Here is a 144,179-nt window from a genome sequence, read left to right on the forward strand (position 1 = left end):
AAATAAGGAAGTTCATAGTCAGTAGCCAATAGCTGCCCTAGCGTGGCTTTTTGTCCGTCGAACTAGCATACAGACGAGCGGACTTTTCGACCGGACTCGAGTCCATCGGATAGATTTGAAACATGTTTCAAATCTAAGTCCATCCAACTTTTGAGAAAACAAAGTCCGCTGGAGCCCACACACGATCGAATTGTCCGACGAAATCCGGTACACTGGACCAAGTCTGCCGTAAAGTCCGCTCGTGTGTACGCGGCATTAGATTCTATGCACCAACCCAAGGGAAAGGCGAGAGGTTTGGATAATAGAATCTCTGATTGCGTCAACAGCAAAACATAAAGCCGCTGGAAGGTTGGCCAACCCCTGGGCTTGCTGTTCAGGTAAAACTTTGAGGACCTGTTTAACATGATCTCTCAAGTATTGACAGACTCCGATTGCTGCCACTGCAGGTTGAGCTACTGAACCTGCTAAGGAAATTTTTTTTTTTAACAGGAATTCCATTTTTTGTATCAGTTGGATCCTTAAGCATCTGAGCATTGTCGACAGGACAAGTCAGACTTTTATTTACGGAGAAAATGGTGGCGTCAACTGCCGGTATACCCCACATTTTTCTAAATTTTGCCTCCATAGAATAAAGTGTTGAAAACTTTTTAGGCGGAAAAAAATGTTTATCTGGGTGATCCCACTCAGAATAAATGAGCTTTTCTAGTAAACTATGAACAGGAAAAGCATGTGTTGTTTCAGGAGGCTTCAGTGAACCCAAAGAAGAGGAGGGTTCTTTAACTGACTCAAGTACCGGCAACTTAAATGTGGAGCGGACCAATCCAGCAAGAATTTGCATTAACACCTTCTCATCCTGAGAAGCTGAAGAGGGCCCTTCTCCACTTGATTCCTCCGAAGAGGAATCATTAGTCTCATCCCGATCCTCTGAGAGGGATTCCTCTCCTTTTCCCCAGTGTTCCTCTGCTTGAGGGTCCTGGGTAACAGAGGGAGACCTAGTGCGTTTTCTTCCACTGAGTGAAGATGCGATTAAGGCCATTAGTCTTTCCTCTAGTCCATTAATGGTTGAGGAAAAAACCTCCTGCGTAATGTATACAGAGGCTGAAGTGCCAGAAGCAGATGCAGCCCCTGACCCCGATGGCTCACCCTGGCCAGCCATCCTAGGTCCCTCATGGGGGGAAGGAGCTGCAGAAGGGGGGTCCTCAGAGCCTGAGGGAGATCCCCTAGAGCCTCTGGTTTTCGGGGTATTTGTACCTCTTCTACCCATAGTGCAAAGCAACAAAAGGTGGAGGTACCACAAAAAAACACTGACTGCTGATCGATGTGGTTCAGCAACTGCCGCTGCTACCAATGCTCAGTCTGGTGTTTTAAGCAAATGCTGCCTGGGAGAATGCCTGTGTCCCACCTCACATGCGCCGTCAGCTCTGTGTCCCTCCATAGGCTGTGTGCACCTGAAAGAGAGTGCACTTTATAGCCTGTGTAGCCAACGACGTGGGCGTCTAATCACGCCGGACGTCGCGTTAATGCTCCGCCATTGGTTACTGAGGCTCTGTGTCCCATGATGTACGAGAAAGAAATAGGATTCACAGAGCCCTTGGGCTTTTTTTAGACAGCACAACAAAAGTCTTCTTTTAGTTGTCCTATTCCTTGACTAAATGAATACACTGTACATGTGAGATTTAGTACTTAGCTTTTTATACTCTAACTTCCTGAGCTGTATTGAGCCCTCTCTAGATATCTGCTTGGATTTACATAGAGGAAAGCTTAGGTTACTATGCCATATTTCTGAGCCAGTTAAATAAAAACTTGTCCTGGGGCAGAATTATATTACGGGTGAACTGCCACATGCACGATTATAGCACAGTGCTTGATTGTTAATTTGTCTGGAAAGTGTTTTACATACCCTATTTTAATTGACATCAGCAGTCCTGTTCTTCATTCAGTTATAAGCAGTAGACGTATTATGCCAATGTGCAGTTGGAAACAAAGGAAGTACATTAGGGTCATGGAGAAATTTTGTGTAGTTGTAATATATGTGACTTCTAAATGAATTATAATGGGCCTGATTAGTCAGACCATGCCTTAAGATAAACAACAGCTGATTCTACAGGTAGCAAAAATGATAACTATATGCCATACTACTATGACTAGATATAGCTATATGTTGATGTTTATTCTTGAAGGTCCAAATTTATTTGAGTAAAGCTGAACTAAATGTAAATAAAAATGTTAATGTGTGGTGGACAAAATCCTATTAGACTTAAGCCAGCCATAGATTGTTTGAATCTCGGCCGGTTCAGCAGAGACTGACCGAGATTCAAACCACCTATGGGCAGACTGAGTGTACCCAAGTTGATCCATCGATTGGCATGTCATATTTTCACATGCAATTATTGCCAGCGGCTATAGCTGCTGGCAATAAGCACTGTGTTTTCCCGGTAGGGATGTCTCCCTGCGCCCCACCCCCCTCCCTTCCCACTGGGAGAACACAATTGTTTTATTGGAGGGATTCAGTTAGAGTCAGAGTTTATGGGGGAATTTAGTGATTTTCTTTCCTGCAATGGTTGCAGGAAAGAAAATCGCATCATCTATGGTCGGCCTTAACTAAAACTAAAAAAGTCTTATTGCAGAACAGCACAATACTTGCTTTTTGTGTGCATGGATCTGCCTGTATTGATCAGCATTGAGGACATCATTGATCCTGACCAATTCTCCAACTCCATTTGCAGAAATGCAGCCCCAAACTTGAAAGTAACCTCCACCATGCTTCACTGTTGCAGACACTAGTTATTGTACCACTCTTCATCCCTTCGGTGAACAAACTGCCTCCTGCTACAGCCAAATAATTCAAATTTTGACCCATCAAACCAGAGCACTTGCTGCCATTTTTTCTGCACCCCAGTACCTATGTTTTAATTGCTTAGTCTTTTTTCCACATTGGAGGTATGACTTTTTGGCTGCAATCCTTCCCTGAAGACCACTTCCGGCCAGACTTCTCCAGACAGTAGACACAGACACAGTTTCTTTGTACTTCTTCAAAAGAGCTTGCACGACACATCTTGAAACCCCAGTCTGCTTTGAAATCTTTGCCTGGGAGAGACCTTACTAATGCAGTATAACTACCTTGTGTTTTGTTGCAGTGCTTAGTATTGCCATGGTGTATAACCTGGGACATGAAACTGTCTTCTACAACCTCACCTTAGTGGCAGAGTTTGGCTGTTCCTCACCAAGTTTTAAGCCTCCTACACAGCTGTTTCTGTTTCAGTTAATGACTGTGTTTCAACCTACATATGAAATTGATGATCATTAGCACCTGCTTGGTATAATTGGTTAATCATACACTTGACTCTAATTCTACAAAATCCCTGACCTTTTGCAAGTGTACAAATTGTGTGAGTGTTCTTATCAAGAATTGATGCTGGTTTGAAGCCAAAGGGTATTCACACCAAATATTGATTTGATATAGATTTTTCTTCTGTTCGCTCACTTTGCATTTTGTTAATTGATAAAAATAAACAATTTAAATAAATATTTTACAGCATTTTTTAACACCCGCCTAAACCTTTTGCACAGTACTGTAGATTGCTCAGTCTCTGTGTAGTCTCGCTTGTTCTGCAGAGGGCAGAGCAAGATGCCGACCAATCTCAGAGTTCCTCTGTTTTGGCTCCAGTCCCTCCAGGAATTCTCCTGATTTCTTCCGCACAGGTGATCTCTACATCCCATCTGTCTCTTTCTGGCTAAACCACTCTGCCACCTACTGCTCTCCCCTGTGTCCCACTCAGTTCTTTTTTCCTCCTTCTTCCATGGGTATGGTGGGTGGAGTTTTAGTCCAGACTGTGACTAAGCATATTGCTGGCCTGTCATGTCAATGGCTAAGGAAGCAAATGTATTCTGCGATACGGTAGTAATTTTACCCTAAACCAGTGTTTCTCAACTCCAGTCCTCAAGGCGCCCCAGGTCATATTTTCAGGATTTCCTTCAGATGAAAAGGCTGTGGTAATTACTTAGGCATTGAAACTGCTCAAATCACCTGTGCGAAATAATGGAAAGCCTGAAAACATGACCCGTTGGGGCGCCTTGAGGACTGGAGTTGAGAAACACTGCCCTAAACTATATGGTTTACACTCCTAAAGAGGCCACTGACCAGGGCTATACTAAATGTACCATTGAAAGCATTTTGATACATCTGATTAACTTAAAAAAATACCTGTTGGCCTTGCCAAAAATCTTGTGAGATTATAACTTCTCCTGCATTGTTTTTAGTAAGTTATTGACAATAGGAGAAAGGCAGGGTTCTGTGATCCTGCTTTTCCTATTGTCCTGATACAGAAGTGTGAGTGAGCACTGTCACCCTAGGACAGGAAGTTTGCTACTGGCAAAATCGCCGGGTGAATAATAAGGGAAAAAAATTGACAAAAGAAAAATAATCCAGTGACCACATCTGAAGATTTCTCAACTGCATTATATTCAAAGTTGTTTTTTGGGTTTAAATGCTTTAACCAGTTTATAGAGGACTTGAACTCTGGAAGCTGTGCACAAAAGCGACAAACAGAGGGCAAAGAACCAGTCACCACTATTGCCTATAGGCTCCCTGCAGCTGATCTTTCCCGATTACTGACCAAATCGGGAAAGATCAGCTGCAGGTAAGCAGCTGGGGGAGCATTGTTGTAGAGCACCCCCCGCAATGGCCACTGGAATTTGGACCTTTTCCCCCCACACACCTCCCACAGCCAGGTAAGAGGAATTTTCCACACACCCCAAATAGCTTAAGAAAACCGTCTAGGGATTTTGGGTTTTCGTTTTGTGTTCTTATGAACTTGATCCGAAAACAAATCAATGTCCAAAAGACAGCATCTGGCTGTGTTGCATGGCTCTTCATTGTTTTTAGGCCCAAAGTAGAGATATTATGGGGTGATCCTGGCTGACTTTGTTCAGCACTTAAAGTGGATGCAGCTGCAGCACGGTGGCCAAGACCATACAGTGGTTTAACAGGATAGATTCCATTTAAAACAGGTCTTGCCATGGTCGACCAAAGAGGTTGAGTGCATGTGCTCAGCGTCATATCCAGAGGTTGTTGTTGGGAAATAGACGTATGAGTGCTGCTAGCATTGCTGCAGAGGTTGAAGGGGTGGGGGGTCAGCCTGTCAGTGCTCAGACCATACGCCGCACACTGCATCAAATTGGATACATGAATTTCATCCCAGAAGGAAGCCTCTTCTAAAGATGATGCACAGGAAAGCCCGTAACAGTTTGCTGAAGACAAGCAGACTAAGGACATGTCCTGTGATCTGATGAGACCAAGATAAACTTATTTAGTTCAGATGGTGTCAAGCGTGTGTGGTGGCAACCAGGTGAGGTATACAAAGACAAGTGTGTCTTGCCTACAGTCAAGCATGGTGATTGGAGTGTCATGGTCGGGGCTGCATGAGTGCTGCCGGCACTGGAGAGCTACATGAATGCCAACATGTACTGTGACATACTGAACCAGAGCATGATCCCCTCCCTTTGGAGACTGGGCCGCAGGGCAGTATTACAACATGATAATGACCCCAAACACACCTCCAAGACGACCACTGCCTTGCTAAAGAAGCTCAGGATAAAGGTGATGGATTGGCCAAGCATGTCTCCAGACCTAAACCCTATTGAGCATCTGTGGGGCATCCCCAAATGGAAGATGGAGGAAAGCAAGGTCTCTAACATCCACCAGCTCCATGATGTCATCATGGAGGTGTGAAAGAGGACTCCAGTGGCAACCTGTGAAGCTCTGGTGAGCTCCATGCCCAAGAGGGTTAAGGCAGTGCTGGAATATTATGGTGGCCACACAAAATATTGACACTTTGGGCCCAATTAGGACATTTTCACTTAGGGGTGTACTCACAGCGGTTTAGACATTAATGGCTGTGTGTTGAGCTACTTTGAAGGGATATCAAATTTACACTGTTATACAAGCGGTATACTCACTACTTTACATTGTAGCAAAGTGTCATTTCTTCAGTGTTGTCACATGAAAAGATATAATAAAATATTTACAAAAATGTGAGGGGTGTACTCACTTTTGTGAGATACTGAATATGTAGCACCCTGATGTTTAGGCAGGGTGGCTATTTAATTTATCTGCCAAGTGATAGTTGCCTTGGCCAATTGATAGGAGGTCAATTGATTTCACCCTAATTCTGGAGTTGCTGCACTTCTCTCTTCTGCCACTAGATGGCCGGGTAACTGGTGGCATTAGATATGACAAGTGCATTGCAAGGACAGATTAGGAATGAATGGGGTGTCTCAGCCAAAGGGCAGGGATTTTCTTGTGTCCCTTGACCTGCTAGTAGAGCCTATTTATTTGGGTGGAGTCAGGTAATCGGGGTTCTGTGCCACCTGGACGGCTGTCTGGGTGGCCGTGTGTTGTAGTGCTAGGCCATAAGCCTTGGGCCTATCCCGGGGACATCTGGCTGCTAGGCTGTCTGAGGGCCTATCCAGAAGCAAGAGATCAGCGTAGGGTTGGGACTGTGGCTTGCAGTCCAACCAGAAGTAATGGTTCCGCTGGCCGGGGAACCAGTCGTGGTCGGAGGTAGAAGGAAAGCTGTAGCCACTAAGGGATCGCCCACCTTGCTACCGTAGACCACTGTGAGTAAACCAAGGCCAGTACCAGAGCAGACTTCTCGACACCCAGGGATGGTGAAGAAGTGGGAAAACTTCAGCAAGTGCCAAGTCAGGGACCCAGCGGGACAGCAGAGATGACGCTTGTAGAGTGCCAAGCCAGGGACCTAATGTGTCAGCAGGGTGGAAGATTGAGGAGTATCTGTGAGTGCCAAGCCAGGGACCCAGTGGTGAAGTGGGGGTGACGCTTGAGGAACAAACTGAGTGCTAGATTGGAAGAGCCCAGGGGATCCAGTGGCAGTGGATCAGTAAGTCTAGTGAAAGACTGAGGGTTCAGTGGAAGAGGAGTTCTACAATAGGAGATTGTAAAAGAAGTGAAATAGTTCATTACAACCTGTTAGAAACTTTTACAAGACTGTTGCCATAGGAGACAGCGTTCCCACTCATGCAGATGTGGTGTCTGGCTAGATACCTTTCACTGCATGTCTGTCTGCCTATAGAAGTCTCGGAGTCTGTCAATTAACATTGCATCTACTTAAGGGTGTCCTGGCCCTAACCCTCTCTCTCACAGTTCTGTTTAAGAGACAATATTGCTCTTTGCATTCAATAAGCGTCTGGCGCCAATCAATCTACTTCACATTACACCCACCATGCCTTGTAACCCACTCAACACAGAAGGATGTCAGCTGTCCCTAACTCTGGAGGTCACCATTAGGCCTAGAGAGTCCTGGGACTGCTACATATATATACATGCAAGCCTCCTGCATGTATCCCTACCTTGCAAATGTCACCCCATTCAGCAGTAGGTAAAACTCTGGAATCGGTGGGTGGGTCTCTTTGCCGAGGCTCAGTGGGCGGGGTCATGATGTCACAAGACTTCCTACCCACCTCTACACTCTCCTACTCTTTCTGCTGGCTCTGGGAACTGACTGCACCAAGATTATCCTCCTCAGTCACACTGATCGTGCCCCATGATGAGTAACATCCAGTCAAAACTCAGGAAGGGCACCACATGACTTCAGCATGCCCAATCATGCTGAGGTGTGGAGCAGCCAATCCTGGGAGAGCTGGAGAAGATAGGAAGAGGGATGTGAAGCTTGAATCATAACACACTCTGCTCGTTCATGAGATAAAGTAATTAGATGTCAGTCACAGCAGTGGGGGATGTGGCGACACAAACTTATCTGTGTGTTGTTTTTTTTATCTTACTAAATAAGATAAGAGGATTGCTCAGAGCTGGATTAACTTTTTCTGGCAAGACTGGGCACAGATGACTTGATATCCTCTACTTTACCAGGTAGAAGTCTTCATTAAAACCATTTACGGACCGCCCACCTTCATTATACGTTGGTATTATGAAGGAGGATATCGTTGTTATGGCAGCAGCTAGCTGCCAAAACCCCAGTATCCTTGTCTTCAGCGGGTGATCCGCTACAAGATAAAAGTGGTCTTTGTGGCAGATTCACCGCAAGATCACTTTTATCGGTGGCGGGAGAGGGACCCCCCCTTCCCGCCGCGATCCGGTGCCCTCAGCCGCTTACTGGAGCCATCGGCAGCAGCAGAGGCGATTGCGTCCTGTCGTTAGCTGTGCATGGAGACGAGTGAGGGTAAGATGGCCCCCACACGTCTCCATACAATTGCAGGGCGGAAGTGACATCAAAACATCACTTCCGCCCATAGCTCTTAAAGGGCCATTTTTTTTAAATAATTTTTTTAAATGACAATTTTTTTTTATTGCATTTTAGTCTAAATATGAGATCAGGGGTCTTTTTGACCCCAAATCTCATATTTAAGAGGTCTTGTCATGCTTTTTTCTATTACAAGGGATGTTTACATTCAGTGTTGCCAACCGCCCGTTAATTTACGGGCAGCCTGTAAATTTAAGCCCATATTCAGGCTGCCTGTTAAAGCCTGTTACTGGCGGTGCCCGTAAAAATAATGATGGCCGCGGGCCGACCATGCAACTGCAAATGCGCGTTCCGAAGCCATCCAAGCTCGGGAAAGCTCGTACACGTTCGGCCGGGCGGCGCATGCGCGGTAACATATTGCCAGTAAATTTCATTTCAGGGGTTGGCAACACTGTTTACATTCCTTGTAATAAGAATAAACGTGACATTTTAAAAAAAAACCTGTAAAAATAAAAAATAAAAGGTAAAATAAATATTAATAAAAAAAATTTTTTAAACGTCCCGACGAGCTTGCGTGCAGAAGCGAATGCATGCGTGAGTAGCACCCGCATATGAAAACAGTGTTCAAACCACACATGTGAGGTATCTCCACGATTGGTAGAGCGAGAGCAATAATTCTAGCCCTAGACCTCCTCTGTAACTTAAAACATGCAACCTGTAGAATTTTTTAAACGTCGCCTATGGAGATTTTTAAGGGTAAAAGTTTGTCGCCATTCCACGAGCGGGCGTATGTGTTCGGCCGACACAACAGACTTCAGGCTTGATTATCGATACTTATGTAAGTGTGTTTTTGACATTTTTAGAATAAAAGTTAAAAGGTTTTTACACAATCTGAGTTCTCTACTTTTTATTACATGCTATTTACATCTGGCACCGATCTGGCCTCTATGATGGTCTCTGGCACACCAGAGCTCAGCAGTTCAGCACGGGATTTCCACTTAACAACACAGCTGACATGCCTTCTATGATCCTCTGTAATGGGGGATCATATATGTCTGGTAAGGAGTAACCCCTTCCATACTGGTGGTGGATCACAATTTGTTTTGCTATCCAACAACTGAAGATTCCTTTCTGTGTGGACCTTTGCACTGCTTCTGTTGTTTTGCACGGGTGGACTTTTTCATATGATTGTTGAGAGATTTTTTTGTGCTGAATTTGGTTTTAAATATCGATCATTGAGATCTTTATCAATATATCCTTTATATCCATGTATAGAATTTTGTGTATATTATATCACCAGTGCTCTTGTAGGATTCTTATCCACACTATTTAGTATATCGATGGGACTTTATACACCCCATCAACTTGATGTGGTTTCATTAGATATTCACTAATTGCCATTATTTTTAGCGCGATTCAGGTTTTTTCTATTTTATTTGATGTATGTGTGTCATATATTTTGAATTGCTGCTTTTATAGTCACAGTTCACGCTATATTTCTATTTTTCATTTCCTAGCGCAGTTTTATTTTTTATTTTTTTATACTGTCTCTTATAACTGTCCTGAGCTTTCTGTAAGGTGTCCTGAATTCTTTGAAAGTTAGATTGGATAGAGTCTATCCGGTCTTGTACGGCAGGAACAGACATTTCAGGGATGATGTTAAGGAGGGAGGAAGGATGGAACCCAAAGTTTGCCCAGAAGGGTGTTTGATTAGTTGCGGAGTGAACAGAGTTGTTGTAAGCGAACTCAGCATATGGCAGAAGAGTCACCCAATCATCCTGAGAACCAGAACAGAAACACCGGAGGTACTGCTCCAAAGTTTGATTCGTCCTCTCTGTCTGGCCGTTGCTCTGGGGATGGTACGCAGAGGAGAGGCACATCTTTATTTCCAAAGTCTTGCAGAGCTCCCTCCAAAATTTGGGGGCAAATTGGACACCTCTATCCGAGACGATGCTCTTGGGCACACCATGAAGTCTAATTATTTCCTTGAGGAAGGTATTGACCGTATCTGAAGCAGAGGGGGTGCCCACCATGGGCAGGAAATGCGCCATCTTGGAGAGGCGGTCAACAACGACCAGGATGGTGGTAAACCCCGCCGAAGCACGTAGGTCCACAATAAAGTCCATTGACACTTCCGCCCATGGCTGTTCCGGGATGGGCAAGGGTTTGAGTAGACCCCAGGATTTAATGTTTAGACCCTTATTGCGTTGGCAAAGTAAGCAAGAAGAGACATAGTCCTTACAATCCTGTCTCCACCCTGGCCACCAGAAAGAAGAGGAGATCAGTTCAGCAGTCTTTCTTGTTCCGAAGTGGCCTGCGAGTTTGTGATCATGAAAGATTTTGAGAGCCAGAGGCCTTACATCCCGTAGAACAAAAATTTTCTCCCGGGCCCAGAGCAGCTCGTCATGTTTTTCTAAAGCACTGAAGCAGTGACTGGACAAGGATTTGATGGAGGTTATTAGATCAGATTGGGTGACTCCAAGGAAGTTTTGAGGAGAGAGGATATTACTAGGTTCAGTGGTTTGAGGAGTTACAGAGAACATCCGAGAGAGCGCATCTGCCTTCCCATTCTTAGAGCCCGGTCTATAGGATATATGAAAGTTAAATCTAGAGAAGAAGAGAGCCCAGCAGGCTTGTCTGAGCCTCAACCTTTTTGCTGTCCTCAGGTACTCTGGATTTTTATGATCGGTGAAGATCATAACAGGATGAAATGCACCTTCCAGTAAATACCTCCACTCTTCTAGGGCAAACTTGATGGCCAGCAGCTCCCTGTCACCTACATCATAATTTAGTTCTGGCAGGCTCAGTTTCCGGGATGCAAAGGCTACAGGGTGTAGAATCGCCTTGGGCCCATGTCTCTGGGAGAGGATGGCCACTGTAGCGGTTTCCAAAGCATCCACTTCTAATATGAATGGTAGGGCCGGATCAGGATGTCGTAAGATTGGTGCGGATATGAACAAGGTCTTAAGCTTGGTAAAAGCTTCCTGTGCTTGCTGTGACCATTGGAAACGGTTGTGTTGACGTGTGAGCTGGGTGATAGGTGCCACAATGAATGAAAAGCCAACAATAAATCTTCTATAAAAGTTAGCGAACCCAATGATTCGTTGTACCCCTTTTTTGTCTGATGGGGCTGGCCATTCTTGGATTGCCTTGACCTTTTGTGGGTCATTGCGACCACATTGGTAGAGATGATGAATCCCAGAAACTGCACAACAGTCTTCTCAAACTCGCATTTCTCAGCTTTGAGGTACAGTTTATGATTCCTGAGTATGGTGAGTACCTTTTTAACATGACTTGGTGAAGCTCAATGGTAGCAGAAAAAATGACAATATCGTCCAGGTAGATGACTAGGAAGTCGTCAAGGTATTTTTGAAAAATATCATTGACCAGATGTTGGAAAGTGGCCGGGGCGTTGCATAGCCCAAATGGCATCACCAGGTACTCGTAGTGCCCAAACCTGGACCTGAAGGCAGTCTTCCACTCATCCCCGGACCGAATTCTGATGAGATTGTAGGCACCCCAAAGATCCAGTTTAGAGAAGATCTGGGCCGACCGGAATCGTTGGAACAGCTCGGGAATGAGTGGTAATGGGTATCGGTTTTTGACAGTTATGTTGTTTAATTGCCTGTAATCCACACACGGCCTTAGGGACCCATCTTTTTTCTCCACAAAAAAGATACCAGCTCCGGCTAGTGAAGAGGAAGGACGGATAAAGCCCTTTTCTAAATTTTTGTCAAGGTAATTTTTAAGAGCTTTTAACTCGGTTTCTGACAGAGGGAAGATGTAGCCAAACGGGACTTCCGAGCCAGGGAGGAGGTCAATAGGGCAATCGTAAGGCCAGTGAGGTGGCAAGCAATCAGCCTTTTGTTTATCAAACACATCCCGGAATCCAAGATATACTCAGGGAACATGTTGAAGATTCTCAGGCACAGGTGTGATGGCTGAGCAAGTACTAAGAGCCGGGGTGAAGCAGTGCTGGGAGTAGTATTGAGAGGAAAAGAACACTTCCTTAGTTTTCCAGTTAATTTGAGGTTCATGTGCCTGGAGCCAGGGCAGGCCTAGGATTATGGGGAAGATAAGTGAGTGGATGAGGTCAAAACGCAGAAACTCCTGATGGCCTGCGTCAGTGGAAGTACGGATGGGCTTGGTTTCCTGGGTGATGGGTCCAGAACGAGGGAGAGACCCATCAGCCAAATGTATCTGGAGACTTTGTGCTTTAGTCTGAAGAGGGATATGTGGATTCTGGGCCAGTGAGATGTCTAGGAAGCAGCTACAAGCTCCGGCATCAATTATAGCTGGCAGGTGGGTTTTCTTTTCCGGTAGCTGTAGAGAGATAAGGAGAGTAACAAGTCTTGGGTATACCAATGGTTTGGTAATTCACAGTGTTTTGCGGGTAAGACTTACTAGGCCTCACTGGACAGCTGCGGAGGAAATGACCAGAGCCTCCACAGTACAGGCACAGATTGGATTGGCGTTTACGTTGCCTTTCTTCGGGAGTCAGAGGAGCACGGAACAATTCGAATTGCATGGGCTCGACTTCAGGAGCTGAGGTGGTGGCAGCAGCTGGAAACGGAGAATGGATAGGCATTGGCCTGGAGGGTGTCCAAAGAGGTTGCGGCCCCTGGAAAGGTTCAGAGTGCCGCCCAAGCAGGCGTCTATCCAACTTGGTGGCTGATTGAATCAATTCCTCTAGAGAGGCTGGAGTTTCTATCCTGGCTAGTTCGTCCTTAAGGACCTCGAACAGACCTTGATGGTATTGATACTTCAAGGCAGGCTCATTCCAGCCAGTGTCGGCTGCCCACTTGCGGAATTCCACTGTGTAATCCTCTATTGGCCTTCTCCCTTGAGACAAACTATGCAGGATTGCTTCAGCTGTGGCTGTGCGCTGCGGATCATCATAAAGTTGTGCCATGCTCTCAAAGAAGGTATCAATTGAATTCAAGACAGGGCTCCTCTGTTCCATCAGACTGTGAGCCCAAGCTTGTGGCTCCTCAGCTAGAAGGGAGATGAGAAACCCCACTTTAACTGCGTCAGAAGAAAAAGTCCTGGGCTGGAGGGCTAGGTAGAGAGAACAGGCATTCTTAAAGGCCCTGTATTTTTTACGATCTCCTGAAAAGCGCTCAGGTGTAGGGACCCTGGGCTCAGGGAGCGCCATGACTACGGTTGAGCTTGCAGTGGACTGAGAGGCGGGGGTCCCACTAGTAGGTGCGGGAGCTGTGGCTGCGGGTAAAGGTGGACCGGATAGTTGCTGAAGGCGGCTATCAATTTGGGTATAGCCTTCCTGTAGTTTTTGGACTACATCGGTAAGAGCTGAGACCTGCTGGCACAGGGTCTCTAGAGGGGAACGCGCTCTGTCGGCCTCTGACATCTGGCTGGTTTGTACTGTCAGGAGAGTACTTACCGAGGCCGAGATGCCGAGAGTGGTTCGCCCTTGCAACTACGATCACCCCGTCCCCTGGAGATGGTACAGGGAATGGGTGGCACTAAGGAGCACGGGCCACCAGCAGGTATAGAGTTCCTGAAGAGGACAGCAGAGCCGGATCAGGGGTTGCAGGAGTCTTGGAACTGGCTGAGGACCTGATGCTGGGTGGAGCAAGCAAATCTGTAAACAAGCAGAGGGTCAAACACTGGTGACAGGCAAGGCAAGTCTGTAAGACAGGCCTAGGATCAAACACTGGTGGCAGGCAGGCAAAGTCCGTTAAGCAGGCCAAGGGTCAAACACTGGTGGTAGGCAAGGCAAAGTCCGTTAAGCAGGCTGAGGGTCAATCCAGGAGAGAAGTAGCGTGGTGAGAACAGTCCGGGTCAGGAAATTAGATACCTCAAACAGGAAGCAGGAACCAACAGGAAGCTGACGACAAACCAGCAACCTGTCTGGGCGCTGGATCCGTTTTAAATAGCCCCAACAGAGCATCACAACGGGCATGCGTGGGTTATAGCGCGCACACGTGTGCCATTGCACACATGCACGCGCCGCTCCATCGGGCCACGCGCGCGCGTGTGCCGGAGTGCCAATCCACCACGCACGTGCACAGGACCATGGCGGATGTGGCTGGAAAAGACCCTTCTCTGACACTTGATCTCTGCCTTCGCCTTTGTCAACATCATAGAGACTTTCTCCTGCAGTCCTGTTGAAGACTTGCTCGGCTGACGTCCCTTCTGGCTCCTGATCCTGCTTGCTGTACTGCTACGTTTACCTCTGGCTTTCTGACATTGGCTTGGCTGACTATCTGATGCGGTTGACTATGCTTACTCTGTTTACCATTTTATTATTATTATTAAACAAGTGTGATTTAACTATATTTGTATCGGTCTGATTCATGGTTCCTGATAGTAGGCGAAGGTCATGAATTCAGAAGATACAGTCAATCCATGTGTTGGTAATATTTTTTCCAGATTGGGTGAGCAAGATCACCGCATGGATCAGTTTGCCATGGCGTTACAAACGCTCCTGAGTCGCACGGCTCACCTCGAAACTCCCACCTGAGTTGCAGGCCGTCCCTGATGCTGCGCCAGTCTTTGTGCAGGCACCCGCCTCGAGTATTACCTTTATAAGAGGTATGTCTGGTTCCGTTCCGCTTCCCCAGCGATTTGGGGGCAATCCAGTTCAATGCAGAGGGTTTCTCAACCAGGTTGAGATTTACTTTGAGATGCTGCCCCAGGCGTTTCCCACGGACAGAAGCAAAGTAGGTTTTGTGATATATTTGCTTTCTGATAGAGCCTTGGCCTGGGTAAACCCTCTATGGGAGAGGCATAAACCTGTTGTCTTGAGTTACCCTGAGTTTATGGCCTCCTTTAAAAGGGTATTTGACGTTCCCGCACGCACCACTTCTGCTGCCAAGTGCCTCTTGTCCATCAAACAGAGTACGAGAACTGTTGCCGACTACGCCATTGAATTCTGTACTCTGGCAGCAGAGGTTGCTTGGAACAATGAGGCCCTCATGGCTGCTTTGATCACGTTTGCCATCCTCATTGACTCCAGACTCAGAGAAAGACTCTCTTTTAAGGAGCGCTTGCGGAAGCCTCCTGTATGTTCGCTTCCGAGCTTTGCAGTCCCACCCGTTCCTCCCTCACTTACATGCCTCCTGGTACCGAGTCGGTCAGTGAAAATGAACCCATGCACTTGGGCTTCACGCATCTCTCTGCGGATGAGAGAGCGTTTAGGAGGAGGGAGACATTGTGCCTTTATTGTGGCCAGGCAGGTCACTTTTTGAGGTCTTGTCCTACCCATCCAGGGAACGCCCGAACCTTGAGGTCCTGTCATGGACAGACCTTAGGTGGCGTTGTTTCGTCCCCAGTTATCCAGAAGGATAAGCCCCTGGTTTTGTTCACCCTTTCTTGGGCTGAGTCGTCCATCGAGATACAGGCTCTAATCGAACCGGGGGCTGCAGGCCTGTTCATTGATGTTGCCTTTGTATCGCAGCACTTGATTCCGCTGCAGCTGCGTGACACTTTGAGGCTCTTGATGGGAGACCTCTACAGCCTGCCCATGTGACTCATGAGACGGTTCCATGGTCGTAGTGGTCCATGGCCGTAGGGGCTCTTCACCATAAGATAATCCAATTCCAAGTTATTTCCTCACCTAGGTTTCCGCTGGTTATTGGTTATCCTTGGTTACAGAGGCACAACCCCTCTTTTGATTGGTTCTGTGCTGAGGTTCTCTCCTGGTCACCACAATGCAGTGAGACATGCTTCCAGAAGGTAGCCAAGGTCCTGTGCACTTCTTCACTCTCCTCCCTGCCAGAGGAGTACCGCAATTTTAGTGATGTCTTTGACAACGGTCAAGCCGGTAGTTTGCCTCCACACCGGCCTTATGATTGTGCAAGTGACCTTCAACCTGGTGCCATACCCCCTCGTGGCCGGGTTTAGCCTTTGTCGGTCTTGGAGGATAAGGCCATGGAGGAGTATGTTGCAGACGCACTTTCTCGAGGTTTCTTCCGCAAATCCTCGTCTCCTGCTGGTGCTGGTTTCTTCTTTGTGAAGAAGAAGAGCGGTGAACTGAGACCTTGTATTGATTATAGGGGTCTCAATCGTTTCACGATTAAGAATGTCTACCCGATTCCGTTGATTACAGAGTTATTTGACCGCCTCAAGGGAGCAACGGTTTTCACAAAGCAGGATTTGAGAGGGGCATACAATCTCGTGCGGATTAAGGAGGGCAACGAGTGGAAAACTGAGTTTAATACCAGAACAGGCCATTAGGAGTAACTTGTAATGCCTTTTGGCCTTTGTAACGCCCCGGTAGTTTTCCAGGAATTTATTAACAATGTCCTCCGAGATTTGTTGCAGTTATGTGTGGTGGTTTATCTTGATGATATCCTCATATTTTTCAAGTCCCTGGAGAGCCACCACACAGATGTCTGTCATGTTCTTCAGAAACTAAGAGAAAACAATCTCTATTGTAAACCGAAGAAGTGTGAGTTCCATCGTGAACAAGTTAAATTTCTGTCATTTCCACTGCTGGTTTTTCGATGGACCCAGAGAAACTTTCGGCAGTCCTACAGTGGCCCAGACCCGTGGGTTTATGTCCTCTGCAGCGTTTCCTGGGCTTTGCCAACTATTATCGGAAGTTTATTTGTAACTTCTCATCTCTGGTCAAGCCCCTGACTGATATGACCAGAGAGGACGGTAACCCACAGAGTTGGTCTTCGGAGTCCATTAAGGCCTTTGAGAGTCTCAAGGCTGCCTTTGTTTCTGCTCCTGTGTTGGCATATCCTGATCCTATGTTGCCTTTTATCCTAGAAGTTTATGCTTCTGAGACTGGAGTTGGTGCCCTTCTGTCTCAACGTCCTAACTCTGAGAGGCTATGCATCCGTGTGGCTACTTTTCCAAGAAATTGTCACCTGCAGAGTGCAATAACGAGATTGGTGACAGATAGCTGTTGGCGATCATTTTAGCCCTGAAAGAATGGAGACATCTCCTTGAAGGTACAACTGTGCTGGTTCTCATTCTTACTGACCATAAGAATCTCACATTCTTGTCTGAGGCTAAGCGCCTCTCTCCCAGAAGGGTACGATGGGCTCTTTTCTTGTCGAGTTTTAATTACATTGTCTCATTCTTACCCGGTACTAAGAATGTAAGGGCTGACGCCTTGTCATTACAAGTTTCCTCCACTTTCAAGTTGGAGTCGGTTCCAGTTGCTGTGATTCCTCCTGATAGTATTCTGGCTACGGTTCGCACCAGTCTTACTTCTCCTTTGGGTGATAAAATTATTGCTGCTCAGGTCCATGCTCCTACTGAGAAACCTTGTGACTGCTGCTTTGTCCCAGAGAGTCTCCATACTGCTGTGCTCCAGACTTACCATTCTCCCAAGGAAGCTGGCCACCCTGGGAAGAATCAACTTATTTGGGCCATTTCCCAACAATTCTGGTGGCCTAGTCTACGGGCTGATGTAACTGCCTTTGTAGCTGCCTGTTCCGTGTGTGCTCAGAGTAAGACTCCTCGACACCTTCCAGTGGGCCTCCTACAACCTATACCCAATGGAGAGAGGCCCTGGACCCACCTGTCTATGGATTTCATTGTGGAGTTACCCAACTCCCAAGGCAACACTGTTATCCTTGTGGTGGTTGACCGGTTCTCAAAGATGTGTCATTGTATTCCACTTAAGAAGTTGCCCACTTCTAAGGAACTGGCTTCCATTTTTGCTCGGGAGATCTTGCGCTTACATGGGCTACCCAAGGTGATTGTCTCGGACAGGGGTAGTCAGTTTGTCTCCCGGTTCTGGCGAGCCTTTTGTGCACAGTTAGGAATTCAGCTTGCTTTCTCCTCTGCGTATCACTCGCAGGCTAATGGGGCCGCAGAACGAGCCAATCAGTCCTTGGAGCAATTCCTACATTGCTATATTTCTGACCATCATAACAACTGGTCAGACCTATTACCGTGGGCAGAGTTTGCTCACAACAGTGCCTTGAATTCTGCTTCCGGATTGTCTCAGTTTATGGCGAATTATGGTTTCCAACCTTCCATGTTGCCTAACTCGTTTGTTCCACAGAGCATTCCTGCGTTAGAGGAGCATCTCTGTGGTCTTCGTTCCACTTGGGCACGAGTTCAGGAGGCTTTGCAACATGCTAACGATAGGTACAGACTCCATGCTGACCGTAGATGCCTGCCTGCACCTTCCTACCAGGTTGGGGACAGAGTCTGGCTGTCATCTCGCAACCTCCGACTTCGTGTTCCTTCTTTGAAGTTCGCACCTCCGTTTATTGGGCCTTTCCGTATCCTTCGCAGGATTAACCCAGTGGCTTACACCTTAGACCTTCCTCCTAGTATGCGCATCTCAAATGTGTTTCATGTCTCCTTATTGAAACCTTTGCTCTGCAACTGCTTTACCACCTCGGTTCCACGTCTTCACCCTATACAGGTTGAGAACCATGAGGAGTATGAAGTACAATCCATTGTTGACTCCAGTAGGTTCCGTGGGCGCATACAGTACCTGGTGCATTGGAAGGGGTACGGTCCGGAGGAACGCTCTTGGGTCTCATCCTCGGATGTACATGCCCCTGTTCTCCTACGTGATTTCCATAGACATTTTCTGCTCAAGCCCGGTGGTCCTCCGAGGGGGAGGGGTCATTGAGGAGGGGGTACTGTCAGGGCTGGGCTCAGCCCTTTCTTCTCTGAGCTGGCCGCTCAACTGTCGGCTAATTCCCAGCTCCCATCTCTCTCCACAGTTACCCAGCTGTTGTTGATTCTGCTCGTCAGTCCTGCCTACTTAAAGCCGTCCAGCTCACTTGATCTCTGCCTTTGCCTTTGTCAACATCACAGAGACTTTCTCCTGCGGTCCTGTTGAAGACTTGCTCGGCTGATGTCCCTTCTGGCTCCTGATCCTGCTTGCTGTACTACTACGTTTACATCTGTCTCTCTGACATTGGCTTGGCTGACTACCCGATCCGGTTACGGAACTCTGGCTTGTTTTGACCACGCTTACTCTGTTTATCTTTTTATTATTATTTTTAAACAAGTGTGATTTAACTATACTTCTGTCTCGGTCTGATTAATGGTTCCTGATACTGAGAGAAGACAATCCTAACCATCTTCTCCGAAATCACTTCTTCCAGGGTAGCCAACACGCAACATATCCGGTCTAGAGGTACAGTTGTCTGAAACACCCGATTGAGTGTTAAGAGAGCTCCACTCCAATACCGATGGAGGTTTTGGGCAGCACCAGAGGAGATGTATGAGATCTCCCGGGATCCCGTCTGCACCTACCACACAAGGGGTCTGCCATTTTACCCATCCTATGAAGCTTTACTGGGGTATACTGTACTCTAAGTATAATATACAGCTGAGACTTTTTGAGATATATTTAGAGAACAGTTAGGAATAGATTCAACGGCTTCCTCCTACTGTTTCCCCCTTAAGGGCCCCAATTCTTTTTCCCATTGGGATGTTACCGTAGTGGGATATGCTTTTAGATATTCCTGCAATAGCATATGATAACGTTGGGAGATTATTCCCTTAGTTTCAGTACTAGAGTGAAGCAAGTGGAAAATAGGAGTGGGGGAATGCACACATTCTCCTGCGTCACCCTGTGCTTGAACCGCATGCCTTAAATGGATATAGGAATACAAAATGGTATCTGGTAGTGAGAACCTGCTTTGCAGGTCAGCAAAGGGAAGTAATTTTCCATTATAGAAAATGTGGGATATGTGTGTCACACCAAAGATATGTCACCCAGGCCCCTGCTGTAACTTAGCTAGCTCAACATAGGTTAGATTGCCTCATATTGGACCTTACTCTATAAATCCCATTACTTGCTGTATTTGTCTGTCCTAATTCCAGATTTTTTTTAACAAGTGCAAATGTAGGCATTTGTTTATTTGATTTCTGGAACAGCTGTGCCTCCAGTCCCTCTGGAATGGAGTCTGCGCCAGTGCCAGTAAGCATTAGGTGGGCCGATGAACCAGCTGGGTCAGGGGACATAGATCCAACCAAATGTTACAGTTGAGCTGCAATATAATAGAGGGTTTTGTAACTGCTCCAGCTTTACCCTAGGATGACCAGTGTTCCATAGCAGTAAATGGAAAAGAGAGTTCACCACTCTGAACACTTTTAACCTCCCTGGAGGTATGATTATTTCAGATTTTTGATGCTCAAAGCGGTACAATGTTTTGCATGGAAATTTGGCGTTTTATATTGTAGGCCTGTAATTCTTAGGAATAACACACTTAAATCTGTCCAAACAAGAGTCTAGTAGACAGCCCGGGTATGATAAAGTTTGAAACACAAAATCATGAATTATAATATAATAAATAACTATAAATAATTATAACAAATAATAATAATATAATAATAATAAAAATCATTCAATAATCAAATCAAAAACACTGAAAATTGCTCAGTTACAGAATTGTCGCTGTCATTACTTTCAGTGTTTGATGACGGATTTCCCCACTAATCACTATCGCTCAATTCTGCAAGTGATTCTAATTTATTATCGCTGTTTTCTAGCTGGTCCAAAACCGCTTTTGATGTAAAGGGACGGTTTTGGTTGCTATGGACAATCTCCAGTTTCCAGGCAGAAAGAACAGTATTTATAATATAAAACTACATGTAGGGCACTGAAAGCAGCCTCCCTCCCATAGCTGCCACGGAAATTACTGCTCCAGGAAGGAGGTGGGCAATGATACAGTCAAGGTTAGGCAGGTACTGGTGGTAGGGAACTCAATCATTAGAAGGACAGATAGGGCAATTCATTTAGTAGTGTGTCTCATATAAAGTCCCAAACATTCTTCTCTTTTTCCAAATTATAGGGATGGAGGTAAATCTCAGTTAATGCCTCACACAAAGCCCAACTTTATTTCTTGTTCTCAGATAGGGCAATCTGTCACAAAACCCGTGATCGCCAAATGGTATGTTGTTGATCGGGCGCTCAGGTTCGGCACATCATGGATCAGATGGACAGATTGATGGAGGGGGCTGGGGAGGACCCAGCTGTCATGGTACATGTTGGTACCAATTACAAAGTTAGAGGAAGGTGGAGCGTTCCAAAAAATTATTTAAGTGACTTAGGGGCTATATTGAAGAAAAGGACCTCCAAGGTGACATTCTCAGAGATACTGCCTGTACCTTGAGCCACTGCAGAGAGGAAGCAGGAGCTTAGAGAACTTAAAAAGTGGCTAAGGAATTGGTGCTGGAAAGTGGGTTTCAGGTTCCTGGAGCACTGGGCTGAATTTTCAGCCAGTTACCAGGCTCTATAGTAGGGACAAACTGCACCTTAAACGGGGAGGGTGCAGCTCTGTTGGGGGAGAGGATAGCCAAAAAGTTGAAGGGGCTTTTAAACTAGGTGGTGGGGGGAAGGGATCAGAGAAAGTGATAGCCAGCAGTGAGCGAAGGTCATAGGGTGCTAATGGAGGCAATAGTGGTAGTATAACCATAATACCTAAGCCCTGGGTGAGTGGGTTGGCAAAACAAAATCACAGCCTCATAAAAACAAATGAGCAAATAACATGCGTCCATACAAAAAAGGAGAGGCATGTACACAAATGCTAGAAGCCTAGCTAACAAAATGCATGAACTGGAGTTGCTTATATACAAGGAGGATTTCGACTTTGTGGGAATATCAGAAACTTGGTTTGACAGCTCACATGACTCGCTGGCAACTATCCAGGGGTATTTCTTGTATCCGAGGGACAGGGAGGGTAGAAGGGGAGAAGGGGTGGGCCCATATATCAAGATACTGATTTACTGGTGAACGTGAGGGACGACATTGCAAAGGGAGCAAGGGGGAGGTGGAATCCCCGTGGGTGGAACTTCAAAGGGAAGAAACAAGTAGGAATATAATAGTGGGGTTAATCCACAGGCCCCCTAACCTGAGGGATGAGGAGGTGTTGGACCTCCTATGACAGTTAGAAATGGCAGTGAGGCAGGGCAATGTCATCATAAAGGGGGACCTCAGCTATTCAGATATTAACCGGGCAGAAGAAACATTTAAGGCCCATCATTTCCTAAATGTCTTACAAGACAACTTTATGTGCCAATTGGTGGATGTTCTGACTTGAAAGAATGCAGTGCTAGATCTATTAATTACAAATAACTTAGATCTGGTTGCAGATGTGGAAATACATGAAAACTTGGGAACCAGCAATCACAGAATAATTAGATTCAGCATAAATTATAGAAAAAGGAGGCATGAGGGTAGTAAAAAAAAACACTCAATTTCAAAAGAGCCAGCTTTTCTAAACTGTGCTCAATACTACAAGATATGAAATGTGTTAGTTCATTCAGATACATGGATAATCTACAAGAGCATAAGATCACACCTGCGATCTGCTGAACATGGGTGCAATGCTCTACAGGCTCCTTATAAAAAAATAATACATGCACATTTTTTTTCCTGCAAAAAAATTTGCTTTTATTTTATTTTTTTTACAAAGGTGAACTTATCCTTTAAGTGGTACACACACAAAACATGTTATTATTTAGGCTTTAGTTCATCTCATTTCCTGCACCTTCACACCTCAGATCACCCAAATTCTTCTGCCTTCACACCTCAGATCACCCCAATTCCTGCATCACTGTAGTCCCCTGAACACCTGCTCTGCTGCTGTACCACCTTGCACACCTTTTCATCACTGTATCCCCCTATAAACCAGTTTCCCACTGTACTTCCTATATACCTGTTCCCCACTGCGCACCGCCCTGCACATATGTTCCCCACTGTACACGATTTACACTGTTCACCCCCCCTGCACATATGTTCCCCACTATACACCCCCTGCATGTATATTCCTCACTGTACACCCCCCTCTGCAGATATGTTCCCCACTGTACACCCCCTACACATATGTTCCCCACTGTACATCCCCTGCACATATGTTCCCCACTGTACACCCCCTGCACATATGTTCCCCACTGTACACCACCCTGCACATATGTCCCCCACTGTACACGTTTCCCACTGTACACCCCCCTGCACATATGTTCCCCACTGTACACCCCCTGCATATCTGCTCCCCACTGCACCCCTCCCCACACATATGTTTCCCACTGTACACCCCGTGCATATCTGCTCCCTACTGCACACCCCCCCCACACATATGTCCCCCACTGTACACGTTTCCCACTGTACACACCCCTGCACATATGTTCCCCACTGTACACCCCCTGCATATCTGCTCCCCACTGCACCCCTCCCCACACATATGTTTCCCACTGTACACCCCGTGCATATCTGCTCCCTACTGCACACCCCCCCCACACATATGTTTCCCACTGTAAACCCCCTGCATATCTGCTCCCCACTGCACACACCCCTGCACATATGTTCCCCACTGTACACCCCCTGCATATCTGTTCCCCACTGCACACCCCCACATATATGATCCCCACTATACACCCCTGGCATATCTGCTCCCCACTGCACACCTCCCCGCACATATAGTCCCCACTCTACACACCCCCTGCACATACAGTCTTGCTCAAAAGTTTGTATACCCTGGCAGAAATTGTGAAATTTAGGCATTAATATTGAAAATATGACTGATCATGTCAAAAAACTGTCTTTTATTTAAGGATAGTAATCACATGAAGCCATTTATTATCACATAGTTTTTTGGATCCTTTTTAAATTATAATAACAGAAATCACCCAAATGGCCTTGATAAAAACTTTACATATCCTGGAATGTTTGGCCTTGGTACAGACACAGAAGGTGGCACACACAGGTTAAAATGGCAATTAAAGGTTAATTTCCCACATTTGTGGCTTTTTAAATCACAATTAGTGTCTGTGTATAAATAGTCAATGAGTTTGTTAGCTCTCTCACATAGATGCACTAACCAGTCAGTACTATTTAATCACTTATAAGGAAGTGAAAAATTAGGGGCTCTTTTGATACCAAGCCAAGGTCAGGTAGACCAAGAAAGATTGCAGCCACAACTGGCGGAAACATTGCTCAGGATACAAAGAAAAACCCACAGGTAACCGCAGGAGAAATACAGGCTGCTCTCCAAAAAGATGGTGTGGTTGTTTTTAAGGCGCACAATTCAACGATGCTTGAACAAAAAAGAGCTGCATGGTTAAGCTGCCAGAAGGAATCCTTTAATGCGCCGATGCCACAAAAAAGCCAATGAGGCATGTCAAGGTGTTGTTTGGCATATTGTAACCAGGCTTTTTTGTGGAACTTGTACAGTACAGGCTTCTTTCTGGAAACTTGACCATGCAGCTCTTTTTTGTACAAGTACAGTATCATCGTATTGTGCTCCTTAAAAACAACCACACCATCTTTTTCCAGAGCAGCTTGTATTTCTCCTTAAAAAAACCTGTGGGTTTTTCTTTTATCCCGAACAGTTCCTGTGGCAGTTGTGGCTGAAATCATAGTTACATAGTTACATAGTAGGTGAGGTTGAAAAAAGACACAAGTCCATCAAGTCCAACCTATGTGTGTGATTATGTGTCAGTATTACATTACATATCCCTGTATATTGCGGTCATTCAGGTGATTATCTAATAGTTTCTTGAAGCTATCAATGCTCCCCGCTGAGACCACCGCCTGTGGAAGGGAATTCCACATCCTTGCCGCTCTTACAGTAAAGAACCCTCTACGTAGTTTAAGGTTAAACCTCTTTTCTTCTAATTGTAATGAGTGGCCACGAGTCTTATTAAACTCTCTTCTGCGAAAAAGTTCTATCCCTATTGTGGGGTCACCAGTACAGTATTTGTAAATTGAAATCATATCCCCTCTCAAGCGTCTCTTCTCCAGAGAGAATAAGTTCAGTGCTCGCAACCTTTCCTCATAACTAAGATCCTCCAGACCCTTTATTAGCTTTGTTGCCCTTCTTTGTACTCGCTCCATTTCCAGTACGTCCCTCCTGAGGACTGGTGCCCAGAACTGGACAGCATACTCCAGGTGCGGCCGGACCAGAGTCTTGTAGAGCGGGAGAATTATCGTTTTATCTCTGCAGTTGATCCCCCTTTTAATGCATGCCAATATTCTGTTTGCTTTATTAGCAGCAGCTTGCCATTGCTGAGCCTATCATCCACTAGGACCCCCAAGTCCTTTTCCATCCTAGATTCCCCCAGAGGTTCTCCCCCCAGTGTATAGATTGCATTCATATTTTTGCCACTCAAATGCATTATTTTACATTTTTCTACATTGAACCTCATTTGCCATGTAGTCGCCCACCCCATTAATTTGTTCAGGTCTTTTTGCAAGATTTCCACATCCTGCGGAGAAGTTATTGCCCTGCTTAGCTTAGTATCGTCTGCAAATACAGAGATGGAACTGTTTATCCCATCCTCCAGGTCGTTTATGAACAAATTAAATAGGATTGGTCCCAGCACAGAACCCTGGGGGACCCCACTACCCACCCCTGACCTTGATCTACCTGACCCTGGCTTGGTATCAAGAGATCCCCACATTTTACACTTCTTATTAGGTTATTGAACAGTACTGACTGGCATATTCAAGGCTTTGGATATCTTTTTATATCCTTTACCATCTTTGTAAAGTTTCATTACCTTGTCACGCAGGTCTTTTGACTGTTCTTTTCTACCTCATGGCTCAGTGTCTAGCCTGCTTAGTGCATCCATGTAAGAGCTAACAAACTATTTATACACAGACACTAATTGTGACTTAAAAGCCACAAATGTGTGAAATGAACCTTTAATTGCCATTTTAACATGTGTGTGCCACCTTCTGTTTCTGTACCAAGGCCAGACATTCCAGGGTATGTAAACTTTTTATCAGGGCCATTTGGGTAATTTCTGTTATCATTATGATTTAAAAAGGATCCAGGAAACTGTGTGATAATAAATGGCTTCACGTGATTGCTATCCCTAAATAAAAGACAGTTTTTTGGCATGATCAGTCATATTTTCAATATTAATGCCAAAATTTCACAATTTCTGCCAGGCTATGCAAACTTTTAAGCACAGCTGTATGTTCCTCACTGTATACAATGCGCTGCACAATAAACAGGTGGCGGCCTTATCTGGAGGAGAGCGGCGTTGCATAATAGATCTCTGACAGTCCGAGAAGAGGAGGGAGGGGAAATCATAGCAAGCCAGGACATGGAGGGCTTCCATCGCACCCGCCCCCCCATCATGTTGTACTTCCGGAACTTCCAGCTGGCTGCTCTTTGCACTGGCACTCTCCCTTCTGTTCTCGCTGCCATTGCTAGGGCTGCAATGCAGGCAGGGGATGGAGTGGAGGCACGCTTACCCTGCAGGAAGCTTGTGCACAGCCGGTGCTGGCAAACAGGCTAAAAGCCAGTGCTGGAAAAAGGATGACAGAGATGTGGGGAGGAGAGAGGGCAAGACACCGGGAATGGGGGAGATGGAGAGGGCAAATTGGGCGCATAATCTGGTACATGTAGAGGAGTCTGTCTTCGCAGGTGAATTTTACCGCCCCCCCCCCCACCCCCCTAGCCTGGCGCCCCAAGGCGATTGCCTATGCTGCAGACAGCCAAACTTGATGCCATGGGACATCGATGTTTGGTGGCACTTTTTGGATTCCATTTTAGTTTGAAATACCGCCCTGGAGTCAGAAACTGATGCTTTGTGAAGAAGACCCTGTGACTTAGAGACTCCTAAGTGTAATAGAATGTATAAACAACTGACTCCATCTTAGATTCCCCTCCATTTTACATAAAGTAGAAGTGAACTTTTTGTGTGTGTGAGTTTTGCCATGGTCAGCTTAAACTAACAAGTTTGCATAGAACCACAAAAAATAGGGGGTAAAAAGTCCTAGAATCCACACTCACCAAAGTTGCTGTCAGCAAATAGAGTACCAGACGATTCGTCAATATGTGACGGGATACCTGCCTTATGAGCAATGGCACTATATATTTACATATACAAAAAATTCCAAATATATGTAAGATAAACTATGTATCTAAATAACACAGTCCATCTCACTACATTAAACCAAAAATTAAAAACCATTGATGAATAAAACTGCAGAGCGTGCCTGCAGTCCAAAAACACACGCAATGTCCATTGAATCCAAAGAAAAAGAAAAAAGTATAGCACCATACATTACTTGGGGTATGCTCCTGATGGGATATCGAGTCTTATGTGGTCTAGTATTGACTGTGCATCAGATTGAGCAGTACTGAAAAGAAAACGGAAAATTGTATACTCACCTTTCCGTAATTTTCCTTTCCTGTCGCATCTTCATGGCAGCATACACTTTGGGTTGTGACTCCGCCCCCACAACCTGATAGGACCACATAGCTATAAATTGTAGAGAGGGCCCCCGCCCCAGTATTCTCTGTGTATATCACCTCAGAAGGGTGGGAGATTGTATGCTACCATGAAGATGCGACAGGAAAGGAAAATTACGGAAAGGTGAGTATACAATTTTCTGTTTTCCTGTTGCATCATGGCAGAATACACTTTGGGGAATAACTCGCAAAAACTGGGTGGGAATGCAAACTAAGTTTATTAACAAAGAATAGAAGAATTGGCCTGGATAACGGATCTTCCGAAATCCACCGTGGATAAGCAGGCGGAATCCACCTTATAATGAGACATAAAGGTGTTCCTGGAAGACCAGGTAGCCGCTCTGCAAATTGTCTTTACTAGCCATGAAGCAATAGTGCGTGAGGATGCCGCTTGGCCTCTCCTGAATCCATGCGGGATAATTAGGAGACTTTCCGTCTTGGTTGCCGAGAGATATTCCAAGACGCTACCTTTGACATCTAATGGGTGAGAATCGCCTTGATCCGTGTTTAGTGCTGGGAGATTAATCTCCTGATTGAAATGGAAGGATGATGATACCTTGGGGATGAATCGATCCGAAGGTCTTAGGACTAGTCTGTCTGGAAAAACAACCAGATATGGTTCACTAACCATTGGAGCTTGCATCTCTGACACCCTTTTAGCCGATGTTTTGGCTATTAAGAATGAAACTTTCACTGTTAGATTCCAGAGTGATATGCTCTCGATTGGGACAAAGGGTTCCTTAGATAGTGCTTCCAGAACAACTGAGAGGTCCCAGACTGGGAAGTAAGGTTTTCTGGGGGGCTTCAGTTTTAGACAGGCCCTTTGAAACTGGATTACAAGAGGATCTTGTGCCCATCTAACTCCTGTCAAGGCGGACAGGGCCGACACCTGGACCTTCAGGGTGCTTGACCTAAGGCCTTTCTCTAGGCCTAATTGAAGAAATTCCAGGACCTGTGACACCGACGGGGAGGATGAGTCCCAACCTTGCTGTTGAGTGAAAGTGACAAATTTCTCCCAGACCCGTCTGTATATGTTGTTGGTGGTAGGTCTTCTGGCCTGGAGTAAGGTATCCACCACCCTCTGGGAACAGCCTTGCTCTAGGTACCTAGCCCTTTCAGTCTCCAGGCCGTCAAATGTAGCTTCTCCGGGTTCAGGTGAAGAAGATGACCCTGGGAGAGCAGGTCCGCTGACAACGGGAGGGGCAGGGGATCTGCCATGTTCAGCTGCATGAGGGTAGTAAACCATGGCCTCCTTGTCCAGAAAGGAATTACTGCTACCACCAATGCCGTTGACTTCTTGAGCCTCAGGAGGAATCTCGCTATGAGCGGAGTCGGAGGGAAAATGTACCCCAGGTGGAAATCCCAGGGGTGTTGGAGGCAATCCGTCCCCTGCCAAAGGAAAAGGTATCCTTGATAGGAATCTCCGGCATTTTGCCTTCTACGGAGTTGCAGCCAGGTCTATCTCTGGTGAACCCCAGGTCCGGGATATGAGAGCATAGGCCTGGGGACTCAGAGACCACTCATTGTTGGAGGTGAAATTCCTGCTCAGCGAGTCAGCCAAGACGTTCTGGACTCCCGGAACCGCTCTTAAGTCTAACAGGTTCAGCTGTGCCCATTCCAGAACAGGACGGACCTCCTGCATCATGGACCGGCTTCTGGTGCCCCCCTGCCTGTTGATATAGGCGACCGCCACTTTGTTGTCCATCTTCAGAAGGACATACTTCTGCCTCAAGAGAGAACTTAAGGCCAGGAGAGCCTGAAACGCTGCTTTCATCTCCAAAACATTCGACACTGAGTCCTGTGTCCTCAATGGCCAGCGGCCCTGAGCCGCGTAGCCCTGATAGTGAGCCCCCCACCCCTGCAGACTGGCATCTGAGGTCACTATCTCTTGATGAGGAGTGATTATATGTTTGCATCTTCTCAAGTTGCGAGGTTGTGTCCACCAATGCAATGATTGTTTTACCTCCTGAGGGATGTAAATCGGCTGAGACATTGACGTACCGTTCCATTGGCTCAGGAAGGATAGAGCCCACTGGACCATTGGAATGGTGGACGTTAAGGAGCCCAGGATACTGAGGCATGCTCTGGCCGGTAGCCTTGTGGCCAAGATTGCCCTCTTCACCCTCTGAATTAGGAGAGGAATCTTTTCCCATGGAAGTTCCACTGTGTTCTCCCTTGTGTCCAGCTCAGCCCCCAGAAAGACCATTCTCTGCGTGGGAAGGATGTTGCTTTTTTTCCAATTTATCAGCCACCCTAGGGACTGTAACGCGGAGACCAGAACTTCCCGATGTTGGATGAGAGACTCCTTGCCGTCCGAGAGAAGCAGGATGTCGTCCAGGTAATGGTGGACCCTCAATCCTTTTTCTCTCAAGTGGGCTATTACAGGTAATAGGACCTTCGTAAATGTCCTGGGTGTGGTAGAGATCCCAAACGGGAGACTTCGAAAATTGGAAGTGCCGACTGTTTAGAGTGAAACGGAGAAATTTTTGGAATCTGGCGTGGATAGGGATATGTAGGTATGCATCTTGAAGGTCGATTGAAAGCATCCAATCTCCCCGGTTTATCGCTTGGAGGATTGATTGTAGGCTTTCCATCTTGAACGTTTCTATCCGGATTGACCGGTTGAGGTTCTTTAGATCCAAGACTGGACAGAAGTCCCCCGACTTCTTTTTTTACTAAGAAGAGTGGGGAATAGAAACCTTTTCCTCTTTGTGATGGTGAGACTTCCACTATTGCCTGCTTCTGGAGCAGATCTTGGATGTACTGGACCAAAGAAAGCCTTTTCTCTCGGGAAGGAGGAAGCTTGGTTGAGCAAAACTGATCGCTTGGGGGGGGGCGACCTTTGAATGACCACCTGTGCCCGAAATGAATGGTGGATACTGTCCACGGGTCTTTTATCATTCCCGCCCAAGCCAGTTTGAACTTTGTGAGCCTGGCACCCACCACTGCTGGTTGGGTGGGCGTACCTTCAAAAGGACTTCTGGTCATTGGAGGCAGGGGTTTTGGGTTTCTGGAACTTGAGGAAGGATGTCTGAGGGTTTTTCCAACTTCTCCTGTATTCCTTCCCGGGCCTATAGGATTTTGCCTCCCTATATCTCTCCGGGAGATTGCGTTTAAAGGGAGGCGGCCTTTGTTGTTTTGGTCTCCTGTCTGATGGGATGAGACCTGACTTTTCGCCTGTCACTTTAGAAATTGCAGTATCCAGCTTTGCCCCGGAGAGGCTTACCCCATCATACGGAATTCGGCACCAATTGGATTTTGAGGCAGGGTCGGCCGACCAGGGTTTAAGCCATAGCGCCCTTCTGGCCATAACAGCAGCTAACATGGACCTTGATGCGGATTGAATAGTGTCCACGGAGGCTTCCGCCACAAAGTCCCCTGCAAGACTGAGTTCTTGTAAGGCCTTAATGATCTGTTCTTGATCTGTGCCCTCAGTGACGAGTTTTGCGGTATTCGAAGACCAACTGGAAATAGCTTTCCCGACGGCGGCCAGTGTCACCGCCGATGTGCAGGCGCCCCCCGCAAAAACTTAAGCCATTTTAAGATCTGTATCAACCTTCCTGTCCAGTACGTCCCTGAACATCACCACGTCCTCAATGGGGAGCATCACGTGTCTGGCTAGACGCATTAGAGAAACGTCCACTACTGGAGGGGAAACCAAGGGAGATACCTTGGGTTCTTTCAATGGGTACAATTTGGTAAGTCTGTTGGATAGACTAATCTTCTTTTCGGGGTTCTGCCATTCCTCCTTAATAAGCTCATCTAGCTCATCTATGAATGGAAAAGCTTCTGGGACTTTTTCTAAATTCAGGAAATACTTCTGCTTCTGCTGTACCTCCTCAGGTTCCTCCCAGTTTATCGCTTCCTTGACTGATTTCACGAAAGGTCCAATAAGCGAAAAGTCAAATCCAGCTGATGCTTCCAGCTCTTCATCGTCTGAGGGGAATGTTTGTTCCCTTGATGTACTGGGATGGGATGGAGAGGCGCTCTGTGCTGTAGCCTCCGCATCTGGAGTTGAGACATACAGAGCAGGGACTCCGGTAGGCTCTATAGTAATCCAGCTCTTTCTCCCTGGTGGCCTCATCCATACATCTGCGGCAAGCCAGTTTGTCTGGTAGGGCTGTGGCCCCGCATACCCAGCAGGCATTCCCAGCCGGGCGGGAGGGACGTACAGGAGACTGGTGTCTACGTGCAGTGGATCTTCTGTGGTAGGAACGTCTATGCCTTGAGTAGGATCGACTCCTTCTACGGCTTCCCCTGTGGCTTGAGCGACTTCTGCCGCGTGAGCGGCTTCGCCTATGGCTGGAGCGGCTTCTCCTGCGTGATGTCTCTCTTCGCCATGGTTTTGACGATCTGGATGACCTGATAGGGCTGACCAATTAGGCAGCGTTAGTACGATCCTGCTCTCTTTTTTCGATCTTCACTACTTACCATGGGAATCCCCCCCCCCTTACCTATTAGGCTGATGGTGATCTGCTGGGGCAGCGGCCTCCATAGAAAAAGAAAGGTGATACACCTGGGAGGGATACAGGCAGGTATAAGTATGCAAGCAGCCAAGAAGAAGGTGTAGGAGAAAGGAAAACCACTTACCCAGAGGGGGTGAATGTCAGGGATGCAGATACAGCTGAAAAAGCAGGCAACAGGAGGAACACAAAATGACAGATTTGAGCTTTTAAAGTTGGCGCCATTTCCGCCGAGGTCACGTCCCGCTCGCGCATGAGCAGTAGCGCCGTGCTACGCTCTGCGCCATCTTGGAACCTGGCAAAAACGAAAGGGCGCCCTGAGGCCGCGTACTGCGCATGCGTGGAAGCACCGAGACGCTCGGTGCCCAGGGGGAGGCACAGAGGGACTACAACGCCCAGGATAACTAAAAAACCTTCCAAAATAAGGTGAAAAGGTTTCTGGAGACCGCTGCACACAACTAGGCCTATTTAAGGCCTATACTGAAGCCGCAATATACCCCTGAGACCACCAGAGTGGGGTTCCTTCCATCTAGCTCATTTAGAGGCTGTACAGGCAAGGACTTCCACCCAGGAGAGGCTACAACCTGGCTGGGGAGAATGCGGTAAGGGGGTGCTTCTTAATCCGTTCGGTCCTGACAGGTGAGGAAAAATAAGAGAATACTGGGGCGGGGGCCCTCTCTGCAATTTATAGCTATGTGGTCCTATCAGGTTGTGGGGGCGGAGTCACAACCCAAAGTGTATGCTGCCATGATGCGACAGGAAACTACATATATCCACATAGACAAGACCTTACATAGCTGAATTGGGTGGGGTTTTAACCCTCTGTTTGAAAAAAAATCCTCCACAAGCAGCTACCAACCTCAGTGCACTAAATGTGTGTATACACCAGTTGTTTGGAAATAGAAAGACCAGTGTTCCTGTTACTAGGTATGTCCAGTGCCTCCTTATCTGCTTATTAATAGTCTTTGCATCTGTTTGCCATTCACCCTCCTGCATGGATTGACACCCTTGAAACTGATGAACTTTGAAAATATCATTCTGGTCTAGATTGGAGAAGAGACTAAGCCCTTTCTTTGGAGCAGTTTGTCCTTTGCTTCTTATATGCTGCATTGAGGAAATAGTGTTTGTGCACTGGACATACCTAGTAACAGGAACGCTGGTCTTTCTGTTTCCGAACAACAGGTGTATACACACATTTAGTGCACTGAGGTTGGTAGCTGCTTGTTTAGAATTTTTTTCAAACAGAGGGTTAAAACCCCACCTAATTCAGCTATGTAAGGTCTTGTCTATGTGGATAACTGAGTGTAAGTTTGTAAAACCCTTAGACATGTATTTTGTATGTTCCCCGTGTCTCATTTGGTCTCTCACGGATCCGAGGGTCCTGGTGGTCTGTCTGCATTAACCAGGGTGGTCGCAAAGATGTATAATTCCTTTCACTAAAGAAGAGTGAACTTTCTGAATTAGGAAGGAATCCAAGATTTGTGAAATAGGTTACAGAGCCAGAGGGGCAACAGGGACTGAAGTCATCAGCGTCAACATTGCTGGTGTCCCAAAATTCTACTGTAACTTGACCAAGGTAAGGAATAGGGATGAGCTTCGTGTTCGAGTCGAACCCATGTTCGACTCGAACATCGGCTGTTCGGTCGTTCGCCGAATTGCGAACGATATGGGCCGTTCGCGCCAAATTCGTGTGGCGCGTCACGGCCCATAATTCACTGCGGCATCGCAGTGCATTGCTTGCTGATGATTGGCCAAGCATGCACTATGACCCACATGCTTGGCCAATCACAGCGCCGCCTTAACAGAGAGCCGTAATTGGCCAAAGCCAAGGAGGCTTTGGCCAATTATGGCTCAGGGGATTTAGTACACGCCCCACACTATATAAGGCCGCCTGCACGGCGGCCCTGTGAAGTGTGTTCCGGTGTGCTGAGAAATAGAGAGAGAGAGAGACAGTGTCATTTCATTTGAGTTAGCTAGATTAGGCAGGACAGTCAGTCAGTTAGCTGCACTTAAAGTGTATTGTGTATATATATATGCATCCCAGGTGTTGCATATATATATATATACACTGTATTCAGTTTAGCTAGATCCGTTCCTGTTATCTTCTAGACTATTTACATTTAGTGCAGTGCGTCCTGCTCACAGTGTTCAGCTAGATCCGTTCCTGTTATCTTCTTACTGACAGGCAGGCTTGTCTTGTTACAGTATTTTGAAGAAAATTACTGGTGTTCTTTTGATCCTATTAGTACCACAGTCAGGCAGCTAGACTATTTACATTTAGTGCAGTGCGTCCTGCTCACAGTGTTCTGCTAAACCTACAAGTTAGTGGGGTGCGTCCTGCTCACAGTGTTCATCTAAACCTACAAGTTAGTGAGGTGCGTCCACCTCACAGTGTTCAGCTAAACCTACAAGCTAGTGGGGTGCGTCCTGCTCACAGTGTTCAGCTAGATCCGTTTCTGTTATCTTCTTACTGACAGGCAGGCTTGTCTTGTTACAGTAAATACAGCTACCTGAAGAAAATTGCTGGTGTTCTTTTGATCCTATTAGTAGCACAGTCAGGCAGCTAGACTATTTACAGTTAGTGCAGTGCGTCCTGCTCACAGTGTTCTGCTAAACCTACAAGTTAGTGGGGTGCGTCCTGCTCACAGTGTTCAGCTAAACCTACAAGTTAGTGGGGTGCATCCACCTCACAGTGTTCAGCTAAACCTACAAGCTAGTGGGGTGCGTCCTGCTCACAGTGTTCAGCTAGATCCGTTTCTGTTATCTTCTTACTGACAGGCAGGCTTGTCTTGTTACAGTAAATACAGCTACCTGAAGAAAATTGCTGGTGTTCTTTTGATCCTATTAGTACCACAGTCAGGCAGCTAGACTATTTTTTACAGTTAGTGCAGTGCGTCCTACTCACAGTGTTCAGCTAAACCTACAAGTTAGTGGGGTGCGTCCACCTCACAGTGTTCAGCTAAAGCTACCTGTAGAAGGTTGGTGGTGTTCTCATACTACAGGCAGGCAGTTGATTTTGCTAGCTGCAGTATCAGTACATATATATATATATATATATATATATATATATATATATATATATATATCCCAGCTTAGTGCAGCTACAGGCCATTAGTATGTCTGGAAGGCCAAGAAGGAGAGGCAGACAGTCACAAGCCAATAAGAGAGGGCAAGCAGGCTCTGTGTCTAGTGCTGGTCGTGGAGACGGTGCATCCTCATCAGCACGTGGCCATGGGACACGCTTGGCCTTTTTTTCGGCAGCTGGCCATGTTGAGCCGCAACATGCGGAAGACTTGGTCGAGTGGATGACCAAGCCGTCCTCATCCTCCTCATCCTCTCTCACCCATGCCCAGGGTACTTTGTCTGGCAAAGCAGCGGCCTCTTCCCTCGGCTCAATGTCATCAGTGACTCCTTCCCTAGCCCCACCATGTCCTCCTGAGGAGTCCCTCGAACTGTTTGACCACAGTGTTGGGTACATGCTCCAGGAGGATGCCCAGCGTTTGGAAGGCTCTGATGATGATACTGAGCTCGATGAAGGCAGTAACATGAGCACGGACAGAGGGGGTGCCCAATAAGGACAGCAATCTGGCAGTCATGCTCCCCCTGCTGCAGCATACTGCCAGGTTTGCTCCAGTGATGAGGAGGGAGGGGATGATGAGGTCACTGACTCAACGTGGGTGCCTGATAGGAGAGAGGAGGAGGAGGAGGAGGAGGCGGCACATCACCAACGAGGCAGGATGCCCTCCAGGGGCCAGCCTAAGGGCAGCACATTGACTGCATCACACCCCAAAGCTCCACATGTGCAGGGCACTGCAGTCTCTGCGCGTTATTCAAAAAGTTCTTTGGTGTGGGCCTTTTTTGAGACGAGTGCATCAGATCGCACCGCTGCTATTTGCAACATATGTCTCAAGTGTATCTCACGTGGCTAAAACATCTCCCGCTTGGGTACCACATGCTTGACCAGACATATGTTGACCTGCCATGCAGTTCGTTGGCAAGCGTATCTAAAAGACCCACACCAAAGAACAAAGAGGACCTCTCCTTGCTCCTCATCAGCTGAGATTTCCAACCCCACTAGACCTTCAGTCCTCTCTGAGACCTGCACTGAGAGGAATGAAGGTGTAGAATTAGGTGTGTCACAGCCAAGTACTTGTGGGCAATCTGCTTTTGGTACACCGACGTCAGATTGTACCAGGCAAATTTCCCTGCCCCAGCTGCTGCACCGCCGAAAGAAGTTTGCTCCCAGCCATCCACATGCCCAGCGGTTGAATGCTAGCTTGGCAAAATTGCTAGCACTTCAACTGCTGCCTTTTCAGTTGGTAGACTCTGCCCCCTTCCGTGAGTTTGTGGAATGTGCGGTTCCTCAGTGGCAGGTACCCAAACGCCACTTTTTCTCACGGAAGGCGATTCCGGCTCTCTACCAGCATGTGGAAGGCAATGTCCATGCCTCGCTGGACAGGGCGGTCAGCGGTAAGGTGCATATTACCGCTGACTCATGGTCCAGCAGGCATGGACAGGGACGTTACCTAAGTTTCACGGTGCATTGGGTGACTCTGCTGGCAGCTGGGAAGGATGCAGGACAAGGTGCAGTAGTGTTGGAGGTTGTTCCGCCACCAAGCCTCCAAAATGCTAATGATTGTGACACACCTCTCTCCTCCACCCCCTCCTCTTCTTCTTCCTCCATGGCCTCTTCCTCGGAACCAGCGGTGCTCCGTAGTCGTTCAAGGGGCTACGCAAGTACGCAGGCCAAAAGATGCCATGCGGTGCTTGAGCTGGTGTGCTTGGGGGACAGGAGCCACACTGGGGCAGAGGTTCTGTCAGCTCTGCAGGGGCAGGTTCAGAGGTGGTTGACGCCACGCCAACTTAAGGCAGGAATGGTGGTTTGCGACAATGGCACCAACCTCCTCTCGGCCCTCCGACAGGGACAAATGACCCATGTGCCCTGTTTGGCTCACGTCCTTAACTTGGTGGTGCAGCGGTTCTTGGGCAGGTACCCGGGCTTACAGGATGTCCTGAGGCAGGCCAGGAAAGTCTGTGTGCATTTCCGCCGGTCATATAATGCCAGTGCTCGGCTGACGGACCTCCAAAAGGAGTTTAACCTGCCCAAGAACCGCCTAATCTGTGACATGCCCACCAGGTGGAACTCAACTTTGGCCATGCTGCAGCGGCTGCACATGCAGCAGAGGGCCATCAATGAGTACCTGTGCGACTATGGCACCAGGACAGGGTCAGGGGAGCTTGTTTTTTTTTCCCCATGCCAGTGGGCCATGATCAGGGATGCATGCACTGTCCTGTCACCATTTGAGGAGGCCACGAGGATGGTGAGCAGTGACAGTGCATGCATCAGTGACACTGTCCCCCTTGTCCACCTGTTGGAGCACACGCTGCGTGGAATAATGGACAGGGCACTTGAGGCAGAACAGAGGCAGGAAGAGGAGGACTTCCTTAGCTCTCAAGGCCCCCTTTATCCAGACAGTGTTCCTGCGTGCCCGCCGATCACACAGGAAGAGGAGGAGGAGGAGGAGGAGGAGGAGGAAGATTGTGTCAGTATGGAGGTGGAGCCTGGCACTCAGCATCAGCAGCAGTCTTTAAGGGATCAAGAAACACATGGACTTGTACGTGGCTGGGAGGAGGTGGCTGCGGACCATGTCGTCCTTAGTGACCCAGAGGACTCCGGACCGAATGCCTCAGCAAACCTACGCTGCATGGCCTCCCTGATCCTGCAAAGCCTGCGTAAGGATCCTCGTATTCGTGGTATCAAGGAGAAGGACCAATACTGGCTGGCAACCCTCCTTGATCCACGTTACAAGGGTAAGGTTGCGGACCTTATCTTGCCATCGCAGAGGGAGCAGAGGATGAAACATCTTCAGGAGGCCTTGCAGAAAGGTCTGTGCAACGCGTTCCCAGAGACTGGGAGGTTACAAACTCCTGTTTCTGGACAACATGTTGCTGAGGCTTCGGTCAGTCAAAGAAGGAGCGGTGGAGAAGGTGGCCGTCTGACCGATGCGTTCAGACAATTTTTTGGTCCGCAGCCCCAAGGTATGATCGGTTCCAGCAACCATCGCCAGCGTCTGTTTTACATGGTGCAGGAATACCTAGGGGCAAGATCAGACTTGGACACCTTTCCCACCGAAAATCCTCTGGGTTACTGGGTCTTGAGGATGGATCACTGGCCAGAGCTTGCACATTATGCAATTGAGCTACTGGCCTGTCCTGCATCCACCGTTCTTTCGGAATGCACATTCAGTGCTGCTGGAGGCGTGGTAACCGATGACAAGGTGCATCTGTCCACTGACTCGGTCGATCGACTGACCTTCATAAAAATGAATCAGTCTTGGATCACCACCAGCTACCAAGCACCTGATGCTGATGTAACCGAATAATTTTTTTGAAATCTCAGATCCCTTCAAAGACTGCCTATGCTGATGCTGAGTGACTATCCCTGAGTAATTATCCTCTTCCTCCTCAATCATCACGCTGATAGCTTGTAAGAACATTTTTGGTTCTGGGCGCCACCACCAGTGCCTAAGGCACAATTTTTCAGCCCCTGTTTAACAGGGGCGTGTAATTACAATTTTTGATGCAATACTTTGCAGCAGGGCTCGTTCCTGCGTTCCAACTAGAGTGTCTGTGAGGGGTTGCAGTGTTGTGGCACCAGCACCAGTGCCTAAGGCCCATTTTTTCTGCCCCTGTTTAACAGGGGCGTGTAATTACAATTTTTGATGCAATACTTTGCAGCAGGGCTCGTTCCTGCGTTCCAACTAGAGTGTCTGTGAGGGGTTGCAGTGTTGTGGCACCAGCACCAGTGCCTAAGGCCCAATTTTTCAGCCCTTGTTTAACAGGGGCGTGTAATTACAATTTTTGATGCAATACTTTGCAGCAGGGCTCGTTCCTGCGTTCCAACTAGAGTGTCTGTGAGGGGTTGCAGTGTTGTGGCACCAGCGCCTAAGGCCTAATTTTTCAGCTCCTGTTCAACAGGGGCATGTAATTACAATTCTTGATCTAATATTTCACAGCAGGGCCCTGTGAGGGCTTACAGTGTTGTGGCCACAGCAACACCTAAGGCCCACATTTCTGCTGAGTATATAGGGCAGGACCCTACTTTCAAACAACTAACTTACAAACGACTCCTACTTGCAAACGGAAGGAGACAACAGGAAGTGAGATGAAATCTACCCCTAGGAAGGGAAATTCTCTCCTGTAAGAGTTAATATGGGAAAAACATTTCTCCTTTCCACTGATGCTTTCCAATCCTTGTTCCACAAAAAAACCCAAATTTTCAAAAAACATTTTTCATTGGGACAAAAAGTGAGGTGAAATCTTCTGAAGAGGAGGAAAGACAGCAAAACAAATGTCACAGGGGTGATAACCCTTCCCTATGTTTTCCAAAAAGCTTAAAAAAGATTTTTTGGCTGGAGCTAAACACGTTAAAAATGTACCCGTTCAAAATCACAAAGAGATTCTACTTAACAACAAACCTACAGTCCCTGTCTTGTTTGCACCGCCTGTATACTGCTGTTCAGAGTATATAGGGCCTGGTGGCCCCACACCTTTCCTTATTTTAATTTGGGTGCGGGGTTCCCCTTAATATCCATACAAGACCCAAAGGGCCTAGTAATGGACTGGGGGGTACCCATGCCGTTTGTCTCACTGATTTTCATCCATATTGCCAGGACCCGACATTACATTAAACCCGCAAGCAGTTTTAAATGAGATTTTTTCCTTTAAAAATGACATTTGGTGCAGGGACTGTTCTAAACACGGGAAACACGCGTCACTTTACAGGCATACTATAGACACCCCTCAGGTACGATATTTAAAGGAATATTTCACTTTTTTTTTTTTACTTTAAGCATCATTAAAATCACTGCTCCCGAAAAAACGTCCGTTTTTAAAAGTTTTTTTTGCATTGATACATGTCCCCTGGGGTAGGACCCGGGTCCCCAAACCCTTTTTAGGACAATACCATGCAAATTAGCCTTTAAAATGAGCACTTTTGATTTCGAACGTTCGAGTCCCATAGACGTCAATGGGGTTCTAACGTTCGTGCGAACTTTCGGTCCGTTCGCAGGTTCTGGTGCGAACCGAACCAGGGGGTGTTCGGCTCATCCCTAGTAAGGAATGAGGGCCTACCTGCTCTCTCTAAGAAAGACTTAAAGTGGAACTCCACTCAATAGGTCACATTCTGCTTTAAAGCCTCTTTCCCCCGCTCCTCTTTCAGTAATGGCAATTTTTTTTTTGGGTGGTGGATACCTGCTCCCACTTCCCCTGTGATCGCCTAGGTGACCAGAATCGGAAATTCTCCTCCCCCCTCATTCCCTACAGTCTCCTGGGAAACATGACAGGTCCCAGAGGACTGCAGGACAGTTCACAATGTGCAGTGCGGCTCGTGTATGTGCAGTGGGCACCCGGCTGTGAAGCCACAAGCTGTCACAGCTAGGTACCCACAGTTAAGATGCCGGACCAGAAGACAGAAGATAAGGGGTGAAAACACCTGGGGTGAGTGCATCGCTGGATCATGGGACAGGCGAGTGGCTGTTTATTAAAAGTCAGCAGCTACAGTTTTTGTAGCTGCTGACTTTTACATTTTTACACAGGAGACTGGAACTCCTTTTTAAGGAATACCAAACAGAAGATCCTGTCTGCTGTTTGACTTTGGGACACTTGGAGAGTGTTTGCCCAGAGCCCTCACTAGCTGCAGATTCTCCAAAAGAGGCTTGACTAGTCCAGAAAGAGTGGGATCATTTACAGTTGCTGGACAGGGTGGTCTACCAAAGGGGCCCCTTGGATGAGCCAAAAGAAAGATGGCAACTGTTCCTCCCTGAGAAACACAGGGGAACAGAGCTGAATACACTATATGATGAACATGGACATTTGTGACCTGAATGAACGTTCAAGGTACTTAAAGATCTTTTCTACTGGCCGTGTATGTGGACTGAAGTTCGGAACTATTGTCACTCCTGTCTCCGCTGCATCCAGCGGAAGACTCTGCCCTCCAGAGCTGCCCCAGTGGGCCATCTCCAGAGTCACGGTCCCATGGATTTTGTGTGCATTGATTTCTTGAGTCTGGATTCCAAAACAAGTGGCTAAGGGAACGTACTGGTAGTGAATGATCATTTCACTCATTATGCTGAGGAGGTTAAGACTCTCTTCATATTCTGTTGCTAGGTAAATACAGTTCAGCTCTGTTAATTACTGTTACTCCAGAATATTGCAGGTGTTTAACCATATCACTCAGAGTAACTTTATTGTCTTATTGATTGTTTGTATAAGTATTCTTGCTAATCCTCTCTGATTTTAGGCTAATAAATTCTTTAAAATAACTCAAGGTGTGTCGGTAAGTGCTAGGTGAGTGAGGCTTGTTATTTTCAAGTAAACAGAGAAATCACGAAACAATTCATAGGCTCCTCTCTGGGTAGTGCTACATTGATGTGTAGAACGTATATAAAGACAATGAAATGATGAGCCAACAGATGCAAGATACAGTGAAGGCAAGTTAAACTGTCATTCATGCTATTTTTTGGTGTATAGCAAATGGAATGAAAAGCTGGTGTCAATGCCTCCTGCATTTGCACTACTTAGGGTTAGTTCTTTGTCAGTGCTCCTGTACTGTACATGTGTGTGTGGATGCCATACCCTAGCAACTTTCTAGCAATTGGCCTTTGAAATGTAGAGGTCACATATGCACACACTATAAATATATCATAAACATGATCTACTGCTCATGAAAAATGACATTCGATGTTTGCATGCAGAATACATATCATTGTCACACACTTAAAAAATAAAACATTGTTAATTATTGGTTGTAACCAGGTTACAATCAATCAAGATCATAGACTCTTTATTCCACTCTGATCGAACATAGAGTTTAAATTTATATACAGTATAAAACCCGATGAGTCATGTAATTTTAATAGTGATAAAACAAATTCATTCACCAGCAGAATTTCATCACAGATGGTTTGGTGGGATTCTTTTGGTTGATTGAGTTGCTTTTTAATGTTTTTAAAACCCAGAAATTATGGTCATATGGTTGATCAGAATGTTGATGGTGAAATATGTTGTAAAATAGAGTAAATAATGAAAATAATGAATAAATTATCTGAATCTTAATTTATTATTAGTGGTCAAACAATAATAACAGAAAAAAACTAACACAAAAAAAAAACAGCCAGCCTGTGCTTCCAGGAGCAGTTAAAATGAGCTGTAAAAAGGAAAAACGGCAAAAAACACATCTAAATGCGGCTAAACGCGCCAAGCCGCGCTTAGCCATGTTTAGCGGCGTTTGACGTTTTTAGGTGTTTTTACATTATAGAGAGTGTTTTCAATAAAAAACTCCCAAAAACGCTAACGCGGGAAACCGCACAAAAACGCTAATGTAAAAACTCAGCTAAACACAAAAAAATGTGTGTTTTTAGCGTTGCAGTAGCGCTGGCATTTTTAAAACATCCTGTGTGTATGAGCCGTAAAAGTGGAAGTCCATGATAAAACTAAAATCCCTGCATCTATAGCCACCAACACACAAACCTATCTAGCCCTCTCTTTATATTCTGTTGCTAGGTAAATACAGTTCAGCTCTGTTAATTACTGTTAGTCCAGAATATTGCAGGTGTTTAACCATATCACTCAGAGTAACTTTATTGTCTTATTGATTGTTTGTATAAGTACTCTTGCTAATCCTCTCTGATTTTAGGCTAATAAATTCTTTAAAATAACTTAAGGTGTGTCGGTAAGTGCTAGGTGAGCGAGGTGTGTCATTTTCAAGTGAACAGAGGAATCACAAAACAATTCAGTGGCTCCTCTCTGGGTAGTGCTACATTGATGTGTAGAACGTATATAAAGACAATGAAATGATGAGACAACAGATGCAAGATACACTGAAGGCAAGTTAAACAGTCATTCATGCTATTTTTTGGTGTATAGCAAATGGAATGAAAAGCTGGTGTCAATGCCTCCTGCATTTGCACTACTTATGCCGTGTACACACGAGCGGACTTCTCGTCCGCCTGAACTCTGAAGGACTTTCCAACGGAGTTCCGACGGAGTTCCAACGAAACGGACTTGCCTACACATGATCCCATCAAAGTCCGATCGTTTTGAACGTGAGGACGTACGACCGGACTAGAATAAAGAAGTTCATAGCCAGTAGCCAATAGCTGCCCTTGTGTCGTTTTCAGTCCGTCGGACTAGCATACAGACGAACGTATTTTTTGATAGGACTCGAGTCCGTCGGAAAGATTTGAAACATGTTCTATTTCTAAAGTCTGTCAGATTTTTCAACAGAAAAGGTCAGATGAAGGTCCGATGAAGCCCACACACGATCAAATTGTCCGATGGATTCGTTCCGTTGGACCTTTGAAGCCGAAAAGTCCGGTCATGTGTACGCGGCATTAGGGTTAGTTCTTTGTCAGTGCTGCTGTAGTGTACATGTGGGGATGCCATACCTAAGCAACTTTCTAGCGATTGGCCTTTGAAAATGTAGAGGCCACATATGCACACACTATAAATATATCATAAACATGATCATAGACTCTTTATTCCACTTTGATCGAACATAGAGTTTAAATTTATATATAGTATAAAACCCCATGATTCATGTCATTTTAATAGCGATAAAACAAATTCACTCACCAGCAGAATTTAATCACAATCCAGAAATTATGGTCATGGTTGATCAGATTGATGATGCTGAAATATGTTGTAAAATAAAGTAAATAATGAAAATAATGAATAAATGATCTGAATCTTAATTTATTATTAGTGGTTAAACAATAATAACAGAAAAAACAAACACAAAAAAAATCAGTAAACATACCTTTTCTGCTGGAGATCTGATCCAATCTCCAGCGGCGGAAGCTCTGATCCCACGCTGAGCTGTCAGCCACGGCTTCGCTGTGTGGGCAGGTGCAGAGGACACGTCCATCAATGGATGGCCCATAGTAACTCTATGGGTGACGTCACTTCCCATTCATTTCACAGCCGTTGTCGGACGTTTCCTCTGCAGGGCTTCCGCCGCTGCAAAAAAGGTATGTATACTGATTTTTTTCTTTTCAGGGCTCAATAGGTTAGCGTTATGCCGCGTACACACGATCGCACATTTCGACAACAAAATCCATGTTTTTTTTCCGACGGATATTGGCTCAAACTTGTCTTGTATACACATGGTCACACAAATCTTGTCAGAAATTCCGATCGTCAAGAACGCGGTTACGTACAACACGTACGACGAGCCAAGAAAAATGAAGTTCAATAGCCAGTGTGACTCTTCTGCTTGATTCCGAGCATGCGTGGAATTTTGTGCGTAGGAATTGTGTACACACGATCGGAATTTCCGACAATGGATTTTGTTATCGGAAAATTTGAGATCCAGATCTCAAATTTTATTTGGCGGAAATTCTGACGAAAAATGTCCGATGGAGCCTACATACGGTCGGAATTTCCGACAACAAGCTCCCATCGAACATTTCCCGTCGGAAAATCCGACCATGTGTACGCGGCATAAGAATGTTGGTGGCTATAGATGCAAGGATTTTAGTTATAGCCTGGACTTCCACTTTAAAAGAGTAACTCCACTTTTTTGAGAAAAAAACAATCCCCTCTTGGTGGTCAATGTACATCGAAAGGATTTGAACAAACTTTGTAGCAGGATCAGTAAAGCCAAAAGTTTGGCGCTCTAGGTGAGTGACCGAATCTCACATGTTGTAAACTGGAACTCAGAGTGCTGCACAGCTCATCTGGGAGATTCAGTAACATGCACATATCCGAAATATTGTTGCACTCCTTCGTATCTTTATTGAAGCATTAAAATTACATCACAGGTATGACAGGACTATTAAAAGGTGACACGTTTTGCACGAAATTCAGCGATTACTCAAACATTATATGAATTTACCCCGAAACACGTCACCTTTGAAGGTTCCTATCATACCTGTGATGTCATTTTAATGCTTCAATAAAGATACCAAGGAGTGCAGCAATATTACGGATTTGTTCATGTTACTGAAACTTTGTAGCAGAGCTCTACCTTTTGTTGCTCTGAAGAAATAGCTGCACATTTCACCATGCCCTTTGCAGATTGATTCTGAGTGGAAAGACTGGTACATTATAATCAGCTGGTGCACACTTATGCCCTGTACACACGGTCAGATTTTCCGATGGAAAATGTGTGATAGGACCTTGTTGTCGGAAATTCCGACCGTGTGTGGGCTCCATCACACATTTTCCATTGGAATTTTCGACACACAAAGTTTGAGAGCTTGCTATAAAATTTTCCGACAACAAAATCCGTTCTCGGAAATTCTGATTGTGTGTACACAAATCCGCCGCACAAAGTGCCACGCATGCTCAGAATAAATTAAGAGACGAAAGCTATTGGCTACTGCCCCGTTTATAGTCCAGACGTACGTGTTTTACGTCACCGCGTTTAGAACGATCGGATTTTCCGACAACTTTGTGTGACAGTGTGTATGCAAGGCAAGTTTGAGCCAACATCCGTCGGAAAAAATCCATGTATTTTGTTGTCAGAATGTCCGATCAATGTCTGACCGTGTGTACGGGGCATAAGTGTTCTAATTAAAAAAGCTGGTGTCTGTTTCACCTTAGAAGACCTGGCTTTTCTGGCACTTTAAGTTTACATCAATATTTTTTGCTAGAAAATTACTTATAACCCCCAAACATTATACATTTTTTAGCAGAGACCCTAGGGAATAAAATGGTGGGTTTTGCCATTTTTTTATATCACACGGTATTTGCGCATTGTTTTTTCAAACGCAGGTTTTGGTACATTTTTTTAAAAAATACACTTTTTAAAATTTTAATACAAAAAACACAATACATAACCCATTCTTTTCTAAAATATAAAAGATGATGTCACACCGAGTAAATAGATACCAAACATGTCGCACATTAAAATTGTGCACGTCCTCACAATGGCGACAAACTGCGTAAATTTTACAATCCGTAGACGACGCTTTAAAAGCTTTTACAGGTTATCACTTTGGATGTACAGAGGAGGTCTAATGCTAGAATTACTGCTCATGATCTGCCGTTCGTGGCGATACCTAGAACGATCGCGGTTTGCGTGCGTTCAGGACCGACGCACGCATTCGCCTTTGCGTGCTAGCATGGGGGGGACATTACTTTTTTTTATTATTAATTTACATTATTTATTTTTGTTTTTACAGTGTTGCTTTAAATTATTATTTTTTGATTGTAAACATCCCTTGTGACAGCAATCAGTACATGACAGGTATTCTTTATGGAGGGATCTGGGGTTCATAGGACCCCAAATCCTTCCTTTACACTTGAAAGCATTCAAAACACCAAGATCGGCATTAATGAATACTTTCTTTTTTTAAAACTGGCGCCTTTAAGATTCCAGTAAACCGGAAGTGATGTCATAGTGTCACTTCCAGGTTGCTACATCCAAGACCCGAATAAAGCCATGTGCAGTCATGTTGGAACAGCAAGGGGCCATCCCCAAACTGTTCCCACAAAGTTGGGAACATAAAATTGTCCAAAATATCTTGGTATGCTGATGCCTTAAAGGGGTTGTAATTCTATGCATTAAGGTGAAAAACCTCCTGTGCTGCAGTAGCGCCCCCGAGCCCCCCTTATCCTTTCCTGTGCCCCGTAATTCCCACGACGGGAACGAGCACACCAGCTCTGGCCGGTGTCTCGTGTCCTGATTGGATAGATTGATAGCAGCGCAGCCATTGGCTCCCACTGCTGTCAATCAAATCCAATGATGCAGAGCCAGGGGGTGGAGCGGAGTCCTGCTGTCTGTGTCTACGGACGCAGCAGCAGGACACGGGAACATGCCCGCATGGGTGTCCTGTCGGAGAGCTCTTTTCCGGCGGGACACTCGAGAAGAGGAGGAGCCAGGAGCGCCGCGGAGGGGCCCCAGGAGAGGAGGATCGGAGCCACTCTGTGCAAAACCAACTGCACACCAGAGGTAAGTATGACGTGTTTGTTATTAAAAAAAAAAAACAAACTGAACCTTTACAACCACTTTAATGCCCCGTACACACGGTCGGACATTGGTCGGACATTCTGACAACAAAATCCTAGGATTTTTTCTGACGGATGTTGGCTCAAACTTGTCTTGCATACACACGGTCACACAAAGTTGTCGGAAAATCCCATCATTCTGAACGCGGTGACGTAAAACACGTACGTCGGGACTAAAAACAGGGCAGTAGCCAATAGCTTTCATCTCTTTATTTATTCTGAGCATGCGTGGCACTTTGTGAGTCGGATTTGTGTACACACAATTGGAAATTCCGACAACGTATTTTGTTGTCAGAAAATTTTATAGCCTGCTCTCAAACTTTGTGTGTTGGAAAATCAGATGGAAAATGTGTGATGGAGCCTACACACGGTCGGAATTTCTGACAACAAGGTCCTAACACACATTTTCCATTGGAAAATCCGACCGTGTGTACGGGGCATAAGAGTTCCCTTCACTTGAACCAAGGGGTCAACCCCACACCATAATCACCCCTCCAACAAATGATTTGGAACAGTGAACCAAGCAAAGTCCATAAAGACATGAATAAGCGAGTTTGGGGTGGAGGAACTTGACTGGCCTGCACAGAGTCCTGACTGCAACCCGATAGAACACCTCAGTGCCTAACCTCACAAATGCACTTCTGGAAGAATGGTCAAACATTCCTATAGACACACTCCTAAACCTTGTGGACAGCCTTCCCAGAAGAGTTGAAGCTGTTATAGCTGCAAAGAGTGGGCTGACTCAATGTTGAACCCTACGGACTAAGACTGGGTGTCATTAAAGTTCATGTGCGTGTAAAGACAGGTGTCCCATTACTTTTGGCAATATAGTGTATCTATTTATTTAAAAGTCAGCAGCTGCAGTATGTGTAGCTGCTGACTTTAATTATTTTCAAAAATTACTGAAGATCCTCTTTAATTATAGTAACATTCCTTAAAACAGAAACAGTAAAAAGGTTGCTGATCTTTGAAGGCACCAAACACATCCTATCTTGTATCTGCGGAAACACTTAAGTATAATAGGCCCTCAGCCACAACATACCAGCTCAGAGACAATCCCATCAATCTGCAGGGGCCTCCACTTCCCACATTTTCTGTTAACCTACCATAAACCCGAGGACATGATACCTTCAGTGGGTCCCCAAACATTCTATTTTCCCTGAATTTTACTGCCTTCTAGGACCAACATGCCTTTAGCTCATAGTAGGGCACAAATTAGTTCACAATGGTCTCCTGACAGCCTGAATAAGTGACACAGTGCCACCTTCAGGTTGGTGGATTAAACTGCAGTCCAACACTTACCTGCACCCTTACCCTTATTACCTTCATTGACGCAGAAGCATCTGGTGGAGCACAGCTCTTGGGGATTTTTTTTTTATCCATGCTCCTTAAAAAAAAGAAGCAAACTGGTGCTAACTGACATGTGGGCTGGTATTAGCATAGCAGGACTTTGCACCTGCTGGCCTTCCCAGTAAGGTGATGCCAGCCAATAAATGTTCAATAGTGGGCTAATATTGCTGCAGCTGAATGGGAGTGAGATACTCCTAATGTTAACAAAAAGTTAGACTGCCTTCACACAGTAAATTGTGTGTTTTACTGTGTATTGATGTTAATGGTCATGGTAATGCACAAAATGCAGTGTGGTATGTTGCGATGCTAGGCATTGTTGTTCATAAAATGCATGGCAAAGGTGCATTGCAGTGTCTTTTTTTGATTCATAGTGAATGGCACCCCAATGCACCTTGCAAACACATCTCAATGCATTTGTGTTTCAGCACACCACAAAGCACACAAGGGCATTGAAGTGTTGTGCATACAAAAATGTAATCCTTGTCTGTTTTTTTGTGCATTGTGAATGGGCTGCCTTAATGTTAAAACAAAGCATACTGCACCAGGTGTGGAGGGGGCCTTAACTATTGAAATGAAAGCAGTGAATAACACTTGCAGGTTTTAATCAGAAGGAGTTAATTTTTAAAATTTCCCATATTCTCATTTTTCACTTATTCACATACTCTATTTGTAAAAATATTTAAAAAACAAAAGCAAAAAAATAATCACAGATATACCTTCAGGTTTTAAAATGGAGTAAGAAAAAGAAAATATTTGAGCACAATTGTTGGTTTATGTAAGCCCGATCATCTGTAAAGGCTGCCATCTTGTGGTGAGTATGATTTATTATCGAATTTCATTGCCAATTTCATTGCAATTCTGTAAAGTATATACTGCAAGTTACTAAATCTAGAATTAATACATTATTCATAATATATCTGCCTGTGTTTTTATCATTTAAAACCCATAATAAAAGATGAAGAGATTTTCAGGATATTAAAGCTGTGATACACAGATATTGGCTAATTACAAGAGTAATGTGCATTCTTACTTGAATATTGGTGTTTTTTGTGTATTTTTTCCAGATCTGTGAAGTATTCCAGTGTGAAAATTTCTGCCCCCCTACTATAGTTTAAAATTACATTAATTTTATTCAAGTATGTAGTCTTAACTTAAAAAAGTATCTTCTTTAACTCTCAGCCTACCCAAAATTTCCAAATTCCTTTTTTTTGTTGATGTGATCCCACTTCCTGTTAGAGGGTGGCTATGTTTGTTCTCCATGGTCCCACTGTATGTAGGAATGTAGAGCCCTCTTTTGCTCACTTCCGAGATAGACTATAGACTATGGACTATGGGATTTGTACTGTGTATAGACTATAGAGCAATGCACATGACCACAAATAACATGCACTGCTTGCTCCAAACAAATGGAAGTCAATCAGAAATGGAAACATTCAGGAGCTCCCAAAGGGTGTTAAAAGGAGGCAGAAAATCAGAGTAAAAAACGATTTCATGAAAAATAGATTACAGGGCGAGTGGAGAATAAGGATACTGTTTAGTATTACTTTAATGTTATCCCACTGAAAATAATACATACAGCTGTACGGGCACATTTTGTCTTTTTTTCCCCTAGAAAATGCTATGCTGTCTGGAGAACTAGTGAAAGCATTGTTTATTACAGAGGAAAGTAAAACTAAATTTGAGCAGATGGACGTCCAGGTAAAGCGAAGAAACAGGGTACAGAGGATTGCAATCTGTAATCCTGCTATCTAGATCAGTGTTTTTGATATGCTGTGCTTGTGTCTCAAGCTTATATCAATGTTCTATCATTGTCCTTCCATAAAAATATTATTCCAGAAAAAGTAAGAAAACATCTGGGCTGATAAGCGACAATACATTACATTTTTGTTCTTGGGTTTAGCGACACTTTATTGCAAGCAGGCTGTAGTGGGAGGGGCATGCTGGGTCCCTCCCATAGCTCTGCTCTCTGCACAGGATATGTACAGCACAGTGATGATAATGATGTTAGATTTACAAGGTACTAACTAAGTTTGCAAAGGCATTTGGTATCCAAATAGAGGAATTATACCCTTTGTGTGTATTAAGGAATATATTTAAATGATTGTTTTTGTGCCTAGAGTTACCTTTACATTTTCACAAACCAGAATGGCTCAGTAGTGATGTAAATGTGTGTCATCTGGTATGACATGGTCTGATTTATAGGCAGAACAACAAATGGCTTGAGGGGAATAGAAGATAGCTGCATATTACTTGAGTAAGAGAGCATCTTGTGACTCTTTCCAAGACTCAATGTACATATTTGCCACCTCCAATCATCAAATGTTGTCCGAGAAGTTTTTTTGAAGAATGATCACATCACATCCATGCAGGACCCCTTCATCAGGCATGTGATCTTTAGGCATCATATGCCTGACGAAGGGGTCCTGTATGGCTCCAAAACATTGCACTCTATCATCACATGCGTAAAGATGGGTTCCTGCACAGCCTTGAAATGTTGCACTCTATCCTTTGTGATGTGATCATTCTTCAATAAATCTTCTCTCATGACTTTTGATGATCTGCGGTGTGCTGGCAAATATGTACATTGACCTGTGATATTTCCAGTCTCCAGCTGGTTGTTGCCACAACACTTGCCACTTCTGAGCCTTTTTCAGGAATGTGTTTGATGAGAATATTAACATTATCTTTCCAAGAACTGCCACACCCTTGTCTCAAAAAACTGTCCACAAGGGTCCCCCCCCCCCAAAAAAAAGTTTTAACAATAAAGGGTAAAGTATAGTGCTTTGGTTTGGTCCTACCTTCTCTTACTATGACCCTGGCTCATAAGTGTTTTATAATAAGTACTACTAGGGTTACAAGAAATATAAAGGGTAATAGTGTCAGCTGCTTATCTGTAGAAAAAACATGCTACATATGTTCCACTACGAATCATGTAAAAAGCCATTTCAGGTTAAATGAGGATCCTCATGTATACAATAAACCTCTCAAACCAGAGTCAGTTTTGGAAATTCACGTCCGCCCCACCACAACTCCCAGAAAAAACTCTCCACCAAACTATTTTATGGCTAACTTATTATTGGCCTTTTTATTCAATCGACATGGCTTTTTCTCTCTTTCTAGATAAGCAGTCATAGAGCTGGGCCACCATTAATTTATAGAACGTGTAACCCTCCAAAACTTATTTTGGAGGCAAAGTTGTTTGTAATTTATCTTGTTCATAATTCTTTACCATGTTTAGGTGTTTACAAGTCTTAGCACCTTTGAGTTAATAAAAGAATAAAACGTAAAGTAATGGGTGTTTCTAATATGAGATGTGTTGCACTGTTATGCACTGTCAGCCATACAAGACCTTATCCTGTCACTTGGTCGGATCCATGGGCAGCAAGATACAAGATCAGTGTGACCATCTATACATGTGGCCAAGATTTTTTCAAAGGACCTTCTAAGTGGTCTTCCTTGGTCGCTCACGCTGTAAAGTTTCTGAATTCAACAGATGATCCCACTACTGATTGCCTGACATCCTCACTCATCTTTCGACTGTTCTGTAATGTGTACTCATTTCCCATCAATTTCACTCAGATAATTATTGAAAGTAGAGTTTGTTTTTCTTTAAGTTTCATACATGATGTAATATTGTGCCTGTATCACGTACAACTACAGTTATGTTCATTGTGTTATGCTAGCTTTATTGCCTCTTTCAATAAAATAATCCAACTTTTTTTTGTTTTGGTTTTCTTTTCTTTAGATCATGAGCATTTTCTTGCTAAAATGCTGTTACTAGGCAGAGATGATTGCTTTGTTTTTCCTAATAGATTTGTGAGCTAGCAGTTAACCATATTGTGAGAACCAGCATACATGAGAATACTGGGAATTTGGTTATAAAGAAACAATAATAAAGAGAAATCACCAAGAGAATATAGTATGATATTCTATAACTTGTATTCCTTTAACACTTTATACAAGCCCATATGTTGTTGGTCCCAATCGTATTACAAATAAGTAGTTTACAAATAACTTATGGGACTGAAAAGGTTAGTTAGTGCCATTGGCCCAGGGGATACCGGCATAAGTGCTTTAAAAACTGTCCCTTAAGTCTAATATCAATACAGAAAAAAATGTAAAAATGCAAAATACATGTATTAACAGGATCTTCGGTGTAGCAAAGATTTATAACAGAGAAATGGTTAAAGACAGGGAGAAAAATAAAATTGAAATTTAAAATCGCTTTTCTTTTCTCAAGGCAAACAATGCTATTTTTGGAGATCAAAATTATAGAGTACTGGAAAGGTATAAGCCCAGTGGTCCCAAATTGCTATGTAAATTAGTGTAAAAATCACAGCTGCACCCCACATCAGGAGTAGCTTTTTTTTTAACCCTTTCAGTGTTGATGTCTAGACAAATTTAGGCCAAATTTTATGTGAATTATTTTGTTACGATTTTAAAAAACGCATTGTTATATTAACATAAGAGTTAGGTATAAAATAGGTTAAAAGGTCACAATATTTTTCCAATTTTTTTTAAGAGAAATCCTCTTACTGGCCCAACTCTAGCCATTTTTGTGTTCGTTTTGGATAGAATGAAGACGAGCTAAAATCTCTGTCAGCTGCCTATTGCTATATATGTCCCCGCTGGCAATATTCCTGTTAATTGTCTTTCTTAATGACCTCCTAGTACATTTTGACAGATAATATGTATACAGTTCAGGAAACAAAGAAAAAAATATTTCCAACAGCGATGCAGACAGCTATAATGACCTGATAGATTTATTAACTCTTCACTATTAATATTACCCTTGCTCTGGCAAAGATTTTTTCTTTTATACTGTCTTAGTGACAGGGATGGTGAGTAGAATGATTCCCAACATGGACATAAACAACATTCAAATCTAATCAGATTGTATCCCTTTCTACTCAATTCAAAGTCAAACACAAAAAAGTTTGTCTGGAGTTTTGCTGTACTGGGTTTGGTTAAATGATTGTGAGGTGAGCCAGGTTCAAAAAATAACTCACTCATGAGTTCTGTCAGGTCACTGTTTTAAAATTCGGTGCTGTACATTTTTAGATCTTATTTTTCTGTGTTGCCCTTTGTTTGTATGGTAAATGCTGAATGTAAGGAAAAACAAGGTCTCCCACATATGTCCAGAAGTCATATTGTTGGGGCTGTGCAACATTAGATTTTGGGAACTAAGTTGCCTCACCCCTTCAAGATGTGCCTGCAATTTTGGATGAAAGGAGGGACAGTTGAAGAACTAGATTTCGTCTCCATTTTTTTTTCTTCCTCTTAGTTAAGACAATTCACAAATACAAACATATACCAGATTGTGCATTTCGCTAATAGCATTGTACTCATTGGTACATTCTGTTTTCTATTAGCAATCATCTCAAGTTCACAAGCATCTGAAATACAGAATTGTATTCTGTTGTTAAACAAACCATATTTTTTAGCTTGGTTACTAGGAGGGTAATCTTACTGCATGATGTTACTAAAGTAAAATAAATTGCACCTGAGATTTCTAGTATTTTCTTTTATATGGCTATTAAGTGGGGAGAAGGGTACCAAGAATGACATAGAAATTAGTTACTGGTAAGGGTAAGGGTGTAGTAGCCCTAAGGGGTAAAAGTGGAGAGAATTGTATAGGATAGAGTGAATGGGAAAGGGAAGATAATGTGAGGAGATAGAGGCGGTAGGTAGAGGCTGAGGGAAAAGGCATAGGGAATGGAGGGTGAAGGTTGAGGGGAAACAAAGCTACACAATAAACTTTTTTTTCTTAACCCCACTAATTTCTCACCATAATTCGATATTATGGCAATGTTACACATTGTATTTTGATATTGGATTTAATAGTATATGTCATTGTAACAAGTATTGTTTTCTTTTTCATCCTTCCTTTCACTTTTGATTGTCAATCATTAATATGATGTTGTATTATTTTTTTCTTGTTAAAACTCAATAAACATGTTATTGTGAAACAGAATAGGCATTGACTTCTGGACTTCAGACCAGAATAGGTGATGTAGGGGGTAACTCCCTGGTTCTTGTTGGCAAAACCAGCAAATGTTAGAGATTTGCAGGTAGATTTTTTTTAGTCTACTCAGGACCCTATACAGGCAGAAAAAAAGTTTGAATCCCTGTTTTTGGAAACTGTTTACTACTGACAAAATATTAGTTAGCCAAATTGCTCTTTTAGCTTGTAAAAGGGTAAGTGATACTTGCAATTTCTGTTCCCATTTGTGTATTTAGGACAGGAAAAGTGCTTCTGGAGAAGAGTTTAGAAGTTTTTAGAGGTGTGATAACAAAAGAGGACCAAGGAATCAGTTTTGCATAGGTCCTCAAAGGGGGTGAAGGTTCTAGAAAGCTTGTTGCATTCAGGGATAGCCCTAACAAAAAGAGTTGGTAAGCAACATCCAGAAGTGGGAAAGTCATGGGTTGAATTGCCTCTCAGGTTAGCAAACTGTTTGAAGCTAAAAAGTGTAGAAGTCTGTAATTACCCATGTTCATGAGGCATTTGAGGTATTTCTCTGTTCCAGTGAGAAATCTATGGCACGGGATATGGGGAGATTATGGGCAATGGAAAATTCTGAGCTTTAAACTTTAGCGTGGCTCCTATAATTGGGTGGATTTTTTTGTTTTCAAATGTCATGAGGAGAGCCACAGGAAGCACACCATAGGTATTGGGATGTATTAAGAGGCACACCATAAGTATTGGGATGTATTCCTGTTCGACTTGAACCTACTGTTTGGAATTAGGGTGTGCACACCAGCTTACCGCTCAAGACAGGTGAAGTGCCTTGCAATACTGACAAATATCAGGAAGGTCTTTACCCCTATTGAGTTAGGGAAGGCTAAAAAATAGATAAGAATATATCGGGGGAAGTGGAGGGCGGGGGATAGAACCAAAAGTACCTGAGTACCTAGACCCTCATGAAAGCTGAAGACTCTCTAAATTAGTGGACTGGAGCATAGAGAGTTAGGCCCCTGACTGGGTGAAGTAGATCAGCTCTATGATTCTTGTAATGTTGTCCCTTGTTTTTCTTTGAGGGACAAAGCTAGCCTGATCCATATGGATAGTTTGTGGTATACTGTATGTGGTGTGAGTATATTGGCCAGAATCTTATGCCCTTTACACATGGTCCGATTTTCCGACGGAAAATGTGTGATAGGACCTTGTTGTCGGAAATTCTGACCATGTGTAGGCTCCATCACACATTTTCCATCGGATTTTCCGACACACAAAGTTTGAGAGCAGGCTATAAAATTTTCCGACAACAAAATCCGTTGTCGGAATTTCCGATCGTGTGTACACAAATCCGACGCACAAAGTGCCACGCATTCTCAGAATAAATAAAGAGATGAAAGCTATTGGCTACTGCCCCGTTTATAGTCCCGACGTACGTGTTTTACGTCACCGCGTTCAGAATGATCGGATTTTCCGACAACTTTGTGTGACCGTGTGTATGCAAGACAAGTTTGAGCCAACATCCGTCGGAAAAAATCCTAGGATTTTGTTGTCGGAATGTCCGACCAATGTCCGACTGTGTGTATGCGGCATAACAATGCAGTGCAACTAGAGGTGCATTCTAATTACCAATTAGGCAGTGATCAGTTCATAGGGTCCTGGGACCCAAGGTGATTCATGTAGTGGATCCTAGGACCCTATGAACTGATCACTGTCTAATTTGGTAATTAGAATTCACCTCTAGTTGCACTGCACTGTTAGATTGTTTTATTCAACCTTTCTTGGTGATGCGTTTATATCTTTATCACTTCAACTTTTTACACCTATTTATTCAACCTTTCTTGGTGATGCGTTCATATCCTTATCACTCTTCACTTCTTACACCTTTCTAATCAACCTCTTCTGGTGATGCGTTTATATCCTCATCACTTTTCACTTCTTACACCTTGGCTACCACCAATACTTTCTAGTACTTCAATCCCCCTGTTCTTTACCGAGCACAGGACACCTTGCACGTGTCATACTATAACTATATAAAAAATATATATACATATATATTTTTTCAAAAGTCCTTCATTGATATTCTCAGCACTTATGGTCAGTCTGACTACTTCCATTCCTTGAAATCTGTCTCCCCTGGATGATTTTTTTGCTGGACAGCAGGCCACTCACACCACCTCAGCTCCCGTTGGGGATGCCCCCCTTTGGGGGTCCCCGATCTACAGTTCCACACTTTTATTTTATTATTTTATTATATAGTCAACCTTGTAAGTATGGTAGAAGAGTGGGTTTTTATACTTGTTTTTTTTATTTCGTTTTTTATCATTTTGCTTTTTTCCTTGGGTAGGATCAGACCATACAGCAACTCCTTCTATTATATTTTATTGAACTCACGTTCCTGAAGAGTGAATCAATCCATGAAATGCATAGAACTATTATACACAGTGTCCCTATGATTCAATTGATATCTGTCAGTATGTATCATTTTTTATATTAATCCTTTATAATCATGTGGCAGCTCATCTACATTGTATGTATAGACATACATTTTATGAATTGTACCAGTTATACTTGTATTGGATATACACTTACTCATGATTATGCGTTTGTATGTTAATTTATACAATAAACCGAATCCTTTATACCTACGTGCTTCATTCAAAGTCCCAATCCTCTTTCCCCTCTTTTTTTTAAACTCATGTGCGATGGGTGAGGCTGTGACTCTCATTTATCTTGCTTTTAATGTATTTTGGTAGGGTTATATAAAAGAAGCTCTGTCATCTTTTATTAAAAGCAGCCCAACGAGGATGTAATTAACACTTACCTCTCCAGCTAACAGAGACGCCCATCTTCACTTTATTGAAGATCTGTGGCCATCAGGTAGTGTTGCAAAAGGAAAATATTTTTTGCTTGGTTCCCAGCTGTATGCTGTGATTTCTTCCTCCAGCCAGCATCCTATGGTGAAACAGGGGCCAGCAGATGGAACCACAGATAGATGACAGTTTGTTTAACCCTTTCGCTGCCAGGCCCTATGCTCCACTTTTAAACTCAGCTGGCCGGCCCATTTTTGCAATTTTTCTATTGCTTATTTATTTTTTCCTTACAGCTTTCATAGCTTGCAAAAGACCCCCCCAAACCTTATATTTTTCTGAAAGCACATGACCAGTAGAATGAAAAGAAGGTGCTACTGATTTTTAAGGCCCCGCATTATTTGTGCAAATGTTTATCAAAACAATATATTTGCTAAAAATACAATAAAATCGTTATTAGCAAATAAAAACACTGCACATTTTTACTAAACTCCTGTTAAATATAAAATCTTAACCTGTATTGAGTTATTAAATAACAAATATTTGTAAATTTTAAATTGCGCCTTTTTTGCGACATGGTGAAAATCGAACTTACGCAAAAAATGTAAATATCCAAATTTCATTCTTTACTCACAGCTTTTAGAGTTTGTAAAAGACCCTCCAAACCATATATTTTCTGAAAGCACATGACCAGTAGAATAAAAAAATAGGTGCTACTGATTTTTAAGACCCCATGATATTTGTGCAAATGTTTATGAAAACCTTTTTTTTAGCTAAAAATGCACTAAAATCATTATTAGCAGATGCCAACACAGCAAATTTTACACAATTCCTGCTAAATTTCTACTAAATAAAAAAGCCTAACCTGTATTGATATAATTAATATTTGTCAATTTAAATTGCACATTTCTTTAAAAATCTGGAGGTTTTCATTTACAGTTTTTTCACTTTTTTTTTTTCACTTACAGCTTTCAGAGTTTGTAAAAGACCCATCAAACATATATTTTTCTGAAAGCACATGACCAGTAGAATAAAAAAAAGGTGCTACTGATTGCCTCTGAAGCCCAATCCACGTTCGGATCGTGCTCCAGTGGCTACTGACAAGCGGTAATGAAGCGATGTGACACCTCCTCACCGCCTGCTTTAACCCCATTTTAGCAACAAATGCGCCACGACCGCAATCAGTGCCCAAGGTTGCGGGGCATTTGTGGCGCTTCACTGCTGACATGAATGTGTAGTGTTCAGCAGACAGCATCGCTACAAGTTGGGTCAACTTTGCTGTGGGTGCGAAGCATCCCGGCATCAGCACCTTGTCCACTGCCTATTGCAGCTTAAGGCGGGGCATTTGACAGGTGGCAAAAATGGTTGATCTGGCTAGCAGCTTCAAGGAGGTGTGCCTGGACATTAGTGTGGTGAAGTGGGGGGTACTGGGAGGGTAGTTTTTTTAATAAAAATTGATCTGTACGGACCTGGCAGCTAAAGGGTTAAACCTCATATTCTGTACAAATTTAACTTTTGCTATACTACTGAAGCTGGCTCTGGCTATTTGTAAAATGTGACAGTGCATTGCCAGTGTATGGTGTGGCAAATTTAAGGTACATAATAATATGGTATTATTTATGGTACTTTAAAATCTTCTCACCCCAGGACAGTATTTTTCAAACTTTAGGCAGCTTTGTGTTTAACATCACAACATTTGAAGTGTCCGTGTTACAAATAGTGGCTTACACTGCCAACATCTGGTCAGGGTCTGTCTACTTCAAAATGTCCCCTGGACCCCAGAAAAGCATATACATCTGATACACATGTCTTAGATTTGGAGGAAAGGATTAGACACCTTGACAGGTTTTTACTGCTATTAGACTCCAAAGATATTTATCTTCTCTTCCTATCCTGCTGACTTTGTTTTACCAAACGGGAAGTATGGAGAACTCTCCAACAGACAGAAATAACAATTATTTTCTTCAGTAGAGTAGAGAAAGTATTAGAAATTCTGTATATAGCCCTACAGAACAGTCCACATGGGCTTTGCTGCTTAAAGTGTAACTAAACCCAGTAATATGAAAATAGTCCCCCCCCCCCCCACAGTGCCCACAGCTTATAAATCTTTTTTTTACATAAAAATACTGCCACTATATACCTTTTTGGATGATCTGTATAACATGGTTACATGATAAACTGCACAGTTTCTCCAGTGCTGATAGTTCTGGCAGGAGGAGATTTCCACTGCAGCCTGTATACACGCCCACATGTGTCATGTCAATATCATGTGACCTGGCTATCTCTGAGAACAAGTATCTGTTCTCTCCAGCATATAAGACACAACTGAGCATGTGCAGGTCGGCTACCCTGCCTGTGTTAGCTGGCCTTCTCCAGATAGACAGTGCAGGAAGGGGAGGATCTGTGCATACAGGATAAAAACAGCCTTTTTACACAATGCAGAGGATTAACCCCTTAAGTTCCACAGTGAGTATAACAAGCACGCTATGCTGCACATACACACTGATAACACTTTAACTGCAGATAGGAGACAGGAACTTTATTTAAGGAAAAGACATAGGGCTTACCATAAATGCAGCTTCAAACTTATAAACACCGCCATCTACTGGTTGAAGAGTATATCTCTACTAAATACTGATGTACAGTAGTTGTTGCACAAAATACAATTCCTTAGATCAATGTTTTATCATAAAGTATCTGTCCTACAACCTCACAAAACCCCAGGTAGAGTTGTTACTAAATTTAAAGAAGCAATATCACAGATCTATTATATAGACTGCATAATGTTTATATTTAAAGAAAAGTGGGATAATGTAGGTCCTGTGTTTTCATTATACTGAAAGCCGCAATGCTATACTTTTACTCTTTTCATTTAGTTATGCAATGTTTAGCTTACTGTATGTGCTGCTTTTCATGAGGAATGTCAGTAATAAAATTTTGCCCTTCCTTTTCTGAGTCCAGCTGAAGTCATCCAAGGAAATGAGCAATCTATGTCACAAGCAACCCATCATCTTGTTTTGGCATTTTAGGACAGTTAGTTATCCTGATCTTTGCAGATTGGTCTTCTTTGAATAAAATGAGCAAATATACACTGTATGCTGCAACTGTAATCTTCATGCCCACTTTCTCAGCTGCTTCTCAAGTAAATAATGAACTGTATGCAGATAAATTACACATATGAAAAAGAGATTCCGTTCATCCAACTACACATTTTTGTTAGCCAACTGTAAGCTGACCTAATGAAGTGCTGTCAGAAGAAATGCCAAAAGTACTTCTTTATATACATTGTAGATGCAGATGACTTTTAAACAAGTTAATCACTGTATGGTTCTGAAAGGACAGCGAGAGAAAGAAAAATGTGAATGGTTGTATTGGCATGCTAGCCGGTAAGCGGTGGAGGGCACTGGAGCGCGGCTGGAGGGGGGCCCTCTCCCACCACCGATAAAAGTGATCTCGCGGCGAATCCACCGCAGAGACCACTTTTATCTGATAGCCGACTGCCCACTCTTGAAGAGGATACCGGGGTTATGGTAGCTAGCTGCTGCCATAACAACGATAATCCTCTTCAAACAGCCAACGTATAATGACGGCGGGCAGTCAGCAAGTGGTTAAAGATGTTTTACAGCTGAATCCATTTTAAGTCTTAGGCAGGCCATAAACGGTGCAAATTCACATTATTCCCCCATCAACACAGACACTGCTGACAGGGGAATCCCTCCTGCCGAGCAATTATCTTCTCCTGGTGGGTGGGGTAAGCCGTCCCCGCCAGGAGAAGACAAGAATAATTGCTAGCGGTTATAGCAGCCACTAGTGATAAACGCAAATGAATCCTGCAGGCTGGTTGTATCCAAGTTGATTGAGGCTCCTGCTGAACCAGCCGAGATTTGAACTGTCTGTGGTTGGCCTTAAGGTTATAATAAAATAGACCTTACAAGACTATCATTTATATACAGTAGTTACATAGTAGGTAAGGTTGAATAAAGACAATAGTGCATCTAGTTCAAACTGTGTAGGTGTACTTGTGTCAGTTTCAATAATTATTTCCCACATCCCTGTATGTTGTGTTCTTTAAGATGCATGTCCAAGAGTCTTTTAAAAATATCAATACTCCCCACTGACACCACCAATTGTGTTTAAACCGCTTCTCCTCCAATCTCATTGTGTGTCCCCATGTCCTCTAACACTCCCTAAGACTGAATAGATTTTTTTCCTACATTGGGTTTACCATTGAGGTATTTGTAAATCACTATCATGTCCCCTCTTAAGCATCTCTTCTCCAGCGAGAATAAATTTAGTGCTTGTAGTCATTCCTCGTAATTGAGATCCTCCAATCCCCTTATTAATTTTGTTACCCTTCTTTGGACTCACTCCAGATCCAGCACCTCCCTTCTGACATGGACTTTCTCTGTATTGTTCATTTAAGCACAAGAGACTCCATCTTGTTCACGCTGTTGAAATGTGTTCTGTAACCTTCATCTAACACACAGACACATCTTCTGCTAGAACAGTGGTTCTCAACCTGGGGGTCGGGACCCCCTCGGGGGTCGAATGACGATTTGCCAGGGGTCACGAAACCTGGGCTGTTCCTGAAGCCCACACCACTCTCCCGGCTTTTTCTCGGCTGCCCAGCTGGGCTGTCCCTGGAGCCTGCGGCCGCCCACGCAGCCTCTTTAAAGCCGCCGTTCAGTTCACAGCATGGCTGGGGGGCAGAGACTAGAGGTCAGCTGACTGGTGAGAAATGTGAAGTGGGAGGGGCTGAAGGAGACCCTATCTCCTGATTTCGACATAGGTGTCACTGCTGCGAGACACCACAAAGTTGGGACACAGTGAGTAACACTACCTGTGATTATAGTTGCCATTAAAAGTCCCGACTACAGTTCTCAGATCAGCAGATGACCTTGATCAAGAGCACATAAGTTGGCTGATCAGAACTCCCCCCCAGCACTGCCACTCATCCCATTCCCCCCACCACCCCCACCAAGGAGTAATAGAAGGAATAAAAATATAGAATACATGGAAGGGAGAGGAAAAGAGGGGGAGGAACAAAGAAAAAGGGAGAGAAAGAATGAGAGAAAGCACAAAAAAGATGGCTAGAGAGAGGGATGGGGAAAAAAACAAGAAATTAGGATAGATAAAATAAAAGTGAAAGAAAGGAGAACAAAGAGAAATAGTGGTACATCCTAAAATGTACCATAAGGGGTTTTAATATTGTACGGATGTAAGGGACTCATGGAGCGCTAAATGTCCATGGGTTAGGGGCGCAACTTACCTTTGGCACTAGAGAGGTTGAGAACCACTGCTATAGAATTAAAGTGATTGTGAAGGCTTGTATTTTTTTTGGGTGCTAACAACCCACGCTACGAAAATAATTTTACTTTTAGGGGTCCCCACAACTTGGAAAATGTTATCAAGGGGTCATGGCACTAGATGGGTTGAGAACCACTGTGCTAGAAGCTCTCTCTGTCTCTACTCCCCCCTCCCCTCTCAAGGTTTTACTTTTGCAATTGTTCTATTCACTAGCTTTTAATAACATATTTCTATTTGTTAGTTTTTAATAACATCTCACACCACCCCTTTCTTATCTATGTATAAAATAACATGTAATAATACATTTTAGGATGAACGGACATTTTAAACACAGTGATTGCGTCCTGTGAATCTGTTCCTGCAATTGCAGTATTAACTTTCGTGTTTAGAGTCACAATCAGAAATATTCCCATAACAGTTGGCGAGTCATATCAGGAGTTTGGCAGAGTCTCCAGAAGGAACAGTGCTTTGATCGGGATCATCGGGAACGCAGATCTCTAAATGTCGGCTAGGTAAACTGTCCTTAAGCTTGCTATATTTTCTGCCTTTCCTATGTATCCTATCTGTCGCATGGTACGGTCAGATAAAACCCACAGAGAAGAGAAGAGCTGGGTCTCTTAGTGAGTGTTTTGTCTATTGTCATAAACCTCTTCTATCCACGTAGATAAGTGGAGACTATTCTTGTAAATCTGAAGATTTGTTGTACTATTTGTTTTAGAGGCAAGAGGGTATAGGCACACCTAGAAAAGAGAAAAGACTGGCCAGTCATTATGAGCATTAAATTAAATAAGGGAATGAAGGGTGAGAGACCCTCAGAAAATGCCCAGCGCAAGATGAGCGCTAGAGAATAGATGAACCAAAGGTATGGTTATGCCTATACTGAGCCCCTAAAGTGGGTAGAATGGACAAAGGGTACAGCTAAACCTTTAAAATCTGAAGGGACTTTTATATTACAAGTATGGCAAACTTTTCTGTACGATTATGGCCCACTACTGTGCAGTGAAGGTATGTGGAGATAAAGCTAATGCCTGGCTTCCTACTAATGTTACAGGTACATGTTATATTGGGAGGTTCGCACCTGCTTTGGCTATTCGCAAAGATACAGTGCGACTGGGTAAAAGTCCAGAATACTCTTTAGTGTTCATAAGAGAGCTGTTCACTGAAGGTGACATGACATGGTCATGGTTCCCTTCCTGGACAGGGTGGGGAATTGAAGCAATGAAAAGAATAAAAAATTTACACTAGAATTGTAGATGAAATTATTAACCTCACTACCACTGATATAGGTTTTTTAAGTGAAGAAATGGCTCAGCTTAAAAAAGTAGTATTAGAGCACAGATTAACGCTAAATTATCTCACTGCAGCTCAAGGTGGGAAGTGTAAGGTATTTCACACTGACTGTTGTATATACATTTCTGATAATGAGGACATTATTAACCATTTGACAACTGGGGACTTAAACCCCCTTCCTAACCAGACCAATTTTCAGCTTTCGGTGCTCTCAAACTTTGAGTGACAATTACTCAGTCATGCAACACTGTACCCATATGAATTTTTTGTCCTTTTTTCACACAAATAGAGCTTTCTTTTGGTGGTATTTAATCACCTTAAGGTCCATGCCTGCAGACCTCAGCTTATGGGGAACTGTATCAAATGCATTTGCATTTAGTTTTATTTTATAAGAGAAATGGGATTGGCTGATGATGTATATGGCAGGAGGAGGTTTGTAACAAAATGTTGCTACAATATTTTTGCTGCCAATGCCAATTTTGGAATTTTAAATATATTCTATCATCACCTGTATGTATCAGGTTTTAACGTTACTGAAGTAGCATTATCAAATGAGGGCCAAATAATTTAACACACTATTTTGGCAATATTGGAAAAAAAGAGTACTTATTGATTTTTGTCACTTGAGGATAGTCACTTCAGTGGGTATAGGTAAGAGTTTACAACCAGTTTAAGATTGCATCAGAATATAATTTCTGTGAGTCTAGTGGTCTAACTTATGTTTTTACTTTTTTTGCTAATTAGATTGCACATTTTCTTTCTTTATGGATGCAATTGTGTAATTTTCATTGTATGTACTGTATATTGTGCATGTTAAAATACAGCCCTGATGAAGGGGAGCCATGGAAACATGGCAGATTTTTTTGCAATGCAATGGATAATTTTGACTCCTCAAGCTTAGTGTCGTGCTATATATTTTTTTTTAATTATTGTTTCAATTGCTCTTGGAGACTTTTTTGTGCCAGTGAGTGATCTTTCACAAAGCAAAAATAACATATACAGTACACCAACTCTACACAACATTTACAGAAGAGCCAAAGGCCCTGAATGTTGCCTTCAGCGTCAAACTATATACTGTATGGTGATGGTAGGATTCATGCATTCAAAAAGTGGCTGAACAGATTTACAAATATTTTGCCATATAAAATGGTTCACATAAATGTATTTTAACTGCGTTTTAAGCTAGAGTAAGCCTGTTTTGCCTATGCCATATATGAAATTACTATTTGTAATATTTAGAAGCTATACTCTTTAGACATGTTTTTTTGACATTGAAAGCAGTTCAGTTCTTATTTTTTATGCAATGCAATGCAATTACAATATAAAGTAGTGAATGTGACTTTCACCAAACATTCTCTGGTGGAGAATCAATCACTGTCATTTAATAAAACACATTGAACCTGGAGGATTCATCTGCAGAGAATGTTTGCTGAATGTCAGATTCATTGCTTTATAAATATGCCTGTGTGTTTTATGGAGTAAACTGCTTTTTTTTTTCCGAGAACCAATTTATACTAAAAAAAGGGAGAAAATCAGTCAATCTTTGGACAAATGTACTTCATGTTGATTTATTTACCTGCTGCAGGAGAGCATGGGATTGTTGGAAAAGCAACAGCAAACTGTGCCTCTTTGAAATTCAATTTGCTTCCTACCGCAGTTTCTGAATTACTTGCTCCGAAGCCCTGGACATTCAGACATGAAAAATAAAATATAAAAAAAAATATTTCTTAAAATGGCCCGATAATGCTTTGACATTTCAAACCGCAGAGGTGCTGTCATTTTGTCAGGTTGTAGTTTGCATCCATTAACATTAACCTTTAAAGGCCAAGGTAAAAAATGCCTTTGTGTAAAATATTACCTTGTGCAAAGTTGCTCTCAGCTTTGAAATTAACTAAAAGGTAGATGGCATAGTTCTTTGTTCTAAAACAAATTTAGAAGTGTAGTTTGAAGCACTTATACTGATTGAGTCATTTAAGATGGAAAACCAAGGAAAAGCCATAAAAACAGGAAGGGAAATATTCTAACATGTTTCATTTTCAGGACATGGAATCTATAGTTTTAATGTAGTTATAGGCTGGCTTTAAAACTATAGATTCTGCCTAAACTTTTAATGTGTTGCTTATTAAGATTTTTTGTTCTGTCCAACACTGTTATCCAGTCTACTGTTTTTAAAATCAGATGTTTGCCAAGTTTTTCTTGCATATGCCAGTTGCTTGTACATTAGACCTACCACCTAACATTGGACCTAACATCTGATATATACTCACGGGCCACTTTATTAGGTACACCTTGCTAGTACTGGGTTGGACCCCCTTTTGCCTTCAGAGCTGCCTTAATTCTTTATGGCATAGATTCAGCAAGGTGTTGTAAACATTTCTAAGAGATTTTGCTCCATATTGACATGATAGCATCACACAATTGCTGCAGATTTGTCAGCTGCACATCCATGAGGCAAATCTCCCTTTCTTCCACATCCCAAAGGTGCTTTATTGGATTGAGATCTGGTGACCGTGGAGGCCATTGGAGTACAGTGACCTCATTGTCATATTTAAGAAAACAGTGGTGAGATGATTTGAGCTTTGTGACGGTGCATTATCCTGCTGGAAGGAGCCATCAGAAGATGGGTACACTGTAGTCAAAAAGGGATGGACATGATCAGCAACAATACTCAGGTAGGCCGTGGCATTTAAACGATGCAGAATTGGTACTAAAAGGCCCAAAGTGTGCCAAGAAAATACCCCCCACACCATTACACCACCACCACCAGACTGAACCGTTGATACAAGGCAGGATGGATCCATGATATCATGTTGTTTATGCCAAATTCTGACCCTATCATCTGAATGTTGCAGCTGAAATTGAGACTCATCAGACCAGGCAACATTTTTTTAAATCTTCTATTGTCCAATTTTGGTGAGCAAATGTGAATTGTAGCCTTAGCTTCTTGTTGATAGCTGACAGGAGTGGCACCTGGTGTGGTCTTCTCCTGATGTAGCCCATCTGCTTCAAGGTTCTATATGTTGTGCATTCAGAGATGCCCAGCCTGCCCATTCTCCTCTGACCTCTGACATCAACAAGGCATTTTTGTCCACACAACTGCCGCTCACTGGATATTTTCTCTTTTTTGGACCATTCTCTGTAAACCCTAGAGATTGTTGTGTGTCTGGCACCAACAACCATGCCACCTTCAAAGTCACTTAAATCCCCTTTTTTCCCATTCTGATGCTTGGTTTGAACGTCAGGAAGTTGTCTTCACCATGTCTAGATGCCTAAATGCATTGAGTTTTTGCCATGTGATTGACTGATTAGCAATTTGTGTTACCTAGCAATTAAAAAAAGTGTACCTAATAAAGTGGTTGGTGAGTGTATTTTTATGTAAAATACATGCATACTAAGTAATGTGCAAGTGTATACTAACGGATATTTGCTACCTTTAACAGAAATAACTTCATCTTCTTTTCTGTCCAGAAGAGCGGTCCCATTTTTGTTTAGGCATTATCAAGCACCAGCATCTACTATATGGACTGAGAGGCTTGCTCAAGAATGAGCCCCATTGTTGCATCTTCTCACCTTGATGACTTGTACAAAGGTGCAAAGTTGCACTCTGATCGCAAGGGGAAGAGGAGACTGAGGAAAGGCATCATCTTGGTTTAAGCAAAGTCACTTGCCGTGAGATCAAGGACTGCTTTTAAGTAATAAAAGATCTAGATTTTTTTTCCAAAAATATGCAGCATATTGTGAAATATTGTCAGGAATGTATTTATGCAAACTTGTAACACTACATAATAGTCCACTCACCAATCGCTTATGGTTTTAGAACTGAACTTATGAAGTCTAGATATACACATTAGTTCTAGAATGAAATTATACTTTTCTTAACCAAATCACTCTTCTGTGCCACAGAAGAAACTATTTTTGTCATACTTGATGGAAAATAGTGAAGTCATTATGCAAGTATATTGTAAGTACCGTAGTTCTATTTTTGGCAAGAGAGGCCATTGTATTTAGATGGACTCTGACCTTCCAACCACTGTACTTTGGAAACACCCAAGCTACCAGCTGGCATATCTGCCGGCTGGCAGGAGACCCATACGAAGCCAGAATCAGCTTTGATCTGGTCTTTGGTATGGCCAGATAACACATGACATCACTTCAGGTTTACCTGGCTGTCATTGGCAGCATTTTTTGAAAACCAAATGTATTCAAAAATGCTGTTCTAGTCCTTTTTAATGCTTCCAAGTGCAAAGGAAGGATTTGGGGTCTTATTGACCCCAGATCCCTCCATAAAGAATACCTCTCATGTCCCTATTGCTGTCACAAGGAAGTTTACATTCCTTGTGACAGCAATAAAAGTGTTAAAAAATTTTTTTTAAAGCAAAAGTGTACAAAAATAAAAATAAATCTATATTTGAAATAAAAAATAAATTAAAGAGCCCCCCCCCCCCATGCTAGAGCACAAAGGCAAACGCATGCGTCGGTCCCGTACACACGTAAACAGCGTTGTCCCACACATGTGAGGTATCGCAGTGAACGTTAGATAATGGGCAGTAATTCTAGCACTAGACCTCCTCTGCAGATATAAAATGTTATCCTGTAAATGCTTTTAAAGGGTCGCCTATGGATAGTAAAATTTACGTTGTTTGTCCCCCCTGCACAATTTGAAAGCATGACATGTTTGGTATCTATTTACTCAGCTTGACATCATCTTTTATATTTTACAAAAAAATTGGGTTATGTATTTTTTTTTTTGCATTAGAATGTAAAAAAGTGTATTTTTTCCCCAAAAATTGCATTTGAAAAACTGCTGCACCAATACCGTATGACATAAAAAATTGCCAAACCCACCAATTTATTCTCTAGAGCCTCTGCTTTAAAAAAGGATATAATGTTTGGGGGTTCTAGGTAATTTTCTAGCAAAAAATAATGATTTTTCAAAAATGAATCAGGAAAGGGGGTAGGGGGATTTTTTCGGTGTCGAATATAGAGATGCACAATTGACTTAATGTAAGTAAAACATAGTTTTTATTAACATAACATGATTAAAAGAAGAAACAGACAAAGCATACTGTAGCTAGGCAGTATGGGATTATGAACAATTGGTGGTCAGCATCGTATGTGGGTAAATAATAAATCGTAGCAGGAGATATTGCACACTAGCCCGACATGTTTTGCTACTTTAGCTTCCTCAGGGGATGTGCAAGAGATTTATTTTACTGTGACTACTAAATGAATAAAGAAAGACAAAGTTGTAACAACAATTTGAAAAAATGTAATGAAATTATACATACAGGGTATTGATTTAATTATGAACCTAGTTGCCTAGAAGGACTGGACACTTACCTTATACGATAATTGCACCCATGAACCACCTGGCCGGGCCCCTGACTTAGCCACAAAAGACCGGATCCAAGGGGGTCAATTTGGCAAGGCCATAGAGGGCTAAAAGGGAAACACTGGGGAACAGTAAAATTACCATAGAGTTAAATTATTGATTGAATAAATAAATAGCTTGATGTAGAGAAAGAAAGGAGGGGGGGAGGGGAAAGGCGTCTCCTCATAGTAAATGGATATATACTCACATTAAATTCTCTATTGGTTTTGATAATCTAATTGTCCATAGAAAGGATGGTGCTTTGGAGGGTAATGGTCAGAACCTGTGTAGAATTGACTGCAAAGGCAGACTGGAAAATGATGAAAGAGGGATTTTTATTATAATGAAATAAAGAATATGCTCTGTAGTGACTACAAAATAAAATAAAATAGTGGATTTTAAAGTGAGGAGAGTAAGAGTGATGTAGAGTTTTCCTCAAAGACCAGAAGTGATGACTGGGCATGGACAGAAAAATAAATAAATAAAGAAATAACGGAATAGGTGACGGAGTGCAAGCTCTCCGCATCTGAATATCATAACATAGATAAAGTTTTTTTTACTCTAGACCAACACAGCAAAGGGGAATGCCAATCACATAGATGAGGGTAGGAACACCAACCGTGATGAAATTAAATATAGAGCAACAGCCTCCGAGTGGGAGAAGATTGGTGCAAAGTTGAGTGATACGTGGAAATACATAGACGATAATGAATCCAGCTGTATAGCGTCTTACCTCACAACAATGGTCACAAATGAAGTGTCTCTCTCCGGCTCAGGCTGAACTGACAGCCTGAAGAGCCGGTATAAATCAGCCCTCCGACGAGTCGGCGTGTGACGTCACCGGCTCGAGGCGGACGTGAAGACGCCTGCACGCATGCTCACGGGCAGCCTTCAAGCCTCTGACTACAGAGACCATAGGGCTATGCGGCGCGGGGGGGGGGGGGTCCAGGCACATCCAACAATATTGGGAGTGCCCAGAATCCCTCCAGCCAATCGCCGCAACGCTCAGGCATGCAGTGGTGGTACTGAGGGGGATAAAATCCCAGATGGCCAGGCCATCGCAGGATCTTACAGGGGCTGCCCGGCGATGCCAGGCGTAAAAGTGGGCCTGCTGACATGATGGATAGGGCAGGCCCTGGGTGTCCGTATGGCCTGCCAGAGCGGGCACCCATGGGCGGTGTGTATGGGGACATGGGGCAGGGCCGGTTCGAATGGACGAGGAATGGATAAAAATGGAAATAATAGCAGGTATAGGGATATTGGGGCAGAACCACATATAGCTCCAATAGATAGAGTGTCACATAGGCAACTAAGTCCATTTACAAAGTATTAAAACACTGAATACACAATCAAATACAGTATCAAGAACAAATATGTTAATTTTATCAAAAAAGAAAACAAATAATAACATTTAATTATCCTTTAAAGGGCAAAGTATTAATGCAAACTGTTACACAAGTAGAAAATATGAAAAGTAGGAAAATATAAAATAAAATCTAGAAAAAAAAAATATATATATATAATGAGGACACATACATGATAAAACAAGATATTTGTATATTATCCATGGGACAAGGGGTAAAAAGGGAAGAGACTGGGAAGAGAAGGGGAAGGGGGGGGAGGGAGAGAGGGAAGAGAAACTGGTGGGTCTACCGTTCATCGCGGGGGAGGGAAATGGGAATAAACCCGTGAAGGGGAAGGAAAAAAGGCAGCACATGGAGACCCAAACTAGTGGGAGAGATCTAAGTGGGCGTTAGGGGACTATAGAAAAGATTTGAAGCTCAGGTTTTCATTAAAGCCAAGAAAGCAAGTGGCCTTTAAATTGTAAATCCAATGAGCCTCTACTTGTAGCAGCGTGCGATCAACACTGCCACCTCGAGAGTCTGGAGGAATGTGCTCAAGCGCGAAGAATTTAATGAATTGCGGATTAAAATTGTGATATGTGCCGATGTGTCGGCTGATGGCAGTCTCCATTTTATTTTTCTTTATGGGTTTGATATGGTCTCGTATGCGTTTGAAAAATTGTCTTTTTGTTTTGCCTATATAGAAGCCACCGCACCGGCATTGAGCAAAGTATACAATGCCTGGAGTTTGGCAGGTGGCATTCTGTTCACTTTAGAGTCACCTGCCAAACTCCAGGCATTGTATACTTTGCTCAATGGCGCATACAAGACCATATGCGCCTTAGATGACATCTTGATGACGAAACGCGTAAGGCGTGGCCTCGAGATACGCATACGGCAACCTCTCTGCTTTTGAGTTTTTCCGGTTTCAGGCAGGCGGGCGGTGGAACGCACGCCACACCACTCTGCCCACCAGCTGTGAGCCGGCTATCGGAGCGCTGTCAGCTCCTGTTTTAAATAGTTTTAATAACTTTTATGGATCAATTTAATAAAATTAACTTTTACGGATTCACGCTATGAGGTTTTTTTCCTTTCTGCCTCATATGGATGTTTACTATTGGGGACACCGCAACACCAGAGAAGGATAAACCTCTTTGGACGGAGGATCGCTTCCCGGGTTCGTCATCGCTGGATTTTATCCACATGCCTATCACCCCTGCAGGGGTTGGGCAGTCCGGTGAGTGAAAGCACGAGTGGGGGTGTAGTGAAGGACGGGGAACACCAGTTACACTGAGACCACGTTTTTTTCATCAGAAGGACACATTCAACGAATTTTATTCTGGACATTTGTTGTTTTTCATAGATTTGGGACTTCTTTAGCACTGTTTATATAAAAAAATTTTTTCATTTTTTACACATTTTTTCACAACTGTGTTTATGAATTGGACTTTTCACGTACTCACCTTGGGGATTTTTATTTGAAAGGTTTAAATGTTTACATAAGTTTGCATCTAGGATTTTGGATTTTTTTGGGCACATTTATATATATATTTATTAGGATTATTTGGAATGTATTGAGATTTTGATTTTTTCCAGATATTTTAGGGGTATATATATATACATATATATTTATTTTAGCACGTTGCACTTTATTATATAACATTGATGGGTGGGGCTTTTGCACATATTTTTTTAGCCCCCAGAACACATTGGTTGCACGTAAAAATAATTATAATTTCAATTTTATTTTTATTCTTATACATGTCCTTTGTATATATATTTTTAGGAGCATTTACACAATTGTCGCACATATAGCCGGACAGCGCCAATTCCCCTTTTTAGATAATTCAATCCTCAATCCTGCTTTCTGTACAGAGCCCAATTCTCAACTCTGCAGTCTATACAAAGCACACTCTTCCACCCTGCACTCCATATACAGTGCACTCCTGAACCCTGCACTCTGCATATAGCACACTCCTGAACTCCTGGCATGTAACAATGCCCCCTTGTTAGTACAATTTGGCTACACCCACCATTTCATGTGGGGGTTGAGTTCCTGCACTTTCTAGCTGATAAAAAGCCCTGGTGAGAGGTATGAGGCACCGTGTGCAACAGAGAGGGATCAGGCACACTATGTAATTCCAAGGTATAAGTCACCTGGTGTAATCCAGAAGTATGAGGCAGTGCATGAATTTTGAGATACTGAAGGTATTCCAGAAGTATGGGATAGTAGGTATAATCTAGAAAGATGAAACAGAGAATTGAGGTGTGATGGCAGCAATCTCAATCCACTGCTGCCTCTAGATTGTGACCATTGCACTTTTAGCCTCACCTTGCACAGTGATTTTCTAGCTCAAGGGACAACAATAGAAGCGCCATTAAACCTAAGCCCCATACACATGGGCAGAATGTCGGGAGAATGTCAGTTTAAAAAAAAAACAGCCAACATTCTGCCCCTGTGTATGTCGGTCTTTACGGAGGCTTCTGTAGGACATGCATGCTGGAAAACCAGCAGCTGACCGACACCCGATCAGCGCTCTCAGCCAATGGCAGAGAGCGCTGATCAGAGTGTTCTAGTAGGGGGGGGCATTCCCCTGTCAGATCATAAAAGCTCAACGGTGAGATCGCTGTACTAACCTTGCATGGTTAGTACAATGTCTCTCACCGGAGCTGACAGCTTAAGAGTGGTCGTCACTGGGGTCAATCAACTCAGCAGTTAACATACACACCAACATAAGCCTCCAGCACATGTTTTATTGGAAACACACACCAATCAAAATATCTGCTACAGTAAATTTGACCTTTAAGAAGTGGCTGTGAGTGTGACACTCACTGCCACGCCAGACAAAAAAACGCAGCAACATAAATTGGGCTAAAAGGGAAGAAGTTTGGACTTGATTAGGAAAGCCACCCACCTGTCTATATAAGACCTTACAGCTCACAGTGCATGTCAGAGCAATTGAGAATCATGAAGTCAAAGGAACTGCCTGAAGAGCTCAGAGACAGAATTGAGGCAAGGCACAGATCTGGCCAAGGTTACAAAAAATGTCTGCTGCACTTAAGGTTCCTAAGAGCACAGTGGCCCCCATAATCCTTAAATGGAAGACGTTTGGGATGACCAGAACCCTTCCTAGAGCTGGCCATCCAGTCAAACTGAGCTATCGGGGGAGAAGAGCCTTGGTGAGAGAGGTAAAGAAGAACCCTAAGATCACTGTGGTTGAGCTCCAGAGATGCAGTCAGGAGATGGGAGAAAGTTGTAGAAAGTCAACCATCACTGCAGCCCTCCACCAGTCGGGGCTTTATGGCAGAGTGGCCCGACGGAAGCCTCTCCTCAGTGCAAGACACATGAAAGCCCGCATGGAGTTTGCTAAAAAAACACCTGAAGGACTCCAAGATGGTGAGAAATAGGATTCTCTGGTCTAATGAGACCAAGATAGAACTTTTTGGCCTTAATTCTAAGCGGTATATGTGGAGAAAACCAGGCACTGCTCATCACATGTCCAATACAGTCCCAACAGTGAAGCATGGTGGTGGCAGCATCATGCTGTGGGGGTGTTTTTCAGCTGCAGGGACAGGACGACTGGTTGCAATCGAGGGAAAGATGAATGCAGCCAAGTACAGGGATATCCTGGACGAAAACCTTCTCCAGAGTGCTCAGGACCTCAGACTGGGCCGAAGGTTTACCTTCCAACAAGACAATGACCCTAAGCACACAGCTAAAATAATGAAGGAGTGGCTTCATAACCACTCCGTGACTGTTCTTGAATGGCCTAGCCAGAGCCCTGACTTAAACCCAACTGAGCATCTTTGGAGAGACCTAAAAATGGCTGTCCACCAATGTTCACCATCCAACCTGACAGAACTGGAGAGGATCTGCAAGGAGGAATGGCAGAGGATCCCCAAATCCAGGTGTGAAAAACTTGTTGCATCTTTCCCAAAAAGGCTCATGGCTGTATTAGATCAAAAGGGTGCTTCTACTAAATACTGAGCAAAGGGTCTGAATAATTAAGACCATGTGATATTTCAGTTTTTCTTTTTTAATAAATCTGCAAAAATGTCAACAATTCTGTGTTTTTCTGTCAAAATGGGGTGCTGTGTGTACATTAATGAGGAAAGAAAATGAACTTAAATGATTTTAGCAAATAGCTGCAATAAAACAAAGAGTGAAAAATTTAAGGGGGTCTGAATACTTTCAGTCCTCACCGTATGTGAACTCTCACCTTGTAAAATAACCCATTAAGTTTAAGATTGAAACGAAAGGCAAAACATTTGTATAAATATATAGAAAAATATACAGAAATACCTTTTTATTTGATCACATAACCTCTGTTCTTAGCCTGGAAGGGGCTTAAAGAAGTGGAGGTGGAGAAATAGCAGAACAGTACTTCCCAGTGACTGGCAGTGCAGGGAGGCGTGTCGGCAGAGTCTGATCATTGGAGGACAGGCAGGCTGTTCTCTCAGCCAGAAAACTGACCATTGATGTGATCTCATGCCTAGCATGGTCAATTTGAAATAGGAATGCGGGGGACTGGCAGCAACACCAGGTATTTCACACAAAGTAAAAAATACAAAGAGAACAGGATACTTTTTAACACATGTACATGCTACAATAGACACGTATCAGGATTATAAAATTTTGAGGTAACTTATTCTTTAACCACTTCAATACCAGGCACTATCACTCCCTTCCTGCCCAGGCCAATTTTAAGATTTCAGAGCTGTCACACTGTGAATGACAATTGCGCAGTCATTCAACACTGTACCCATATGACATTTTTATAATTTTTTTTTTAGACAGATAGAGCTTTCTTTTGGTTGTATGTAAATACCACTAGATCTAAGATTTTCTTAGTTTCTGTTATAAAATTTTGCAAATAAGTAATTTTTCTTCTTCACTGATGGGCACTGATGGACAATAATGAGGCTGCACTGATGAGACAGCACTGATAAGCTGCACTGATGGGTACTGATGAAGAGATACTGATGAGGCTGCACTAATGAGGTGGCACTGATGAGGAGGTACTGATGAGACTGCACTAATGAGGTGCCACTGATAGGCAGAATTGATGGGCACTAATAATCTCTGATAACCTTCACTGATGGGCACTGATAACCTGCACTTATGTGCACTGATTGCCACTAATGGGGCTGCACTTATGATTATTGCCCTGATTATCAGTGTAAAAATGTACTCGCTTTGCCCTGACAGCCTTGCTGGTTACCGGCTCTCCTTTCCTCACACAGAGACAGTGTGTGAGGAAAGGAATGCCGATAACTGGCAAGTCTGTTTACATGTGAGCTGTAATTGGACACAGCTGATCACATGGTAAAGGGCCGCTGTGACTGACCCTTTACTGCGATCTGTTTACTGCAGCTTTTTGTTGACCCTTTAGACCTGCTTTAGAGGGTGAACCAATCCTCACCCAATTAAAAGAATTTAAGGGGTGTGATGTAGGCATGCTGGGGTTATTGATTATACCTCAGCAGATATTCCCTTACAGAAGAAGTTTCATCACCTGTAATAAAAAAAAAAAAACTTGATTAAAACCCATGTAGCACTTGGTTTTGTTCTGGCCTGTGACCCCATGAGCATTATAATGACATTTTTATTTTGTGCTGTGTTGTAGCTCCACCCCACCTCTCTGTGTAAAAAAAGTGTTGTGTAATGTTCCAGTTTGCTGTCCATAACTGAGAATGTGACCTGGGCAAGATATTTCAAGTTGAATTTTTGGTAGTCTGCTATGTCTTGAGCTTAGCTTGTCAACTAATTTTGCAGCACAAACACCAGATTTAAATACTTTTTTTTTGCAAACTTTCAAATTTTGGAGAAATGAAGATGGCACTGTGTGTCATATGGCTTCCCCCTTCTCCCCACTCAATTTAGGCTTACCAGGCTTCATTATTGTCACATGGGCTCCAGTGGCGGCTGGTGCTCAAAATTTTTTGGGGGGTGCAAACAAACTGAAAAATTCTGAAAAAAAACCCCATCAATTGCAGCCTCACTGTGCCGCCAAACACAGCCACTGTGCCAAACGCAGCCACTGTGCCCATCTTATGAAGCCATTGCGCCCATCAAACGCAGCCACTGTGCCCATCAAACACAGCCACTGTGCCATCAAACGTAGCCACTGTGCCCATCAATTGCCGCCACTGTACCATCAAACACAGCCACTGTGCCAAATGCAGCCACTGTGCCCATATCTTGCTGCCACTGTGCCAAACGCAGCCACTGTGCCCATCTAATGCAGCCTCATACCCAACTATATGTGCACAGGCATGTTTTTTCAAGACTTAAAATTTCTATAAGATTAAAAAAAAAGGAAATTAAAAAAAAATACACATGCACAAGTAATCTCATACAGCAAAGCAACGCTTACTGCTCATATTTAGCATTGCCTATGTGTGACAGTCACTGTGTATAAAAAATCTCCATCTTGATTACTGCTGTTTGCCCTTAAAACAAACATGGAACAAAACTAGTATAATGTGTGTAGCCAGGTTGAGTTATAATCAATCCCTTTCTCCAGAGCTCTTTATTTGCATTGACCTTTCAGTTTGTTTTTTTCCCTGCTCTATCCTTCACCCACACAATCCCTTTTTATATACAGAGAAGCTGATCAGTCTCTGGTCCTACCTGCACATACTGTCCTCTGTATGATGTCAATCCGCTCCTCACCGTCCAACACACTTCAATAGGCAGCTCCTGTATCCCCAGACTAGGAGCTGTACACTCACTCTGCTTCCTGGTCTGAGTCACGTGGTGTGCACATCAATCCCAGCATGCTCCGCTCCTCTCCTGCCTCATCCTCACTAAAACAAAGCAGCTCCGGAAGCCGATCGGCGATTTTGATTGCGCCACAAGGCGGGTTAACAGCCCGCAAATGAAGCGCGACATCTGCAATCTTGTGATTGCATTGACGTGGCGCTTCCCATAGTGCACTGTGTCCGGCGCTCGGGGGTTGGGGTGGGCAGCGCCCGGGTGCCCCCTATGGATGGGCCGCCACTGATGGGCTCTGCATTTTATACTGAGATCTGAAGGACTGTGTGTAATAGAGAGCAATGAAAGACAGCATCTAATAAAAAGGATCAAGGCACTGAATGAAACACAGTTATTTGAGAGGGTAAGGGATGTATTCATAAAACATTCACGGGGCTTTTGATCCTGTGAAACTGCCTGTACATTTGTTCTAAGTGAATGAGGGCAAAATCAAACGTTATTAGGCTATTTTCTCTCCAGGCTGAATGTTATTCATTCATAAAGTGAATTAGGAAAATACTACAGTATGGCCAACAGATGAAGTGGATGATCATAGTAAATAAGTATTTATTTCCTATGATTATCAGCTCCATCTAAGTTTTGCTTCATTTGCACAGAACAAATGTACAGTGCATCTGGAAAGTATTTACAGCGCTTCACTTTTTCCACATGTAGCACCCTGATGTTTAGGGAGGGTTGCTAGTAAATTTATTTGCCATTTTATTGATGGTTGCCTTGGCCAATTGATAGGAGGTCAATTGATTTGACCCTAATTCTGGGATTGCTGCACTTCTCTCTTCTTTCACTAGATGGCCGGCTATCCGGTGGCATTAGATAAGACAAGGGCATTGCAAGGACAGATTAGGAATGAATGGGGTGTCTCAGCCAATGGGCAGGGATTTTCTTGGGTCCCTTGGCCTGCTGGGAGAGCCTACTCTTTTGGGTGGAGTCAGGTGATTGGGGTTCTGTGCCACCTGGATGGCTGTCTGGGTGGACGTGTGTCATGTTGCCCTGGGCTGCTAGGCCAGAGACCTGAGGCCTATCCCGGGGACATCTGGCTGCTAGGCTTTCTGAGGGCCTATCCAGAAGCGAGAGAACAGTGTAGGGTTGGGACTGCGGCTTACAGTCCAACCAGAAGTAACGGTTCTGCCGGTCGGAGAACCTGTCGTGGTTGGTGGTAGAGGGGAAGCTGTCGCCACTAAGGGTCCATCCATTTTTATTACCAGGGACCACAGTGAGTAGCTGAAGCAAGTACCAGAGCAGTATTCTTACCAATCGGGGATGGTGAAGAATTGGGAAACTTCAGCAGATGTCAAGCCAGGGACCCAGCCAGTGGAGGTGACACTTGCAGAGCATTATTGTATGTCAAGTAGGGATGAGCCAAACACCCCTCGGTTCGGTTTGCACCAGAACTTGCGAACAGGCAAAAAATTCGGAAGAACACACGAACACTGTTAAAGTTTATGGGACACGAACATGAAAAATCAAAAGTACTCATTTTAAAGGCTTATATGCAAGTTATTGTCATAAAAAGTGTTTGTGGACCTGGGTTCTGCCCCAGGGGACATGTATCAATGCAATTTTTTTTTTAAAAGAGACGTTTTTTCTGGAGCAGTGATTTTTTATTGCTTAAAGTGAAACAATAAAAATGAAATATATTCCTTTAAATATCATGCCTAGGGGGTGTCTATAGTATCCCTGTAAAGTGGCACATTTTCCCATGTTTATAACAGTACCACAGCAAAATGACATTTCTAAAGGAAAAATTGTCATTTAAAACTGATCGCAGCTGTAATGAATTGTCAGGTCTCGGCAATATAGATAAAACTCATTGAAAAAAAGAGCATGTGTCCCCCCCCAGTCCATTACCAGGCCCTTTGGGTCTGGTATGAATATTAAGGGGAACCCCGAACCAACATTTAAAAAAAAAATTGCTTGGGGGCCCCCCTAAAATCCATACCAGGCCCTTCAGGTCTGGCATGGAAATTAAGGGGAACCCTGTGCCAAATTAAGAAAAAATGGGGTAGGGCCCCCCCAAAATCCATACCAGATTCTTCAGGTCTGCTATGGATTTTAAGGGGAACCCTGCTCCAAAATAAAAAAATGGCATAGGGGCCCCCCCAAAATCCATACTAGACCCTTATCTGAGCACGCAACCTGGCAGGCCACAGGAAAAGGGCGGGGGATGAGAGAGCGCCCCCCCCGAACCGTACTAGGCCACATGCCCTCAACATGGGGAGGGTGCTTTGGGTTCTGACCCCAAAGCACCTTGTTCCCATGTTGATGGGGACAAGGGCCTCATCCCCACAACCCTTGCCCGGTGGTTATGAAGGTATGCGGGCGGGGGGGCTTATTGGAATCTTGGAGCCCCCTTTAACAAGGGACCCCCCAGATCCCAGCCTCCCCCCTATGTAAATTGGTAATGGGGTACATTGTACCCCTACCATTTCACAAAATAAAGTGTCAAAAATGATAAAAAAAAGACAAGAGACAGCTTGGGACAAGTCCTTTATTAAAAAATAAAAATTTACCGTGATGCAAATTCACGCCACCCGACGGACCAAAAAAAAAAAACGCAACCGTTCCGCCTCCATGGGAGGCTCCCGCCGACTGACGCTTCTTCTCTGTGACAGTTCTTATATAGCTGAGGGTGGGGCCACCCGGGGATGTAAAAGGGTGAGCCCGCCCCCCTCTGACACCACAGGGAAGCCCCTCTCTAAGGGGAGCTTTCTTCACTACAAGGAATCTACTGTTCCCACCACACCCAAACTATTTACAGTTAACTATCCGGTGAAGAACATCAGATCTGCAACGTAGACTTTATTGCCATTGCTTATAGAAAGGCCCCTATATTACTCTTCTCTAGACCCGCTCTCCGTTCCTAGGATAGCATGTAGGCTGGCCAGGTTCCATCGTCTATAATGTGGCAGTATTTGCAGTTAACTGAAACATCCACTAGGGGGGTAACATTACGTCTAAAGAAAGTGTACATATATGTATATAGTATTGTCATTGTTAACATATTGTCTTGTGCCTTTCAGAGGAATTCTTTTGCTGAGTTGGCGCGGCTGCCTAGAACTCAGCAGATTTATTGCCTCCTCTTGTGACAACTTCCCCTTTTATTGGTTCAAGTAAAATCTTCATATAACTTAATTACATTGAGTTGTTTGATTATTGTTGCACAGTGATAAAAGGATGTCTGAACCCAGAATGTCAGGTGGATTGTAACGTTCACCAGGTCATGGCCGTGCAGATGAGCAGGTAATTCTAAGCAGTCCTCTAGGGGGCCGTGCTACATTTGGGGGCTCGTCCGGGATGCTATCTGCAGCTGGCCCTAGCCAACCTAGATCAGAGATGCAATCTGTATGGGAAGCCTTCTCCATGGCTGCCCACACAGACAGAAGCACCGTTCTGGAGATCTTGGGAAATGAGCACACCAAGAAGGAGATCAGAAGGTGCCTGACAACTCTGGCACCAGGACAGTGGGCCTACCTGGTGGAGACTGAAGCCTCAGAGGAGTTGGATCGAGTCAGGGCACTGATGAAATGACAGGAAGAAGTGCCAGTGTGCTTTCAGGTGGAAGAGGTCCGTCTGATGGAAGAAGTGACTGCAAGGGTGTTCCCACTCAAATTTGAGAGAGCACAGATCGAGAAGCCACCCTCGGCAAAAACTCACAAGAAAAGTCCTGTACTTGTGGGAGCCGACTCACAAGGGGCCAGTGCCCCTCCTCTCTCTTTCTACACAGATATGTGTCTGGTGAAGAATGGGTCTGGGAATGCTAATCAGAGTTATCGAAGATTTTTCGCAGGACAATTACCAACGCCTGTGGGAGAAGAAGAATTTAAAACATGGATGAGCCAAGCTTTACAAGCTATGGAAGAGTAGAGTGTTTCAGAGGGTGTGAAATGACAACAGCTTAGTGAGAGCCTTTGAGGCCCAGTATCTGATGTAATTTGTAACCTGAGGTTGGGCAAGAGAACTTGTGTTGCAATGGACTACATCAATGCCTTGTGTGCTGTTTTCAGAAGAGTTGCAACTACGGCTGATTTGATGTATAAATTCAACCACACTCACCAGCAGAGGGGGGGGGGGGAGCCTGTCCGAATGCATCTCCCTAGTAGACCAGATGCTACATCAAATCATCCTCAAGAAGGACATTGACCCTAAAGATGTTGACCAGGCCCGTCTGGATCGGGTTCTGCACAGGGCCCGGCCCAATCATCCTATTGTGTTAAAATTATTGCTGAAAAGAACCCAGGTGGCACCCACCTATCCTGAGTTGATAAGGGAAGTTCGAGAGGAAAAGGCTCTGTTGGAAGAGAAAAGTCACCGATCAAGAGACTTGAATTCTGCTACTAGGAACAAAGAGAAAGTGCTGATTCGCGCCGTCCACGCAGTGATGGAGTTCTCTGACGATAATGGGACTGAGTCTGAACCAAAAGGACCGGCCATCACTGATATCCATAAATCAGTCGCAGAACTCGGGCAAACAGAACTGATGGCCCAGGTGGCTCAGGCTCAAACTCAAATGTATGATGCTTTGATGCGTGTGATAGAGACACAAGCGAAAGTTCAGGAGCAAGGGACTCGTGTAAGTGAACAGAAACTGTACCCAGAGCGAGAGGGGAGATGTTACGGATGCGGAGAGGTCGGAAATATCCGAGCGAAGTGCCCCAAATCCGGCGTCAGCCCTCATCTCCTCAACAAAGTCCTAAGAGCTTTACAGAAATTGCTCTTTCTAAAGCCGGCAGGAAACTTCAAGGGACCTCAGTGAAGGAGCTAGTTGAGAGTCCCAAGGGAAAACTGCACTCCAAGGACAAGAGAAGAGACCAGAACAGAGCCAAGGAGAAAGGGGGACATAAGCCCTCAGTCCTCTCTAACCCTTTGGTGCCTAAGCATGCTACAAAATTAAAACTCTCAGAGAATGGAAGACGGGGACAGGAAATCAATGCACACCTTGCTAAATGAGCAGTTAAACCAAATCCACCGCCTCCAACGAGGCCGGTTAGGGCTCAAACTATAGAGTCACCTATGGGAAACTTATCCAAGAACTTAGTGGGGCCTTCCCCCATAGTATCAGTACAGGTAGAGGCCATCTATACACAAGCACTGCTGGATACTGGAGCCCAAGCAACACTGCTATATCAAGACTTTTACCACAAGAACTTGAAGCATATTCCTTTGTCCAAGGACCCAGAAGTGCCTTTATGATGGTTACATACCCATTAAAATAACCTTTGCTCTAGCAGGCAGACCGGAAACCAGACCGGAAACCTGACACATTGGCCCCCTTCCGCCTGGAGCTGGCCGAAATTCCCTACTAATAGGCACTAACACCAATCTAGTGAGAAGGTTACTCACTCCCTTAGCCTTGGAGGGTGCTCCTGTTGGGAAAATTCATCCCCAGTTGAGACAAGCATTCCAGAGGGTGTTGCAAGAAAAGAAGGCACCTGCAGAAGGAGTGGGAAGATTGTGGCGACTGGGCACCCAAGAAAGAGTGCTGCAACCTGGAGAAAGGGCCTGTCTTAAAGCCACAGTCAAGTTGTTTTGGGACCAGCCGGGTCCATACGTGGTGGTTGAAGCTGATCCCACAGAAGAAGAGGTTGGGATAGAACTCATTCTGGAGATTGTACCCACTCGGGCCTTGCTAAGAAATGGAGGGCAAATTCCTGTCAGTGTGCGGAATATCACTAGCCATCCGATCAGCCTAAAGCCTTGCATGGTGATTGGGAAAGTGAGTCCTGCCACTCCGGTACCATGGAATGAGGTAGCCCAGGAGGGAGATGGAGGAGGCACCGCTGTCTGCTGCCCAAGTCTCCCCCCTGCTTGGGAGAAAAGGATTAAAGCCCAGATAGCTTGATTAAAGAAAATGTTCTCCAAGAATGACTTCGATGTGGGTTATGCTAAGAGCACTCAACATCGAATTTGACTGACTAAAGATAAGCCATTACAAGAGAGGGCAATGCAAGTCCCCTTGTGCGACTTGGAGAATCTTCGAGAGCAACTGGCTGAACTAAAGAGGTCAGGGGTCATTAAGGAGTCCAGAAGCCCTTATGCTTCCCCGATTGTGGTAATAAGGAAGAAGAATGGATCTCTCCGGATGTGTATTGATTATCGAACTTTGAATAGAAGGACTATCCCAGATCAATACACGACTCCTCTCATAGTAGAAGTCTTATGCCGCGTACACACGATCAGATTTTCTGACGGGAAATGTTTGATGTGAGCTTGTTGGCTGAAAGTCTGACCGTGTGTATGCCCCTTCGAACATTTGTTGTCGGACTTTCCGCCAACAAATGTTGGCTAGCAGGTTCTCAAATTTTCTGCCAACAAAACTTTGTTATCGGACTTTCCGATCGTGTGTACACAAGTCCGTCGCACAAAAGTTTACGCATGCTTGGAATCTAGTACGAGCCGGAAGCGCCCGATCTTGTAAAACTAGCATTCGTAATGGAGATATCACATTCGTGACGCAGCAAATTATGAAATCTCTCAATGCAACGCATTCTCTTCTTCTTTACAATGCTATAATAATGAAGTTGCTTTGCTGCTGATATTCACAGAGTTCTGACAAACATATTTTTTATTATTTCTAGTGATCTCCAGAATAATATTTTTTTGTTGTTGTTTTTTTTCTTGTGATCTCCAGAATAATCTTTTCTTTCTTTTTTTTTTCTAGTGATCTCCATATTTTTTTTTATCTCCAGAATAATCTTTTTTTTTTTTTTCTTCTAGTGATCTCCATAATTTTTTTTTTTCGTGTTATCGTGTTATCTCTTAATGCAGCGCATTCTCTTCTTCTTTATAATGGGATAATATTGAATCTGCTTTGCTGCTGATATCCACAGAGTTCTGACAAACGTACTTCTTTTTTTTTCTAGTGATCTCCAGAATAATATTTTTTTTTAGTTTTGTGTGTCAAGTTACCACAACACCATTATTATCTTGTATTTTTTAACCTCAAAGATACAACTATGTTGGTGTCCCTTGTTAATTTGACATTGTATTTTTGAAATGTACCTGCCTACTCACAAACAAACTGTCCTTTTTGAAGTAAAACACATAGCCAAGTATTTGTCAAAACAAAAATGTTAAATTTAATAGGGAGCACAAGGTCATAACAAAATAAAGAGGAAGGCAACGCTGGAGAAACAGTTGGAATTGGTGAAGCCTTTGTACCCCAAGGCAGATATCAATTATTTGCCTGTCAAAATTGGTAACCTGAGGAGTCCATTCAATAGGGAGCACAATACGGTCCAGGACTCCGAGAGATTGGGAGCAGCAGCAGATGACATATATGTCCCGAGGCTGTGGTTTTTTGCCAGACCACACCAAACCCAGGCCATCACTCTCAACACTTCCTTCAACGCTTCCTTCCATGCTGCTGTGATGGGTGGGGTGGCTGTGGTGTTGGTGGTGTTGGTGGAGGTGGTGGAGGAGCATGGTCCAACTCACAGAGGTGTGTTTGAGGTGTGAGTTCGCCCCTCGGCCTTGAGAATTATGTTGAAATATATATAAGAAATATATTGTGCGTTGGGCCTCCTCCATCTTTTCTAATTTGCTGGCAGTGACGCATCTAAATGCCTCGTGTACACCAGGGGTCGTGGTAATTGCCGCAGTAGCCTGTTTTAGGAAAGCAGCCATGGACTCCTCCAGGTTCCTTGCCTTCCTGGTCCTTTTGGATAGAGAGCGGAGGGGAGGAACCTGGGATTCGGTCAGGCTGCTTGTCACGGCCTCCTCCTGGCTGTGAATTTTCTGTGTATGAAAATGGTACATAGTTTTAGGTTTTTGGTTATCAATCACACACAATTTTGAGCTCATGACTGTTGCAAATTGAATGTTAACAAATAGAAAAAGACTATCATTCTGACCCCAGCATTTTTCATTCTTGTCCCAATCTATTGATATGTGATATTGATGTCTATTGATATGTAAACCACTTTGTTAAATCAGAAATTTGTGATCAATAACATCTAGTTAACATCATTCAATTTTTGACAAGAAATATCTTCAACAATGCTATACCTGGGTCAATCTGGGATCCTCCACATCCTTTTCCTGGGTGGAAGGCCCAGGGTGGACCTCAGGAGCCTCAGCTGATGTGGAAGGAAGTGTTGAGAGCAATGGATTCTGTCTGGTCGGACAAAAAACGCAGGCTGTGGTATTACCACAGCCTGGGGACATATACGTCATTTGCTGCTGCTCCGGATCTCAGGGAATCCTGGACCTTCTTGCGCTCCCTATTATATGTGCTCCTCAGGCTACCAATTTTGGCCTTCAAATAGGTGATGTCTGCCGTGTGATACACAGGCTTCACCAATTATAACAGTTTATCCAGCGCTGCCTTCCTCTTTTGCTTGTTCAAATAGTCCCTGCATTGGACTTGCCAGAGATATGGCAGCTCCCTGTATTTGTCTATAAAGTTGGTCAGGAAATCAGGGGCTGTGAATTTGTCAACCATTTTATCTGCAAGACACAACACAAGACAAACCCTAATGCCAGGCTAAACTCTCCTAATCTTGTCCCAATATAGGCCTCAATCTATAAGCAGTATAGGCCACTAACCACTGATGCCCCAAGTTACAATTGTACCTTCGTTCGAATGATCGGCGCAAACGATCCTCCATCTTCCACTTGCAGATCGTACGTACGCTGCCCGTGTGTTATGCTTTATATACACTGCACATGCGTGAAACTCCGCCCCTGTCCTTCTTTCTAGTGTATTCCCCACCTCTTCTCTTTTGGGGCAGTGGGAGAGCACATGGCAGAGACACAGCAGGTGTGTGCTGTTATCAGCAACGACGAGGAAAGCCCTGAGCAAGGCAGTTCCACATCCAGGAGTAGATATAAGGCCTCAAATATGTCCTTTGAAGAGCTGGTGGACATCTTGAAGAGGACAGACTATGATGGGAAGCATGGACCATACAGAAACCGTAATGTGAGAAAGGTCATGGCTAAAATTGTGAGAAGTCTGCACAGGACTTTTGGGGTATGACGATCCAAGATGCAATTGAGGAAACGCTGGTCAGACCTGAAATTGAGGGAGCAAGATCAGTATAGAAAGATCAGGAAAGTGCTGCAAAAAAGTAAGTATTTGTCGTGTGTTCCTATTATTATTATTACTTTTGTGCTGATACATGTTCTTTTCTTTACTGTTGTGCAGTTTAAAATTCCAAGTTTGAGGTTCGTGGGCACACGAATCGTTCGTATTAAACATCGTTCGTTCGACCACTAATACAACGTTGTTAGCAGATGCAGGTTAACTACATTTGTTCATGCCTATTTTTATTAAAAAAAGTTTATTACATTGTTGTCTAGATGTGTTTGAAACTATAATGAAATGACTTGATTCAGTGTAAGGAGAGGACACTCAGCATCTGTTTACACATCTGGACGCAGGAGCACTAGTGTGGGACGCCATGACAACCTTGTTATGGTGTCCCACGCAGGTGCTCCAGTGGATACTAGGGGTCTCTCCATGTGTGAAACTTGCACAAAACAGGTAAGTATTCTAGCTTTTGAAAGGGAAAAAATCATGTCTTCAGCTTGGAACTCTGCCAAAACAGATAACTGGACGACAGCAATGTTTGATATTACTATTTCTAGCCTAAAATATCTGTCTGCTAAGTATACCTTTTTTTGTATTCACATAGGGGAGAAAAGAATCGGGACATCTGAGGACACCAGTAACCCCACACCTACTGAAGAAAGGGAACTCAGCACACAACCTGAGGATGTGGATGCAGAGGCTCAGGAAGTGCTGGGTGAAGTGTTCGAAATGGTGTCAACAACAGGTCAATGTCTGAGATCACAGCTTCAGGTAATAGAAGGATGCCTGCATATTTATAATACATGGTGTGTTTTTTTATTTTTAGGTGATGTGGATGTTGTTGAAGAAGATACTCACTTCAGCAGTGCAAGTGCACAAGTACTCATCAGTGAGAAGCAAAATATCCATGATGTTCAAAAAAGACTGAGCAACATCATTGATATTTTAGGCAAAATCTAAACAATCATTTTTTTTTTAAGTTGTCGTTATTGTTTCTACGTGTTTTAAAAGTTTTAAATGAATTGCAAAGCCAAATTTTGAAGATGCACACAGTGTGTCAACGTGCTATCTGCCATCATGGGATATCAATGTACGCGTTTTGTGGGTGCAACCACTTTCTCCAAATTAAGTAGGTGAGAGGAAAGGGTTGCGCCCCCGAAACACGTCCATTGATCCTCCATGATGGGATCTAGCCCATGTTGACACACTGTGGCTTATTTAAAAAAGCAAAACCACTTTGCACTACAAGTGTAATGCATGTGCACTTGAAAGTGCACTTGTAGGGGAAAATGGATTGTCCTTTCTGACATAAGGCCCAGTGTGTCAATATGTGCTAGCTCCCATCATGGGGGATCAATAGACGTGTTTTGGGGGTGCAACCCCTTCCTCTCACCTACTTTAGTTTGGAGGAACGGGTTGCACCCACAAAATGCGTACATTGATATCCTATGATGGCAGATAGCACATGTTGACACACTGTGTGTTTTGTGGCTTTAGCAAAATAGATGTAGGAAAATACACACATTTTGGGCATAGGAACATTAGGGAAATCCGAATTTTGAGTCCCAATTTGTGTGCATCTTCAAAATTTGGCTTTTACAGGGGTGAGATCACCCCATCTGATGAAGGCAAGATCAACACAGTTTGGACATACTAATGTCTGATATTGCCTTCAACTTTTCAAAGTTGAACTTTGTAAGTTCCTGAGTTGAGGATGTGTATGTTATGTGTTTAAAAACATCAGACATACGGCCATTCTTCCCTATGTCCAGATATAGGAATTCATAAGTCGCCGTCACCACCGCCAACATCACAATACTACTGAACCCCTTATAATTGAAGTAGTATGACCCCGAGTTGGGTGGTGGGACGATCCGCTCGTGCTTCCCATCGATCGCACCACCGCAATTAGGAAAGTCCCACTGCTGATGGAATTGGGAGGCCATAGTCTGCAATTCCTGTGGGTTGGAAGGAAACTGTGGAGTCAAACAAGAAAAAAAATAGTACTTTTGCACATAACATTGCAAGCATATTAGACACAAACATTCTTGGCCAACATAAGTATAACATTTATTGAAATGAGTATTTAAAGACAAAAGTATAAGGTCCACTTATCAGATTCCTCACCCCCTCTGATGGCCCCTCTGATGGGAGATGTTTTGGACAGGTAACCCTCTCCACTTGATTGAGAGCTGAATGCATAAATAATGTGTGTTACTTTGGCCAGCCCCTCCTTACTTACACTATTGGCAGCCAACTGGACAGGTAAGAAGTGTCATAATCCAAAAATATGAATACACACTGTACAAATTGAAGCACATTTTTACATTCTGCAATTACCTATCAAGACAATAGGAGAACAAAACTTTAAACAGTACCATTTGAAAGTATTCAGGCAGGCACTTGCACTACATGCTTTGGTGAATTCATCCATAAATATGAACACAAAAGAGGTAGGTATAGTGTGTATGCATTTGGCAAAGTCAGCAGATAGAGTATTGGTATCGGTTGACTTAGCGGTTGGGGGGGAGGGAGGGTTCCAAATGAGTCCCCCCCCCCCCCCCCCCAAAAAAAGCCTCTTGCACTCTGCCTGAATTTAAGGACAACAATAACATTTGGACACATTTTAGGGGGTGTTTAGGGTAATCACTACAATGGAGCTGGCAAAATACATTATTAAGTGACTAGGCTAGGTGCGTATGGGCCCAGGATAGCATGCTGGGGAGATTAGTGAAGGCAAATATGCATGAAGAACAAAAAAGGCGCATTAAAAGCTTACAGCATGCATGAGGACAACAAGGACATTCACAGCATATTACAATCATCGTAATTATGGAATGATGAAATAAATACAATACATTAGCAAACATTAAATACATAGAATGTGATGTTAAAGGATAAAACTTACCTTAATATAGTCCTTCTGCAGGACCTGAATGATGTCAGAACAGGTCTCTGGAATAATGATTCCCAGAGCCTGGGGGGAGATCCCAGTCATGAACTTCAGGTCCTGGAGACTTCTCCCCGTCGCCAAGTACAGCAAGGTGGCGATGAGAGATGGCTTGCCACATGCAGGTGTCCTGCTTCGTAATATAAGGGGTCAGCAAAGCCAAGAGACGGTGAAAGACGGGGTCCATCATTCGGAGATAATTCCTGAAATCATCAGGATTATTCTCCTGGAGCTCCCGCAACAAAGGCATATGAGAGAATTGGTCACGATTAAGCAACCAATTCTTGGTCCAAGAACTCCTCCTCCCCCTGTTCATGGACTGGACTTGGGTCAAAGCAATAACTCCAACACCAAGCCCAACAACAGCACGAAGTCTACTATGAGTACATAACCGCAACATGGCTAATAAATGAACGGCTGCTCAGAAAGAACTGACAGAACGAACTGAAAATCAAAAAGGACCTGACAAGAACGAGCTGAAAATCAGAAACGACCGGACAAGAATGCACTGAAAATCAGAAGCGAACTATAAATAGAACACATTGAAAGACAGAAATGAACCGACAAGCATGCACTGAAGAACAGATACGAACCGACAAGCACAACCTGAAAAGCATAAATGAATTGAAAAGCACGAGGCTGAAACGCGCAAATCGTCCTCACCAAATTTCTACTAACACGAGATAAACACAAGATTAGCAGAAGGAGCCCAAAGGGTGGCGCACTGGCTATTGAACTTCCTTTTTATCAGCCGTCGTACGTCTTGTATGTTACTACAATTATAATGCCCTGTACACACGGTCGGATTTTCCGATGGAAAATGTGTGATAGGACCTTGTTGTTGGAAATTCCGACCGTGTGTAGGCTCCATCACATATTTTCCATCGGATTTTCCGACACACAAAGTTTGAGAGCAGGATATAAAATTTTCCGACAACAAAATCCGTTGTCGGAAATTCCAATCGTGTGTACACAAATCCAACAGACAAAGTGCCACGCATGCTCAGAATAAATAAAGAGATGAAAGCTATTGGCCACTGCCCCGTTTATAGTCCCGACGTACGTGTTTTACGTCACTGCGTTCAGAATGATCGGATTTTCCGACAACTTTGTGTGACCGTGTGTATGCAAGACAAGTTTGAGCCAACATCCGTTGGAAAAAATCCTAGGATTTTGTTGTCGGAATGTCCGAACAAAGTCCGACCGTGTGTACGGGGCATAATTGTTGGCCAACATTTGTGTGACCGTGTGTATGCAAGATAAGTTGGAGCCAACATCCTTTGAACAAAAATCCACGGTTTTGTTGTCGGAAAGTCCGATCGTGTGTACGGGGCATTACAATGCTTATCTGGGGCCAAATGGTTCAGTGTGTTGGATCTATAGAATGGATACTATCAGATTCCTATGCACCCAGAAGACCAAGAGAAGATGGCTTTCATTAGCCCACTGGGGTTTTTCGAGTTTGATCGAATGCCACAGGGATTTACCGGAGCCCCTGCCACTTTCCAGAGACTAATGGAGAACACGGTAGGTGATATGAACTTGGTAGCAGTATTAGTCTACCTAGATGACATCATCGTGTTTGGCCGAACATTGGAAGAGCATGAGACCCGTTCGGAAAAGGTTTTCCAGTGACTACATGATGAGGGAAGCTGTCGTTAGAAAAGTGCCAATTCTACCAGGACACATGGTATTTGCCGAAGGGATAGCCACTGACCCACAAAAGCTGGAGGCGGTCACTTCTTGGCCTCGTCCAACTACTGTCACAGAATTGAGGTTGTTCTTGGGCTTTTGCTCCTACTACAGACGATTTGTGAAGAACTTCTCACAGATTGCTCGGCCGTTGAATGAGATGTTACAGAAGCAAACGGAAGGGGAACAGCAGAAAACATAGAAAGTGGGAGCCAGGAAGCCTCCGGAATCTATCCAGGAACAATGGATATTGAAGTGTGAGAAGTCCTTCAACCGGTTGAAGGAGAGCCTGGTTGAAGCCCTGGTGCTGGCCTACGCTGATCCCTAGAAGCCATATGAATGACATGTGGATGCCAGTAGAGATGGTATTGGGGGAGTGTTGTACCAGGAGTCGGAGGGGAGACTTCGTCCAGTGGCCTACGTGAGTCACAGCCGCACACCCTCTGAGAAGAACAATCCTGTGCACAAGTTGGATTTCTTGGCCCTAAAGCGGGCAGTAGTGGATAAACTACAGGACTATCTGTACGGAGCCACCTTTGTGGTGAAGACTCATAACAACCCCCTGACTTATTTACTATCTACTGACAAACTGGACACCACTGGGCAACGGTGGTTAGCTGCTCTGTCCGACTTCCAATTCAGTTTGAAATATCGACCGGGAGTGGGAAATAGAGATGTTGACGCTCTTTCCCGAAGACCTCACTTCACCCAGAATGGTCAGAAGAGTTGGGTTAATTTGCCTCCCGAAGAACTACAGGCTGTGTGTCAGGGAGTGGAGTATAAACACAGGGGAGCCATAGGGACTGAAGCAGTGGGAGTCGCCCCTGTGGGAGTAACAAAGCACTACTGCAATTTGACCCAAGTACGAAGCCAAGAACTGCCTCAATTGACTATGGAGGACATGAGCAGGGATCAGCGGGAAGATCCACTAGGGAATCTAATAAGGAAGTCGCTGTCAACTAAAGACCTTCAAATATTGATGAATAGCCCCATTGAGGGAGCCAAGGTAATTCATAGAGAATGGGAACGAATGAAGCTGGAAGAGGGGATCATATATCGGAGAGGTCCCACTGAAAAGGCAGGTGTGAGTCAGCTGTTCCTTCCTGAGAAACATCGTTTAACTGTGATAACTGCTCTCCATGATGATCGATTTTACTGGCCATCCATGAGCGGAGGTGGAAAGCTACTGCCACTCTTGTCTCTGGTGTATCCAGAGAAAGACTCTACACAGCAGGGCAGCCCCAATGGGTCATCTACAAAGCTAAGGGCCAACGGAGTTGGTGTGCATTGATTTCTTGTGCCTGGAACCTAATCTGAGTGGAAGGAGTAATGTCCTGGTTGTGACAGGAGTAATGTCCTGGTTGTGACAGATCATTTCACCCGATATGCCCAGGCTTTCCCCACCAGGAATTAACAAGCTGGTACGGTGGCCAAGACATTAGTGGAGAAGTCCTTTGTTCATTATGGGTTGCTCAGTGCCTACACCCAGATCAAGGTCGGGACTTTGAGAGCAAACTGGTCCGCAGAATATGTGAACGCTTAAACATCAAGAAATCCAGAACAACTCCTTACCACCGTCAAAGGGATCCACAACCTAAGCGTTTCAACCACACTCTATTGAACATGCTGGGAACCCTCCCATTAGAGAAGAAACAGCATTGGGGAGACCATATTGCAGCAATAATTCATGCCTACAATAGTACCTCAAATGATTCTACTGGGTATTCCCCCAATAGATTGATGTTCGGGGGAGAGGCTCATTTACCCATAGATTTAGCATTCGGAACATCAATAGATCACACCTCTCAAGCCTCCTATAGGCTTCGGAAGATCTTAAAGGTGGGAAGGGAAGCCTCCACCATCAAAGAACAAAGGAATAAGAAGAACTTTGATCTTAAATTGAGGGTCCAGGATCTACAACCTGGGGATCGAGTGCTGTTGCGTAGTCTAGGGGTGCCAGGAAAACATAAGCTGACTGATAGATAGCGTTCCCAACTCTACCTTGTTTGCAAACGACTGCCTGGACTCCCTGTGTATCAGATTCAGCTGGAAGAGTAGACTGGCCCCCTCAAGACTTGGCATTGAAACCATTTGCTGCCCATTTCAGAGGCTGTTCGAGTACCCTCAGCCCCTTGATCAGAGTCATATCAGTCCTCAACGTTGAGGCCTATGGTCAGGAAAACCTATCCACCTGCACTTCCGGAAGAGGAAAGTGATGATGAGGAATTACCTTTGGATTGGCTGTGGGCTCCCTTTATGAAAGATAATTCCACTGTCCCAGATGCTAAAGAAAAATGCTGTCAAGGGACATGCTCCCACTTGTCTGATACTGAGGTGGTAACCCCCTACACACTTAAGGGAAATGAGGAGGTCAAGCTGGAACCCCGTGAAGTATCTGATACGGCTGATAATCTAATCCTTCCTATTAATACAACAGGGAAAGAGACAGTCCCTGAGCTGGGGTTAGAGCCTGAAGTGGAACCAGAAATTGAGGTAGAGTCGGAGACCGAAATAGAACCTGAACCAGAAGCTGGATGCAGTTTTTGGGAAACAGAACAGGGACCTGAGTCAATGGAAGACATACATTCTTGGTTGAGACAAAGAATATGTCCCCCAAAGAGATTGACGTATGACCCTCTGGGGGAAAATCTAGATAAAACTCATACCTACTACTGAACGTTCCAGTCAAGCACTTGCCTCCTTTACCGAGTCTGACCTTGATCCACTTCCTGACACTACTGGGTGAGCCACTAATTTATTATTGACCTGTCACAAACTTAATATGACTTCTTCTCCTGTTGATATATATAATTTGTTATCAGAGGACTCTTCACTAAGTCAGTTATTAGCTGTTGCAACTTCTAGTCTATTAATTAATTGTTTAGCTCCCACAATGCAGTAAAGTGATTCCAGGTTGTGATCTGTCTTTAGGGACCAAAGACTTTCAAGTGGGGGGAGAAATTAGCAATATGGACTACAAACATAAAGCACCGTACCTTCTAGCATTTTGAGGTATTGCCTGTCTCTTCAGTGATCAACGTATCCAGTGACATCATAGCTGTGTGCCAAATAAAAGGATTGTGGGACGAATAGTTCCCCCGTCAGATAATTGCTTTGCACGATTGTGTGCCAGGACTACATATCCCAGGGATCCTTGCTGCTATCTGAAGATTGCTGGGAGTAGCTAGAAAAGCAGCAGAAGCCTGCACGGAGGGTCTCTTCCTCCTGGGCCTGACGCAAGAAGGACTTCTCTGTGCAACAAGGAGAGAGAGGTCGCAGCCTACCACTCGGAGTCGTACTTCCAACCCGTGGCCTGAGGGGCTGGTGTTCACTGTCGGATATCCTTTCCAGCACCACTCCGGTCGCCTGTCTGTCAGTGTGTGTGGCAAGCTTCACAACGGGAGATCGAGACAGTGGATCCACTGCACGAGTGTCGCTACATAAGCCCAAGTTCGGAGAACATTGGGACGGTCCGGTCGCTGATGAGAGGGCAAATTGCACGACCTTTATTCATTCTTTGCCACCGTTACTTTGAGACACTTTGCACAGACATCTTTACTTTAAGAACACTTTACTGCATTATTTGAACACATAGTTACATAGTTACATAGCAAGTGAGGTTGAAAGGTGGGTTAGAAAGTTCACCAAGTCATGACCGTGCAGATGAGCAGGTAATTCTAAGCAGTCCTCTAGGGGGCCGTGATAGAGAAATAAGGCTGTAACAAAACAAAATGTGGAAAAAGTGAAGCGCTGTGAATACTTTCCGGATGCACTGTTCATGCAGTTTTGCTGGACAAATAGCTCTGTGATTTTTTGTTTTTAGTTATTATTACACTGTGAAGTGTGATCTGGAGATATGAGATGCTACATGTAGTACACAGGTGTGAGGGACTACGTGAGGCACAGCATTTAATAGATAAGGGATTTTGTGTAATGCAAAGGTATGGGAGACATATGTATGCATATGTGCATACGAGAGAAGTTTGACAGGACATCTGTGTCAAGTTTTTTGTGTCCTGTTAGGAAGATTTCCACTCTCTTTCTGAACAGTCATTGTAGGCTTATTCACATTTGTGTGTTGCAGTAAAATGCAGTAAGATGTGCATGTTACAGCACTTTCTCGCAACATTCATTGTGAATGGCACCATAATGCAGTGTGCAGTAGAGTGCAGCGCACGATGCGGCACACCACAATGCACATACCAAGCGTTGTGGTGTACTGCATTGCTAAAAAGTGGTCATGTGCGTCCTTTGTTCTGTTATTTACTGGCAGCCCATTCATAATGAAAGGGCTGCCTTAACACAAAGCTTGTTAACATGTAGATAGTTAAAGTGTTACTGAACCTACAACAGTAAAATCAGTTTGTATATGCAGTAAAGCATGCTTGTTATATTCACTGTGGAACCTAAGGGGTTAATCCTCTGCATTGTGTAAAAAATCTGTTTGATCCTGTCTTCTCTGATCCTCCCCTTCTACCACAGCCCCCAATCCATCTCCTGATAGTACGGAGCCCTAGAAGGCACTCTCTGCACATGCTCTGTTTGGTGTGCATTGCTAGAGAGTTTTTTTTTTTTTTTTGTGAGGGTGCATGTGATCAGCACATGCACCTGCACATGCATTGCTAGCTAGATCACAGGTGTAAATAAAGAAAAAGAGAATTCTTAGAAAACAAAACAAAAATAAAAACAAATGCAGCCTCCACATTTATAGACTGGTAAGCTTCAATATATTAAATGTATGTTTTTGTATGTAATACTGTTTTATTATTCTGCATTTAAAGTGAATCTGCTCTGAGAAATAGGCACTTTACCATTAAATAGATCACATTTCTGTAAGAGGGAGGGGGGAGGGAGAAAATAAGAAATAGTTGTTTGAGTGAGTTTAAGCACGTGTTGAAGGAAAGAAAATCACTCGATTCCCCCATCCACACATTTAGTGTGGATGGGGAATCCCTCCCACTGTGCCCTGCTGTCAGGATAAAATTACTGTCACCGGCTAAAGCCGGCGGCAGTAATCGTACAATAAAAGACCCAACAGGCTGGTTGTACTAAAGTCCATTGATACATTGACTTCAGTACAACCAGCCTGCCCATAGATGGATCATAACTCGTCCAGTTCCTGCTGAACCGGCTGATTTTTTATCTGGCCAGCTTAAACCGGATCTTCACTGCATCTGAGCACCAAAAACACAATTGAATTAATTTTTAATGTAGCGCTACCCCTGCAACAGCCGCTGGCTACTGCTTCCCCCTATTCCTGCACAGTCAGGCAATATGCATTTACAACTTGCATCCAGACACAAGAAGTCAGTCCATGGGCTTGTTTTTGTTGTTTTATTGGGGAAAACAACTTGGATACGATATAGGGATTATGGGATGCCCAACTTGACTTGAAGAACAACAAATATGGACAAAATTCCTTCCCTATGTACAAAACTGGACTGTAATTCCTCTGGAATAAACGTAGACTCTATGGATTAGTGACAAGATCCTTTATGGACCAGGAGCTCTCAGTCCCCTTTAAAGAATTACCACAAAGCTGCAAACTGTATGCAGAAGTATTTTGTTTCCTCTGTAGAACTTCACCCAGTCTGATGCTTGCAAATACTACCAGCACACCTGGCTGCTCTGAAGAACTCCCCAGGACAAGAGATAAGGATTTACTACCCCTCTGCCCCCCCCTCCCCTCCTCGTCTTCCTTCTGGACCATCCTGTACAGGTAAGCTCACGGGGTACCCTAGTAGTTGATCCCGGGTCCTCGAGTCCGATCGCCCCTCGGGGGATCAGGAAGGAATTTTTTCCTCTGCTGTAACTATTGGCCAGCTCAGCTAGGGGTTTTTCGCCTTCCTCTGGATCAACAGGGCGGTAGGTAGCCCCTCCATCACCTCCAGAACTTCCGCACCATCATTCAGCCCATCAACTACACTACTCCAGTAGCAGGGGCAGCTATCTGATACCTCCATCCCCCAGCAAACTCATCATCCTTCCTTCAGCAACTTTGTCTTTCCCACCATGTGCAATTTCAAGTACACAGCGGACGCCCTCCACAGGCTAAGAAACACCGCCTCAACTTTACCAACCGCCACTGAAAAAAGACTAAAAAAAGAAAAATTACTAAAGACTAACCCACAATCAACCATCAAATACAGGGAGACACCAATCCAACCACAACAACTAGCATGTGCCCTGATCAACACCAGATCTGCAGTCAAGCATAGACTGGAAATCCATGACTTCATCATTGAAAACAACATAGATTGCCTCTTCATTACGGAAAGCTGGCTAACATCCGACTGCAACACCATCCTAACTGAATTGGTGCCTGAGAACTATAGCATCCTAACTGAGCATAGAATAGGAAAAAAAGGAGGAGGCCTAGCAGTGATCTTCAAATCGCACCTTGTGTTCACCAAACCAACTTTACAGAACTCAGTGCCTTTCATGGAGACACTCTCCCTGCATCTTCAAACAACACCCCAAGACACCATTCACATACTACTATGCTACAGACCACCAGGACCAAAGACCAATCTCCTTACACCACTCACTGAATTCATTTCAATGCACACCCTGAAAACCAAAAACTTTCTGGTACTTGGGGACTTTAACCTCTGGGCAAACTGTACCCAAGACCCTATCGCGACCGCCTGCATTAACCAACTGGAAGAACTAGGTCTTCAACAGCTGATAAATGCTCCCACGCATGGTTCAGGACACACTCTAGACCTCATCTTCAAACAGAATATGGACATCAACATATTCGACAACACGCCACTACCGTAGACATACCACCTCGCTATCAAATTTAAAATCACCACTAACACCACCCTCCAAAAACAGAAACATGCAACAACAACACACTGGAACAGATCTCAGAAGAAACTACACTCTGAACTCTTCAAAACCAAATTATCAAACAAAATACCATTGCTAAACTTAAACCTCTCAACGGAACAAACACTCAACTCCCTAAACAAGGCATTACTACAAACAGCAGACTCAGTGGCGCCAAAACGCAGAACACTCATCCGCAAAAAAAACTTGAGATGGTTTAATGCCACTCTCATCCTACTCAAGCAAGAACGTAGAAGAGCTGAAAGAGCATGGAGAATAAATCTTACCAAGGAAAACCATACAAACTACAAAGTACTCAATGTGAAATACCACAAAGCAATCTTCAAAGCCAAAAAAGAACATTTCTCAAACACCATCTCAACTGCCTTAAACCGGCCACGGGAACTTTTCAAAATAGTCGCCCAGTCAATGAACCCAACCTGCTTAGAACCCCCAGCAAACGATACTCAAGAATTCTGCAATGAGTTATCACATTTCTTCATCAACAAAATCGGCAACATTTGGAAATCAATTCAACAGAAAAAAACAACCAACCTCACTCAACCAAAGCAAAAAGAGGATATCGACACGAACATCACACAACCACCAGATTTCTCTTTGACCCCAATCACCACTGACACGACTAAAAACATTATGAGAAGCCTTCGAGACAGCACATCACCAAACGACATCATTCCCACAAAACTCCTGAAAGAATGTTCTGACATCTTGGCCCCTACCATAACACACATCATAAATCAGTCCTTCAAAGAAGGGATTGTGCCAACCACCCTCAAGCAAGGCATCGTCAAACCCCTGCTAAAGAAACCCAATCTCGACCCTAAGGACCCTAACTACCGCAGACCGATAACAAGCCTCAACACCATCTCTAAGATTATGGAGAAAGCAGTAGTACAACAGCTACAACGCCACCTGGACACACACCAACTCCTGGACCCTCTGCAATCAGGCTTACGCCCAGGCCATGGCACAGAAACAGCATTTCTCAAAGTATGGGACGATGCCCTTGAAGCAGCAGATGACGGAGAATCATGTCTCCTGGTACTGTTAGACCTCAGTGCAGCATTTGATACAGTGGACCACAATACTCTACTTGTCCGCCTCACAGAAGTAGCAGGAGCCACAGATTCTAGTATAAAATGGTTTGCATCCTTCTTAGAGAATCGCTCTCAGACAGTGAAACTAGGAGCATTCACCTCTGAAACCCACGCAATCTCCTGTGGAGTCCCTCAGGGTTCACCCTTGTCACCAGTGCTATTCAACATCTACATCCGCCCACTCCTCAAAATCATCAAAAAATCAGACCTCTGCTTCCACTCATATGCTGATGACACCCAACTCTACTTTCGTATCACCGGACAAAAAGACCACCATCAGCAATTAGAGAAATGCCTCACTCTGATAGATGACTGGATGACCATTAGCTCCCTCAAACTCAACGGTTCAAAAACAGAACTTCTTCTCCTACACGCTAAACAAAATTCCAAAACCAACACTCCGTGGACACCTCCCACCATCTTTGGACAGACCATCTCTCCAAGCACCAAAGCCAAGAGCCTCGGAGTTATCTTTGACTCAGAAATGACAATGGATGCACAAATAGGATCAGTAGTTAGCGGATCTCACCATCTCCTCCGCCTGCTACGTAGACTCATCCCCTTCATCCCAGAAGAGGACAAAGCAGCAGTAGTTAGAACAATCATCAATTCCCGACTTGCTACGCAAACTCGCTCTACATAGGATTACCCCAATATCAGCTTGCGCGCCTACAGGCCATCCAAAACACAAAGAAAAATCAAAAGAAGACTGCGCTAAAATTAGAACACATATTAGACAACATATATAATTATGTGAATATTAAGAAATTCAATCAATCAAGTAATCGAAAATAAATGTGCTTAAGTATAAACCATATAGTGGGAATATATGGAAAATGTGGTGAACCAGATATGACACAAAATTGTAATGCTGGAATTGTATGTGTCAAATGGCAAAAGTATATCCAAAGGTGTGGTAGAAATGTTCAAAGGAAATAAATCCTTGGAGCCAGAGCAGATGGAGTAGGTGATCAAACGGTTAAACACTCAACACCCAGTGAGAAATCCTCCACCTTAATAGATATACGCTTACCAGAGGTAAGCTAGATAACAGCTTATCAATGGATATCCACACGGGGGACACAACTCCTTGGATCTCCTCACAAGGAAGGGGTAGGCAGGAACTTTCTCACAGCGGACCTCAGACAGCATGCCAGGGGAACCCAGAAAAATGAAAAATTTCCTCCATAGTGTGAATCCGTATGGTTATTTATTAAAATATGGTAAATACACTTACATAAAATCTTGGTTAAAAATCACAGAAACAGCCGGCCGGCTTGCATACACCCGTTCAACGAGATTTAGGATGGAAACGATGACGTCAGCGCGTCGACCTTCCGACGTACGTTTCGTCCTATTGGACGTCGTCATGGGAACGGGCGACGCACTGACTCATCGCTACTTATAGGAACAAAACGAAACCAAGCCTCGCTATGAAGCTCGGATGGCGTCAGCACAACATCCTGTTAGGAGAGGATGTGTGTGTCGAATAATCGTGGGATAGGCTGACGCTTCCCCCGTCAGCCAATCACAACCTCCCGGTACAAGGGACGGATTTATATTATTAAAAAAACATTAGAGGGCATGGAAGAAGACTCATACACGCCATCTAGTGGAACAAATAAAATTAACACTCAAAGCCACATACTATAATGTGGAAGAGAAAACCAGCGAATTACTTATAATGGAAAATTTGATAAAAGTATATCATCAAAATGTTAGAAAGAAATGTTAGAAAAAATTTTTTCTCTTTTTCAAAAAAAATATTTTTTAGAAAAAATTTTTTTATATATATTTTGACATACTGACGCCACCAGAGAATCAATGTAAGTTCACAAAATTGGATATACATCATGAGAAATATAAAATTTGTAATGCAACCCTGGAGTAAAAACCATCAAAATGCTGTGTTAGATATATCACCCCTCATACCCCGACACAATAAAATAGATGGAATAATGATGGAATATTGAGATTTAAAACATACAGTATATTGATTTATGAATTATCTAAAAAAGCGTTTAAATCTACATCAACATTGAGCCCGAAGGGGGTATAACACTTCAATCTGTGTATCCAGGTCATCTCGAGCCTGGAGATCCCTCGTATGACAGACCCCCCCCTCCAGTGTGGAGTGTATCTATCAATACCCAGAAAGATAGTCTTCCTGGGGTCACGGTCATGTGCTTCTAGGTAGTGTCTGGAGACCGGGTGTTTGGGGAAACCTGTTAGGATGTTGGTGATGTGCTCGTTAAGCTTTACAGATAGGGGGCGCTTGGTTCTTCCTACGTATTGTAGGCCGCAGGGGCATTGGAGAAGATATACCACCCGCTCTGTGGAACATGTAATGAATGATCTGATCTCAAATTCCATCAGAGTGCTGGTGGAAATGAACTTATGTGTCCTTCTATGTGTACAACCACTAAGAGAACACACCCTACACCTCCTGCACTGATAAAAACCAATCATGTATTCAAAAAATCCCTTCTTAGTGAGAGGAGGGTCCAAAACGTTCGGGGCCACTCTACTTCTAAGCGAGGGGGCACCTTTATAAATCACCTGTGGTTTGGCCGGAAGGATAGGACCAAGCACATGGTCATTCTTAAGGACATGCCAATGCTTTTTTATTAGCTTAGCTACATTTTTATATTGTGAGGAATAGGTGGTAATAAAAGGAATTATGGGTACCCTCTCACGGTCAGACTTCTTAGTTTCAAGTCCTTAAGAATGACCATGTGCTTGGTCCTATCCTTCCGGCCAAACCACAGGTGATTTATAAAGGTGCCCCCTCGCTTAGAAGTAGAGTGGCCCCGAACGTTTTGGACCCTCCTCTCACTAAGAAGGGATTTTTTGAATACATGATTGGTTTTTATCAGTGCAGGAGGTGTAGGGTGTGTTCTCTTAGTGGTTGTACACATAGAAGGACACATAAGTTCATTTCCACCAGCACTCTGATGGAATTTGAGATCAGATCATTCATTACATGTTCCACAGAGCGGGTGGTATATCTTCTCCAATGCCCCTGCGGCCTACAATACGTAGGAAGAACCAAGCGCCCCCTATCTGTAAGGCTTAACGAGCACATCACCAACATCCTAACAGGTTTCCCCAAACACCCGGTCTCCAGACACTACCTAGAAGCACATGACCGTGACCCCAGGAAGACTATCTTTCTGGGTATTGATAGATACACTCCACACTGGAGGGGGGGGTCTGTCATACGAGGGATCTCCAGGCTCGAGATGACCTGGATACACAGATTGAAGTGTTATACCCCCTTCGGGCTCAATGTTGATGTAGATTTAAACGCTTTTTTAGATAATTCATAAATCAATATACTGTATGTTTTAAATCTCAATATTCCATCATTATTCCATCTATTTTATTGTGTCGGGGTATGAGGGGTGATATATCTAACACAGCATTTTGATGGTTTTTACTCCAGGGTTGCATTACAAATTTTATATTTCTCATGATGTATATCCAATTTTGTGAACTTACTTTGATTCTCTGGTGGCGTCAGTATGTCAAAATATATATAAAAAATTTTTTTCTAAAAAATATTTTTTTTGAAAAAGAGAAAATTTTTTTTCTAACATTTCTTTCTAACATTTTGATGATATACTTTTATCAAATTTTCCATTATAAGTAATTAGCTGGTTTTCTCTTCCACATTATAGTATGTGGCTTTGAGTGTTAATTTTATTTGTTCCACTAGATGGCGTGTATGAGTCTTCTTCCATGCCCTCTAATGTTTTTTTAATAATATAAATCCGTCCCTTGTACCGGGAGGTTGTGATTGGCTGACGGGGGAAGCGTCAGCCTATCCCACGATTATTCGACACACACATCCTCTCCTAACAGGATGTTGTGGTGACGCCATCCGAGCTTCATAGCGAGGCTTGGTTTCGTTTTGTTCCTATAAGTAGCGATGAGTCAGTGCGTCGCCCGTTCCCATGACGACGTCCAATAGGACGAAACGTACGTCGGAAGGTCGACGCGCTGACGTCATCGTTTCCATCCTAAATCTCGTTGAACGGGTGTATGCAAGCCGGCCGGCTGTTTCTGTGATTTTTAACCAAGATTTTATGTAAGTGTATTTACCATATTTTAATAAATAACCATACGGATTCACACTATGGAGGAAATTTTTCATTTTTCTGGGTTCCCCTGGCATGCTGTCTGAGGTCCGCTGTGAGAAAGTTCCTGCCTACCCCTTCCTTGTGAGGAGATCCAAGGAGTTGTGTCCCCCGTGTGGATATCCATTGATAAGCTGTTATCTAGCTTACCTCTGGTAAGCGTATATCTATTAAGGTGGAGGATTTCTCACTGGGTGTTGAGTGTTTAACCGTTTGATCACCTATTCCATCTGCTCTGGCTCCAAGGATTTATTTCCTTTGAACATTTCTACCACACCTTTGGATATACTTTTGCCATTTGACACATACAATTCCAACATTACAATTTTGTGTCATATCTGGTTCACCACATTTTCCATATATTCCCACTATATGGTTTATACTTAAGCACATTTATTTTCGATTACTTGAATGATTGAATTTCTTAATATTCACATAATTATATATGTTGTCTAATATGTGTTCTAATTTTAGCGCAGTCTTCTTTTGATTTTTCTTTGTATATATGTGTGCACGCCTCACTTTAGGACTGCAGCTTGCAATATTCTACTAAATATTAGTAGCACACCTTTTATGGTAGCGCGGTATTTTTTGTGGTTTATTTCATCCAAAACACAAGACTGCTAACAGGAAAAAACCCTGGGAGTACATTTCCCCATCCCTGAGGAGCCTACATTGGCTAACCGTAAAGAATCGGATCACATTCAAGACCATCTGCCTCACCCACAAATGCAATCCTTCGAGAGAAAATAAAACACTACACACCCAAACGCAATCTTCGATCATCTAACCAAAACCTTCTCCTCATTCCCAAATACCGCTACAAAGCACACACATCCGCATGGAAGAAAACCATCTGGCCTTCAGGAAACAAAACTAAAGACCTTCCTCTTCTAAGAAGCTGACAACACAAAACGCATTTAGCGCCTTGAGGCGATTCAGTTCGCATTTGCAGCACTTTACAAATCATTCATTCATTCATTCATTTAGCACAACGCTGTCCTTGGAATGTATGCTACGTTTTGCAGTCTTTCACCTTGTATGACCCTGGGTGTGCTGAGGTGCTCACACTGTCCTTTGCTCCCCGCTGCACTGGGCAAGACTCCTGTTCAGATCTCCATCTGTTCAGATCTTCTCATGCCAGCCCAGATGTCCAAAGGTAATGGAGACTCCTCTCATAGGCTTCCTCTGCTTGGGCATTGGCCAGATTCCCTCAAGTATGCAGATCAGGACCTCCTGGCCTCCGTCCATTAGCTTCCAGGAGCTTTTCCAAGCTTCTAGATCCAGGGGAAGGTACCAGAGACCTCACACAGCTACTATGTCATAACTATATTTACCATACAGTAGTTGCACACTCGAGGGTGCTACAAATAATTTTCAAAGCAAACTCCCTCATCCATCCATGGCTCCATGCTTTATTTTTTTGAGAAATCACTTTGAAAACAACCCCCTAACATTTCTGACCATGACCATCTCGAATAAGGGCAAATTATTCATGTAGCATTCACTTCCTGGAATTCACCTACCCTTAGCTCAAGCATGCATGAAGGAGAGTGTGCTTAGCTGAGAGAACCCTTCCTGCTCTCCTCCCCTCCTGAAGACTCCTGGGATGTATGACATAATTCACCTAGGAAAGAAACCAGGATGAACTGAAGAAATGTAAAAAAAAGTTTAAAACAAGTAAATATGACATACTTTTTTCTTACCTTTTTTTTCCATAAATTTTTTTTTTATTGAAATACTTTCCTATCTATTCACTAATGATATCAGCATGATGATTAAGCATAATCAATGTGGATTGGGAGAGTGAAGTTCCACTTTAAGGCTAGGAGCACACGGGTGATTTTTAGTAGGGCGATGTAAAATCACTAGCAAATGGCTGATTCCCCTTTTTTGGATAATTGCCTGTAGTCAATTAACACAATTAATGGCTGGAGCCAGTGATCCTTAAAGCTACTATTTATTTCAAAGTTTCATGACTGTAATGTGGTTATGACTAAGGCCTTTTAGGCTGAAACGCGTCAACTGTTCTCATTTGCATTTGGTCACTGTGGCTTTTCAATAAATATTACACTTTTTAAGAGCAATCACCGGAGTGATCATCTTTTCCTCATTTCCCTACTCCGCCAGCGACTGTGGATCGAGCACCCAAGATCTCTGCTTTCTATGTGATGTATGGGTAGTAGCACTGACTTTTTTGTTTATATACTAGCAAATGGCTCCCTGTGGAGTGGGACACACAAGCAACATGTAACATTATTGATTAATTATGCGCATTGGGAACATTGTTAATTGATTTTACATGCTACTTGTGTGTCTTGCATCATAGGGAACCACGTGTTCCAGGAGCATTGCAATCAACCTCTAGTAGCTTGATCTCCCTACTAGAAATCGCCCATGTGTCTCTGTAGCCTTCGTAATATTGAATTTCTACATTGTATCATACAGTTTTAGCAAACTGTCCTCTAGCATCAATTGTGATAAAATTGCAATGCCCCCAAGAGTTGGAGAGGTCAGGTTTCAGGGGATGTGTTGAAGAGCGGTATCATGTTACTTTGGAGATTTCAGCTTTGTTAGTGGCTAGGTGCCAAGAGTTTAGCTAGACAGGTGGGACTATTTGCGGTTCTCACCATATGTTTTTGCACAAGGCTTGCATATACATCATATGTTATTTTTTATTTGTACTCTTTAATTATAACCATAAACATGTGTTTTGCACCTTTTATCCTGATCAATATTTGCTGTCACCAGAGCTTAAGAACCATTTTAAAGTTTAACTTTATTTTTACCTCTTTAACTCATGAATACCCACATAAAACATATCCATATTTATGTGCACATTATTACAACCAATTCTACACAATCTACACTTGGTAAAAACCAGCCCCCTCTCGAGTTACGTTTATATAAAGGCTATCAATTTTTATTATGTGCTGACATAAAACTCCCTCTTCTGCTTAACTGCAGAAGCCATTGCAAAGCTACAAAATAAGGGATTATTTTTAAAAAAAACTGTTATGCAAATATGTCAATCATTTACACAACAGTCACAAATCTTTATTGTAATTTATCTAATAGGTTTATTTCCTAGGATAGTCAATGCCACCTAGTGACAAGAATGCAGTATTTTGAAGATGCACACACTGTGTGCATCTTCAAAATTTGGCTTTACAATTCATTTAAAACTGTAAAAACACATACAACATAACGACAACTTTAAAATGTATTTTTTGTTTAGATTTTGCCTAAAATATTTATGATGTTGCTCAGACTTTTTTGAACATCATGGATGTTTTGTTTCATCTTTTCCAAATCACGATTGCACACCATGATCTCACCGATTAGGATTTGTGCACTTGCACTGCTGAAATTAGTTTCTTCTTCCACAACATCCACATCACCTAAAAATAAAAAAAACACACCATGTATTAGAAATATGCAGGCATCCATCTATTACCTGAATCTGTGGTCTCAGACACTGACCTGTGGTCGATACCATTTCTACCACTTCACCCAGCACTTCCTGAACATCTGCATCCACATCTTCAGGGTGTGTGGTGAGTTGCCTTTCTTCATTCAGTGTGGGGTTACTGGTGTCCTCAGATGTCCCTATTCTTTTCTCCCCTATGTGAATGCAAAAAAGGTATACTTAGCAGACAGATATGTTAGGCTAGAAATAGTAATATGAAACATTGCATGGAAGTGTCTTCCAATTGTCTGTTTTGGCAGAGTTCCAAGCTGAATACATGATTTTTTTCACTTTCAGAAGCTGGAATACTTACCTGTTTTGTGCAAGTTTCACACATGGAGAGACCCCTAGTATCCACTGGAGCACCTGCGTAGGACACCATAACAAGGTTGTTATGGTGTCCCACACTAGTGCTCCTGCATCCAGATGTGTAAACAGCTGCTGAGTGTCCTCTCCTGACACTGTCATTTCATTATAGTTTCAAACACATCTAGACAACAATGTAACAAACTTATTTTAATCAAAATAGGCATGAACAAATGTAGTTAACCTGCATCTGCCAAAAACAATGTATTAGTGGTCGAACGAACGATGTTTAAAATGAACAATTCCTTTGTCCACAAACCTCAAACTTGGCATTTTAAACTGTACAACAGTAAAGAAAAGCACATGGACCAGCACGAAAGTAAAAATAATAGAAACACACCACAAATAATCAATTTCAGGTCTGACCAGCGTTTTCTCAATTGCTCCTTGGATCGTCGTACCCCAAAATTCCTGTGCAAACTTCTGACAACTTTAGCCATGATCTTGGCCTTTCTCACATTAGGGTTTCTGTAAGGCCCATGATTCCCATCATAGTCTGTCCTCTTTAAGATGTCCACCATCTCCACCATTTCTTCAAAGGACATATTTGAGGCCTTATATCTCCTCCTGGATCTGGAACTGCCTTGCTCTGGCCTACTGTGTCTCTGCCATGTGCTCTCCCACTGCCCCGAAAGAGAAGAGGCAGGGAATACTGTAGAAAGAAGGACAGGGGCGGAGTTTCACGCATTCACAGTGTATATAAAGCATAACACGCAGGCGATGTAACGGACGTACGTATGATCTGTGAGTGGAGGACGGTGGATCGTTATCACTGATCATTCAAACGAAGGTACAATTGTAACTTGGGGCATCAGTGGTTAGTGGCCTATACTGCTTATAGATTGAGGCCTATATTGGGACAAGATTAGGAGAGATTAGCCTGACATTAGGGTTTGTCTTGTGTTGTGTCTTGCAGATAAAATGGTTGATAAATTAACAGCCCCAGATTTTCTGCCAGACTTTATTGAAAAATACAGGGAGCTGCCATGTCTCTGGCAAGTACAATGCAGGGACTATTCAAACAAGCTAAATAGGAAGGCAGCGCTGGAGAAACTGTTGGAATTAGTGAAGCCTAAGGCCAAAGAAGGCCAAAATTGGTAGCCTGAGGAGCACATATAATAGGGAGCGTAAGTAAGTCCAGGATTCCCTGAGATCCGGAACATCAGCAGATGACGTATATGTCCCCAGGCTGTGGTACTACCACAGCCTGCGTTTTTTGTCCGGCCAGATGGAACCAAGGCCATCACCCTCAACACTTCCTTCAACATCAGCTGTGGCTCCTGAGGTCCACCCTGGGCCTTCCACCCAGGAAGAAGATGTGGAGGAGCCCAGCTTGACCCAGGTATAGCATTGTTGAACATATTTCTTGTCAAAAATTGAATGATTTTAACTAGATGTTATTGATCACAAATTTCTAATTTAACAAAGTGGTTTATATATCAATAGATAGTAGTAGCCATAAATGATTAGGACAAGAAGGAAAATTGCTGGCGTCAGAATGATAATCTATTCTATTTGCTAACATTCAATTTGCAACAGTCATGAGCTCAAAATTGTGTGTGATTGATGACCAAAAACCTAAAACTATGTACCATTTTCATACGCAGGAAAGTCTCAGCCAGGAGGAGGTCCTGGCAACTGGCAAGCAGCCTGACCAAATCACAGGTTCATCCCCTCCGCCCTCCAACCAAAGGACCAGGAAGGCAAGGAAGCTGAAGGAGGCCACAGCTGCTTTCCTTCGACATGCTACTGTGGCAATTAGCACGGTCCCTAATGGCCAGGAGGCATTTGGATACGTTACAGCAAATAAATGAAAACAGAAGGAGGAGGCCCAGCGCACTATATGTGAGGAGATAATTCTGCAGGCCCTAAACAAGGGGACGAGGGGCAAACTCACCCATTAAACACACCTCTGTGAGTTGGACCATGTTCCTCCAACACCTCGACCAACAACACAGCCACCCCACCCACCACAGCAGCATGGAAGGAAGTCTGGAAGGAAGTGTGGTCTGACAAAAAACGCAGGCTGTTGTAAGACCACAGCCTCGGGACATATATGTCATCTGCTGCTGCTCCCGATCTCTCGGAGTCCTGGACTATATTGTGCTCCCTATTAAATGGACTCCTCAGGTTACCAAGTTTGACAGGCAAATAATTGATGTCTGCCCTGGGGTACAAAGGCTTCACCAATTCCAACTGTTTCTCCATCGTTGCCTTCCTCTTTATTTTGATATGACCTTGTGCTCCCTATTAAATTAAACATTTTTGTTTTGACAAATACTTGGCTATGTGTTTTACTTCAAAAAGGACAGTTTGTTTGTGAGTGGGCAGGTACATTTCAAAAATACAATGTCAAATTAACAAGGGACACCAACATGTTGTTGTATCTTTGGGGTTAAAAAATACAAGATAATAATGGTGTTGTGGTAACTTGACACACAAAACTAAAAAAAAATATTATTCTGGAGATCACTAGAAAAAAAAAGAAGTACGTTTGTCAGAACTCTGTGGATATCAGCAGCAAAGCAGATTCATTATTATCCCATTATAAAGAAGAAGAGAATGCGCTGCATTAAGAGATTTCATAATTTGCTGCATCACGAATGTGATATCTCCATTACGAAAGCTAGTTTTACAAGTCCAAGCGATTCCGGGTCGTCCTTTTGTCCGACAGACTTGTGTACACAAGATCGGATAGTCCGACAACAAACATTTGTTGGCGGAAAATTTGAGACGGATGTTGGCTAAAACTTGTCTTGCATACACACGGTCACACAAATGTTGTCGGAAAGATCGCCAAGAACGCGCTGACGTACAACACGTACGACGGCATTATAAAGAGAAGGTTCAATAGCCAGTGCTCCACCCTTTGGGCTCCTTCTGCTAATCTCGTGTTAGTAGAAGTTTGGTGAGAGACAATTTGCGCTTTTCAGCCTTGTGCTTTTCAGATCGTTACTGCTCTTCAGTTTGTGCTTGTGGGTTCGTATCTGTTCTTCAGTGCATGTTGTCAGTTCGTATCTGTTTCTCAGTGCATTCTTGTATGCTCGCTTCTGATTTTCAGATCGTTCTTCTCAGGTTCTTTCTGATTTTCAGTTTGTTCTGACCAGCCGACCATTTTGAAGCCATGTTGCGGGTACGTACTCGTAGTAGAGTTCGTGCTGTGAACTTGGTGTTGGGGTTCTTACTTTGACCCAAGCCCACTCCATGAACAAGGCGAGGAGGAGTTCATGGATGAAGAATTGGTTGCTCCAGCGTGACCAATTCTCGCACATGCCTTTGTTGCAGGGGATCCAGGAGAATAATCCTGATGATTTCAGGAATCATCTTCAGGTGACGGACCCCGTTTTTTACCGTCTGTTGGCTTTGCTGTCCCCTTATATTACGAAGCAGGAAACCTGCATGTGGCAAGCCATCACTCCCGAGCAGAGGCTCGTCACCACCTTGCGGTACTTGGCGACGGGGAGAAGTCTGCAGGACATCAAGTTCTCAACAGGCATCTCCCCCCAGGCTCTGGGGATCATTATTCCAGAGACCTGTTCTGCCATCATACAGGTCCTGCAGAAGGTAAGGGTAAGTTTTATCCTTTAACATCACATTCTATGTATTTAATGTTTGCTAATGTATTTATTTCATCATTCCATAATTACCATGATTGTAATATACTGTGAATGTCCTCTTTGTCCTCATGCATGCTGGAAGCTTTTAAAGGTCCTTTTTTATCCTTCATGCATATTTGCCTTCACTAACCAACCCAGCATGCTATCCTGGGCCCATACACACCTAGCCTAGTCACTTAACAATGTTTTTTTCTCAGCTCAGTTGTAGTGCTTACCCTAAACACTCCCTGAAATGTGTTTAAATGTTATTTTTGTCCTTAAATTCAGGCAGAATGCAATATTTTTTTTTGGGGTGCCCAAACTCATTTGGAACCCCAAATGAGCTAAGTCACCCCCCAACCGCTAAGTCAGCTGATACCAATCCTCCATCTGCTGACTTTGCCAAACCCATACACACTATACCTACCACTTTTGTGTTCATATTTATGGATGAATTCACCAAAGCATGTAGTGCAGGGGCCTGCCTGAATACTTTCAAATGCTACTGTTTAAAGTTTTTGTTCTCCTATTATCTTGATAGGTAATTGCAGAATGTAAAAATGTGCTTCAATTTGGACAGTATGTATTCATATTTTTGTATCATGACACTTCTTACCTGTCCAGTGAGCTGCCAATAGTGTAAGCAAGGAGGGGCTGGCCAAAGTAACACACATTATTTATGCATTCAACTCTCAATGAAGTGGAGAGGGATACCTGTCCAAAACACCCCCCCCCCCTAAAATTTTTACAATGGGCCATGAGAGGGTGTGAGGAATCTGATAAGTGGACCTTATACTTTTGTCTTTAAATACTCATTTCAATAAATGTTATAATTATGTTGGCCAAGAATGTTTGTGTCTAATCTGCTTGCAAAGTTATGTGCAAAAGTACTAATTAATTGTTTCTTGTTTGACTCCACAGTTTCCTTCAAACCCACAGGAATGGCAGACTGTGGCCTCCCAGTTTGCCCAGCGGTGGGACTTTCCTAACTGCGGAGGGGCAATCGATGGGTAACACGTCCACATCGTTCCACCCCTCAACTTGGGGTCATACTATTATAATTACATGGTTTTTAATAGTATTGTGATGTTGGCGGTGGTGTCGGCAACATATGAGTTTTTGTATGTGGACATGGGGAAGAATGGCCGGATGTTGGATGGTGGAGTCATCGCCCAGACAGAGTTCTACAGATGGCTCCAGAATGGCAGCTTGGTCTTGCCACCTGCGGAAGACAACGTGGCTGGTCTTCCATTTGTTTTCGTCGCTGATGAAGCGTTTGGGCTAGGAGATGAGGCCATTTCCCATGAGGACCCTCACCCTGGACCAGAGGGTTTTTAACTACCAGCTGGCCAGAGCCAGAAGAGTGGTGGAGAATGCTTTCGGCATAATGGCCAGCCAGTTCCACCTATTTCTAACACCAATCCACATATCGGAATATAAACTCAACCATATTCATCTGATGGCTAATTTATATTGCATATTAAATATATTGAATGTATATTTTGTCATTTTAGTACAATCACAAAAGTTTAACACACATATAATGAATTAATTTAATATTGTCACTGCAGTCAGTGCCCATAATACATGATATATATCCCCTTCCCGCCGACCATACTCACATCTGCGTACTCGGCTTTCAAGGGTTATACCAGGATGTTGCCCGCAGCTGCAGGCATCATTCCGGTACCGTTGTTTAGAGCGGGCGATCGGCTATCCGAGTATAACAACCGATGCAGCTAAAAGCCGCTCGGCTGTTATACCGAAGGAGCGGGAGGGGACATCCCCCCTCCCGCGGCCTCCCACCATCCCCCCTCCCGCGGCCTCCCGCCGCTCTTACCAGGCCTCCCACGCGATCGGGAAGCCCGGTGTCCAATCGGCCGCCTTTGGCGGCTGGGGGCAGGCTGGAACGAAGCAGTGGGCAGCTTCGTTCCAGCCTTCTGAATGTAAATGCGGAAGAGACGTCATGACGTCACTTCCCGTTTACTCGGCTGCCAATGGCGCCGAATTTAAAAAAATACACAGTATTCAGAATCGCCGTTTTCAGCGATCTGAATACTGTGAAGTGCAAAGGAGGGATCGGGGGTCTTTTAGACCCCCGATCCCTCCATAAAGAGTACCTGTCACCACCTATTACTGTCACAAGGGATGTTTACATTCCTTGTGACAGCAATATAATTTAAAAAAAAAAAATGTTTTTTTTAAACGCAATTTACAAGTATAAAAAAAAAAAAATTAAAGAAAAAAAAATTTTTTTGAAGCGCCCCCGTCCCCGCGAGCTCGCGCAGCGAAGAAAACGCATACGGAAGTCGCGCCCGCATATGTAAACGGTGTTCAAATCACACATGTGAGATATCGCCGCGATCGTAAGAGCGAGAGCAATAATTCTAGCACTAGACCTCCTCTGTAACTCTAACCTGGTAACCGTAAAAAGCGTCGCCTATGGAAATTCATAGGTATCGTAGTTTGTCGCCATTCCACGAGTGCGTGCAATTATAAAGGGTGACATGTTTGGTATCTATTTACTCGGCGTAACATCATCTTTCACATTATATAAAAAAATTGGGGTAACTTTACTGTTTGGATTTTTTTAAATTCATGAAAGTGTCCCTTTTCCAAAAATTTGCGTTTAAAACACCGCTACACAAATACCGTGTGATATAAAATATTGCAACAATCTCCATTTTATTCTCTAGATTCTCTGCTAAAAAAATATATATAATGTTTGGGAACTCTAAGTAATTTTCTAGCAAAAAATACGGATTTTAACTTGTAAACACCACATTTCAAAAATAGGCTTAGTCATGAAAGGGATATACTTTTTTTTTTCATATAAATAACCTTATACACCACCAATCAGAATATTTTATTATTTCTTTTTCTACAGTTGTGGTGACTGTGCTCTCTACAACAAATAATGTTCTTTGCACACTAAAGTGGTTCTTACTCACCATTGGCAGGTATCTTTTTGGAATATATTACAATCTATTTATTTCAGACTTTTTTCAAATGTCTGTACATTTATTTATTTTATTTTTTATTTGAATTAAATAAAGTTTTCTACTTTTTTATTCTGTTAGATATTAAAAATAAAAGTCAATTAAATCTAGAATTAAATTTATGTACTCATTTACTCCATTTCATGATTTCAGGGTCTTTTTCCTCTTTTTGGCCCCAGTGGGTCCCCTGGCCTCCCCTCCTGGTCTGGTTTATGTGTGGGGGAACTGGGTCAGCTTTTCAGGCACGCCACTTGTGTTGGTCCTCCGGCTCAAGCAAACTGGGAACATCTTTTTGCATTCATATGTTTTTAATCTGCATGGTCTGAAAGGGTTGTCATCTCAATATATATGTAAGTGATTTTTTTTTCCATTTTCTCCACCTTTTCTGCCCGTTGTCTCTGTATATTTATGCATATTTGTATACTTATTTCTCTCAAATATTTCATTTTAGAACACTTAGTATTCTCGCTTAATTATACCCTTGAGGAAGGAGATACACATGTGCTCCGAAACGCATCGGCTGCAAGAATTACTGGTTTACTACCTGTACTATGTTGTGATGACAGCACTGTAAATTTGTTCTATTGCATCTTTTTTATATGTTTTTTATAGTTTGTACTTATTATATTGAATAAACACTTTTCAAACTAGATTAATTTTTCTCAAATGATTTTTGTGCCTTAAAAGTCCACCACAAGGGGATTTTGTTTCTTTTCTATATTATTGGATGTGGCAAAACCCAATGCTCAATTATAGCCAACTCACCACTTGCAAACTCAACCATATTGTGCTTGCCTGCTGCATTCTGCACAATTTTCTATGTAAAAATGCTACAAACTATGTGGCCTCAGTTGGGCCTGAGGCCGAATTACCTGATCAATCAACCCGGACGGCACTTGAAGCTGGCCTTCCTGGCTTGCCCCCCCAAAGCATCCCCAAAGTCAGACTAAAATATCTGGAGTACTTTGTGGGTAGGGGGGGCGCATTGATGTGCCAGCAAATGTGTGAAACATTTTTAAAATAAATGTTTATTTTAAAATGAACTAATATTTCATTTGATTTACTGCTTCTGTTTCTTTTAGATGTCTCCTAGGTTCTACAATGGGCTTTTCTTTTTGGCCATTTTCTTCAATAGTGCAAACGTAATTTATTTGATACATGAGATGACAATCTCTTCTTCAGGTAACTATTATGTTGTGGGTCTGTTACACACACACATTGTTTTTGTTGTTAATGTATGTAATGCATTAATAATAAAAATATTCATCCTTTTCAGTACCATGAATTAATTGTTTTGAGTCCCTAAAATGGCCTAATCAGGGCCAATTTTAGAGCATTGTGGTGGTTATTTACTAAAAGCAAATCCACTTTGCACTACAAGTGCACTGCAAGTGCACTGAAACTGCACTGAAAGTGCACTTGTAGTGCAAAGTGGATTTGCCTTTAGTAAATAACCCCCATTGTCACTGTAAACTACAACTTACTCCAAAAACTGGTATTAAGCATTGAAATAAGAAGCCACACATTGTTGAGTTTAAAACATTTTACTCCGTGCACATTCACATGTGCGTTAGAAAAGGGTTTTTGAACAAATCAACATCTTTGGTGTATAACATTTTTATGGTTGACATTAGAAATAGCCTTTTTTTGGTTAAACAGACATGTTTAAAATCATGAAATGAAAAAAAGTAGACTCTGCGCTAAGGGTGAAAATTACAAGTGAATTGAATAAAAAATAAAAGCTGCTCTCTTCAAAGTGCTCAATGAGCAAGCTTTGGGCTTGTGGGGGATGTATAGTATTATATATATATTGGTGTAATAATAAGGAGCTTGTGCTTAGTATTTTTTATAAACAAATGTGAACAATACTATAAAAATATAATCAGAAATTCATGAAAAATAATAAGTAATAATAGTGAATATAATGTGCATCAGTAAACAGCCAGCGTATATATGGTGCTCCCAGCAGATGTACCACACATCTGCTTATAAATGTAACAAACCAAGCATCCACAGACTGTGTAAAATATTCTGGACTGCTAGACCATCATGTGCATAATTTTTGAACGTAAATGATCACTAGACGTAAAGAATTATAAAAGTGCAATGTGCATCAATACACAGACAGAGAAAAACCCAAAACAAACATACATATAATATATGAGGTATTCAGATCTTTCACACCATCACCATTGCCGGCAAGTGGGAGCAAGCAGCACGGCGGCTCCATACTTCACCTGTTACTGCTGAACCTGTTACCACCAGTGCCGAGGATAGGCACTCACAAAGTAAGCGGCCATTTGGTCTGTTGTTTTTATATATTTTTTATAATAAACAGAATTATACTATGGAATTGTTTTTTTTCTACCTTTCTCTGAAATTTTGGTGGAGCCCCTTTCTGGATTATTTATTGACACCAGTAAAGACCACAGACCATGGTTACACAAAGCCCCACCTGACCTATCTTTTTAATTAAAGTGGTCATGGTGGTTTGGTAAGTAGGACACTGATGCCACGTACACACGAGTGGACTCTACGGCAGACTTGGTCCGGCGGACTTTTCGACGGACTTTCCAAATCAACAGACTTGCCTACACTCGATCAATCAAAGTCCGATGGATTTGTACGTGATGACGTACGACCGGACTAAAACAAGGAAGTTCATAGCCAGTAGCCAATAGGTGCCCTAGCGTTGGTTTTTGTCCGTCGGACTAGCATACAGACGAGTGGACTTTTTGACCGGACTCGAGTCCGTCAGAAAGATTTGAAACATGTTTCATTTCTAGGTCCGTTGAACTTTTGGGAAAAAAAAGTCCACTGGAGCCCACACACGATCGAATTATCCGATGGACTCTGGTCCGCCGGACCAAGTCTGCCGTAAAGTCCGCTCGTGTGTACGCGGCATTGCCTATACTCACCGGGTGCTAATTTATCTAAAAGTGCTAACCGGCAATGGTGATGGTGTGAAAGTTCAGATTACCTCACATATTATATGGACGTTTGTTTTGGGTTTTTCTCTGTCTGTGTATTGATGCATATTGCACTTTTATAATTGTTTTTGTCTAGTGATCATTTACGTTCAAAAATGAACATGATGGTCTAGCAGTCCAGAATATTTTACACAATCTGTGGATGCTTGGTTTGTTACATGTATAAGCAGATGTGTGGTACGTCTGCTGGGAGCACCATATATGCGCTGGCTGTTTACTGATGCACATCATATTCACTATTATTACTTATTATTTTTCATGAATTTATGATTATATTTGTATAGTATTGTTCACATTTGTTCATATTTAAAACCATAATAACATACACAACTTACAAACTTTGAAAAATTGAAGGCAATATCAGATGTTAGTATGTCCAAACTGCGTTGATCTTGCCTTCGTCAGATGGGGTGATGTCACCCCTGTAAAAGCCAAATTTTGAAGATGCACACAAATTGGGAGGCAAAATGTGGATTTTCCTTCTGATCCCATGCCAACATGTGCTAGCTCCCACCATGGGGGATCAATGGACGTGTTTCGGGGGTGCAACCCCTTCCTCTCACCTATTTGAGTTGCGAGGAAGGGGTTGCACCCACAAAACGCATACATTGATATCCCGTGATGGCAGATAGCCCATGTTAACACACTGTGTGCATCTTCAAAATTTGTCTTTTATAATACTTTAAAACTTGATTTAAAAGAAAAAATTCCAAAACGGTACAATTTTTGTGTGTTTTAGATTCTGCCTAAAACATCAATGATGTTCTTCATTTTTTGATGAACATCATTGATGTTTTCCTTTATCTTCTCTAAATCCCAATTGCACACCATTATCTCCCCGATGAGGACTTGTGCACTTGCACTGGTGAAATGAGTTTCTTCTTCCACAACATCCACATCACCTAAAATAAAAAAACACACCATGTATTATAAATATGCAGGCATATATCTATTACCTGAAGCTGTGGTCTCAGACACTGACCTTTTGTGGTCACTATTTCACCCAAATCATGTACCTAAGGATCCACATCCTCAGGTTGTGGTGTGAGGATTTCCCCTTCTTTAGGAGATTGGGGGACCCTGGTGTCCTCAGATGTCGCGAGTCTTTTCTCCCCTATGTGAATAAAAACAAATGGTATACTTAGCACTAGGGATGAGCCCGATGTTCGAGAGCGAACAATTTGGGGTGTTTGTGGCAAATTCGAAAGCCGCGGAACACCCTTCTAATTTTAAAGGCTTATATGCATGGTATTGTCATAAAAAGTGTTTGGGGACCTGGGTCCTGCCCCAGGGGACATGTATCAATGCAAAAAAAAGTTTCAAAAACGGACATTTTTCAGGAGCAGTAATTTCAATAATGCTTAAAGTGAAACAATTAAAGGGGAAAAATTCCTTTAAATTTTGTACCTGGGGGGTGTCTATAGTATGCCTGTAAAGTGGCGCATTTTTCCCATGTTTAGAACAGTCCCTGCACAAAATGACATTTCTAAAGGAAAAAAAGTCATTTAAAAGTACTCGTGGCTATAATGAATTGTCGGTCCCGGCAATACAGATAAAAGAAGTCATTAAAAAAAATGGCATGGGATCCCCCCAGTCCATTACAAGGCCCTTTGGGTCTGGTATGAATATTAAGGGGAACCCCGAACCAAAATTAAAAAAAAAAAAAATTGTGTGGGGATCCCCCCAAATTCCATGCCAGTCCCTTTAGGTCTGGTATGGATATTAAGGGGAACCCCGCACCAAAATGTAAAAAAAAAAAGGCGTGGGGGTCCCCCTCAAAATCCATACCAGACCCTTCAGGTCTGGTATAAATTTTAAGAGGAACCCCGTGCCAAAAATAAAAAAATGGCGTGGGGTCCCCCCAAAAATCCATACCAGACCCTTATCCAAGCACGCAACCTGGCAGGCTGCAGGAAAAGAGGGGGGATCAGAGAGCGCCCCCCCCTTCTGAACCTTACCAGGCCACATGCCCTCAACATGGGGAGGGTGCTTTGGGGTAGCTCCCCAAAGCACCTTGTCCGCATTTTGATGGGGACAAGGGCCTCATCCCCACAACCCTTGCCCGGTGGCTGTGGGGGTCTGCGGGCAGGGGGCTTATCGGAATCTGGAAGCCCCCTTTAACAAGGGGACCCTCAGATCCCGGCCTCCCCCCTATGTGAAATGGTAACGGGGTACAAATGTACCCCTACCATTTCACAAAAAAGTGTCAAAATGGTACAAATGACAAGACACGGCTTGGGACAAGTCCTTTATTAAAAAATAAAAAAATAAAAATGTCCCACAAAGTCCATTCATCTTCTCTCGCTCCGCCGACAGACCGAAGAAAAAAAATCCGCTACTGACCCGCCGTATGACGCATCCTCGCAGGTGAGTTATTTTATAACTGAGGGTGGGGCCATGTGGTGACATTCCTGGGTGACCCCGCCCCCTCTGACGCACGGGGACTTCCCTATGGCTTTCCTGGGGTGCCAGAGGGGGCGTGGTCACCCGGTTACGTAAACGGGGGGCCCCGCCCCCTCTGACGCCCCGGGAAAGCTATAGGGAAGTCCCTGTGCGTCAGAGGGGGGGCGGGGTCACCCGGGAACATCATCGTGTGGCCCCACCCTCAGTTATAAAAGAACTGTCAAAGCAAAGACGCGTCATACGGCGGGTCGGTCGCGGCTTTGATGTAAGGAGGGACTCTGCTGCCTGGGGACACCTGATGTAAGAGGAACTCCACTGCCTGGGGACACCTGATGTAAGAGGGACTCCGCTGCCTGGGGACACCTGATGTAAGAGGAACTCTGCTGCCTGGGGACACCTGATGTAAGAAGGGACTCCTATGGGGACACCAATGTAAGGAGGGACTCCACAGCCTGGGGACACCTGATGTAAGGAGGGACTCCACTGGAGACACTAATGTAAGAAGGGACTCCACTGCCTGGGAACACCTGATATAAGGAAGGATTCCACTGGAGACACTGATGTAAGGAGGGACTCAATGCCTGGGGACACCTGATGTAAGGGTGGACTCCACTGGGGACACTGATGTAAGGAGGGACTCCACTGCCTGGGGACACACTGATGTAAGAGGGACTCTGCTGCCTTGGGACACCTGATGTAAGGTGGGACTCCGTTGCCTGGGGACACCTGATGTAAGGGGAACTCCGCTGCCTGGGGACATCTGATGGAAGGAGGGACTCCACTGCCTGGGGACACCTGATGTAAAGAGGGACTCCACTGGGGACACTGATGTAAGGAGGGACTCCAATGCCTGGGGACACCTGATGTAAGGAGGGACTACACTGGGGACACTGATGTAAGGAGGGACTCCACTGCCTGGGGTCATCTGATGTAAGGAAGGACTCCACTGCCTGGAGACACCTGATGTAAGGAGGGATGCCACTGGGGACACTGATGTAATGAGGGACTCCACTGCCTGCGGACACCTGATGTAAGGAGGGACTCCACTGGAGACACTGATGTAAGGAGGGATTCCACTGCCTGGGGAAACCTGATGTAAGGAGGGACTTCACTGGGGACACTGATGTGAGGAGGGACTCCACTGCCTGGGGACACACTGATGTAAGAGGGACTCTGCTGCCTGGGGACACGTGATGTAAGGAGGGACTCCATTGCCTGGGGACACCTAATGTACCGAGGGATGCCAGTGGGGACACTGATGTAATGAGGGACTCCACTGCTTTCGGACACCTGATGTAAGGAGGAACTCCACTGGAGACACTGAAGTAAGGAGGGACTCCACTGCCTGGGGACACCTGATGTAAGGAGGGACTCCACTGCCTGGGGACACACTGATGTAAGAGGGACTCTGCTGCCTGGGGACACCTGATGTAAGAAGAACTCCACTGCCTGGGGTCATCTGATGTAAGGAAGGACTCCACTGCCTGGGGATACCTGATGTAAAGAGGAACTCCACTGGGGACACTGATGTAAGGAGGGACTCCACTGCCTGGGGACACCTGATGTAAGGAGGGACTCCACTGGAGACACCGATGTAAGGAGGGACTCCACTGCCTGGGGAAACCTGATGTAGGGAGGGACTCCACTGGGGACACTGATGTAAGGAGGGACTCCACTGCCTGGGGACACCTGATGTGAGGTGGGACTTCACTGCCTAGTGACACCTGATGTAAGGAGGAACTCCGCTGCCTAGGGACACCTGATGTAAGGAGGGACTCCGCTGCCTAGGGACACTGGTGTAAGGAGGGACTCCACTGGGGACACTGATGTAAGGAGGGACTTCACTGGGGACACTGATGTAAGGAGGGACTCCACTGGGGACACTGATTTAAGGAGGGACTGCACTGCCTGAGGACACCTGATGTAAGGAGGGACTCCACTGGAGACACTGATGTAAGGAGGGACTCCACTTCCTGGGGAAACCTGATGTAAGGAGGGACTCCACTGGGGACACTGATGTAAGGAGGGACTCCACTGCCTGGGCACACCTGATGTGAGGAGGGACTTCACTGCCTAGTGACACCTGATGTAAAGAGGGACTCCGCTGCCTAGGGACACCTGATGTAAGGAGGGACTCCACTGGGGACACTGGTGTAAGGAGGGACTCCACTGCGTGGGGACACTGATGTAAGGAGGGACTCCACTGCCTGGGGACACCTGATGTAAGGAGGGACTCCACTGTAGACACTGATGTAAGGAGGGACTCCACTGTCTGGGGACACCTGATGTGAGGAGGGACTTCACTGCCTAGTGACACCTGATGTAAGGAGGGACTGCACTGCCTGGGGACACCTGATGTAAGGAGGGACTGCACTGCCTGGGGACACCTGATGTAAGGAGGGACTCCACTGCCTGGGGACACCTGATGTAAGGAGGGACTCCGCTGCCTAGAGACACCTGATGTAAGGAGGGACTCCACTGGGGACACTGGTGTAAGGAGGGACTCCACTGGAGACACTGATGTAAGGAGGGACTCCACTGCCTGGGGAAACCTGATGTAAGGAGGGACTGCACTGCCTGGGACACCTGATGTAAGGAGGGACTCCACTGCCTGGGGAAACCTGATGTAAGGAGGGACTGTACTGCCTGGGACACCTGATGTAAGGAGGGACTGCACTGCCTGAGGACACCTGATGTAAGGAAGGACTGCACTGCCTGGGGACACCTGATGTAAGGAGGGACTGCACTGCCTGAGGACACCTGATGTAAGGAGTGACTGCACTGCCTGGGGATACCTGATGTAAGGAGGGACTACATTGCCCTAGGACATTGATGTAAGGAGGGACTCCACAGCCTGGGGACTCCTGATGTAAGGAGGGACTCCACTGTCTGGGGACACCTGATGTGAGGAGGGACTTCACTGCCTAGTGACACCTGATGTAAGGAGGGACTGCACTGCCTGGGGACACCTGATGTAAGGAGGGACTGCACTGCCTGGGGACACCTGATGTAAGGAGGGACTCCACTGCCTGGGGACACCTGATGTAAGGAGGGACTCCGCTGCCTAGAGACACCTGATGTAAGGAGGGACTCCACTGGGGACACTGGTGTAAGGAGGGACTCCACTGGAGACACTGATGTAAGGAGGGACTCCACTGCCTGGGGAAACCTGATGTAAGGAGGGACTGCACTGCCTGGGACACCTGATGTAAGGAGGGACTCCACTGCCTGGGGAAACCTGATGTAAGGAGGGACTGCACTGCCTGGGACACCTGATGTAAGGAGGGACTGCACTGCCTGAGGACACCTGATGTAAGGAAGGACTGCACTGCCTGGGGACACCTGATGTAAGGAGGGACTGCACTGCCTGAGGACACCTGATGTAAGGAAGGACTGCACTGCCTGGGGACACCTGATGTAAGGAGGGACTGCACTGCCTGAGGACACCTGATGTAAGGAGTGACTGCACTGCCTGGGGACACCTGATGTAAGGAGGGACTGCACTGCCTGGGGACACCTGATGTAAGGAGGGACTCCACTGCCTGGGGACACCTGATGTAAGGAGGGACTCCGCTGCCTAGAGACACCTGATGTAAGGAGGGACTCCACTGGGGACACTGGTGTAAGAAGGGACTCCACTGGAGACACTGATGTAAGGAGGGACTCCACTGCCTGGGGAAACCTGATGTAAGGAGGGACTGCACTGCCTGGGACACCTGATGTAAGGAGGGACTCCACTGCCTGGGGAAACCTGATGTAAGGAGGGACTGCACTGCCTGGGACACCTGATGTAAGGAGGGACTGCACTGCCTGAGGACACCTGATGTAAGGAAGGACTGCACTGCCTGGGGACACCTGATGTAAGGAGTGACTGCACTGCCTGAGGACACCTGATGTAAGGAGTGACTGCACTGCCTGGGGATACCTGATGTAAGGAGGGACTCCACTGGAGACACTGATGTAAGGAGGGACTCCACTGCCTGGGGACACCTGATGTAAGAAGGGACTGCACTGCCTGGGGACACCTGATGTAAGGAGGGACTGCCCTGCCTGAGGACACCTGATGTAAGGAGTGACTGTGCTGCCTTGGGATACCTGATGTAAGGAGGGACTACACTGCCCTGGGACACTGATGTAAGGAGGGACTCCACTGGAGACACTGATTTAAGGAGGGACTCCACTTCCTAGGGAAACCTGATGTAAGGACGGACTCCACTGGAGACACTGATGTAAGGAGGGACTCCACTGCCTGGGGACACCTGATGTAAGAAGGGACTGCACTGCCTGGGGACACCTGATGTAAGGAGGGACTGCCCTGCCTGAGGACACCTGATGTAAGGAGTGACTGTGCTGCCTTGGGATACCTGATGTAAGGAGGGACTACACTGCCCTGGGACACTGATGTAAGGAGGGACTCCACAGCCTGGGGACTCCTGATGTAAGGAGGGACTCCACTGTCTGGGGACACCTGATGTAAGGAGGGACTCCACTGGAGACACTGATTTAAGGAGGGACTCCACTTCCTAGGGAAACCTGATGGACTCCACTGGGGACACTGATGTAAGGAGGGACTCCACTGCCTGGGGACACCTGATGTGAGGAGGGACTTCACTGCCTAGTGACACCTGATGTAAGGAGGGACTCCGCTGCCTAGGGACACCTGATGTAAGGAGGGACTCCACTGGGGACACTGGTGTAAGGAGGGACTTCACTGGGGACACTGATGTAAGGAGGGACTCCACTGGGGACATTGATGTAAGGAGGGACTCCACTGCCTGAGGACACCTGATGTAAAGAGGGACTCCACTGCCTTGAGACACCTGATGTAAGGAGGGACTCTGCTGCCTGGGGACACCTGATGTAACGAGGGACTCCACTGGAGACACTGATGTAAGGAGGGACTCCACTGCCTGGGGAAACCTGATGTAAAGAGGGATTCCACTGGGGACACTGATGTAAGGAGGGACTCCACTGGCTGGGGACACCTGATGTAAGGAGGGACTCCACTGGAGACACTGATTTAAGGAGGGACTCCACTTCCTAGGGAAACCTGATGTAAGGACGGACTCCACTGGTGACACTGATGTAAGGAGGGACTCCACTGCCTGGGGACACCTGATGTGAGGAGGGACTTCACTGCCTAGTGACACCTGATGTAAGGAGGGACTCCGCTGCCTAGGGACACCTGATGTAAGGAGGGACTCCACTGGGGACACTGGTGTAAGGAGGGACTTCACTGGGGACACTGATGTAAGGAGGGACTCCACTGGGGACATTGATGTAAGGAGGAACTCCACTGCCTGAGGACACCTGATGTAAGGAGGGACTCCACTGCCTTGGGACACCTGATGTAAGGAGGGACTCCGCTGCCTGGGGACACCTGATGTAAGGAGGGACTCCACTGGAGACACTGATGTAAGGAGGGACTCCACTGCCTGGGGAAACCTGATGTAAGGAGGGATTCCACTGGGGACACTGATGTAAGGAGGGACTCCACTGCCTGGGGACACCTGATGTGAGGAGGGACTCCAGTGGCTGGGGACACCTGATGTAAGGAGGGACTCCACTGCCTTGGGACACCTGATGTAAGGAGGGACTCCACTGGGGACACTGATGTAAGGAGGGACTCCACTGCCTGAGGACACCTGATGTAAGGTGGGACTCCACTGCCTTGGGACACCTGATGTAAGAGCGACTCCACTGCCTGGGGACACCTGATGAAAGGAGGGCCTCCATTGCCTGGGGACACCTGTTGTAGGAGGGACTCCGCTGCCTGGGGACACCTGATGTAAGGAGGGACTTCACTGGGGACACTGATGTAAGGAGGGACTCCACTGCCTGGGGACACCTGATTCAAGGAGGGGCTCCACTGCCTGGGGACACCTGATGTAAGGAGGGACTTCATTGGGGACACTGATGTAAGGAGGGACTCCACTGCCTGGGGACACCTGATGTAAGGAGGAACTCCACTGCCTGGGGACTCCTGATGTAAGGAGGGACTCCATTGCCTGGGGACACCTGATGTAAGAGGGGCTCAGCTGCCTAGGGACACCTGATGTAAAGAGGGACTCCACTGCCTGGGACACCTGATGTAAGGAGGGACTCCACTGGCTGGAGACACCTGATGTAAGGAGCGACTCCGCTGCCTGGGGACACCTCAGGTAAGGAGGGAATCATCTGGGGGCACCTGATGTAAAGAGGGACTCCGTTGGGGACACCTAATGTAAGGAGGGACTCTTCTGGGAATGGCTGGAAGGGACTCCGCTGGGGGCACCTGATGTAAGGAGGGACTCTGCTGGGAGCACCTGATGTAAGAAGGGACTCCACTGAGGACACCTGATGTAACGAGGGGCTCTGCTGGGAGCACCTGGTGTAAGGAGAGACTCCACTGCCTGGGGACACCTGATAGCATCTGGTGGCAGGCGACGTGACAAGTGATACGCTCAGGGCTCCCACTAATTCTGCATTATGGTGAGTTGAACTATTTCATTTTATATTCCAATGTAATAATAGAAATAATGCACTTCAATCATCCTGACACCATACCAACCATAGTGCCGGGATGATTGAAGCGCTAACACCAGGTGTTTGGAGTATCTTTATCTGCTGATTGTATTGTATTTTATGGAATACACATATTGCTATTGTGGTGTAGGATCTGGCCCTACTGTCCCTCAATCCCTCTTTTTTTCTTCCTTCTCTATCCTTGTCTCCCTATTTCTTTCTTTCTTTCTCCCTCCATCCCTAGTTCATCTCAAACTGGAACCACACCACATTTGGGCCACGCCCCTTTAAGCCATGCCCGATATTTCATTTAAGCCACACCCATTTTTCGCAGCATTTTTCTTTCCCCGTTATACCACATCTAAAAACGAATGTGCTGCCCCCTAATTCTAATAAAACTCCGCCTACAGAAAAAACCGCCCCTATAAATTTTTTTACAATGTTGGCAACTATACATACCATATGCTTGAGTGTGTAGCATTTAGGCGGACTTGCCGCCCGGCAATTTCTACATGTTGAGTAGACTTTGCCATGGGCGCAAAGCAAAATGACTGCGGCAAGTAAACACCTGTCCGATGGCAATTGCACCTTAATAGGGGATGGCATGTCTAATTGAAACCTAAATGTGAAAAATATAGCATCATGCAAAGCAGCAATAAGGAGAAAAAAGAACATACAATCATCACATCCGGAATACTTGTAGAAGTCACAGGATCATGATAATTACTTTAGAATTAAATATCATAATATGCTGGAAGGGAGTTTAACTTCAGTCAACTTCACTACAAAGTTACCAGCGTTGGTGAGATGAAAATATTTCAGAGGACAGAGACTATGCCAGAGACTATGCGGCTCTTTATCTGCAAACAATATGTTTGATTAAATCATTGCCTACAACAACAGGGCAGAAAACAAGATCTTCCAAACTACGAAAATGTTCATTATTGTGTGCAGATTTTTCCAACATGATTGTTGAGCAGCTTGTTTCCTCCTCTTCTGCTATTTGAAAAGGAAAGAAAATGAAGCCTGTACTGTCTGTGTGTTTTGCTCTAAATCACTGCACTCAACATCCATAAATCACAGGTAGGTGATAGTAGTTGAGGGCTAGATTCACAACGTTGCATGTTTGTTCAATGTCTTCTCCACTGAAATCAATTAAAACACATGTGGTATGATCTGCAGCAACATCCTTCATGAATGACACTGCATGAATCACGTGCTATGTGTCGTGAAGTGTGTTGACGATCAAAGCAAAAGTACATTAAAATTCAAATATTCCACGCTTAGTACAAGTGCAAAAGGAACTGCAGCCCCCCAGAAAAGGAAAAGACAAGGTGAAATCCAAACGATAAAATACTCTGATAGGGGAATTGGTGCTGTTCACACAAATTTTTAACATGAAAAAATGTGTGCATCAAGGTGCATCAACAAATTAGGTGAAAAGTCCTGTAAAAGTGCTAAAAAACCTTTGAAAGGTATGTGCCATATAAAATATACAAAACACCACAAAAAAATCATAAAAAATATATCACAAAAAATATAATAGTGAAATTAAAACCTTATATATAGTAAAACTAAAGCATCAATTGCATCCACTATAAAAGTCCCAATAATGAATGTTCAGAGTGATGTGACACCATTTATCAAAACGGCAGCTGTAAATTCTCTAATGGTGACTGAGAAATCCCAAAAATAATGCAAAATAAAAAGGTAAGTAAAAAACAAGCAAAAAATGTTCAAATTTGATGAAGAAGAATCTGTGATAAAATAATGCTATGTGCATCCAAATACTCCAATAAAGATTGTCCTATGAGTGTGGAAAAAATCCCTGTGAAAAAATAACGGTGTGTGTATCCAATTAATCCCAAACAGATCTGCTGTGACTGATGCTATCCGTCTTCTATTGAACCCCCACTTGTGCCCTCACTCACCGGAACGCCCAACCCCTGCAGGGATAATAGGCATGTGTATGTGAATCCAGTAGCCAAGTTCCCTATCGATCGATATCCCTCTCTACGATTCCGTGGTCTCCTTTCCTCATATATCACTGTTGTCCGTAACTGTCAAGAGGAAACTTCAGGATAGGACATGGTCACATAACAGGTCAGAATGATGAGAATGTACTAAAAATGTTCACAAAGGTAGAAGAAAATCTTCAAAAAAGGGTCCAAAACAGGGCCAACAATAACTTCTTCAAAAAAGGGTCCACAACAGGGCCAACAATAACTTCCAACTTTTTTAGAACTTAAAACTATAACATTTAACTTTGTTTCTGTGAAGAAAGACCTGCAAAGCTGCCCGTTGCAAGTCTTCGAGCGGCTTGTGAGGGTCCACCTTAAGGCAGGCCTTAAGGCAAGCAAAACATCCTGGGCTGGAGGAGGCACACCGATTCCGAAGGATTGTTTCTGACTTCGTTCTGAGGAGGGGGAATCCATCGATTGATTGGCGAATTCCTGGAAGGTCAGCTAGAACTTCGCCTTTCTGGTGGTCTTCCAAACAACGTGGGAGGTTAAGGTGGACCCTCACAAGCCGCTCGAAGACTCGAAGACAGCTCTCATCTCTTTCCACAGTTAAGCAGCTGTTGTGGATCTGCTCGTCAGTCCCGCCTACTTAAAGATCTCCAGCTCACTTCATTCCTGCCTTCGCCTTGGTCACATCACAAGAAACCATCTCCTGCATTCCTGTTTAAATACTGTCTTTGCTGACATCCCTTCTGGCTCCTTATCCTGCTTGCTGTTCCTCTACTTGGATCCCTGACTTCTGGCCTGGCTGATTACCCGATCTGGTTACTGAACTTTGGCTTGGCTGATTACCCGATCTGGTTACTGAACTCTGGCTTGGCTGACTACCCGATCCGGTTACTGACTCTGGCTATGCTTTGACTACGCTTACTCTATTTACCTTTTTATTAATAAACAAGTGTGATTGTACTGTACTTCTGTCTCAGTCTGGTTCATGGTTTGACACACTGCCACAGACATTTACACACGCATAGCAAACTCTGCATAAAGACAGGGATTCTTGACTTATATATTACATATTGCAATATGTTTAATCTGGCCAACCATGTGAAAGCAATTCACCTTACCACCTTATGGGCCTGTTAGTGGGCATTTACTTTTTCCTTTTACCTACTTCCCATCCCGCGTATAGTAATGTGATGACTGTAAGGTGGCTCTCTCATCCTGAGCGGCCCTCATATGACGTCCTTGGCTTCCTGGCCATCTAGCGGGCGCGTGCGCGCGCCGGCCACGTCACTCGGGAGCCGATGCACGTGCCCGGTGGCCGCGATGTGCTATTGCTTGTCACAGAGCAGGGACGTGGATCTGTGTGTGTAAACACACAGATCCACGTCCTGTCAGGGGAGAGTAGACAGATCGTGTGTTCATTGTATATAAAATACACCTCCCCCAGTCAGTCCCCTTCCCCCACAGTTAGAATCACTCCCTAGGTAACACATTTAACCCCTTGATCACTCCCTAGTTTTAACCCCTTCCCTGCCAGTGACATTTATACAGTAATCAGTGCATATTTATAGCACTGATCGCTGTATAATTGTCAATGGTCCCAAAATAATGTCAAAAGTGTCCAATTTGTCCACCGCAATATCACAGTCCTGACAAAAATCGCAGATCGCCGCCATTACTAGTAAAAAAAAAAAAATCCCATAAATCTATCCCTTATTTTGTAGGCGCTATAACTTTTGCGCACACCAGTCAATATAGACTTATTGCGATTTTTTTTTACCAAAAATATGTAGAAGAATACATATCGGCCTAAACTGAGGAAGAAATTTGTTTTTTAAAAATTGGGATATTTTTTATAGCAAAAAGTAAAAAATATTGTGTTTTTTTTCAAAATTGTCGCTCTCTTTTTGTTTATAACGCAAAAAATAAAGACTACAGAGGTGATTAAATACCACCAAATGAAAGCTCTGTTTATGGGGAAAAAATGATCAAAATTCCATATGGGTACAGTGTTGCATGACCGCGCAATTGTCATTCAAAATGTTACAGCGCTGAAAGCTGAAAATTGGTCTGGGCAGGAAGGGGGTGAAAATGCCCTGTATTGAAGTGGTTAAGCTGGCTTTGCATTCCCATACAAGTCTATAGGAATGCAAATCCTTTTTGAGCCTGGGTTCACACTAATGCAGTGTGGGATACCGCATGTAATTCGCACAGGAATCGCAGCACATTCCTGTGCAAATTACATGTGGTGTCTCTGGGGTGCGATTTGAGCCATGGATTTGTATGGCTCAAATCACATCGCATTCGCACCAAACTTGTGCAGGACCCTTTTTTTGTCCACATCAGAATCATATTGCATGGGTGTTCACACCCATGTGATCCCATTCTGCAAATTGCACTGCATTTTGCAAACCGATTTCAGGGTGTCGTTAACTTAACATACACTCCGCAATCAGTTCGCATGAACGGGTTGCGATTTTGATGCGGTGCTGAATCCGCAGCGGATTCGATATAAATTTGCACCGCATCTAGTGTGAACCGAGGCTGAAGCAGGTCAAATTCAGATCACAGGAGGTTAGCTGCAAGAATCCTAACCTGATGTCAACCTGATGCCGTCGACAATTTGACACAAGACCAAAGCCTGTTGACAAAGGCCATATACAGTGCCTTGAAAAAGTATTCATACCCTTTAGAATTTTCCACATTTTGTCATGTTACAACCAAACATATACATGCATATTATTATGATTTTATGTGATAGACCAACACAAAGTGATACATAATTGTGAAGTGGAATTAAAATTATAAATGGTTTTTAACATTTTTTACAAATAAATATGTGAAAAGTGTGGCGTGCATTTGTATTCAGCCCCCCTGAGTCAATACTTTGTAGAACAACCTTTCGCTGCAATTATAACTGCTAGTCTTTTTTGTTATGTCTCTACCAGCTTTGCACATCTAGAGACTGACATAAATTTTGCCCATTCTTCTTTGCAAAATAGCTCAAGCCGTTAGATTGGATGGAGAGCATCTGTGAACAGCAATTTTCAAGTCTTCACACAGAATCTCAATTGGATTTAGGTCTGGACTTTGACTGGGCCATTCTAAAACATGAATATGCTTAAACCAGTCCATTGTAACTCTGGCTGTATGTTTAGGGTCTTTGTTCTACTGGAAAGTGAACCTCTGCCCCAGTCCCAAGTCTTTTGAAGACTCTAACAGGTTTTCTTCTAAGATTGCCCTGTATTTGGCTCCATCCATCTTCCCATCAACTCTGACCAGCTTTCCTGTCCCTGCTGAAGAAAAGCATCCCCACAACATGATGTTGCCACCACCATGTTTCACGGTGGGGATGGTGTGTTCAGGGTGATGTACAGTGTTAGTTTTCCACCACACATTTTGCTTTTAGGCCAAAAAGTTCAATTTTGGTCTCATCTGGCCAGAGCACCTTCTTCCACATGTTTGCGGTGTCCCCCACATGGCTTCTCATAAACTTTCTTCAAAAGTTCAGCAATAGCAACCATCATTCATCCTACATGACATCGTTTTCTTTGCTCTGTCATTGTTTCGTCTTATATAAGCATACACCCTCATGCCCCATACACATGATAGGATTTTCCGACAACAAATGTTGGATGTGAGCTTGTTGTCCGACCGTGTGTATGCTCCATAGAACATTTGTTGTTGGAATTTCCGCCAACAAATGTTTGAGAGCAGTATCTCAAGTTTTCCGACAACAAAACTTGTCGGAAATTCCGAGCATGTGTACATAATTCCGACGAACAAAAGTCCACGCACGCTCGGAATCAAGCAGAAGAGCCGCACTGGCTATTGAACTTCATTTTTCACGAGTCGTTGTACGTGTCGTATGTCACCGTGTTCTTGACGTTCGTAATTTTCGACAACATTTGTGTGACCGTGTGTATGCAAGAAAAGTTTGAGCCAACATCCTTCGGAAAAAAATCCATGGTTTTGTTGTCGGAAAATCCTATCGTGTGTACAGGGCATAAGTGTTGACAACTAATAACTGAATTATGCTCCCAGTCCGTACAACCCTGCACCAGTTTGCCATGGGGGACATATCATTCGCCCTTTTATGTCTTACACCTTCAGGTCTCAACATTGAAAACCAAGACACTTTACAAATAAATTATAACAGAGAATAAAAAAATAAGGATGGCAGCCTAGTTCATACATTTATGTGATTTCAGACGATTTTCAATTTTTATCTCCAGTCAGTATTGTTTTTGGCTGTTTTCAGGAATTTCCAGTGACAGGTGCGGCCAGTGTGACCAGTACATTTTCATGTCATGTATAACTTGTAAAAGTATGAAATGCCTTTTATATGTCAGATTCTCAAAAAGCATTACCATTAAGACAGGCATTTTTAACATCATGTCTATTATGTTAAATTGAAGTCAAGATACCACGGGACAGCTAGGATTTTATCTTGTAATATGGTGCTAAAAGCAGCCGTACACCTAGTCGCAAATTATTTGATTCATTTAATTATACTGAACAACTGAATGTGAATGTGTTTGCTGCTTGTTATTATACATGCTACTTGCACTGATAAGTGCTAATGAATGTTAAAGTGGTTCTAAAGGCTATGCATGAAGGTAAAAAACCTTCCCTGTGTCCCCCCCCCCCCTAAAACTTACCTGAGTCCCATCGTGATCCAGCAATGTGCACAAGAGCCTTGGCTCTCTGGAGACTCTGCCTCCTCATTGGCAATCACAGCCAGTGAGCCAATGAGGTGAGAAAGGTGGTGGGCCGAGCCTGCTTGGGTGCCCCCATTGCAAGTTGCTTCCTATGGGAGCACTGGGCAGGAGGGAGGGGCCAGGAGCACCGGTGAGGGACTCGGGAAGAGGAGGATCCAGGCTGCTCTGTGCAAAACCGCTGCACAAAGCAGATGAGTATAACATGTTTGTTATTTTTTTTTTCATAAACAAAAAGCCTTTAATATCACTTTAAGGCCCCTTTCACACATGCGGACAGTATGTCCGTATTTCATCCATCCGTTTTTGGATGAAATACGGACATACATGCATCCCTATGGGATAGCGGGTGTCAGCGGATGTACATCCGCTAACACCCGATGTTGTCCGGCTCCGCTCTCGTCCGATTCTGCGGACGGATCGGATGAACACGGACAGACGGTCCGTGTTCCTCCGATCCCCCATAGGGGAGAGCGGAGATCTGACAGGGCGGTCCCTGCACAGTGTACGGGTCCCGCCCTGTCATCTGCCTGCTCAGCTGGGGAAAACGGAGCGATCCCCGCTGAGCAGCGGATAAACACGGGGCGGATCAACACGGATCCGTCCCGTGTGAAAGGGGCCTTAGTTGTGTCTACTGACAGTATGCATCTGGTTAATACAAAAACTTTTATTTTCAAAGTTTGAACCAGCTGAATCGAGAAGCTGATTAGCACAGCTGCTCCAGATTCTGGCTGCTGCAGTTTTATTAAATTCAATTTCCCCCTCTCTGTTTTTTTTACTAATCCCTTGCCCTATTCCAATGGATTTGTGATTATCAGATTTTTTTACTGATTGCAAGAGCTGCTGATAAATACAGGCAGATACTTATCCATCATGCCATACCATCAAGGAGGAGTGTGACTAGGGATGGGCAAACGGTTCGGCCCGAGCATAAGTTCGGCTGTTCGGACGTTCAGCGAACAAAGAACATTATGCGGTGTTCGCTGCAAATTCGAAAGCCGTGGAAACCCATTAAAGTCTATGGGACACGAACATGAAAACCCAAAAGTGCTAATTTTAAAGGCCTATATACAAGTTATTGTCATAAAAAGTGTTTGGGGACCTGGGTCCTGCCCCAGGGGACATGTATCAATGCAAAAAAAAAGTTTTAAAAACGGCCATTTTTTCAGGAGCAGTGATTTTAATAATGCTTAAAGTGAAACAATAAAAATGAAATATTCCTTTAAATATCGTGTCTGGGGGTGTCTATAGTATGCCTGTAAAGTGGCGCAGTTTTCCTGTGTTTAGAACAGTACCACAGCAAAATTACATTTCTAAAGGAAAAAAAGTAATTTAAAACTGATCATGGCTGTAATGAATTGTCGGGTCTCGGCAATATAGGTAAAACTCACTGAGAAAAACGGCATGGATTCCCCCCACCCAGTCCATTACCAGGCCCTTTGGGTATGAATATTAAGGGGAACCCTGAACCAAATTTTTTTTAAAAATTGCATGGGGGTCCCCCCTAAAATCCATACCAGACCCTTATCCGAGCATCCAACCTGGCAGGCTGCAGGAAAGAGGGGGAATGGGAGAGCGCCCCCCTCCTGAACCGTACCAGGCCACATGCCCTCAACATGGGGAGGGTGCTTTAATAAAGGACTTGTCCCAAAGTGTCTCCTGTCTTTTTTACTATTTTTGACACTTTGTTTTGTGAAATGGTAGCGGTACAATGTACACGTTACCAATTCACATGGGGGGGGGCTGGGATCTGGGGGTCCCCTTGTTAAAGGGGGCTTCCAGATTCCGATAAGCCCCCCGCCCGCAGACCCCCACAACCACCGGGCAAGGGTTGTGGGGATGAGGCCCTTGTCCCCATCAACATGGAGACAAGAAGCTTTGAGGGGCTACTCCAAAGCACCCTCCCCATGTTGAGGGCATGTGGCCTGATACAGTTCAGGAGGGGGGCGCTCTCTTGTCCCCCCCTCTTTTCTTGATGCCTGCCAGGTTGGGTGCTCAGATAAGGGTCTGGTATGGATTTTGGGGTTGCCCCTATGCAATTTTTTAAAATGTTGGCGCAAGGTTCCCCTTAATATCCATACCAGACCTAAAGGGCCTGGTATGGACTTTGGGGGGACCCCACGAAATTTTTAAAAAAAGTTTTGGTTAGGGGTTCCCCTTAATATTCATACCAGACCCAAAGAGCCTGGTACTAGGGGGGAAAACCCATGCCATTTTTTCAATGAGTTTTATCTATATTGCCGAGACCTGACAATTCATTACAGCCGCGATCAGTTTTAAATGACTTTTTTTTCTTTAGAAACGTCATTTTGCTGTGGTAGTGTTCTAAACACGGGGAAACTGCGCCATTTTATAGGCATACTATAGACACCCCCCAGGCACGATATTTCAAGGAATATTTCATTTTTATTGTTTCACTTTAAGCATTATTAAAATCACTGCTCCCAAAAAAACGGCCGTTTTTAAAACTTTTTTTTGTATTGATACATGTCCCCTGGGGCAGGACCCGGGTCCCCAAACACTTTTTATGACAATAACTTGCATATAAGCCTTTAAAATTAGCACTTTTGAATTTTCATGTTCGTGTCCCATAGACTTTAACGGTGTTCGTCCAAACTTTTTGCCTGTTCGCAAGTTCTGGTGCGAACCGAACCGGGGGGTGTTCGGCTCATCCTTAAGTGTGACTGGCCCCAAATTTATTCTGCAGCCAGAAAACAACCCCAAACGTACAGCCAGTGTCATTAGGAACTATCTTCAGCGTAAAGGAGAACAAGGAGTCCTGGAAGTGATGGTTTGCCCCCCCACAGAGCCCAGATCTCAACATCATCGAGGCTGTCTGGGATTACATGAAGAGACAGAAGGATTTGAGGCAGCCTACATCCACAGAAGGTCTGTGGTTAGTTCTCCAAGATGTTTGGAACAACCTACCTACCAAGTTCCTTAAAAACCTGTGTGCAAAAGTACTGTGTGTACCTAGAAGAATTTATGCTGGTTTGAAGCCAAGATGCCGGTCACACCAAATATTGATTTTTTTTGGATTTCTCTTCTGTTCAATTACTTTCCATTTTGTAAATTGATAAAAATAAACTAGTAATCTGTTTCTAAAAACATTCTTAATTCACAGCATGTTTTCACACCTGCCTAAAACTTTTGCACAGTACTGTCAGTAATATATACTATATTACCAAAAGTATTGAGAGGTCTTCCTTTACAAGCACATGAACTTTAATGGCATCCCAGTCTTATGCCCTGTACACACGGTTGGACATTGATTGGACATTCCGACAACAAAATCCATGGATTTTTTCCGATGGATGTTGGCTCAAACTTGTCTTGCATACACACGGTCACACAAAGTTGTCGGAAAATCCGATCGTTCTGAACGCTGTGACAAAAAACACGTACGTCAGGACTATAAATGGGGCAGTAGCCAATAGCTTTCATTTCTTAATTTATTCTGAGCATGCGTGGCACTTTGTGCGTCGGATTTGTGTACACACGATCGGAATTTCCGACAACGGATTTTGTTGTCGGAAAATTTTATAGCAAGCTCTCAAACTTTGTGTGTCGGAAATTCCTATGGAAAATGTGTGATGGAGCCTACACACGGTCGGAATTTCCGACAACAAGGTCCTATCACACATTTTCCATCGGAAAATCCTATCGTGTGTACAGGGCAATAGTCCTTAGGGTTCAATATTAAGTTGGCCCACCTTTTGCAGCTAAGCGATAATTTGTTATAATAAAATAAAAGTAATGCCCCGTACACACGGTCGGACTTTGTTCGGACATTCCGACAACAAAATCCATGGATTATTCCGACAGATGTTGGCTCAAACTTGTCTTGCATACACACGGTCACACAAAGTTGTCGGAAAATCCAATCGTTCTGAACCCGGTGACGTAAAACACGTACGTCGGGACTATAAATGGAGCAGTGGCCAATAGCTTTCATTTCTTTATTTATTCTGAGCATGCGTGGCACTTTGTCTGTCGGATTTGTGTACACACGATCGGAATTTCCGACAACGGATTTTGTTGTCAGAAAATTTTATATCCTGCTCTCAAACTTTGTGTGTTGGAAAATCCGATTGTGTGTTGGAAAATGTGTGATGGAGCCCACACACGGTCAGAATTTCCGACAACAAGGTCCTATCACACATTTTCCATCGGAAAATCCGACCGTGTGTACGGGGCATAAGACTGTTGGCTCCATGAAAGTATGCAGCCAAGACCTGTGAGGCATCCCACAAACACAGGTGTACTTCTGTTCATATAACATTGCAATTTGATACCAGTCCTGAATTTATTATAGATTGACCTTCAAGAGCATAATAGGCCACATTGTGAATGTCTTAAGCCCACACTATTTTGAATCAAGGCCCCAGGCACATTCATCTCAGGGTTGGTTCTTTTTACAGCATAGAATTAACCCTTTTAGTTGCCAGAACCACTTTTTCCATTTTTTCCTGTCAACACGTTTAACCCCTTTAATGATACGCCTCCAGGCCATTTCAGGGGTTTCTGATGCCGGGATGCGGGGCGGGGTTTATGATCACGTGACTTCCATGATTGGCTGTCACAGTGGTCACATGATCGGAAAGCTCCCAGTCGCAAGTAATGATCAGAAGGTTTCCCTTAGGCGTCGATAACTGTGGCGGGAGCGCATAGGGGAGACGTTCTCAGCACAGGTTTTTTTACATTTTGGTGCGCAAATATGCAACTGCTCAGTGTCAAGGCCCACCCACCGAGAGCCCGCATATTTGCATACAGTTGGTGTGAAGATGTGAAAAAATCATTTTAAGCCTGAATATTATGTAAACACCCCAAACATTATATATTTTCAGATAGCAGACACCATAGAGAATAATATGGTGGCAGTTCCATATTTTAATGTCAAGCAATATAGCACAACAGTTTATGAAATGCAAAATTTCAGTTAAAAAAATACACGAAATTGAATTTTAGGGTACATAAACACAATATATGATGGAGAAATTTAATTTTCCCCTGTTATAGCTCACTAATACATAAGAATGTATCCCAATCCTGGTTAAAGGGCCATATAGGCATGGTTTTACCTTAACTGACCCCATGCTAAAGGAATGTCATTACGAATTGACCAACTGATCAAGCCCCTTCAGGAATGTATGCCATCTTCCTTAAAAAGTAATGCTATTTTACAAGGGTTAAATGTGGTAATTACCACCAATTATTCCTGTATATACCAAAGCCAAAACTGGAATAAGTTAGTCTCTCACCAGGGCTGTTACACGCATGTCTTTAGCTTGATCATTTGCCTGGCTGTTAGGAAAACGGACGGGACTCCTGGTGAAATTCATCTATAGCTAAGTTTCTTGTTACATTTTTCCAGTATTATTACATTTGTTATCTCTATCTGTCATTAATTAAATGTTATATACAGTAATAGACAGTTTGATTTTATCTACAAGTCTTTGTGTGATTTCTCTTTGCAGATCTCAAAAATAAACCCTAAAATCAGAAACGTAACTGTGATAAAACTGTGATAAAACTGTGGTAGGATTTAAAAGATTAGGTTCCATTGAGTAAATAGAGACCTAACATGTCCTAAAACTGCGTGTGAACATGAAACAGTGAGAGACTAAGTTCAGTACCCTGTATTTTTCATAGGCTACGCTTAATAGCATGTACAGGTCATTAATTCAGAGTTAACTGTGAAAAATTGGCCCAGAATTATTGCTCTCACACGTGCAGCGATATGTAACGTGTAGTGTAATCAATGGGCACCCCCAATGCGTGCATTTACGGTTAACCGCTTGCCAATCAGCTCACGCAGATATACGTCGGCAGAAGGGCACATACAGGCAGATTAACGTACCTGTACGTTGCCCATTAAGAAGCGGTTTGCGGACACGCGTGTGCACCCGCCGCGACCTCCATGAGCGTGATCGCGGATCCCATGGACCAGATGTCCGTGAGGTTACACGCGATCGTCTCACGGAGAGGAAGAACGGGGAAATGCCTGTGCAAACAAGCATTTCCCCATTCTGCCTAGTTACAGGACACTGATCACAGCTCCCTGTAATCGGGTGCGGTGATCAGTATCGTGTCACACATAGCCACGCCCCCCCCACAGTTAGAATCACTCCCTAGAACACACTTAACTCCTTCACTGCCCCCTAGTGGTTAACCCCTTCACTGCCAGTCACATTTACACAGTAATCAATGCATTTTTAATTGCACTGATCGCTGTATAAATGTGAATGGTCCCAAAATCATGCCAAAAGTGTCCGATGTGTCCGCCATAATGCCGCAATCATGATAAAAATTGCTGATCGCCACCATTACTAGTAAAAAAAAAATATTAATAAAAATGCCATAAAACTATCCCCTATTTTGTAGACGCTATAACTTTTGCGCAAACCAATCAATAAATGCTTATTGCGATTTTTTTTACCAAAAATATGTAGAAGAATACGTATCAGCCTAAACTAAGGAAAAAAAATGGTTTCTTATATATTTTTTGGGGATATTTATTATAGCAAAAAGTAAAAAATAATGTGTTTTTTTTTCAAAATTGTCTCTATTCTTTTGTTTATAGCACAAAAAATAAAAACCGCAGAGGTGATCAAATACCACCAAAAGAAAGCTCTATTTGTGGGGAAAAAAGGATGTCAATTTTGTTTGGGAGCCACGTCGCACGACTGCGCAATTGTCAGTTAAAGCAACGCAGTGCCGAATCGCAAAAAGTGCTCTGGTCTTAGGCCAGCCAAATGGTCCGGGGCTGAAGTGGTTAAATTCCCTATAGTGTGGTCACCTTGATGGTCTTATGCTCTCCCCACCCTGCATCCAGACAGTTTGGGTCTTTCCTAAGGTCTGCTATGTAATTCCCCCAACCTGCAGGACCCCCCCCCCCCCCCTCCTCCTTATTCTCCTTTCTTCCTCCACCCTCCCCAACTCCCTCTTTCACTTCTCTTCTTTTCATCTATTTCTTCTGTTTCCTCCCATTTGATGCCGAGGCCGGACACTTGGCCGCCCTCGGTTTTCCCTTACTATCGGGTGATCCTAAGTCCCCGGACCTAGGGAACTTTTGTTGACCTGCGGTTATGCCGTCAGGCCTATCTTTTTGAGTTTTTCTCACTGAGCTGTTCTACTGGATGAGCTCCTCCTTATCCCCCTTATCCCCCTTACTTTTTAGTCACTCATCTCAATCCCCGGCTGGGGGTGTCCAGTAGACCTATACGCACCTTTTCCCTTGACACAAACTAGTGCACCTGACACATGGGCTCCCTCAATCGGCCCTCGGGCCTGCGGCTTGCACCCCTAGGTCGCTCAGTGGTCATTCATTCTTCAAAAGTTAACTGCTTATATGTTTTTATTTTTTGCCCATGTTTGGATGTTATGTCTGATATGCTGTGCCCCTGCGTGGATGAACAGTTGTTATACTGTTATGCTTCTTTTTTCACAATAAAAATTATTGTACCAGAAAAAGGGATGGGGGTCAGTCAATTTAAAGGTGAACTTAGAACAATTTATTTGTTCAGGAAAGGAAATAGGGTGAGGGCACACTCAGTGACCATTTACTCATCATGTTCAGATGTAAGCTCATGCCCCTTTAACTACTTTTCCCACAGTTCCCTGGGTTCCTGGACACACCAAGGGAAGATTAATTCCTCAGCTTTTTTCTGTCAGCAGCTCAGAGAGCGATCTGCAGATGGGAGCCAGGTCAGAGCCCAATAGCATGTACCTTCTCCAGGAGACCTAGCTGCTGTGGGAAGCCCCTCCCTGAATGCCACTGTAGTCCAGTTCAAGTGGGGTGGGGCTTTGTTCTTGGACCTTGGATCCCTCCAGCCTTTTGCCTGTGTTATCAGAACTACCCTGGACTGTACTGTAGAGGAGGCTGTATATGAGGAAAATAACAAGTAGCTGTGTTCTATACTGTTTTTTTGCTGTTTTATAAGTATTTAATGAATAAACAGAAGAAAAAACATCAACAATACAGTACAGTACAATACAGTTTACAGATCTCGGTAAATATTCACAGACCAAGCAGCAGACAATAAAGACAAGTGAATACAGTGTTTCTGCAGTCTGGATTGGTAACACTCATACAGTAATCCCAAAAAATATGCATTAAAGCGGTGCTCCGCCTGCAAAAAAATAAAAAAATAAAAGTCAGGCGCTACAAATACTGCAGCTGCTGACTTTTAAAATATGAACACTTACCTGTCTAGAGCGCCCACAATGTCCTCACTCGAAGCCGACCCATCCCTCGACTCCGGGTGGAGGCGCCAGTATCTTAAGTAAGGGAATCAGGAAGTGAAGCCTTGTGGCTTCACAGCCTGTTTCCCTACTGCACATGCGCAAGTTGTGCTGCACATTCTGACTGGTCCCTGCTGTCTTCTGGGACCTGTGTGTCTCACAGAAGACAGCGGGGGGGGGGGGCGGAGGAGGGGCCGAACATGGTGTAGATTCTGCGGCGATCTTTTGCCGGAAGTTGAAGCAAATACCTGTATTAGACAGGTATCTGCCCCCCCCTCCCCCCTGAAAGGTGCCAAATGTGAAACCGGATGGGGGGGGGGAGTAACTGGATAAGCGGAAGTTCCATTTTTGGGTGAAACTCTGCTTTAAGTAGTATTTTTAAGCAGCTGTACCTTGTCAAAAAACAATCAAGGAACATATAATCAGGCAGAGGGTCAGCTAGTTGAGAAAAATTTACAGTAGAAGTAATAAGAAAAATAGGAAAGAAAAACTAGGGAGAGAAGAGGAGAGGGGGGACTCACAGGGGAAGGATAAGACAAGGGGGGCTACCCCTTGCACTAAGCAAAGCAAAGGCCCTCCAATGTTCAGGGCCAGGTTACTGTGTGAAAGTCATGCCCAATCATCACAAATCTATTCAATCGGGCACCAAATGTTGGAAACAAGCTTCTAAGAGCAAAGGTCCAGGTATGCTGCAGTCGTTTTGAAATCAATCAAGCAGTACCAGGTAGGTAGTACCAGGTAGTAATTCTGTACTGTATTACTGAAGTTGTTATTCTTAACTTGACTCCCTGTTGTTATAGAACAGTGATGGCAAACCTTTTTGAGCCCGAGTGCCCAAACAGCGACACAAAACCAACTTATTTCTTTCAAAGTGCCAACACAGAATTAAACCTACCAGCGGCTCTGTACAGAGGATGGGACTGATCATCCCTCTGAATGAGCCCTAAGGGACCAAAAACTTACCATTCTGCTAGATTCGCTTAGAATGCAGGGATCAGGAATGTGTTGTGCTCAGAATACACTGTGCAACATACACTGACCTACCTGACACATGCACTGACCATTACACTCACCTACCTGACACATGCACTCACCTACCTGACCATTACACTCATCTATCTGACCATTACACTCATCTACCTGACCATTACACTTACCTACCTGACACATGCAATCACCTACCTGACAATTACACACACTTACCTAACACATGCACTCACCTACCTGACACATGCAATCACCCACCTGACCATTACACTCACCTACCTGACACATACTTCCTGCCCTACTCACATCCCTATCTCCCCACACACAGTACAATGTAGGTTGGAGGATCCATCTTCCTCCTTACCTCTCCATGACCTCATCATCCAGCTCTCCCCGGGCAGTATTGTAGGAGTCCCCACCATCCAGCCGCTCCTTGATATCCCTGCCGCCGGGAGGTCAGCTAACAGCCACTGCACCTCTCTCATGGCCATGGATGATCTGCTCCGAGAACTGCCTCTCCCCCTCCGCTGTTCCTAAGGGGGCACCAGAGGGACAGACTGAACCAAAGTAGTTCTGGAGCAGGGGGAGCTGGAATAGGGTGCCTGCAAAGAGGAATGCCCAAATGCCTTACCGGCGGTGTAGGAGTTTGGGAGAAGCAATAAGCTGCAGCACAGACCCTCAGGACGGTGGAGGAAAAACTTTACACCCCCTAAACATCGCACATGGGACGAGATGACTGGCTGCCCACCCCTCCGCCGATGTGACTGGCACTGATGCAAGGAAGGGAGCCGGCTCCTCCGTGCCTGCACCGCCACTGCAAGTGACTGCCTTGCTGGGGAATTCCCCTGACGTGCCTACAGAGAGAGCTTGGCTTGCCAACTATGGCATACATGTCATAGGTTTGCCATTACTGTTATAAAGTCTTGTACATACTAGGCAATGCGGTTACATGTTTCCCTGAGTCACATAGACATTGCTGTGAAAAGTCCCTATTTGTGCAGCTTTTATTATTCTGCAGTATATGCATGTTTGTTTCCATTCCTGTCCTGTTTTGCATTGTTACTTTTAACTTATCTCTTTAGTAAACTGCAAGATACAATTACTCTCTGATCATTTAGCCAATTAACTGTTCAGTTACAGGATCGGTACGCGTTTCGTAACACGTTACACCCATATTCAGGGTGTAACATGTAACATGTTACAAATGGACCAGCCTCTGCACCTCCCCGATCTGACAGCTAACAGGGATCTTCTCCCCCACCAATAGCTGTCACAATTTAAAAAAAAAAAACGTGACCGAGCGGGGTCTAATGGGACTCACAGTGTCCTGTGAATGGAAAACGACATCTTCCAGACCAGAGACCTCCCAGGAGAGGAGACTTCAGCAACCTTAAACCCCATCGGGCCCTAAGACCAGTGGAGAGAGGCAGAAAGCTCCCAAAATCATCCCATCAGGACCCATGCCTAGAGGGAAAAGTGTCCCACATATATAATACCTCCCTGGCACACACCACTATGCCCCTCAAATCCCAGAGATTGGCTGCTTTTTTAAATATTCATAACAAACAGTTATTTCTCAAGCACAGCAGGCTGGAGCATGCTCAATAGTATCTGGCAGAGGAAATAATATTGTGCTTAGAGAACAATCACAAGGAGAAACATACAGACGCTCTACGGCCCACTTCTTTCTACAAATTTCTCAAAAATACAAAAGAGAATTTCGAATAATTCTAGATGTCTACACTAGCATTTCATGGTAGTACTCTAGCAAATGACGGATAACAAAGAGGTATGAATACTAAGCAGTAAATTAGTTGTGTTGCAACACTACCCAGTGCACAGGCACAAATGGGTTACTGAGAGTTTTCAGCTAGGGTTTTGATTGCCGTTGAGGAATATTTCTTGAATGCCTTATAATGACATCAAATATTGGAACAGTACATTGCAAGCTATAATTAAATACATTATTGTCTTAGCAGAGTAATTTAGCAGTGCTCTGAACAATAGTTCTTTATGTACGAGTCTCAGTCTTTGCGGTGTGTGAAGTGCCCAACAATGGATGTGACTGCCCTCTGCTGGGCAATTTCTGTGAAATCTCTCCAAGGCTTCCATTTGAATAATTGTGCATATTCTTTTAAAGTGATGCATAATTAATTATTTTGCTTAAGGCAACAGAAAGTAGCACAGTATTATCAAATTATATGCCATGAATAAAATATTACAAATAACAATTAGAATAGATTGTTTAGATTCCTGGAGTTAATGATGTTGTGTGAGTGTATATTTCTTTCAGATTTGCTGACACCTGCAAACAGTCAGTTAACTGAAGGAAAATAGAAGGCAAACAATATGGGGGCTTTACAGTAAACGTGTTAGGAGAGCAATACGAGGCCTGACATTGTTGATCCATTTCTGAAAATGTCAGCTACCTGGCTGTCATGCTGACATTCTGGCATCCATGCTTTGCTAGATGACTGAAAAAGTATGGGGCCCAGTTTGCATACTAGTTCCAGCTCAGTGTATTGAAGCAAGTGGATCAGCATGACAGCTAGGCAGCTAATATTTTCAGAAGGAGGAATCTGCAGAGAAACCCACAATGTGTTTCTCATGACAGATTTCCTGTCCGTTCACTATGAATGCATGCTGTTTAGTGTGTGTTAAAGTAGAACTATAGGTAAAACTTTTTTAAATTCTATTTTGGATATAATAAGGGAGGGTTATAATTCCTGTCAGATTTTTTTTTCGCCATCTGTGTCCCATTGTGGAGATCTATCTTCAATATCTGTCCCATGGACAAACAGGAAGTGAGGGGAAAAACAATGCAAAACAATGGAATCAATTCAAGAACTAGTGTCCCCATAGGAAGATTTCCCCACCATTACTTTTCGGGGGACAACCCAACATTTGGGTTTTTCTTTAACTTTCACTTTCAATGATAAAACAGGATAAATAGTGAGGATAAAAAAAATATGGAAGGATTCCCCCAAGGGTTTTTTTAGCAGCTAGGTATTCTAATCAGGACAATTTATATAGTTTATAATATTGTAAAATCTTTATTGGACAAAATTAGTACAATAATGGGAATAGGATTTAAAATATAAGTTCTGGCTACAGGT

The sequence above is a fragment of the Aquarana catesbeiana genome, linkage group LG05, assembly GCF_042186555.1.
Source record: "Aquarana catesbeiana isolate 2022-GZ linkage group LG05, ASM4218655v1, whole genome shotgun sequence".
Taxonomy (NCBI): Eukaryota; Metazoa; Chordata; class Amphibia; order Anura; family Ranidae; genus Aquarana; species Aquarana catesbeiana.